Raw genomic sequence first — 142707 nt, 5'->3', positions numbered from 1 at the left:
TGCTTTTGAGGCTCATTTATTCCTCCTTCCATTCATTGCAGCTTACCGTGTGTGTGCTAGGCACTGTACCAGTTACCAGAGATAGAAAAGCACTAAAGGACATGGTCGCTGCTCTAAAAAGAAGATGCTGAGAAGAGATGCATGTGACCCCCTAGGCAAGTTCTTTATTTTACTGAGAGCAATACCATGATCCTTGACATGCTCTCTCTTTGGGGTCCTTTGATGAGTTAAGCCAACAGATGAGGGGTTAATTTTATATATATATATATATATATATATATATATATATATATATATATATATATATATATTATTGATTTTTAAAAAATATATTTTATTGATTTTTTACAGAGAGGAATAGAGAGTTAGAAACATGGATGAGAGAGAATCATCCATCAGCTGCCTCTTGCACACCTCCTACTGGGTTTGTGCCCGCAACCAAGGTACAAGCCCTTGACTGGAATCAAACCTGGGACCTTTCAGTCCGCAGGCCGACGCTCTATCCACTGAGCCAAACCGGTTTCGGCTATTTTTATTGATTTTTTACAGAGAAGAAGGGAGAGGGAGAGTTAGAAACATCGATAAGAGAGAAAAATCAATCAACTGCCTCTTGCATACCCCCTATTGGGGATGTGCCCGCAACCCAGGTACATGCCTTTGACTGGAATCCAACCTGGGACCCCTCAGTTCACAGGCCAACGCTCTATCCATTGAGCCAAACCAGCCAGGCCCAGGAGTTAATTTTTTATTAATTCATCAAACATAGGTTGAGAACCTACTATGAACCAGGCACTTGCCAAGACCCCCGAGAAAAAATCATAGAAAAGTCAGGATCTCCATCAACGACATTCAGACTAGAGCAAGAGTCAGATCGGTAGAACAACAGTTCCTAAGATACCTGTTCAGTGAAAGCTCAAAGGGGAGAGTGGAGAGATTGGACCAAATCATAAAGAAGGCCTCACAGAGAAGATGGTGCTAGTATTGAGGCAAGAAAGATGAGCAGTCGAAACCAGTTTGGCTCAGTGTGGGCCTGCGGACTGAAGGGTCCCAGGTTCGATTCCGGTCAAGGGCATGTACCTTGGTTGCAGGCACATCCCCAGTAGGGGGTGAGCAGGAGGCAGCTAATCGATGATTCTTTCTCATCGATGTTTCTAACTCTCTATCCTTCTCCTTTCCTCCCTGTAAAAAAATCAATAAAATATATATATATATTTTTTAAAAGAAAGATGAGCACATGTTTAGCCAGATGGACTATGGGAAGTGGAGTGCCAGCAATACCAAGGAAAATACCTCCCTCGTTCACTTAGCAGACATCTATTGAGGACCTGTGATGTGCCAGGCACTGAACAGTGGCGGAGGTAGACACTGGTGCTACAGTGATGGTAAGACCCTGCTCCTACCCCCTTAGGAAGGGATAGACCATAAATAATCATAATGCAGCACCCTGAGCTGTATAATCACAAGGTGTTCGAGAGGTTACTTCTGGGTTCTTTCTCACCCCTGGACACAGAACGTCAGCATAAGAGTCTGCCTTTCTAGAATTTAAACCTAATTTAATGGGAAGAAATGCTTACAGGGTACCTAACAGGCAGCATGCCGTGAAGGTAAGAGTACAGACTTTAGCATCATATACAGGGGGATTCACATCTCACTTTGGCCGAACAAGCTGTGAGACCGTGGGCAATTTGCAGATCTCCACAGAAAAAAGTGCCATTTCTCAACAGACCCCGCAGTTGGGGTTTCCTAATCGGAGGGGAGACTTTTGGGGGTAAAATGGGAGTTTTGGGGGTGAAATAGGCATGTTTAGTTAATTTTTAAAAAGATTTTATTGTTTTTTTTTTACACAGAGGAAGGGAGAGGGATAGAGAGTTAGAAACATCAATGAGAGAAACATTGATCAGTTGCTTCTTTTTATATATATACCAGAGGCCTGGTGCACAAAATTTGTGCATGGAGCGAGGGGGGGGGGGGTCTCCCTCAGCCCAGCCTGCACCCTCTCCACCTGGGACCCCTAGAGGAGTGTCAGACTGCCCTCTCACAATCCAGGACTGCTGGCCCCCAACTGCTCACCTGCCTGCCTTCCTGATTGCCCCTAACAGCTTCTGCCTGCCAGCCTGATCACCCCCTAAGCACTCCCATGCCAGCCTGATTGATGTCTTAACTGCTCCCCTGCCAGGTTCTCCAACTTAAATTCCACATTTGAGTGGTCACTGGGGGCAGAAATAGAGGGAGAATCAGAAATGGGGGCAGGAATTTGAAACTCAAATTGGTCAGAAATTTTCAGAAACCTTTGAATGGGCTTTGGACTTTTCCCAGAATGCTGTGGCTTTGTTATATTAACATTTGTTAAGTAGAGACACAAAAGAATGGAAGGGAAAGCGAAATAGAAGAATTTATTGCTCACAGGTTCCGTGGGGGTGGGGGTGGGGGGTCACGACGGGGTGCAGGCAGAGAGGGCATTCCTGGGTGTTATTTTCTTATTTTAAAATATATTTTATTAATTTTTTACAGAGAGAGGGATAGAGAGTTAGAAACATCGATGAGAGAGAATCATTGATCAGCTGCCTCTTGCACACCCCCTACTGGGGATGTGCCCGCAACCAAGGTACATGCCCTTGACTTGAATCAAACCTGGGACCTTTCAGTCCGCAGGCCGACGCTCTATCCACTGAGCCAAACTGGTTTCGGCTCTGGGTGTTATTTTCTTCTCCCCTTGTTTCCACCTCTTTGTCTTTCTGCTTTATTTTCTGGGACATATTCTCAATTTTACCTTCCAACTCATCTATTGAGTTGTGTTTTTTTTAATTTCTGATCTCATATGTCACATTTCAAGATTTATTTATTTTTTTTACTCTGAATATTCTTCTTCTCTTCTTCTTCTTCTTCTTCTTCTTCTTCTTCTTCTTCTTCTTCTTCTTTTTGGCTCACCACCTTATTCTGTATTTTTTCATGCAGTATCTTCTCTTTCCTCCGAAGGCAGTGGGGTTATTGTGTTGAAGTTTTCTTGCCCCTGCATCATCGCTGTCTCTTCTAGATTGCTCTTATTTCCTGTTTCTCTAGTTGGGTCTCTATCACATTATAGGTTTTCTTCACATAACTGGTTATTGTCTGCACTTCAGTGACACCTACTTCACAAGGAGCCATTTGAGTCATGGCATATCTCCACTGTCTATTTAGACGGTTACACAACTCACCTGGTATTTCTAGGCATTCATGCCTCAGAAATCCGTAGACTACAGATTGGTCTGCCACAAGCAACCCTGGACAACCAGGTACGTACTTCTAAAAGCATTCCAAGGATTAGTCTCCTGTTGGCAAATACCATTCGTTTGTGTGCTAGAAGTTCTGTCATTCACATGTTTGAAAGGGGATTTGACTGATCACCTTTCTTTCTTTCCTGGTTGTGTCGCCTAAGTAATAAAGAGAATGAATTATGAACCTATTGCTTCACCCATTACTTCACGGTGTTTACAGCACGCTGGGACCTCTCATCTTAAAAGAGCAAGAGCTCTATTGGGTTCGTATTATGATCCCCATCTAACAAACAAGGCTGTGAGGCTCAGCTCTTAAATTGTTTTCCCCGAGGTCCCGACACCTGGTAAAATGAGAAGGGCCTCGGATGGCTAAGCTCAAGAGCTCCTCCCCATGGTGCTCCCACCGATAAGGTCTGCTAGCCAGACAACCCTTCTTAGCATGGGGACCAGGCACAGTGTGTGTGTGTGTGTGTGTGTGTGTGTGTGTGTTTGTTTTCTGAGCAAAAGGGCTCCAGTTCCCCACCATCCTGAGGAATTGCTCAAACAAGACAATCACATCCTCCCACAGGAACCAGAGTTCACCTGACCTTCTTATTACTGCAAAGCCTATATTTTATAGCTCCTAGCTGGTCCCTCTGTTCCCAAGTGCAACCCCTGCATGGCAGGCAGAGTCCTCCTCCCCTAGGCTCTGAGTGTATGTGGCTATTAAACTGCCATTGGTCTCATCTCCCCAGTGTTGGGTGCCATGTATTCAGGCATCCTCACAACGCTTGGGAGAGAAAATAAGAAAATCAGAGAAGGCCCAGCCAGGTGTAGCTCAGCGGTTGAGCATCGACCCAGGAACCAAGAGGTCACAGGTTCTATTCCCAGCCAGGGCATATGCCTGGGTTGCAGGCTTGATCTCCAGTGGGGGGAGGTGCAGGAGGCAGCCAATCGGTGATTCTCTCTCATCGTTGATGTTTCTATCTCTCCCTCTCCCTTCCTCTCTGAAATCAATAAAAATAGATTAAAAAAGAAAAGAAAATCAGAGAAGGATGCCAGGAGACCCAGCATGTGAAAAGGAGACAGCAGGCACAGCTCCCCGGGGAGAGTAGCTCTTGCAGCTGCCTTCAGGCCCCTCCCCTCCATTCTCAGCAATAACCAGGCTTTAAAAGGTCCCCTGCAGCCCAGATTCAGAAGTCCCATCCCACAGGTCACCAGCTGGCTGCTGGAAGAGAAGCATCGAAGTAAATTCATTTATGCTCCTGTGCGAATGATTGCCAGGCCTCACCGCGTTCAACACTCTATAGAGTGTTTGTATTTTTTTAAAACCAATTTTTATTTTACAAAGGATTGAATCACTGGCACTAGACTTGTAGTTGACATTTGGGGAGGAAGGAGGAGAGGAGAAAGCTTTCTGCACACTTCAAACATTAGGTGAGCTGAAAAGGACAGCTGCCGTAAATCAGATGTGGGTTCGAATCTCCCTTCCAATGTCTGTGTCCTCCATCATTCTCATGTGGACAACCATCTGCTCCTTTTAGCACCCATGCCTTGTTCGGTCTGTCTTATGTAGGTGGGAGCACTTGTAGGGCGGATTACAGCCCCACTGGAGTCTAGCACTGAGGCGGGCACCTGTGGGCACTCCCCAGGTATTTGTACAAATGGTTGCTTGCCACCCAGTGTCCCAGTTATAACAGCACCGATCTTGATCACTCCACCTAGGAAGAATGCATCCCTTCGCCCCACGGTGCTGATGCTGGAAGTGGGGCCGGGGAGATGGAAGATGGAGTCCATTCCTGGCAGAATTCAGCAGGACACTTGTTTAGAGTGGAGTTTCCCAGCCTAGAGGGCTGAGGGATGTGGCGTGAAGGTGCCAGCCCCACCCGCATTCCTGGTGTTGGGGGGGGGGGGCGGTGGAGGAGAAATGTTATCTGGTACCTGGAAAGGTCAGAAAGAAGGAAGCGTCCGGAGGATGTCCTTATGGGAGCGACTCTCAAGCTATGCTTTTAGCGAAGTCTCGTCATTCCGTGCGTCTCGCTCCTTAGGGCGAGGTTGGCAAGCCTGATTCTTCTTTTTCATAAAACCCTCCCTCCCTCCCCTCCAGGACGCCGCGGGCTGGGAAGTCAGCGGGCAGAGGACCGAGTGAGGCATCCCTTTCCTAACGGTCCTAACGGTCCTCGGGAGGAGCTGGGCCTCTGGGACCGCCTCACCCTCCCGTCGAGGGTCCCCCCTGCCGGGCGATTCTGCTCTGCCCGCCCGCCCGCCCGCCCGCCAGCGCCCTCCGCCCGGCGGCGGCGCCCTGGGAGCGAGCTGTCCGGCGCAGCCCCTTTTGGCATCGAGGCCTCCAGGTGCCCAGCACGGAGGCGGAGCCCGGCTACAGCCGCCTCCCCGGCGCCACGGACAGGACCCCCGGGAGCTCGTGGCCCCAACCCTGAGGCTCCGGCGGCGGCGTCCCCAGCCTCCCGGGCTGTCCGCTCCTCCCTCCCTCTCCGCGCGCCGGGCGCGAAGCCGGAGACCCGCGAGCAGAGCGCAGCGCAGAGCCGAGTGGCGCTCGCCGGGCGGGGGCCCAGGCAGCCCGGTCCAGGCAGCCCCGAGCGCAGGCAGCTCCGACCCCAGGCAGCCCGGTCCAGGCAGCCCAGAGCCCAGGCAGCTCCGATCGCAAGCAACCTCGACCCCAGGCAGCCCAGAGCCCAGGCAGCTCCGATCGCAGGCAACCTCGACCCCAGGCAGCCAGGAGCCCAGGCAGCCCCGATCGCAGCGCCCGCACCCCCTTGGCCACCCGGACCATGGCCGCCCCGGGCCCCGGCCCCCTCGCCCAGCTCTGGACCGCGGCGCTGCTCCTGCTGGGTCTGCAGCCTCTCTCCGTGAGGGCGGACGGTGAGTGTCCGGGAGGCGGCGGGGTCCGGGGTGGCGCGTGGGGTTTGGGAAAGCAAAGCTCGCTGGGGGTGCCCACCCGGCCCGAGCCCGGAAAACCGTAAGCCTGGGAGAGAGCGAGGTGAGCGGCGGTCCTGCGACCCTGCGTCCTCTCCCGTCCAAACGCCTCCCTTTAGCCCCCCAATCCTTCCATCACACCCCGGGCAAAGCCCGAGCATTGGTCCTGCAGTCGCACCGCCGTGAGCTTTCCCACGATCTGCAGGGAAGGGCTTTCACATGGAATCACGTCTGGAGTGCCCTAGACCCTCCTCTCCAGGCGGGCGGAATTAGCTGGGTCCGGGAAGACCTGGAAGATGAGTGGGCATTGACGAGGCAGAGGAGAGAGCAGAGTGGCCTGGGGTGGAGGGAACAGCACGTGCAAAGTCCCTGTGCTGCGAGCGGCAGGGAAAATGGGATAAAGGATGGAGTGGCCGGACCCAGACTGAGTGGTGAGGATGTCCTTGAACGTGAGGCTCCCTATAAGTAAGGACCAGATTATTGCCGGGTCCTGAAAATTGGCCCACCTTATCTTGTTTGTTTTCTGAACTGAATTCAGCTTTCAGGAGTTCCCTTAAGTCGGCAGGACCACACAGCCTTATATATCAGTTCAGTTTCAAAAGCGAATTCAACCGTATTTTTAATTTTGGAACAAAACCCCATTGATTTGGTGCAGGAGGGTCCGAAAGAAAAGGGTTTCTAGAAACCCAAGCTTGAGACAAACCAGACTGATGCAGGAGAAGAGTCCTTGGCTTATTGAGGATGTGTTGTACGTGTTTAAATGTCATCGGTGTGTTTAGCAAACAGCGGTGGGTGAAACTAGATGACAAAAGGAAGCATGGGGTTTAGGGAAGAGAAAAGCAAGAAAAACCTCCGGGTATTTTTGTAGAGTTTTTGGTGCTCTTGGTCCAAGTGCCAACTTGAAGAACTCTTTGCTCACAATTGAGAATGAATGTCTTTTTTTTCTCCATGTCCTCAGAGAAAGGGTTAGGAAACATTTTTAACTTCAAAGGCTCCTGGTGATCACTGTCAATGTTTAATTGAGATATAATTCGTGTAACACTTATCGTTTTAAAAGATACATTTCAGTGGTTTTCAGTATATTCGTTAGGTTGTGCAGCCGTCACCACTATTTAATTACTAAAAATTAATTTCATTGAAAAAAGTCCCATATCTATTAGCAGTCAATCCTTTGTTAATTCTTGTATTTTTTTTTCCTTTTGCCTGACATTGAGTCGTGAAAATTAAGCTGATTTTAAAGAATCCAAGTGGAATAAATGGGAGCTAATGTTAACTTTTGAACAGTGTATGCTATTGTACCAACTTTAATTCCTTTTAAAGAAATATTTCTGCAATCTACAAGGCGTTAAGAGCTTCACCCCATTATAACTGCTTGAGTGCAATGCTAGATGGATATGGATCAATGCTTTGTGTCTGTCTGTCTGGACGTGGGTCACAGGAAATGGAAGGCAGAGGTATCATTGGACAAGGAGACAATAAGAACAGCACCCAAGCACGCTTCCTTGTCACCACTTGCCGTTTTTCCTTCTCCCCTCTTTCCTTCTCCCCTCTTCCCTAGTGGAAGGTTACAGGTACACTGGCTTTCAATTAACTCCATTTGCTGAGCTCCAACTTTTATAGTAGAGCCATTGACGAATTATAACCCATATTATGAAAGGATTCTTTTCTTTACTAAATACATGCCTAACTACCACCACTTCCCATATTTAATTTGTGTTCAGCAGTAATGAAAGGAGGACGAAGAAGTGTTCTTCTAAACTGTGATGCATCACAGACATTCAAAGAGAGAACTGGGCTCATCAAAAAGCTCTATGGACTTATTGAGAAATAAGTCAATGAGATAATTTCAAATGAAAGGCATTTAATTTGTATATGCATCTGATATGTAAAAGAGACCTGCCACTGTACTTTTAAAATACTTTTGAAACTGAAAAATCTTCCTATGATCTGAATGCAAATGACTATATTTGGGAAATGGTTACAGAAAAAGATTCATAATTCAACAGGTAGTTTATGGAGTATCTACTATATGCTAAGTACTGTCCTTGCTGTTGAGGATAGAATGGTGAGGAGAAGCAGGTTCTATCAGGGAACATCAAATCCAATGGAAGAGAGAGGCATGAAGCAAAAAATTATATGAATGAAATGTGACACTGTGATTTTTTTTTTAATGTATTTTATTGATTTTTTACAGAGAGGAAGGGAGAGAGATAGAGAGCCAGAAACGTCGATGAGAGAGAAACATCGACCAGCCGCCTCCTGCACACCCCCACCGGGGATGTGCCCGCAACCAAGGCACATGCCCTTGACCGGAATCGAACCCGGGACCTTTCAGTCCACAGACCGATGCTCTACCACTGAGCCAAACCGGTTTCAGCGACATTGTGATTTTTTAAAGGTTTTTAAGTATAATATTATTACTAAAACTGTATTAACATAGTATGATATCACAAAAGTTGTAGGAAATATTAAAAATCTGCAAATAACAGGATTACTTCTATTATATTCTAGAATATTTTTCCCCCTTTGGGTCTATTTTTGTTCATCAGTTTATGCTGTTCATTATATTCCACAAATGAGTGAGAGCATATGATATTTATCTTTCTCCGACTTGCTTATTTTGCTTAGCATGATGCTTTTAAAGTCTATTTTGTTGGATATGAGTATTGCTACTCCAGCTTTTTTTTTTCTTCTTTTCTATTTGCATAGAAAAACTTTTTCCATTCCTTCACTTTCATCCTGTGTGTGTCTTTTGTTTTGAGGTGGGTCTCTTGTAGACAGCATATAGTTGGGTCCTGTTTTTTTTATCCATTCAGCTACCTTACACCTTTTGATTGGAGCATTTAATCCATTTACATTTAGGGTTTTTATTGAGAGGTACTTATTTATAGCCATTTTCATTCTGTATGACTAGATTTCTCTGTTTCTTCTCAGCAATCCCTTACTTACAAGAATCCCTTTAGCATTTCTTGTAATGCTGGCTTGGTGGTGATGAACTCCTTTAGCCTTCTCCCCCCTCCACCCCTCCCCTGGGAAGCTCTGTATTTGACCGTTTATTTTGAATGAGAGCCTTGTTGGATATAGTCATCTTGGTCTCAGATCCTTGCTTTCCATTACCTTGAGTACTTCATGCCATTCCCTTCTGGCCTGTAGAGTTTCTGATGAGAAATCAGGTGTCAGCCTTATGGAGACTCCTTTGTAGGTAACAGTTTTCTTTTCTCTTGCTGTCTTTAAGATTCTCTGTTTTAATTTTTGGCATTTTAATTATGATGTGTCTGGGTGTGAGTCTGTTTGGGTTCTTCTTGTTTGGAGTTCTCTGTGCCTCCTGAACTTGTGTAACTTTTTCCTTTATCAGGTTAGGGAAGTTTTCTGCCATTATTTCTTCAAACACCTTCTCTATTCCTTTCTCCCTTTCTCCCTCTTCTGGCACACCTACCATTCTAATATTGTTTTTGGTTTTTTTAAAAAATATATTTTATTGATTTTTTTATAGAGAGGAAGGGAGAGAGATAGAGAGCTAGAAACGTCGATGAGAGAGAAACATTGACCAGCTGCCTCTTGCACACCCCCTACCGGGAATGTGCCCGCAACCAACGTATATGCCCTTGACCGGAATCGAACCTGGGACCTTTCAGTCCGCAGACCGACACTCTACCACTGAGCCAAACTGCTTTTGGCAAATATTGTTATGTTTCACATTTTCCCACAGCTTCCTTAAGCTGTCCTCCTGTTTTTTAATTTTTTAATTTTTATTTTTTGGTTCTCTAAGTGATATTTTCAACTCTCTCTTCTAATTCACTGATTCAATCCTTGACTTCCACTAATCTGCTCTGTATTCCTTCCAATGTGTATGTCATTACTTATCTCAAACTGTTCTTTTTTCATAGTTACTATATACTTTTTTTTTCAGACTCTTAAGCATTTTTAACATCATTACTCTGAACTGTTTCAGATAAATATCCACTGAGCCAAACCGGTTTTGGCTATTATCATTATTATATTATTTTTGACAGTATTACAGATATCCCCCCATTTCCCCCTTGGACCTCCTCCACCCTTTTTATTTTATTTTTATTTTTTTAAATATATTTTATTGATTTTTCACAGAGAGGAAGAGGTAGGGATAGAGAGTTAGAAACATCGATGAGAGCCGAAACCGGTCTGGCTCAGTGGATAGAGCATCGGCCTGCAGACTGAAAGGTCCCGGATTCGATTCCGGTCAAGGGCATGTACATTGGTTGTGGGCACATCCCCAGTGGGGGGTGTGCAGGAGGCAGCTGGTCAATGTTTCTCTCTCTTGCACTCTATCCCTTTCCCTTCCTCTCTGTGAAAAATCAATAAAATATTTTTTTTAAAAAGAAGAAGAAGAAAAAAACATCGATGAGAGAGAAACATGGACCAGCTGCCTCTTGCACACCCCCTACTGGGGATGTGCCCGCAACCAAGGTACATGCCCTTGACCGGAATAGAACCTGGGACCTTTCAGTCCGCAGGCCAACGCTCTATCCACTGAGCCAAACCCATTTCGGCTCCTCCGTCCTTTTTAAAAGAGGGAAAAATGGGTTAAAACGCTAGCGTGGCTGTCAACACCTCCTCCCAGGTATGCGTGCCATGGGGTAGGTGCTGCAGCTGGGTCTTCCGTCAAGCAGAGAACTACTTGCAGCGGGTGCCCGCTAGAGAGTACGTGTGCGGAGATGGCATCTTACGGGCCCCCGAGTCAGCCTGTGTCCGTGCTTGTCCCCACGCAGGGAAGCTCTTCGTGCTGGAGTCCCAGAACGGCTCTCGGGGGCTGGACCTGGAGGCGGCGCGGCTGTCCTGCGGGAGCAGGGGCGCTCACCTGGCGTCTGCGGAGGAGCTGCGGAGGGTGGTGCGCGAGTGCGCCTCTGCGGTGTGCGCCGCGGGCTGGCTGGCCGACGGCACCCTGGGGTAAGTCCATCCAACTGTCCATCCAGCTCACGCGGCTGCCCCACCGGGGCTCCTATGGGGGCCAAATAATTGCTTTAATGAGGTGTCAGGACAGGCAACATGCAGTGGGCAGTGGCTTCCAGTGCATTCTTGTTTTGAATTCTCACCTAAAAAAAAAAAAAAAATCCCCCCCCCCCCCCAAATCTGTCCGTTTATTCCCCCTGACTTGGTTATTTTGAATTTCCTTATTAAATTACAAAAATAATACATGCTTGTAAAATTTTCAAATGATACAGGTATGTATAAAGTACAAAGTGAGCTTGTCCCTTCTTTCCACCTCGGAGGTTAACTGTCTGGCGTATATTCTGTATGTTTTTCTCTGTGGATACGCATCTGCATACACAGGGATGGGAAGAAGGTAGGGAGGGGTGAAAATACGGCCACAGGTTCTTGCACGTTGCTTCCACAGAGAAGTGGGGTCTGTGTCCTCTCCCTGTGAATCAGGCCCAGCGTAGTCTGATATACCTTATCAGCGGAATACCATAAAGCTGGAGTGACACTATGTGACGTCTGAGATCAAGTCAGAGAAAGCCACATCCGGGTTTCTGAGGACTCTCACTTTTTTTTTTTTTTTTTTTTAAATATTTTATTGATTTTTAACAGAGAGAAAGGGAGAGGGATAGAGAGCTAGAAACGTCGATGAGAGAGAAACATCAACCAGCTGCTTCTTGCACACCCCCTACCGGGGATGTGCCCGCAACCAAGGTACATGCCTTTGACCGGAATCGAACCTGGGACCTTTCAGTCCGCAGGCCGACGCTCTACCACTGAGCCAAACCGGCTTCGGCAGGACTCTCACTTTTGAGATGCCATGTTCTAGTAAGAAGTCTGACTATCCTGAGATGCGGCGAGGAAGCCCGGACCGGATGCCCCAAAGCGGTTCTTTCGCCAACAGCCCCAACCAATGTCCTGGCCAACAGCCACCACTAACGGCCGGAAGTGGGAGGGAAGATGCCAGGGGATTCCAGCCCTCAACTGTTGAGTTGTCACCAGCCTGCGAGTCTCCCCAGCTCAGGTTCTCAGACGTTCTGGAGCGGAGACAAGCCGTTTCATTGTGCCCTGTCTGAGCTCCTGACCCGTGGAGTCCTTGTGGAGAGGCCGTTCCTGTGGCCGGCGAGGAGAAAATGTCCCATTAATGCCGTCAACGGCTTCTTTCGCCTGAGAGGAGGCAGGAGCCGTTCCACTGAGAAAGGAATGGGCTCCCAGAACTACTCTGGTAGACGATGACCCCGAAGATGTCTGGCTGGCGGGTGGCCACAGAAAACACACACAGCCACGCTGACTCACGCCTCCGCAGGCTACATGGGAAGCAGCAATCGAGCAGAAAGGACACATGAGGTCTCCTCCAAAACTTGTCCGTGGATCTCTCTGCCTTATATGTTCACATCCAGAGTCCTGAATAGACAAAACATGTCCTGTGCATGAACTTTTTCCATTATGTAGTCAAGGGTGAGTAACTCTTCATAGTTCTGTCACCATCATGGCATCAGATAACCGGGGTACTCAGCGATTCTGAGGAGCCCGCTCAGAGCCAGGCTTAGGTCTCCCAGGCAATACAGGTCAAGACTGAGTCACTGGAAAGGTCCATTCTCCCTGGATTTGCTGTAAAGTACAATTGGTTTTTGGTAAGGCGGGGTGTGTGTGTGTGTGTGTGTGTGTGTGTGTGTGTGGCTGTAAAGTGTTAAGACATTGCTACGACGACAATTCTTTACAAAGCACTCATACTTAACTTGATATATTTACTGCATGACGTATTAAAAATAGGTTTTCCATTTTAATGCTCTTAGAACCAAGAAGTACCTAACCATTAGTATGTACATTTCACTGTGGGTTTTATCAGTTACAGCCACCCCCCCTCCCTACCAAAAACCAATTGTTCCATGCACAGTGCATCCTACGAGTCAGCGTGGCATAGTAGACATATAGTAGGTAGGATCTGTGTCTCCATGAATTTATTTTGAGTGTATACATAAATCCAGAGAAAGACAGAGGTCTAGAGCAGTGGTCGGCAAACTCATTAGTCAACAGAGCCAAATATCAACAGTGCTACGATTGAAATTTCTTTTGAGAGCCGCATTTTTTAAACTTAAACTTCTTTAACGCCACTTCTTCAAAATAGACTCGCCCAGGCCGAAAACCGACTTCTGTGCATGGGCCACGAAGTTTCAATCATACTGTACGTGCGTGCCCGCACGTGGTATTTTGTGGAAGAGCCACACTCAAGAGGTCAAAGTGCCGCATGTGGCTTGTGCGCCGCAGTTTGCCCACCACTGGCCTAGAGAATACAAAATTTGGGACCACTTGTCTCCTAGGAGATATTACAGATTCTAATAAAGGGAGGTTGAAAAGCTGGTTAGCAATTTCAATAGCCTGGTAGGACTAGGAGGACAGAGATCTGAATTCAGGTTTTGTGCAGGGGGGGGCCTGGGGAGTCCTTTGCTTTGGGCTGGAACATGGCAAGGCTGTAAGAGTAAACTGCAAGAAGCACACGGGTCCTCAGAGGAGAGGCAGCACAGCTTTACCTCCTCATAACTTAACCCAGGAATTGGGGTTAAGATGATACTGGAGTCCCAGTGCTCCGGGTAGCTAGCAGAACTGATTTTAAAAATCATTTCTAGAGGGAGAAAACGTTACCCTAGGCAGTTGATTTCCACAAATAATTTTAGTAAGCATAGGGTTTGTCACACAATATAAAATAACCGGTCTCATGAGAAGCTAAGCCAACAAGAACAAAAATAGCCAGTAGAAAAATCTAGGTATTAGCCGTGGTAGATGCATTCTTCAAAATAACTCTTTAAAGTGTTCAGAGATACAGAGCCAAGAAGGGTAATTTTGGCAGAAGACTGAAAACTACAAAAACAACCAAATGGAAACCCTAGAAATGAAAAATACAATCACAGAAATTAAGAATGTAATAGATGGTTCTAACAGCTGATTAAAAAGAGCCAAAGAAAAGATTAGTGAACTGGAAGATATTTTAGAGGAAAATGTTCAGAATTAAAAAAACAAACAAACAAACAAACAAAAAAACAGGAAAAAAAGGATGAAATTTTTAGGAGAAAGGGTAAAAGGCAAAGAAGATGTATGTGATTTGAATTCCAAAAGAAGTGAAGGAAAAGTAATATGAGACTTACCCACATTTGAAGAAAAACATCCAAGCCCAAGTAGGACAAACAAAAAGAAATTCACAACCTGGCACATCTGATTAGAGTCAAATATGAACAAAAAATATTAAAACTAATAAGAAAAGGTACTTGAAAGGAGCAACAATAAAAGCCCAAAGATAATTGAACGATACCTTCAAAGTGTTAAAAGAAAATTACTGCCAGCCTAGAAAAATATACCCACTAAGGCTATTTTCTAAGAACAAAGATATAAAGATATTTTCATATAAAAGGTGAGAAAATTCATCAAATCGGACCTACACTAAAAGAAACACTAAAGGCAGGAGGAAAATAATTGCAGGAGGGAGGCTGCAGATGCAAAAAAATGATGAACGGAAAGAGTAAATGGGAGGAGGAGGTTGTTAAACTGAGAGTCCATAATTCCATAAAGCAGTAATAATAATACTAAACACTAAGAAAAAAATGGTATATCAGCCAGGAAGTATTTTAAATATGTTAATACATGGTATTTTAAGTTGTGCCATTGAGGAAGAAAGTAAAAGAAATGTTAAATTTTAGTGAGCAGAGGAAACATGTTAAAACTTCTGGGGTAGCTACGAAAAGAATAGTAAAAGGATATATAACTTCCAAACCAATACAGAGGAAAGAGAATGCCAAAAAATAAAGCAATCAAAATGGAGAAAAGAAGGAGAAAGGAAGAAAGAATGGGCATAACCAATAGAAAGATGGCGGATTTAAATTCAAAGAGATCTGTGATTAAGTTAAGTAGATGAGATGTTCGGATTAGAAAACAAAGATTATAATTTGAATTTTTTAAAAAAAAATTCTACTGTTTGCTGTTTATAAAATATACAATATTCCTAAATAAACCATGGGACTAAAATAAATTATAATAGAAATTTGCATATAAGTAAAGGTGTATAATATTAAAAATATAACATACCCATGGGATGCTACAAAAGCTATACCTAGAGGGAAATGTAAAGCATTTAAATGCTCCTGTTAGAAGAGAAAAAAGGCTTAAGGTTCATGACTAATGATTCATCTAAAGAAATATGAACAACAAAACAAATCCCCTCAAAATGAGAAGAGCAGCCGAAACTGATTTGGCTCGGTGGATAGAGCGTCAGCCTGCAGACTGAAGGGTCCCAGGCTCGATTCCGGTCAAGGGCATGTACCTTGGTTGCGGGCACATCCCCAATAGAGGCTGTGCAGGAGGCAGCTGATCGATGTTTCTCTCTCATCAATGTTTCTAACTCTCTCTTCATCTCTGTAAAAAAAAAAAAAATCAATAAAATATATTTTAAAGAGAGAGAGAAGAGCATAAATTGTATGAAATTAAAAAAACACCCACATACACTAGAAGAGATATACAATGTATTTATAGCCTCTGAAACCTGAATTATACATATGCCCTCAACTTAAGCATCTATGTCTTCCTGACTCTAGAGTTTAGACCTTGGTTTGGGGAGAATGTCTCTGAAGCTTTCAGCCAAAGCTCCTGAATCAGAAAAATATATGCTGCTTCCAAGCTGTCAGTTCTCCTACCCTTTCTTCTAAAAGTTTCATCGTGGTTTTTTTTGTCTTCTTTGTCTATTTCAGGACCACCGTGTGCAGCAAGGGGAGTGGTGAGCAGCACACCATGAAAGCTGTGGATGTGAGAATTGAGGGCAGCCCAGCTCCCGGGGGCACATACAACGCCCTTTGTATTAAGGATGAAGGTCAGTGCCAGAGCCTTTGTCGCGGTTCCGTTGGGGGGGGGGGGGTGCCGGAGGGGTTTGCCACCTTAGGTTGTGCTCTCTAGAAACTGACCTTGAGTGAGGATTCATCCAACACAACATATCAGGGAGACTTCCAAAGAGAAATCAATAATACAGCGGAGAAGGGAACAGGAAAAGGAAGCAGACCACGCAATAGTGAAATACTAAGCAGAGTCCAGGTGGCGTTGAGGTGCGGGTTCGGGGGTAACTCATGGGAGGTGGCTCATGGGAGAGAGCAGGGGTATTTATAGCAATGCACCTGTCAATCACTGGCTAAGGGCTGCTTCAGAGAGATGTGAATTCCTGGGCTCCTCTGTGGTTTTGTTGTTGTTGTTTGTTTGTTTGTTTTTTAAACATATTTTATTGATTTTTACAGAGAGGAAGGGAGAGGGATAGTTAGAAACATCGATGAGAGAGAAACATCGACCAGCTGCCTCCTGCACACCCCCTACTGGTTATGTGCCCACAACCAAGGTACATGCCCTTGAGCAGAATCGAACCTGGGACCTTTGAATCTGCAGGCCAACGCTTTATCCACTGAACCAAACCAGTTAGGGCTCCTCTGGTTTTTGATGTGCACAGGCAAAGGGTTCCACACACCAACCCCCTGTGCATGGGCAGGGTAAAGGTATCTAGGGAATGTGGGCAACCCCTGATCATGTCTGTTACAGTCACTGATACAGCCTACCTTTCTGTCTCTCTTCATGGTAGACAGCACACTGAAAAGGAAAAAAGCACTCCTTTTCCCCCAAATGAAATGTATAGGATTTAGGAGACTGATCATAGGAAGAAAACTCAACTTCCTGCTGGGAAATGAGCTGAGTGATGGGGAGAAAAACCATAAAGGAGTCCGCAGGGCAGCGTTCCGTGTGCCCTGAAATAAGTCCACGTTCATTACCAGAAACACAAGCTGTCTGGAGGGAATGCTCATGCCAATGGAGAGAAAGCCGTCTGCTTATCCCTCAGTCACAGGCCTCGGCACAGGGACTGCTTCGCCGCACACTGGCCTCATCTGGGAAGTTTTCAGAAATACTGATGCCCGGATGTCAGCCCTCGATAATCTGATATAAATGTTCTGCATATTGGGTGTGTGGTGTGTTTTTTTAAGCTCCCTGGTGACTTTAACATGTAGAGCAGTTTGAGAGTTTACTTCTCTAATGCAGAGTTTCCCAAATCACTCTGATGATGGGAATCACCAGGTGAACTTCTTAGAGATACAAACCCTCAGGCTGCACCCTAGAGGCACCAAATTCTAACCTCCTTCATTTATTTATTTATTTTAAATATATATTTTATTGACTTTTTACAGAGAGGAAGGGAGAGGGATAGAAAGTCAGAAACACCGATGAGAGGAACATCGATTAGCTGCCTCCTGCACACCCCCCACTGGGGATGTGCCCACAACCAAGGTACATGCCCTTGACCAGAATTGAACCCGGGACCCTTGAGTCTGCAGGCTGATGGCTCTATCCAATGAGCCACACCGATTTCGGCTAACCTCCTTTAAAAAGTCAAGGAGCCACAGGGGGGCTGAAGGCCCTGGCTGGGGCTTATTAGATGCTCGTTAGCGACAGGATTCTCTGCCGCTACTGAGTTTTCCTACAGGAAGGTCTGCATTGGCGGATTGCTGTTTTCCTAAAATCACATAGGTAAATTAAACAAATCCCAAACAGGCAAAGGCTCAGATCCCTGAGAAAGACAAGACAAGGCCAGAGGCAAAACAGCATGACCTTCATTCTTTAGCACTGTTAAGTGAATATGCAGGGCTTCTGAGTCTTCTCTCTTTCCCCTGATAAACAAGAGGTATCAGTTAGCTTTTGCTGTGCAACATATCATCCCAAAGGTAGTGGCTTAAAACAACACCTGTTTATTCAGGTTTTTTTTTTTTGTTTTTTTTTTTTTCGCCAACAAGTTGTATTCTGCTGGTTTCACCTGGGCTCATTCATGAGTTTAAGGTCATTGCTAGTCAGGTGGCCTTGCTTCTGGGAGAGAGCTGGCTGTTGGCTGGGGCATTAGGGGTGACTGACCCATGTGTTTCTCTTTGTCCAATAGTATAGCCTGGGCTTTCCACTTCATAGGTCTTTAATAGGTTGTGTGTATGCAAGTGTGTGCCCCTTTTACCCAGAATGGTAGTGCATGAAGCCAGAGGCGGAAAATATCCATTCACATCCTATAAGGCATCAGGTCAAAGCCATGATGGTGACTCCAAATTTGAGTAATCGCCAAATATAATGTGCCTCCTGCTATATTGCACTCAGAGGAACACAACTTCAACTCGGCAGTATTCCTGTCCCAAATGCATAATTATGAGGAAATGTTAGCCAAACTCAGATTAAGAAACAGCCTATAAAATGAATGGCCTGTACTCTTTAAAAACATGTATAAGGATAAGAAAAAGACAGACTAAGCAACTCTTCTAGGTTAAAACAGACTAAAAAGACTTGACAACAAAATTGAATTTGTGGTCCTAGATTGTATCCTGGACCATGAGAAAATAGCTATAATAGATGAAGTCTGAGTATGGATTATGAATTAGATAATAGTATTGCATTAATGTTTACATTTTCCCCGATTTTGGTAACTGCACTGCAGTTATGTAGGAGAATAACCTTGTCCTTGGAAACCCATTCCAAGATTTTTAGGGACAAAGGGACATCATATGTACAACTCAAATGGTCCCGGAAAGAATTAGAGGTATTGATACCCATACATACATATTCCATACATTTGTCTCTCTCTATAGATACCGATACATATCTATACATATCTCTACCTATCTAGAGACGAATGATAAAGCAAATGGGGCCAAATGAAAACATGCTGGTGAATCTGGATAAAGGGTTTTTATGGGAGTTCCTTGCTTAGTCTTACACTTTTTCTTTGAACTTATATAAAAAATAAGAAACGTCAAAAAGATAAAATGATCTACATACTCCTAAAAACAACATAACTGTAACAATGACAACGGTGTGTGTGTGTGTGTAACCCCTGAGTCATGAAGAACCAACCTGTGAGGGAAATTCATGATGCCGATCAGTGTTGGTGAAGACTGATGCTGTTGAGTGAAACCTACACGAAATATGGATCATTGGAGTCCAAGTGCTCAGGAGCCCTGCATCCCAGAGCAGTTGCCTGAGCCTGGCCTCCGACCCCCTCCGGGTCTACGGGAGAGGCTGTGTGGAGGAGACTGGAGTCTTAGTCCGTCTGGCCTGGTCTGTGAGGAGGCTTCGGGCGGGCGGTGAAGGGGACCCAGGAATGCTGAGGTGGCATTAAGGTCGGAGGGCTGCTCTCTTGGGCACTCAGGGAGAGAGAGCTCCTGTTCCTCCGCCTTCCATCCTTTAGGAAGAGCATGTAAGCTGCTCCCACATGGCCCTCCGCCCTGCTTCGTGGAGCCTTTGTTGAGAGCGCAGTCAATGGGGAAATCTGTGCGGAAGGCAGGCGTGGTGCTGGAGCAGAAGCTGAGACAGGTGGTTCCGTGTGGTCCCTCAGGAGCGAGTGTCTATGAGGTCTGGTCCAGCACACCACCGGCACAGTATCGTCCCCAAAGGTTGCCTTTTGCCCGTTGCTGCTCCATGGGTCGGTGAGGTCGGTGCATGCCAGCTCCAAGAACGGCAGACGGCTTCCTTATAAAGAGCCCAGAAGGAAAACAGAGCCCTGGAACATTTAGACAGCTTCCTCCTCTGTTACTTTTTTGAAATGAAGTTCTTCATGAATGTAGACTTTTCTCATTTTCCTTCCAGTACTTTGTCTCACCGAGAGTGAATTTCCAGTCCTGCGGTGATCTCACTTAAACTAATAAGTGGAGTTATTTTTAACCAACGGGATGTGGATGAAATAAGCTGCCTCCACTCGGGTTCTCTGGCTCTGCTTCTCTTGGCACTTTGTCTGGGGCCGACGTGTGGGGTCTGGACTGCACCCATGGGGTTCCGCTCTGAGGGTGCTTCTGTCCACCTCCTCCCAAGCCAGGTTGGCTGGCTGCTCTTCCCTACCCCCCTTCCCCACCTCACCCACCCCACCTTCTTAGCACCATGTTCTAACGCCCTTGTGTATTTACCTATTGCCTGTACTTCCCTTAAAAACAGAAGTGGAATCGTTCGCTTCTTTATGTCATCAAGAAGAGAACCGGATGCTCATCTTGAGAGCGATGGGGACATTTTGAGAGTAACCAATTCTCAGATCTCCCTGGAGGAGGCCCCAGGCCTCAGGATTGGCTTTGGGGGAAATTATTTGGCTGCAATCAGGTGACGGAAATCAACCGTAGTGCTTTGAACACCTGATAGAACGTATTCAGTTCAGGGTCTCCCAAAGGAGTGTGGAAGGTTCTGAGCTCATTACCATTGACCTGACCTTGGCAATTTATTTATTGAGGGTCAAGTCCAGTGCTCAGACTTGTGGGTTATTCCGTGGAAGAATGGATAGATGGATGGATGGATGGATAGATGGATATATAGATAGATGATAGATAAGATAGATAGACAGCTGGATATAGAGGTCTCATTCCCACCCTCAAGGAGTTGACAGGATAAGTAATAGTTGAATATGTTTCCTGACACAAAGGAGGAGGGTAATTAGCAGATTTCCTGAGTCAATGGCATTTGAGGTGGAATTTGAAGATTTTGTTTCTGGAAATAATTATTAGGGAAGGGAGGAAAGGACATGGCAGATAGGGAGAACAATGGTTTGGGGAGACTAGCTCTGGGACAGCCATAAGGACTCGTGTTTCAGGAGAATGACTCCGATTCAAATATCCCCAGTGGCTTGAGTAGCTGCTGGGCATGTCTGAGGTGGATTCAGAGGGAGCCTAAGTCATCTCCATCTCAGTGAGCAGTGAAGCCCCCTCCTCTGCCACCTACACTTCAGACCAAACAGTACCAGGTCTTCCTTTCCAGAAGCCTAGGCTGGATCCGTCCTGACACTCAAACAGTCAATACCCAGGAACACGGGGTGTCTGAGCAGCCAGAGAAATTGTGCCAACGGGTCCGTGTTCTGATGGATGTCACGAGCCATTTGATTTTGCCCTTCTTCCCTCAGTTCCTGTTCAGCCAACGTGTGCTTGGCTGCATGTGGTTTGAGGGAACTGGGCATTCAGTTGTCATCATTGCTTGGAGAATGACTCAAAAGACCAGAGTCTTCAGCTTACTTGGGAAATGGAACTCATATTTACGTAGGCCCCTGTTAAGTTCCAGGCATGTTACTGGGCACCGGGCAAGGCATAAGCTCACTTACTTCTGCTCACAACCTAATGAGATGTGTTTCATTAGCTCCACTTTATATTTTATTTAGAATATATTTTATTGATTTTTTTACAGAGAGGAAGAGAAAGGGATAGAGAGTCAGAAACATTGATGAGAGAGAAACATCGATCAGCTGCCTCTTGCACACCCCCTGCTGGGGATGTGCCTGCAACCAAGATACATGCGCCTTCCCCCCCCCCCCCCGCCCCCCCACCGGAATCAAACCCGGGACCCTTCAATCCGCAGGCCGACACTCAATCCACAATCCACTAAGGCAAACCAGTCTTGGCAGCTCCACTTTATATTTTAATGTATTTCCCAATTATAAACAGGAGCATGCGGCCATTGTTAGAGGAAGTACAAAGGAAGTGGAAATCACTCATAATCAGTAAAGATGTAGAACATTTCCTTCACCCCCGGTAGTTCCCGGGAACCCTTCCCCACAGGTGCTCTCCTCTCCCCGTGCCAGCAGAGCCAGAGGCAATTTCTGTTCTGCCTGCCGTCACCATATAGTAACGTCACCATACATTCACTTCGCCTGTTTTTTTTTGAGGGTGTGCTAGTTATCTAGAGCTGTAGTTCTCCAAGGGTAGTCCCTGGAACAATACTATCACCTGGGAACTCATTATAAATGCAAATTCTCAGGCCCTAACTTGACCTATTGACTCAAACTCAGAAACACAGCAGAGTGCCCAGCCACGGGTTGGCTCAGTGGTTGAGCATAGATGTATGAACCATGAGGTCCCAGTTCCAGTTCAATTCCCAGTCAGGGCACATGCCCCAGTTGTGGGCTCAATCACCAGTAGGGGGTGTGCAGGAGACAGCCCATCAATGACTCTCATCATTGACTTTTCTCTCTCCCTTTCCCTTCCTCTCTGAAATCAATAAAACATATATTTAAAACAAAACAAAACAAAAAAAAAAACACACAGCACAATGCGTGTTACACGTCCTTCACGTTTGAGCAGCGATAGAGAGTTTGAGAACAAATAACACTGGGTGGAGTGGGGAAGACAATGCCCGTGCGTGCTGGGAGGAGTAAGGTGGAGCTGGGAGGAGTAAGGTGGAGCTGGGCGGGTGGTCACAAACGTCAGCCTCTTCAGCCATAGGCAGTGAAGGAGGAGCTTGGTGTTGTGATTTCTCCATCCTCGGTTTGTGGAATAATAATGGAGGTTGTGGGCTCTTCTCGAGAACTTCAAAAATCATAGTGGAAGTGGCGTAAACGTTCTCAAAAATGAAAGCATCCACTTTCATATGCGTTCTAAACTCCATGGGAACTGGCTTTCAGAAGATCTGAATGGCAAGCAAGTGTCCCCATTTAAATAGAAAACGAGACAGACTACGAATCAAGGAAGGAACAAGGAGTCAGAGGAAAAGGAGATGGTAGTGAGTTTTCAGATGACTCCTCCCACCACCTCGTACTGACTGCTAAGGCACACACCCCTGCCTGACACCCGCTTCTGCAAGCCAACTTCGGTCTCTTGCAAGGATGACTTACCATGAGGAGGAGGAGGCCAGGCCCGGCGGCCTCCGCAGAGCCCTGCACTGAGCCGGATGCCGCCAAGCGCTCACACCGCTGCTGCCTCTGCAGCCGGGCCATGACCCCGCCGTCACCCCGGATGGCTCCCTGCATGCGGCGAGGCAATCCCGGGGGCCATGCTGCACCAGGAGAAGGAGGTGCCGGCACATGGAGGCCTGCAGAAGCCGCGGGCGCCCGGCGGGAGGAGCACCAAGAGCTGCAGCAGCGCAGGACCAGGCGCGGGGCTTCCTGGGGAAGGAGGCGGCCATGCTGAGCGGGGCCCTCCAGGCCAGGCCTTCACGCCCAAGACTTCCTCTGGGACCGGCCCAGGTGCTGCCCAGCCCGTGCCCAGCTTCTGGATCCCGTCGCTGACCTCCGAGGCCAAGCCCCTGAGCGGGAGAAGCCGGGTCGCACCGAGGGAAGCCTCTGGGCACGGCCCACCCGGCGCCTGCGTGCTTCACACTCTGGGAGGCTCCGGGCCACGTGGGCTCATCTCCCGAGGGATCTGCACGTGGCGCCTGACAGCCCCGCCCTGCGCGCTGCGGCCCCGGGGGCGTGGTCACAGTGGGGCGTGGTCACGTCGGGGGCGTGGTCACCTTGGGGCCCCAGGGGGGTTGATGCGGGAGGACATGGTGGACCCTGGAGGACGAGCTCCGAGACCACGACCTAACGAAGCTGCGGGCAGAGAAGGCACGGCCTGTGATGCAGGCCTCAGAGCGTGGAAGACCAAATAAAGGACTGGGAAGCACAAAAAATAAAAACTGAAAATACTGAAAGACACAAACAGTATTATATACTGTTATTATATATTTGTATTATGTATTTGCTCAGCCGGCGTAGCTCAGTGGTCAAGCGTCCACCTATGAACCCGGAGGTCATGGTTCCATTCCGGACCAGGGCACATGCCTGACTTGTGGGCTCGATACCCAGTAGGAGGCAGCCAATCGATGATTCTCTCTCAGCATTGATGTTTCTCTCTCTCCCTCTCCCTACCTCTCTGAAATCAATATATATATACATATATATATTGATTTCATTATTAAAGTGAGAGATAAGATCTCTTATAAAATCTCATTCCTTGAAAGGGAAAATAATAGATAGAGATTGCTCTTCCCGTTGAAACCCAGCTCTTGAGACTCCCCAAACTCCAAACACTACCTGTGGAATACCTGACTGTAGCAGTGAGAAGGGCCCAAATGCAAGTTTTCCTAAAGAGGAGACTAGGCCCGGGTATACAGTCAGCTGTTTTCCATAGCTCTCTCATGAGGTTAAAGGTGGGAGGGCTCCTGAAAGGAACTAATTTAAGTTGCACCTGGCCTTGGGTGGTGGTTTTGGCACTGGGATGGTTGGGCTCGCTAAGGCATGGAATTGGTATTTTGGAGCGTCTGAAATCACAACACCTAAGAAGCAAAGTGTTTCCTGTCTCCGGCATTTGTGGGAAGTCCAGAATCATAGGGTGTGTGTGGCCAGACTCAGGAGCATTGCTGTGGTTTTACTGAGCCAGAATCTAGCCCAGGCCATTCTGGAAATGACATCTCAGAGAAAAGGTCCCAAGAGTCTGCAAAGGTGTCGATTTGGCCAGTTCTCATTGACTCTGTTACCCTGCGCCTGGCTTTTCTTCCAAAGAGTCGGTGTTGTGTTCCACAAATAGATGATAGAAGTATGTACTACCAGGGGTCGGCAAACTCATTAGTCAACAGAGCCAAATATCAACAGTACAACGATTGAAATTTCTTTTGAGAGCCAACATTTTTAAACTTAAACTTCTTCTAACACCACTTCTTCAAAATAGACTTGCTCAGGCCATGGTATTTTGTGGAAGAGCCACACTCAAGGGGCCAAAGAGCCACATGTGGCTCGTGAGCCGCAATTTGCCAACCACAGTAAGTGGTGTTTGATGAAATGTTTGATGAAGAGCCTTCCGTTTCCTAAGCTGGATCTGGTACGAGGAGAAAAGACTGGGGACTGGGAGGTCCTATGTGAGTCGAGGATGTTGGAGAGACAGAGCCTTTTGCCCCGGAGACACCAGCTGGCCTTTGGCTCAAACTTATTTGACTGAGGCTCTTGACCTTGGTCCGTTCTCCTCAGAATGCCCTGCGTCTCTGCTCAGTGGGGTGCCCCTGGCTTTGTGACAAGGTCCAGGTGGCTGCCCGTTCCTCCTTGCCACGTGGAGGGGATAAATAGCTGATCTCCTGGGCGACAGTCAAGAAGGCAGTTTAAACACAACCTTCTGTGCTGACTTCCTAAAGCACAGCCACACCCTTCTTCATTCAAAATCTCTCCAGTTAAATGACACACAGAGCCATGGCTCTCTGAGAAAACGCCACCCGAACCACAAGCTGGGAGGCCAATCAGGTGGCTTGAAGCACTTGAGTCCCGTTTTCTATTTTCATCTTTTCTTAGCACATCTTCCTGCAAGCAATATGCTGCTTAGGTAACTCGACTGCATGAGGACTAAAGGCTTTCCTTCCCAACAGATGAAAGCTAGAAGAGGAAATTTGAACTTAATATTATTTCCTTTTTCGAAAAAGGTCTCAGTGCGTCACTTTGATGCAGCAATTCCAGTTCTAGAAGTTTTTCCTTATGAAATAGGATACGTACAAAAAATGCCCATCTGAGCTGCCCGTGGTAGCATTGTTTATAACAGCGAAAACTTGGAACCAACATAAATGTCAGTGTAATGATTACATAACAGTGTGCGATAATGTAGCCTTTCAAAAGATTGAGGTAGTTTGTAGTTCTCATGTGGAAAGGCCGCTAAAATATTAGAGGGAAAATGACTTCGAGTTTCTGGCCTAGCCTGGAAGGAAAGACATTGAATCAATAATTAATAACCTTTCAAATCAGAATGAGTTCACTGGTGAATTCTACCGAATATATAAGGAAGAAATTATACCATTTCTCTGCAATCTCTTCCAGAAATTGGAAGCAGAGGGAACACTTCCTAACTCAGAGTGAGAGAAAGACATTATAAGAAAACTACAGACCAATACAAGTTAGCATAGATACAAAAATCTTCAACAAAATATTAACAATTTGAATCCAACCATATAAAAAAAGATGTACAGACCACAACCGAGTGGGACTTATCCCAGGTGTGTAAGGCTGGTTCAACATTTTAAAAAATCTATTGATGTAGTTGAGAACAGTTTGGCTTAGTGGATAGAGTGACAGTCTGAGGACTGAAAGGTCCCGGTTTGATTCAGGTCAAGGGCATGTACCTTGATTGCAGGCACATCCCCAGTAGGGGGTGTGCAAGAGGCAGCTAATCGATGATTCTCTCTCATTGATGTTTCTAACTCTCTATCCCTCTCTCTTCCTCTCTGAAAAAAAAAATCAATAAAATATATATATTTTTTAAAAAATCAATTGATGTAATCCATCACATAAACATGCTAAGGACGAAGAAGCACATGAGCAGATGGATCGATGCAGAAAAAGCATTTGACAAAACCCAGCATCTGTTATGATAAAACTCACAGGCAACTAGGAAGTTATCATCTTCTTCAACTTGATAAAGAATATTTACCAAAACACACAAACAAACAAACAAGAACTACAGCTGACATCATGCTTAATGAGGGTTGAGGAGAAGGTGGGATTTGAAGCTTACCCAGTAAGATATTTTTTATGTTTTAAATGGGATGGATTCTATCTGTAACTACTAGAGAATGCCCACTGGCCACTTGGAAGCTGGAAGTCTGACCTGGTTAGCTCAGGCCCCAACTCTGTAACCATTAACCTCTTTCCTCAATTAACATCAACAAACATGTGATTTCACACAATGGGACTGTGTTTACATCCGTCCTCTGGATATCTGAGCCCAAGGGTCTCGCCTGAGCCGGGTGTGGCAGCTCCCGCTGATGTGGAAGGAGGAAGGCTTGGGCCTCCCTCCTCCCCTTCTGGATTCCCTCACTGGCTGCAGCCTGGGGTGAGTCCCTTAGTGGCTGCCTCACAACCAGCCACAGATTTTTTAAAAATATAAATTTTATTGATTTTTTACAGAGAGGAAGGGAGAGGGATAGAGAGTTAGAAACATCAATCAGCTGCCTCCTGCACATCCCCTACTGGGGTATGTGCCCGCAACCAAGGTACATGCCCCTGACCGGAATCGAACCTCGGACCCTTCAGTCTGCAGGCTGACACTCTATCCACTGAGCCAAACTGGTCAGGGCAGCCACAGATTTTTTTAAAAAGCAATTCACAACTCTTACTACAAACCAGTCTACATTCATTTCTAAGAGGAAACAAAAATTAAAGAATATATACACTAGTGCCAATGAAAGAATATCCATCCTACAGAAATGTTTGTAAGAGTTTATTTGAGTCAAATTGTTGAGGATAATGCCGCAAAGCAAGATCTCAATGGATGGAGAAAATGCTCAGGAGAATAGCTGCTTATTTGACACATTAGAATCAAAGGAGGAGACACAAAGAGAATCATGAGAAATTCCTCTGCGGTAGATTAAGAGGGCGGGAGAAAGCCAACCGGAGAAATCTCTAGAAGTAGATAAAAGGCAGAATGGAGAAACACATACTTCTTTCACATGGGAGGGTTCAGCATGGTTGATAATGAACATGTACAGCACATGGAGATGGCATGCAGGGAACATGCTATCGTGAGGGGTTCTGTGATCTGGTGGCTTTGTGCTCTGATGCCTGTGGCTGTGCCTCAAAGGGGCTGAGAAAAGAAAACTAGTTGACATTTCAAAGGTATGTTATCCTGGATGCATAAGAGCAATGCACAGGGCTCACGTAAGGTAAAGACCGGCCTTTGCTGAGGAAGCTGTGGGCCTGGGACGTGAGCGCCCTCCACGGCCTGCCTAGTTAGGGGTTTATGATCAGAACGTCCTGTGTGGTTACCTTTGGTCACCGAGTTTGCAAGGCCTGCCACGTGGGCTCCCCCTGAGCTTGCCAGATTGATTGCATTCACGCCAGTGAAAACCTCACGGAAGAACTAGGGCAGGAAGTTAAAAGAAATCATGAAGCCGAAACCGGTTAAGCTCAGTGGATAGAGCCTATGGACTCAAGGGTCCCAGGTTCTATTCCGGTCAAGGGCATGTACCTTGGCTGGAGGCACATCCCTGGTAGGGGGTGTGCAAGAGGCGGCTGATAGATGCTTCTCTCTCATCGATGTTTCTGACTTTCTATCCCTCTTCCTTCCTCTCTGTAAAAAAATCAATAAAATATATTTATTAAAAAAAAAAAAAAGGAGTCACAGGCTGTGTCCCCCAAGACTGACCCCGGGGCCAGCTGTAGGGCAGGCATCGGAAGAAGTTCCAGGCCCAGGTGGGAACTCTTCTCCATCTTCAGATCCCAGAGTAAGGCTCCCCCACAGAGTGAACCCAAATGTAAGCTGGCTATTAGGCGATAATAATGTAGGTTCGCCAGTTGTAACAATTGTGTCACAGTATGGGATTTTGATAGCAGGTGAGGCTGTGCGTGTGTAGGGGTAGTGACATAGGAACCGTCTGTACTTTCTGTTCAATTTTGCTGGGAACCTAAAAGAGCTCTAATAATAGTTTGTTTTTAAAAAATGTATGCTCTCAGTAACATATATATGATCCCATTCATGTTAACCCCCCCACACACACACACACACAACTATAGCTATCTATCCATCTGTATATGTGTGTGTGTGTGTGTCTGTATGTATTTGTATATACCAACTGATTCCAGTGTTGCCATCAGGGCTGAGGTTGGAGGACGAGAGAGTACCCTATAGTCTGTTAACATTTTAGCTTTTGACAACGAGAACCTGCTCACTTACATAAATAAGGCCAAAAAGGAGAGCTTGGCCCTAGCCAGTTTGGTTCCATGGATAGAGCGTCAGACTGCGGACTGAAGGGTTCCAGGGTTCAATTCTGGTCAAGGGCACATGCCTGGTTTGTGGGCACGATCCCCACTGTGGGGCCTGCAGGAGGCAGCCAATCAGTGATCTCAATAAAAAAAAGGGGGGGGGGGAGGGGGCGTGCTTGCTGGTCTCTGGTTCCTCCTTTACAAGGGGACATTACATTACAGGGGAATGTTGCCTGGAACAGTAAAATACATGTATGTTTTACTGAGACCATGCATATTTTAAAAACACAATCGTTCATTCAACGAACATTTTTGAGTGCCTCGTCTTTGCCTGGGGTTCTTCCCAGGCCCTGGGATGCCAGAATGTGGGGGAACCAGCTCCCCCCACCCCTCTCACCCCGTTACTCCCGGGAGAGTTGTCTTTTATGTTTGTTTTCTCCCAAATGGCACGAGGTCTGCCTAGTTTGGGGACGCTAACTGTAACCCCTCCTCTCCAGAGAAGCCGTGCGGAGACCCGCCTTCGTTCCCACACACCATCCTGCAGGGCCGCACCGGCCTGGAGATGGGGGACGAGCTGCTGTACGTGTGCGCCCCGGGCCACGTCACCGGCCACCGCGAGAGCGCCTTCACCTTGCTGTGCAACAGCTGCGGGGAGTGGTACGGCCTGGTGCAGGCCTGCGGGAAAGGTAAGCCGCCCCGCCCCGCCCCTCCCCGCCTGCACCTGCCCTGACTGGCGAGCGGAGCACGTCTGACCCTCCCCCTGAGTTCCGGACCTGGTGGCGTGGCCCCAGGGCTGTTCCTGCAGCATTTCCAGCCACACCTGGTCTCCTCCTCTTCCGTGCTGGGGGGTCCCGGGGCATAAAGCCCTCTCTTCTTCCCTAAGGACAGGGTTGACCTTGGGTTGACTTCCTGGCTTATTTCCCTGGGAGCCCCATCCGATGGGATGCCAGCTGGCATTCCAAGCAACAACCTTATGGTCAACGGAGGCCTGATGGAAGGACCGGGCCGGGAGGACTGTCATGACCGCAGGAGAGGAGCCCAGGCTGAGGCTTCCCTGAGGGCGGTGGTTCTTGGGACGGGGTGTGACCTTGTGGGGACCCTGAGAAGAGCTCCTGGCTCCTAGGGGCATGGGGTTTGGAAGCCAGGGGAGTCCACAGCCCTGCGTGCAGGGCCTATTCCCTGGCCCTGGAGCGGTCCCAGGGGTGTCAGGGCTGGAGCAGGGAGGATCCCTTCAGGACTGCTGTGTGGGCTGCCCCCCATGACAAGAATTGCCTGCGCTGCCCTTCAGCCTTGGACTACTTACCACCTAGCCCGCAGGCCGTGGCAGGCATGTGAGTCCAAATATGTAGGTAAGGCTGAGAAAGGCTGCTGATCGGCACTGAACTTCCAAAACCTGATCACATTGAGTTGAAATGGTTATTCACATCATGTAGGGCAGTGTTTCCCAACCTTCTCTCATGATGAGAATCACCTGGTGGAGTTGTTAAAACACAGATTCCTGAATCCCAACTAAGAAGTGCTAAACTAGGATTTTTGGGAACATATAGGTAAAATTGTATTCTTAACTAGTGCTCTAAGACAGATGTTATATACAGAGCACTAAGTTAGGTATGCAATTTTACCTATATGTTCTCAAAAATTCTATTGTAGTTTAGCACTTCTTAGTTGGGATTCAGGAATCTGTGTTTTAACAACTCCACCAGGTGATTCTCATCATGAGAGAAGGTTGAGAAACACTGATGTAGGGTTCCTTTTTTTTTTTTTTTTTTTTTTTTTTTTACATAAAACCTTCTTAAATGAATGAGTTGTCAATATTCTCTCCCATGGCTTTTTCCTCTTGGAGTGTCTCTGAATGAATAATTTTTTGTTGTTGTTGTTACTCTTGTCTACTTTGCTACTTCTCTTATTTTCTGTGGACCATTACATTTTTTCCCCCTAGTCATGGGCAGACTGATACTCCAGTAAAAGGAAATCATAAAAATGAAATACTATAAAACTAAATTATACAAAGACATTCAAAATATGAGCTCCATGTTTTGGTTAAATTAGAATAAAACTCGCCTGTCACGTTGTTTTAAAAAAACTCTAGAAACTTCCTCTCGGGGTACCTTGTACTTGCCTCGTTGTGTACCGGTAACAAAAGGATACGGACTGGGACGAGCTCGAGAAGCACGAGTTGAGCGATCTTCTAGCACTTTCCTCCGTGGCAGGCAGGAGCTCCTTGGCAGCTCGGACCTTTCACCTGGTCAGAAAACCAGACGCCAGGCCCGGCCCGAGTTCCTGTTTGTTGCATCACCTCAAAGTGCACCCATACTCACCCCACGATGGTTCATGAGCTGGCTCTCTTCTGGTCAGGCCCCCGAAGCCACACCTTCCCCTGAGCCACACCTACCAGCCAAATGACATGTTTACTGGCCCCGGCAGAGCGAGAACTAAATGCGGGTTTTGTGTGTCTGAAACGGTGTTTATTTTCTCACTGCAAAGCGGAGTTGTTAGAGCTTTCAGCTGCTGGGCAAGAATCTTGGTTTCTACCCTTGGCTGAGTACACAGACCGTTCCAGTTTTCAATACTCTGTAGGTTTAACAGTTAACGTCTCCGAGTCATTATAAGAAGTGTGAGTGAGACAAGAATATCATCACCAAGTATTTCACTCCATTTTGCATGCATTGTTTCCAGGGACCATCACCTTGTTTGACTAGGGAACTGTTTGAAATTGGAGAACAGTCACCTTGGGAGAGTGGGTCCAATAAGAGCTTTGCAGTTGGACTCACCTGGGTTTGGTTAACAACATCCCTGGTACCAGCCGATGGGCTATTCCTTCATTCAATCACCCTACAGCCCTTCGCTTGGCAGAGTCCTCATTGTTGTGTATGCAAAGTTGGGCAAAAGTGCCCCAACCCTAAAGAAAACTCGGCTGCCTCAAAGGAGACAGAAAAGCAGCAGATGATGAAGTAGAAGGGAGGGGAGGGGTCGCAGAAGGCGACATTTTTAAGGGAAGTGTGTGTTTGCAGGCAGAAATGGTGCTCAATGAATGACCTTTGGCTTCACAACCTGAGAGGGTCCAGGCGGCCTCGTACTTTCCGTGAGTGTATGGGGAGCGGGGTGCACTGTGGTGAGTACAGGAACCGGGTAGAGTAGGGAAGAGAGCCAAGGGAAGGGCAGAGAACCCATTCTGGAATGTCTGCTGTCCATGAAGAGAACTAGGAAAGAGACAAATATTGCACCTGGAAGAGGACCGAGGGCCCCAAGAGGTCGTGAGAGTTTGTTTTGTTCCCTTTATGAGATGCGAGAGACTTAAGGTTATTTCCATGACAACGGGAAGGCTCGGAAGGGAAGGGGACTCTGAACAATTTCCTTGACTTCCCTGAGCCTTAAAGTGCTCAGATGAAAACATGGATACTGATTTTCACCTACTGCCACCCCCCAGGGGCTTCCTGCAAGTCCATCACTTAGAACAGGGCCTGGGAACTGGTGTGGGCTCAATGAGTATTTGTTCTCTCCTTTCACTCTCATGCGGACCATGGAGGGTGCACTGGCCTGGGAGAGGGGACGGGGCAGGACACCAACAGCACCCAATACCTTGGAGAACTGAGTTGCTCCATCAGTTCAGTGAAGCACGGGTTTTACAAAAACCCATTAATCAGGCGGAGCCTGCCTGGGTGAGCTTGCTGAAATGTAGACTTTAGAATGATGAGCAGGAACGGACCCATAGGGGCACCCACACCTGGGTGGTGGTTGAGTGGATTGTGGAGAAGGGCCTCAGCCACACAGCACGGGCTTGTATGTCCACCCCAACATCAAGGTCCAGCCTCAGGTGGGACTTTTTTAGCCTTGACCATTGACCTAAGTGGCTGAGGACTTCCTTAACTGCCAACTTCTCCTTTCGCTGGGTTAGTATTCCTTCAAAACTCGCCCTGACAAAGGCTCCGAAAAGCCTTTACGATCTTCCACCCCAAGCCCCATGGCTTCTGTTTGCGCTTTTCTAGTCTGAAATGTCAGAAATGTGAGTGACACCTCACCCGACCAGCCCCACAAACAGGTCTGTGGCAGCTGTGGAGACGGGGCACCCTCCCCGGTGAGGCCCAGAGAAAAGAGTGGCCGTCAGCCAGGCCAGACACGCCCAGGCCATCTCTGTCCTGGGACTTGGCTGTCCTGTTCTAGAACAGCTCTGCTGAGGTGTCATTGGCACCCAGTGGACGAAACCCATTGAAAGCACAGAAGCCTCTGAGCTGTCACAGGTGTGTGACCCCAGGAACCACCACCACAGCCAAAACGAAGACCATCCCCACCCTCCCTGGGCCTCCTGGGCCCTTTCTAGGAGAGGGGCCTTACACCGTTGACTTCTCCTTTGATCTTCACAAGTAGAAACGGCTTCTTCCAATGTACAAATGGGGAAACTGAGGCACACGGGACGGTCCCATGATTTGCCTGCGTCACACAGCCAGAGAGAAGCAGAAACAAGACTGAATACCAGGCAGGCCTCACTCCAGCATCTACATAGGGTCTGTGCTTCCGCCCAGGGTGTCTAAGCCTCGGCTCGCCCTGCCCAAGGGCCGTTCCCTCAGAGGGTTCCTCTGCTTTCTCTGTCCTTTCTAAAGCTTTCCTTTTGTTTCCTTAAATTACCTCCCGTTTCTATTTTTCTTCATCCCTTGGACCTGACTTCCTTTACAGAATAAAACATGAGACCAGAGCCGAATTCAGACTTTCCCTGTCAATATTGCCATATTTGTGCAGAGCTTCATCGGGCCAGTGGTTATTTCTGGCTTGTCTGGTTGTCTTTTTCGAAATTACTATTTTTAAAGGCTGTGTAGCCAAGGCCAGAGAGAGAGAGGGAGAGAGAGAGAGAGAGAGAGAAAAAGGTCCATGTGGGCTTCCAGCAATGAAAAAAGATGACCGGCCCAGGAGCATGCCAGGCTTCTGGCTCCGGCCTGTGTGCTTCACCCTTGACCCTGTAACGCCCGGATAAACAAGGCACAAGGGAGCCTTCTCCCCTCTCCCCCGAGCTCTCTCTCTGTGGTCCTCTGTTTTCCTAAAGGTAGAAACACACAGGGCATGGCCTGGTTTTTGCCAAGAGAACCCACGAAGTTTACATTTCCTGGACCTGTTGCTCTAACTCACAAGCCCCGTGTTGTGCTTGCACAGGTTTCAGGGAGAGGTAAGGGAGGGGAGGGGAGGGGAGGGGAGCGGAGGGGGGGGGGGCTGGGAGGATCACTAGAGGATTGAGGAGAGTGGGGACCCAGGAAGGCCAGGGGAATGGAGAGAGAAAAAGCACCTCGGCTGCCCAGGAGCTGGGCTCCTGCATCTGGCGGGTGGAGTTTCACTGTTGGTTGAAATTCAGTGAGAAACAAACTTGACTGTCACTCGTGAGGAGAGAAACGGGCTCGGGACACTTTCTCATGAGCAGACTATTGATGAACACTCGGTGTCCTTGTCTTCATTTGCGGTTTTGGGGGAAACTTGACATAGTGAGTTCGAACCTGTTTCTGAGCCAGAACCTTGCCTTGTGGACCTGGGGAGATCAGAAGACCTTAGCTCGGGGTCCAGGGCTGCCATCCAGAGATGCTTTTGGCTCAGGGAGCTGTGGAGGCAAAACCTCCAGACAACACAGACAAACATACGCACACACTGAGCTCAGACTGACTGTAAGGGTCCGGGTCGAGGCAGGCCTCCCCATTGCCAGTGGGCTGACCTTTCCAGATTCTCAGCTCGAACCTTATACACTGAGTGGGCAAATTATTATGATCTCTGAACACATAATAATCTGGCCACTCAATATATATATATTAGAGGCTCAGTGCATGAATTTGTGCATGGATGGGGTCTGGCCAGCCTGGCTAGGGGGAGGGGACATGGGCAGTTGGCCGGCCTGCCTGTTGGCTGAACTCCTTCCTGGTCGAGGAGACAATTTGCATATTAGCCTTTTATTTATAGGATATACACTGAGTGGCCAGATTACTATACGTTCGGAGATCATAATAATCTGGCCACTCAGTGTGTGTTAGGCCAATGTTTCCTGCACAAGGGAGGGAAATATGGCTGATGCCCTGCCCATAGTCTCCAGGTACCTCTGTCTCTGACATATTAAAGCTCATGGGATGGGTGGCATGCGAGAATTTAGCAGGCAGGGATTCTGTTCAAAACTATAACTAAGGGATCCTTTACTCTTCTTTGTTACTCTCACAAAGCAAAACAATGCCCCAGCTGATGGACTCCCAGACTGAATCAAGCTGTATCAAAACTCATGCACCTCTTCACTCACTCATTTATTCATTCAGCAGACAGGTCTGGAGTGTCTGCTACGTGCCAAGCACCAGGCTCTGTGCTGGGAACACAAGCCAGAGGGGACATGTCCTTGTTCTCAGAGCTCCCCCGGCAGGGGAGCTGGGCAGGTGTGCCGTGAGAGCAGGGTGGCGTGTCAAGTGCCAGGTCACTCACTGCCAGCACAGATGGGTACTGTCCCCATAGTTCCAGTGAATAACACATTCCTCCCAAATGAGATCATTTAAGATCTATGTGTCAAGCATCAAGGTCTAGTTTGGTTTTCCCCTGTCCGTGTAAAAGTAAGAAGTGTCTGAAATATTCTTAGCTAATCCTCATATCATAAATACCTTTCATTTTACCCAGGACAGCCCATTTCTAATTGTTACTATTGCAATTATCAGGCCACTATGGACATCAATAGAAAGCCATTTTAGGTATTCAGGGTGCCCATGAGCAAAGCAATGGCTTTGATCAAGAGACAGGGAATAGCCCTGGCCAGTTTGGCTCAGTGGATAGAGTGTTGGCCTGCAGACTGAAAGGTTCCGGGTTTGATTCCAGCCAAGGGCACATGCCCGGGTTGTGGGCTTGATCCCCAGTAGAGGGCATGCAGGAGGCAGCCAATTAATGACTCTCTCTCATCATTGATGTTTTTGTCTCTCTCTCCCTTTCCCTTCCTCTCTGAAATCAATAAAAACATTATATATTGATAGATATACAGGTAATAGAAACACTTGTAGTAGCCACACCTAGAGAGTGTTTCCTGATGAAATGCTGTCCGCTCCTCAATTGTAAATTCTTATTCTGGTAGCAGCTGGATTACTGCTTAATGGCAGTAACACACACAATATCACACAGTGGATTCTTGAAACATTACAAAGTACAAACATCCTAAGAAAAATGAATGCCTACTATCTTCATAATTGAATGACATCTTTTTTTTTTTTTTTAAATAAATTTTTATTGTTCATATTATTACAAGTGTTCCTTTCCCCCCCCTTCCCACCCCACCCTCTGCCCTTTCCCCACTCCCCATTGTCCTCATCCATAGGTGCACAGTTTATGTTCAGTCTCTTCCCACATTCCCCTCTCCCCTTTTCCCCAAGAATCATCAGTTCACTCCCCTTCCATACCTCTGATTCTATTATATTCAACAGTTAATATTGTTCATCAGATTTTTTTTTTAATTTCCTTGGTTTTTAGATTCACTTGTTGATAGTTACGTATTTGTTGTTCATAATTTTTATCTTTATTTACTTTCTCTTCTGAAAGAACCCCCTTCAGCAATTCATATAATTCTGGTTTGGTGGTGATGAACTCCTTTAGCTTTTTTTTATTAGTGAAGCTCTTTATCTGACCTTCGATTCTGAGTGATAGCTTTGCTGGGTAGAGTATTTTTGGCTGTAGGTTCTTGCTATTCATCACCTTGAATATTTCTTGCCATTCCCGTCTGGCCTGCATGGTTTCTGTTGAGAAATCAGCTGACAATCGTATAGGTGCTCCTTTATAGGTAACCACCTGCTTAGCTCTTGCTGCTTTTAATATTCTCTCTTTGTCCTTTGCTCTTGGAATCTTAATTATGATTTGTCTTGGTGTGGTCCTCTTTGGATTCCTCTTATTTGGAGTTCTGTGTGCTTCCTGGACTTGTAAGTCCAATTCTTTCCCCAGGTGGGGGAAGTTTTCTGTCACTATTTCTTTCAGTATGTTTTCGATATCTTGCTCTCTCTCATCTTCTGGGACCCCCATGATTCTGATGTTGGATCGTTTGAAGTTGTCCCAGAGGTTTCTTACATTATCTTCAATTTTCTGGATTCTCTTGCCTTCTAGCTTCTGCAGAGGAGTGTCTTCTGGCTCTTTATGTTCCAAATCTTTGACTTGATTCTTGCGATCTTCTATTCTGTTTTTAGGACTCTGTAGAATATTTTTTATTTCAGACAATGTATTCTTTATTTCTTGTTGATCCCTTAGCATTTCTTGTTGATCCCTTTTCATATCCTCATAGGTCTCATTTATTTTATCGGCCTTTTCTAGGAGTCTCTTGAAAAACCCCATAAGTGTGGTTTTGAACTCTATATCCAGTCGCTTTTTGTCCTCCATTTCTTTCGTTTGTGATCTATTTGGTTTAGGCATTTTCGCAGGCAGCTTTTCTGATGGGGCGGAGTTTCAGGGTGGAGCCTACAGCCTTGGCTTCCGTCAGCCCTGCCCTATGCGACTCCTGAGACTCAGGGTCCTTCAGTACTTGTTGCAAGCGCCTCTGAGAGAAAGGTGCCCTCGATTTTCGCCTGCTACCAAACAGTGTAAGCTCTCCCGCAATGGGCCCGAAACTGGGGTTCAGTTCAGTTGGAAGTGGAGTTGGAGGTGGCGTTCAGAGCAGTCTGGAGCCTGTCTCCTTCCCGCCAGGGCAGTCCTACGGCACAGCCGGCCGGCCCTTCTCTGCGCGCTGTGTGCGCGCCTCTGGGACCTCCTTATGCCGCTTCCCCGAGTACCGCCTTACAGCCCAGCTCCCTCTGGATGAGCCTGGGTCCCCGGGGTCTGGCCTAGAACGGGGGTTCAGAGCAGTTGGGGGCCCAGCACAGTCGGAGTGTTTATCTCCTTCCCGCTAGGGAACGCCCGCCAGGCACTCGGCCTCCCTCCTCTCCGGCTCCGTCCTCTCCGCGCGCGCCGCGTGTCTCCGTACCTTGGGCTTTTACAGCTCCTCCGCGCTTCCTTCTGGTTTTCTCCTTGCTTCTCGTTGTAGAATTTCCAGTCAGTTGACTTTCCTGTAGTTCTGGGTAATGTCCATTTTATATTTTAGTTGTATTTTATTGAAATTGTTGCGTGCGGCTGCGGCTAGGTGCCTACCCGAGCAGCCATCTTGGATTCTCCTGAATGACATCTTAACAAAGTATTATAATATTGTTGAATTTCCTTTCCCTGAAAGATCAGGCATTGTTCTTCTGACTTCTATTGAATGCTGAGGAGAAATTATAGGCACGCCTGATCTAATTTTTGTTCTTGCTCATGGTTTGCCTTTTCTGCCTGGTTATCAGTTGAGTTATTCCTTTAAACTTGAGCATTCAGTAGCTAAATTCTGTATCCATTTTTACTGGAACATAGTGTGTATTTTTGATCAGTTGTTTAAATTTTTAAGAGTAACATAAATATAGAATTTTCAAAAATCAAAGGTTATAGAGCTCATTGAATTATCATATCATAAACACATCCAGATAAAAGAAATGGTAAAATAGACCCTACTTTTTAAAAATATATATTTTTTATTAATTTCAGAGAGGAAGGGATGGGGGGGGGGGAGATAGAAACATAAATGATGAGAGAGAATCATTGATTGGCTGCCTCCTTCATGCCCCCTACTGGGGATCGAGCCCGCAACCTGGGCCTGTGCCCTTGATCAGAATCAAACCCTGGACCTTTCAGTCCACAGTCCAAAGCTCTATCCACTGAGCCAAACAGGCAAGGGCAGGCCTCACTTCTTGAAATCCAGAGCTACACAATCACATTACAAAAGGACTTCATGTGGGGGAGAGCGGAGAATTGTGGCCATTTTTTAAACCAGTCTACCACAACCAGACAGAGAAACCACATGAAACAATCCAACCACATTATCTTAAAGTCAAAGATTTAAGTCATGGCTTTGAATCTCCATCTGAATTCAGGATGATTATAAATACTGGTAAATCTTAGAGAAAAGTTTGTGATAGTGGCTTTTGTTGTTTTTTTTTGTTTGTTTTTTGTTTTTTTTTGCTGTGTTTTTAAGAAAGGGAGGTACTTCCATGCAAAACCTAATGTTTACTCAGCAGGGTGGGTAAGAACTTGTGCACACCAAAGCTTTGCAATGCCACCTGACAGTCTCAAGAGCATGGGTTCTGTACCACATGTTCCATGGGGACGGGAGCTGTTTGTCCTATTCACCAGTGATCCCGAGCCCCGTCAGACACACAGTGGGCACTCAGTGAGGTTTGTTGGAAGAAGGAGTAGATGAATGCAGTGCTTGGAATGGTGGTGGCACAGAGAACGAGGCAGGGACACACAGGGAGTGTGCAGGAGGGCAGCCTGACCGAGCCTGGGACCTGCATTTGAATCTAGGACACCTAAGAACGGTCCAGCCATCGGAGGTGGCTCTCGTCTGGAGGTTGTGAAGAGGAGGACAGGCCATCATGGGATGGAAGGGTTTCCCCAAATGATAACTGGGATTTTTTTTTTTTTTTTTTTTTTTTTTTTTTTTTAGCATAAAACATACATGCATTTTACATTTATCAGAGGTGTTTGCTCGTTAGCCACTGCTTCTTTTTTGACTGAGGACACAAGTAAAGTGAATGGGCTTAACCGTCAGGAGCAGATTAGAAAGGATTTTAAATGTTTATAACTCTGCAAGTCCTCAAATAAGCACCCATGGAGTCTTATTTGTGAGCCTGACAAGCTCAGGAAGCGGGGTAGGGTGGTACATGGCAGGCCTAACAAGCTCAGGGACCAAAAGTAACCACCCACACAGGATGTTCTGATCATAAATCCCTAACTGGGCAGGTCACGGCGGGTAGCCACCTCCCAGGCCTACAGCTTCCTTAGCAAAGGTCAGTCTTGCCCTTCAGTGAGCCCTGGACATATTTCTTAGGCATCGAGGATAACATACCTGTGAAATGACAGAGAGGTTTTCTCCTCTGGACCCCTCAGGGCACAGGAGCAGGCGCCAGAGCACAGAGCCCCTCGCTGTTATCTTGTTCCCCGCATTCCATCTCTAGGGGCAGTGAATGTTTTATCCAATTCTAGAGACTTCCCTGCTTTGCTTTCTCCGGCCTCCTTAATCTGCCACCGATGGGTTCCATGTAATCCTTTCTAAGTCTCCTCGTCCGGTTCTAAAGTGTAAAATCAGCTGCAAAACTGCCATCTTCTCAGCCTGTTGAGATCTTGCTTGCGGGCACGTCCTCAAAATTATGGCTCCGACAGCCCCTTGTGAAAGTTTTTCGATGGGTTTGGACATTCTTTTGCTGGCATTTGAAATAAGCCAAATGCCCAGGAATCCGGTGTCAGAGCCGGGGAACGTGCCTCAGGACACCTCAGCATTCCTCCCACAGACCTTGGTTCCAGGGCCCTTTACCCTCTGTGCAAAGTGAAGTGGGAAAAACTAAGATCTGTTTCTGCTCACAGAACCCTTCTGACACCAAAAATGTGCATCTGAGTGGGCAGGTTGGGGGTCTCACACACTAACAACCAATTCTCCAGGTCTCCAGTAGCCGGGTGTCCTACAACGGAATTGAATTCTAACATTCACTACCTAGAGTTAGTGCCAACCCCATGGGTTAAGCGCTCAGTCCCACAAAACTGCCCTCCCCCCCGCCCCCCTCAACTTCAGACATCAACCGCAAATCCGGGGTCTCCCATATTGCTGACTGACTGCCATTAAATTGCGGGTTCTCCCCACCCCCTCCCCAGGCTCCATAGTTTGCCAGCATGGCTCCCAGAACAATGGTTGGCTTATTAGAGAGGGTGCACAGGAAGAGGTGCCCAGGGAGAGGTCTGGAAGGATCCGGAGCACAGGAGCTCCTGTCCCTATGAAGCCAGGGTGAGTCATCCTCCTGGCACATGGATGCATTCACCAGTCTGGAGCTCTCCCAGCCCTGTGGTTTCTGGGTTTCCATGGAAGTTCCATTACACGGGCATGAAATCACGGCCATTGGGAGCGAACTCAGCCTCCGGCTCTCCCTACTTCCTCCTCCCTCCTCCCCGGAGATGAGGGAATGGAGCTGATCGGTCCAACTCTCTCATCCTGTGGTTGGTTCCTCTGACAACCAGCCCCCCCACCATCCTGAAGCCATCGAGGGGCCCACCAGGCCACCTCGTTACCATAAACGCCACTATGGTGAAGAAGCTTGTCACGAATAACAAAAGTTGTGCGTATCAGCCTTATCCCTCAGGAAGTCCCAAGGGTTGTAGGGGCCCTAATGCCAGGAACCGGGGGCAAAGACACTTCTATGCTTCTGATATCCCAATATCGCAGGGAGGGTTTCTGGTGTAATAGTTAAGTATGTCTTTCTGTAGAACTTGACTTTGTACAGACCACGGAGAATGGGGAAAGCCCTGCAGGCTGCTCTCTTCTGAGGACACAATGTCCTGAGCCTTCCTGAGCTGCTGGCCTTACTTTCTGGGCCTCCTGGCTGTGGAGCCTCCGTTCATGCCTACTCAGGGGATTCAGAGGACTTCACAGTGTAGTCTTTTTTTCTTTTTTTTTTAATATATTTTTTATTGATTTTTTTTACAGAGAGGAAGGGAGAGAGATAGCTAGAAACGTCGATGAGAGAGAAACATCGACCAGCTGCCTCCTGCACATCCCCTACCGGTTTTGGCCACAGCATAGTCTTAAAAGAGCAAATCAGCCAAAACCGGTTTGACTCAGTGGATAGAGCGTCAGCCTGGGGACTGAAGGGTCCCAGGTTCGATTCCAGTTAAGGGCATGTACCTTGGTTGCGGGCACATCCCCAGTGGGGGGCGTGCAGGAGGCAGCTGATCAATGTTTCTAACTCTATCCCGCTCCCTTCCTCTCTGTAAAAAAAATCAATAAAATATATTTTTTTAAAAAGAGCAAATCAAAAGGCACATTTTAACTTAATTATAATCTACACATTATAAGAGGATGATCAAAACTTAGCCGAAATTGGTTTGGCTCAGTGGATAGAGCCTCAGTCTGTGGACTGAAAGGTCCCAGGTTCGATTCTGGTCAAGGGCATGTACATTGGTTGCGGGCACATCTCCAATAGGGGGTATGCAGGAGGCAGCTGGTCGATGTTTCTCCTCATTGACGTTTCTAGCTCTCTATCCCTCTCCTCTCCCTTCCTCTCTGTGGAAAATCAATAAAATATATATTTTTTAAAAACTTATCAGAAAAGAAACAAGGAATGTTAGCCACCACACAGGTCAAGAAGTACCCTGTTTCCCCGAAAATAAGACAGTGTCTTATATTAATTTTTTCTCCCAAGTTGTGCTAGGTCTTATTTTCAGGGGATGTCTTATCTTTTCATGCGCTAGGTCTTATTTTCGGAGGATGTCTTATTTTCTGGGAAACACGGTAGAATGAACGCTGCCAGTAACCCCATGGCCCTGCGTATGCCCAGACTCAGTCATCACCCCTCTCTCCTACATCACCATCTTGACTTTTAACATCACAGAGTAGTTTTGTCTATTTTTGAACTTTGTGTAAATAGAATCACCCTGAGTGTGTTCTTTTGTGCCTGGCTTCTTCTGTTCAACATTGCGGCTGAGAGAGTCATCGGTGCCCTTGCCGGGCGTGGTGGTTGGTTCATGTTCATTGTGTGAATAAAGGGTTGGGCAAAAGTAGGTGTACAGTGAGGAGTACGCAAAACAGAGTTTTGTATTCTTGTATTAGTTTCCATACAAACAACTGCAAACCTACTTTTGGCCCACCCTTCTACAACGGTGTATGTGTCAGTTCTGCAGCTGGTGAACAATTGAATTGTTCCCAGGTTTTGGTTATTACGCACATCCTGGTGCCTGTCTTTCGGTGCCCATGTGCACACATTGCTGTTGAGTGTATATTCAGTAGTAGAATTGCCGTGCCACAGAGCACACGTATGTTCAATTTCAGCAGCCCCGTTTTCCGTAACAGTTGTTCCAATTCTCACTCCCATCCACGGTGCTGCACATCCTTGCCAGCCTGCTGAATTTTGGCCATTCTGGTGCTATGTAATGGTATCTCATTATGGCAGTGATTAGCATTTCTCTTTTACAATTGGGGTTGAGCGTCTTTACACGTTCAATGGCTGTTTAGATTTCTTTTTTGTGCCAATTCAAGTATCTTGCCAACTTTGCGAATGTTTCTCTGACCATTTATTATACATTTGTAGGAACTCTTTATACATTCTGGACACAAACCTTTGAGGATTCTAGGTATTGCAAATATCTTCAACTCTGTGGCTTGCCCTTTGACCCCCTTCCTGGTGGCTTTGATGAGTGAGGAGTTCATAATGTTAATGTAATCCTTTATCCATTTTGGGGCCAATACCACAGTCCTAAAAAGTACTCCAGTTTTATAGTAAGCCTGGACATCTTGGAGTGTACCTGCTCCAGCTTTTCTCTTCTTTTTCAAGAATACCTTGTCTACTCTTGGCCTTTTGCATTTCCATAAATTTTAGTATCAGCTTGTCACTGTCTCAAATTTATTAGGATTATATTAAATCTAGACAGATCAATTTGGACAGACTTGATAACACTTTGAGCCTACCATTACATGAACATGGTCTATCCCCTCATTTATCTAGGTCTTCTTTAATTTTGCTCAGCAATATTTTGTGCCATTAGAAATATTGCACATCTTTTGTTAGATTTATCCTTAGGTGTTTGATTTTTTTTTTTTTTAACTCTTTGGCAAGTGGCACCTTTTTACATTTTTGTTTTCTGTTTATTGATGGTATATAAAAACTGATATTTTATATGGACTATAGACCCAGTGTTCTTGATAAAGTCACATACTAATTATAACAGCTTTTATATGTAGATTCTTTGGGTTAATCTGTCATACACAGTCATATCCTCTGTGAATGACAGTTTTATTTTATCTGTTTCAGTCTCTACCCTTTTTATTTCCCTTTCTCCTGTTCTACACGGACTCTGTGACTTTGGACCTAACAGTTTTCCCTCCCTTTCCTTCCAGATGAGGCTGAGGCCCATATTGACTATGAAGATAATTTCCCCGATGACAGGTCTGTGTCATTCCGAGAGCTCATGGAGGACTCCCGGACAGAGGCCAAAGAGGACAGGGGTCAAGGAGAAACCCCCGAGGAGGCCCCAAAACAGGACCGTCTGGTCATTTCTTCGGCGAGAGACAACATAGCCCAGGACACAGCCTTTGTGCCAACGACAGGCTTGCCCAGCGCTGGGAGCAGCGTTCCCACAGACCTGCCAGGATCGGTCCTGAAAGGGAAGTACCTGTTCTGGCTTCCTGCTGAGACCTTCCACAAGCTGGAGAAGGAGATGGACGATGACACCAAGAAGCAGCTTCCTGCTGGAGACAACCACAGTGGCATGACGTTGGCCCCAGGTGAACCTGAAACCAAGGTGACCTATAGCAGCACTGGTGGAGCCTCGGGGCCGTATGTGGGCAGGAATGATAGCAAGGAAGGGGACCCGATGGTGAGCAGCAGTGACGAGTCCTGGTTAGACGGCTACCCTGTGACCGATGGGGCTTGGAGGAAGACGGAGGCCGAAGAGGAGGAAGTGGAAGAAGATGGGGACAAGGGGGATGGGTCGGTAGGGCTGGAAGAAAGTGCTCTATTTACTTCGCATCAGCCCGTTCTTGTGGAGGTTGGTAAGCCCCGGGGTACCACCCTCACCCCGAATGAGGACACGACCTACCGTTCAGCTCTTCCATCTCAAACGCTAGATGCAGATGCTTCTGCTCTCAGACCCACGAGTGTGTCTGAGACCGAGGGTCCCAGCGAGGGAGAGGGTGGCTTGGCCAGGGACCAGTCGACTGTCGCTTGGAGGTTTGCCACAGAGACGTCTCCTGCGGCCACCTTACCCTACGAACTCACCAGCTCTACCCTGGTGACAGCGACAACCACTGCTGTCCCAAAGACGCCCAACCACATCCCCTCGACTACCCTGGCAGCCACCCAGGTTCCCATGGAAACCACGGCTCCCGAGGTCCAGGATAACTTCCCATACCTGCTGTCAGAGGACTTCTTGGGCCAGGAAGGCCCTGGTCCAGGCGCAACAGAGGAGGAGCTTCTTCCCACCGTGGAGCCGTGCGTAGGAGACGAGTGTCCCAGCTTCAGCAGAGGGCCCATCATCGCCACGATCGTCACCGTCCTGTGCCTGCTGCTGCTCCTGGCAGGCGTGGCGGCCGTGTGGGGCTACCGCAGGTGCCAGCACAAGAGCTCCGTGTACAAGCTGAACGTCGGCCAGCGGCAGGCTCGGCACTACCACCAGCAGATTGAGATGGAGAAGGTCTAGCCTCCTTCGGCGCGGGCTCTCCCAAGGCCACTTGGTAGGAAAACAAACCCGTGACACATCACCTTGGTAAACACTGACCGTGCACTAGAGCATGGAACAGGTGGACTAGGGCTTGCCTTTTGCTCTCAGGTCTTTGTTTTCTAGGCTGAGAAGTATCTTGGAGGTACCTGGCCAGGGCAGCTTTGAAGGTGTCATCACACACACACACACACACACACACACACACACACACGTCGGTATCTCCTCAGCCATCTGCCCTGGAATGAATCACACTCATTCCCAGACCTGGGCCGGGGGCCCCCATTCCACCACGAGATCAAAACTCACCTCTTGCTTCATCATACTATTGCCTTCTTCCCAAGAAATGAAATGACTGCCTCCGTGACCTGAAATGTTTGCAACAGGCATAATAAACGGAGCATTTGAGAGCAGTGTCATTTAGGATACAGATATTTAAGGGTTGGGAATGGGGTCTAGAAGAATAATGGGTTATTCCCTTTTTTAAAAAATATATTTTTATTGATTGTGTACAGAGAGAAGGGAGAGAGATAGAGAGTTAGAAACATCGATGAGAGAGAGTGTCATCGATCAGCTGCCTCTTGCACACCCCCTACTGGGGATATGCCCGCAACCAGGGTATACATGCCCTTGACCGGATTCGAACCCGGGACCTTTCAGTCCCCAAGCTGATGCTCTATCCACTGAGCTAAACCGGTTTCGGCGGATTATTTCCTTTTAATGTGATGTTGCTGAGGGCAAATGAGCTAAGAACCAGGACATAGTCTGGAAGCTTTGAGACTCTTGTTTGTTGAAATTGGAGAGAATTGAGACTGATATTTTGTTGGAGGTGGGGAAAGGGAAGGTGAGGAGTAGCCGGACACACATCCATGTCTATTCCCTCCATTCTGTGGGACAGCCCATCGTGTTTTTAAAAATAAGGTCAGCTTTGTACCGGTCAGCTCCGTTTCCTCTCAGAAACGGCATAGTTGTCCTTGACCAGTCTGTGCCTAGGAATGTCTTAGAATCTTTGCCAGGACTAACAGAGCTCAGTCCCTGGCTTCCTCTCTCCGGATTAGCCATTTCTCTGAACTCCGGTAAAAGGGGACGGCGTGGGAGGGGAGACAAGTTTTAGGAGGGCTCAGGACCAGGATATCAGGTGTGGATACCTAACTTGATGGAGAAACGCAGGGACTGAAAATGTGAAATGACCTGTGCCCATCCGTTCTTCCCTCTGCTGTTGACAATGATGAGCTCCATGGAAACAGCATGAGCCCAGGATGGATTCATCGGGCTGCAGAGCCGCCCGTTTCATAGCATCTAGGTGATCTTAGGGTGGCTCAGCAAGAACTGCGTGTGACAGTGGTTCTTCGAGCATGGCCCTCGGACCAGAGGCATCAGCTTCTCCTGGAATCATGTTGGGGCTGCAAATTCTCTGGTGCCAGCCCAGACCCATGCGGCCGAAACCCTGTGCATGGGCCCGGCTCTATGTTTTCACTAGCCGTCCGGCGATTTAAGTGCAGCTCAAGTGTGAGAACCATTTGGTCTGGGATGAGCTCTGAGGTGCGCTGAAGCCCGGAGGCCAGAAGATGAGTTACACCTGTGATCTGTCTTGCAACGTGTGACCGAGGCAGCGTTCGAAGCTCCTGCAACACCATCTCCAGCGGTGGTTTCCTGGTATTGGCGCAAAAACAAAACACATCACACCTTTCTAATCTGAATCGCCTTCTTAGAAATCGTTCCCACGGGTAGAAAGTGATGAAGGCATACCTGTGTTTTGAGACTCTAAGAGCCCACGTGTTTTTTGTGCGCCGTAAGAGGGATCCTGAACTGCTTCACAAGTGAAAAGTCGGTGGTGGTGTTTTACTCGAGGAGAAAAAAGAATTCTTGCAACTGTGTTTTCTGCCCTGCCACCTCTTTTCGGCACGAGCTTTGGAAAAACGATAGTTTAGGCGGCTATCAAGGCAGCGCGGCAAAAAGAAAGGCCTTCGTCTCCCTATCGGGCAAAACCAAGACTGAAGGTACCAAACGAAACACCTGCCTATGTGTTTTGACATCTAGAACAATAGGAATGGAAAGCCTTCTGCATGTAGCCAAAGCAAAACACCACAGAATAGGAGCCAGAGACTGTACATATTTATAAATTAGATCCTTTTCTAATCTATTACAAGATAGCTCTTCTATTTTTAACGATGTAAGATAACCTCCATCTCAGCATGGGGATTGTGTTATCCAACCATACGTAATAATCCAAGAACATTCACCTAACACCAACCCCAAAATGGGTCATGTTAATACAGGTGTATTAATGAGTTCATGACAAACATATTAATACACGTAAATGTGTTATTTTCTAGACACGAACCGCAGAATAAGCCCCAACACCTAAATGTTTAAGTTGTTGATTTGGTGTCATCTAAATTTAATGATTTGGGAGTCAGCTAAATTCAATGTCAGGGGATCTAAAAAGCACGTAGAAAGCTGTCATTATTGCATGTTTTGAGGCTAGTCAATGTCTTAATGTTCATGAAAATGGGGGGGGGAGGGGTTCTATTAACACAAAGCTTCCGCGATATTTAAAATAAATAAATATTTCCCTAACTAGTTGTTTATAGTGTATTTTATATCTAGGTTTATATTCCCAATGGCTTAAAAAAAAATTAGCTTGAAAATAAGGTCTTAATACTCGCTGTGTCTAAGCTACGGCTCTAAGCCTACAGCAGGATTTCAGGGGTCTGCAGAGCTCCTCCCCCCTCCTCCCACCCTCCTCCGTCTTCCTCACCCAACCGGCCATTACTCACCTCTCTCCCAGGCTCTGCCTCAGGGCATCCAGACCTAAGACATCTGTCAACACGCAATCTTATTCCCATGTCGCCACTCCTCAATTTAAACTTTCCCAGTGTCCTCCACAGGTCTCGGGCCGACGTCAATAAAGTCTGTGTTTGCCACTGCTTCTCCTAGAAGCCGGCGTTGGAACTCCCGCTGCCGTGGGTCTGCTTTTGCACCGGCTGGCTCCTCACTCTTTCCATCTGCCTCCTTCTACTCCCTCTTTTCTCCTTGCCTGGCCGTGGGCGACAGGCATGGACCAGGGTGGCTGTTGGAAGTCAGGCCTAAAGGTGTTTTCAGTCCTTTGTGTTGCAATAGTGTGTTCTGCCACTTCTCAGACCTTGCCAGGGAGGGACAGACTCATCAGATCCAAAGCAACCTGGATTCAAAATGGGTTTCCTGCCCTAGCCGGTTTGGCTCAGTGGATAGAGTGTCGGCCTGCAGACCAAAGGGGTCCTGGGTTTGATTCCAGTCAAGGGCATGTACCTCGGTTGCAGGCTTGTCTCCGGCCTGGGCAGAAGGCAACCAATCATCGTGTTTCTCTCACATCGATATGTTTCTCTCTTTCCCTCTCTCAAAAAATCAATAAGAGTTAAAAAAAGAAGTTTTTCCTAATGTGACCCCAGGTCTCTGAAAGAGAATCTTCCTTGGGAGAAGGAACCTCTAGCTCCTGAAGGCCCGGGCCTGCTCATGGCTGATCAGGACCACTTGCTGCTGAGATCTGAAAGTCCTTGGGGGAAGGCCCTGCTTGGTTACGTCCATGTCAGAAACCTCCCGGGCCTGGGAAAACAAGAGCTCCTTAGAACAGGCAGCCCAGAATGACCGCGCGTGGTTCCAGTCTCATCCAGCCGACAGAGAATGAAAACTGTCAAGAATACGCAAAATAAGACATGTAGTGTGATTTTTAAAAATCATCACTGTTTTTAATAATCTTCTAGGCTCTAGATTTCCCACAAGAGCGAGACTGTCTAAACGGCCCCTCCTAAGGGAGGAGGGATGGAGAGACATCAGCAACCTTTAGTCTGGCCTACCGACCGCCACCCTAAAGTGAGCAGAAAGCTCTGTGGTTGCTCCGGGACCTGTTTGCCACATTTTTTCTTTCTTTCTTTTTTCAGAGAGGAAGGGAGAGGAAGAGATAGAAACATCAATGAAGGGAGAGAATCATTAATTAGCTGCCTCTTGCATGCCCCACATTGGGGATCGAGCCTGCAATCCTGGCGTGTGCCCTGACTGGGAATCAAACCATGACCTCCTGGCTCATAGGTCGATGCTCAACCACTGAGCCAAGCCAGTGAGGCCTCATTTCTTTTTTAAAAATATATTTTATTGATTTTTTTTACAGAGAGGAAGGGAAAGGGATAGAGTTAGAAACATTGATGAGAAACATCCATCAGCTGCCTCCTGCACACACACACACACACACACACCCCCACTGGGGATGTGCCCGCAACCAAGGTACATGCCCTTGACTGGAGTCGAACCTGGGACCCTTGAGTCGGCAGACTGACGCTCCTTTCACTGAGCCAAACCGGTGAAGGCGAGGCCCCATTTCTTAATCTCTTCCTGTTCTTTTCAGGTAAAATGAGGCACCAGTATTTAACCCTATGCACTGCGAGGGGGGTAGTGAGCCAATTCATTTCTTCAACAAGCCCCAGAGCCTGATCTCCTGGCAATGTTAGCAGCGAAGGTCTGGAGCCCAGGCCTGCCCTGGGGAGAGAAGCATTCTCCTGTGGCACCACCCCCAGCCGCTCCTGCCTCCCTTCTGGGGCAGGAGAGGGTCAGCCGAGGCTGCCGTGGCCTCTTCCCTCTCGGGGAGACGGCCCAGGACGGGGTGGGGAACGGCCCTGCCCCGGCTGCAGGCGCAGGAAGTCCAGCGCACAAAACCGTTGGCCGAGGCCTCTTTACGGTCCCTCTCCCTCTGCCCTCCCCGCCTCGCATCTAGTTTAGGCTCTCCACACTAAGTCATTCAAGCCCGGGGCCGCCAGAAAAAAGAAGGCGCTGTTCGGGGGATGGCAGATGATCAAGAGCTCAGACAGCTGCGATGAAGGATTAGTTGTGGGTTTTTCTCGGGGCCTCGCTACACACTGGGTTGCAGCTCCATGTGCAAACACTATTAAAGGAGAATGTTTGCTCTGGCACCGGCCCACCTCCTCCCCACAGCTCCGGCATTGAATTTTTTATTTTATTTTATTTTAAAAAAAAAGAAAGAAAGAAAAAAAGAAAACTGAAGGCGCTTGGGTTTACGGCTCACATTTAAAACTTAAAAAAAACACGTTATTCCCATCCGTGTTGGCAGAAACCGGCCCCTGTTTATCCCACCGGCAGTCATAATAAACCCTTTCCCCACTGACGACCTAACAAGCCATTTTCTGTTTGCCACCGAGTTCGCTTCAATACGGTGTTTGTGCTCCGAGCGCTCCCTTCGTCAGAACCGCTGAAAGCAGCCTCTCCCACGGCGCTCTGTGGTCCACGGGGCCAGCGGTTCTACAGGGATGGACCCCAGGGGCGAGGACAGGTTGGTGGCAGGAGACAGAAAGCCTCAGGGAGATAGAAAGCCTCAGGATGCGGAGAGATGAGTACATTGGATATGTTGATAGAGGAGACACTCCAGACAATTAGTCCCTTTTAAACCTTTGTGTCCACACACACACACACACACACACACACACACACACACAAACCCTCAGCCATCCACTGCCCATGTCTGCATGGGAACAGGGGCCAGGGTGGGTCGCCTTAGGCCTGCCCAATGGGTGCCCTGCCCGGGTTACCAGACCAGCAATGGGGCTGGACAGATCCCCCGCCCCAGCCACTGGGGCGGTGGCCTCCCTGGGTGGACCAGACAGAGAACCGTGTGGAGGGTCAGAGGGCAAGTGAGGGATCGTGGGCGAGTCTGGAAACTCCCCCAGCTCACAAATGCGTTCGCTTTTTGTTTTCAAAAGATAGAGCAGACCGATGCTGCGCCCTTGAGGCTCCATCCGGGAATCCCCTAGGCTCACCTAAGAAAGCCGTCCATGGGGGCGCCGGGCGGAGGTCCCGGAGTGCAGCCGGCACACGGGGGTTTCGTGGCAGGCTTGGAGAAATCCGCTCACCGTTCTGTTCTTTAAAGATCGGTGTTGTTTCCCTTGGCGTTAAACAGTTTAATAATTCGGTTCTGCCGCCTTCAATCCAGGCGAGGTGCCGACGATGATGTTGATCCTACTATCGCTGGGTTCCTTCCTCGGAGGACATTGCTAGGATGGGAGTGGAGGTGGTTTTCAATCCCCAGGGACAAGAGGCCAAGTTCAGAGAGTGAATGAGGACACCACCATCACCATCACCATCACCATCACCATCTCACCACCACCGCCGCCACCACCCAACCCCGTGCGGAAAAACACCACACACAGCTCAGCCCAGACTCCGAGGCACAGGCAGAGGACCAAACGGGGGCTCTGCAGGCCCCAGAGGTGGAGTGGGTCACCCCCCGCCCCAGCCCTGGCCCTGTGGGGTCCCCGGGCTTCTCCTCACACACTGGGAAGGTCATGGCAGCCAGGAGCCTCTGGGGAGTTAAACAGCTGCTGGGTGTACCCCCCCCCCCATGACTCAGGAACCCTGGGGCTGGGCGTCCGCTCCCTGGGTCCCCCTCTACTTTGTAGTCCTCACCTATGGCCTCTCCCCCACGGCCTCTAAAAAGGAAGTCTCTCTTGGGGAGGAGAGGGTGGGACAAGGGAAGAAAGGAGAACCCCGCATCCCATGAGCTGGGGTGGAGCCATCCGTAAAGCCAAGAACACTGACTCCTTTGGCTAAGCTGACCCCTAGGAGTCCAGACTCTGCTGGTGTCGGCACCTCCAGCCACAGCCACACCAGCGGGTTGCTGTCTTGAGTTGAGTAGCCTGGATCCTGACAGGAGGACTTCATGTAGGTAAAACAGGAAGTGCTCTCAGGAGAAGGGAAATGGGGACGGACAGCACCGCAGGAGAACTAGGGTACATCCCGGTCCCAGAGGCTGGGCCAGTGAGATGGGGGGAAAAGGAAGCTGCAGAAGCAAAGATGTGTTTTCCAACACCACTCAGTCATCCTTACACCGAAGCCCCCACTCTCGCTGCCCCTTCATTCCTCCCCCGGCCGTGGTGGGGAAAGACCTGCCTCCTGCCTCCATCCCCGGCGGGTCCCTACGAGACTAAGTGGGCTTATCGGAGGAGGGGATAGGGTTGAATTTAAAAAGCTCAGATTCTAGAACCCCACACTCTTCTGTTTTTCTCCACCCTCAAAGGTGGCTCCTTCTTAGTCCTCCTGGTGGGATTCTCATTGCTCATGGGGATTTAAAAAAAAAGACTAAAATCTGGAAGAGCAGGAAGATCAAAGTAGGTTTTCACAATTACCATCTTTTAGGAGTATTTTTCTTATTTAAAATATAGTGTTTTTTTTTTCTGGGCAGAGGGGGATTGGAAAGACTGGTGAGAAAGAAGATAGGTATGGATATGAAGAAGGCGGTGTGAATATGGGGAAGACAGGTGTGAAGATGGGGAGATAGGCGAGAACACAAGGAAAGCAGGTGTGAACTCAGGGGGGGGATGCTGGTGCGAACTCAGGGGAAGCCGGTGTGAACTCAGGGGAAGCCGGTGTGAACTCGGGAAGCCGGTGTGAAGACGGGGAGGCAGGGGTGGTCACGGGGAAGGCATGCTCACCCCTGGTTACATGTAGTGAGAGACAGAGCTTCCCTTTCACTTCACAGAGCAGAGAGAAGGCTGTGAGGTATCAACCGCGTGGGCAGTTGGGAAAAGAAAGACAGAGAATCTGTGTTTCTTAAACATCGGAGGGAAGTGTCCTTGTCTCCTGTTGACTAGCTGGTCTCCTCCAGCTCCAAGAGGTCATCCACGAATTCCACCACCTCTCCCTGCAAGAGACAACAGGACGCCTCCGCTGAGCGGGCTGCCTGGCTCTAAGGTGCGGGGAGCAGACTATTTCCAAGAGGCCGTTGCCCGCCACCTGCGAGGGCCATAGCAGCCCTCCCTCCGCCCCTGCCCTCGGGCCCAGGGGACCCGGCTTCTCCCTGGGAGGGGACCTGGCTCCCACTCCATGTGAACGTGGAGTCACATGCCCCCACAGATGCCCTGTGCAAGGTGGGCAGGCCAGCCACCCTCCAAAAGACCCTGCTCGGCACCCCCCTTCTGGACCTCCTCTCCACCCCCCTCCCCCCCCTCCCATTAGCTGTTATCCCACAGGAACACTTTCGACCTGTTCCTTGTCTTGCCTTGATCACCAGACTGTGGGCTTTTTGGGACCAAGACCTGGGTTACTTTTCTTCCTCTTAAAAAAAAAAATATATATATATATATATATATATATATATATATATATATATATATATATATATATATAGTTGATTTTTTTACAGAGAGGAAGGGAGAGGGATAGAGAGTTAGAAACATCAATCAGCTGCCTCCTGCACACCCCCTACTGGGGATGTGCCCGCTACCAAGGTACATGCCCTTGACCAGAATCGAACCTGGGACCCTTCAGTCTGCAGGCCGACGCTCTATCCACTGAGCCAAACCGGCCTCGGCTGGGTTACTTTTCTTAACGTTTCTTTATCAGTGACATGAGAGGGCTTTACTGAATTTTCATGACAAAAGCATCCAGCGAGGTAGGAACAGATGTGGGGCTTCCTCGACCTGACAGGGCGCGACGAGACCCCGTTCCCTGGGAACATAGTGGTGGTTTTACTTCTCCTTCCATCTGGATGCCTTCTATTTATTTTTCTTCGCTAACTGCCCTGGCTAGAGCCTGCACCACAATGTCAAGTAGAAATGGAGAGTGGACAGACACCTGTCTTGCTCCCATTCTTGGAAGAAAAGCAATGGTTCAGCATTTAGTATGTTGTTAGCTGTGGGTTTTTTTGTTTTTGTTTTTGTCGTGTCAGTGGAGGAAGTCCCCCTTCTATTCCTACTTTGTTGGGTGTTTTTATCCCGAAGGTTCAGGGAAACGCTCTCTCGTGCCACAAGTGAGGGAACAACTTCAGAAAGCTAGAGCGACCTGCAGGATGACAATATCCATATTACCAATCAACTGTCTCTCTATACACCAGCAATAGATAACGAAAAAATAAAAATAAGGAAACAATGCCATTCAATTAGCATCAAGAATAACAAAATTTTCCCTGGCCAGGTAGCTCAGTGGCTTCATCCTGATACACCAAGGTTGTTGGTTCGATCCCCTGTCAGGGTACATATAAGAATCAACCCATGGCCCTGGCTGGTTTGGGCTCAGTGATTATTAGAGCCTCGGCCCTCGGACTGAAGGGTCATGAGTTTGTTTCCGGTCAAGGACATGTACCTCGGTTGCAGGCTCAATCCACAGACCCGGTCAGGAGGCAACCAGATGATGTGTTTCTCTCACATCAATGTTTCTCCTCTCTCTCTTCCCCATACACCCCCCCCCACACTCCTTCCCTCCCTCTCACTAACAAAATAAAAATAATAAAAACATTAAAAAAGAATGCTTAGGCCAAAACCGGTTTGGCTCAGTGGTAGAGCGTCGGTCTGCGGACTGAAAGGTCCCAGGTTCGATTCCGGTCAGGGGCATGTATGTTGGTTGTGGGCACATCCCCAGTAGGGGGTGTGCAAGAGGCAGCTGGTCGATGATTCTCTCTCATCGACGTTTCTGGCTCTCTATCTCTCTCCCTTCCTCTCTGTAAAAAATCAATAAAATATATTTAAAAAAAAAAAAAAAAAAAAAGAATGCTTATTCTTGCCTGATTTGGCTCAGTAGATAGAGCATTGGCCTGCGGACTGAAAAGTCACAGGTTTGATTCCGGTCAAGGGCACATGCCTGGGTTGCAGGCTCGATCCCCAGTGGGGGGGTGTGCAGGAGGCAGCCAATCAAGGATTCTCTCTCATCATTGATGTTTCTATCTCTCTCTCCCTCTTCCTTCCTCTCTGAAATCAATAAAAATGTATTTTAAAAAAGAATGGTTATTCTTAAAAAAAAAAAAAAAAAGAATCAATACACGAATGCATCAATAAGTGGAACAACAAAAAGTCAATGTTTCTCTCTCTCTCTCTCTCTCTCTCTATATATATATATATATATATATATATATATATATATATATATATAATATATATATATATATATTTTTTTTTCCCCCACCATATTTAAAAAAAGAAAGAAGAGCCCTGACTGGTTTGGCTCAGTGGATAGAGCATTGGCCAGCGGACTGAAGGGTCCCGGGTTCGATTCCAGTCAAGGGCATGTACCTTGGTTGCAGGTACATCCCCAATAGGGGGTGTGCAGGAGACAGCTGATCAAAGTATCTAACACTCTATCCCTCTCCCTTCCTCGCTGTAAAAAAATCAATAAAGTATATTTTTTTAAAAGAAGGGGGGGAAAAAAAACAATAAAAGAAGAAGAAGAAAGGCTCATCAATTTCCCTTAAAAGAAAAAAGGATGGTTGGAGGCCCGTGGTGGGCCCCGGAGCAGCAGTGTGCACAGCCTGGGTTCCTAGAAAGCCGCTGGGCCATGGCAGCGCCGGCTCCCATGAAACGCCCACAGACACCGTGTCTCCAGGCCCCTCTGTTCCTATTCCAGGGAGGACTCGCCTTCCCGTGGTGTTAGCGAAGATGTGAGTAATATTTTCTCTTCGCCAGACGTGTGCTAACCATGAAAACTTACCTCATCGTCATCCACGATATTTTCCTGAGCGAAGTCATACAGCTCTTTCTGGAGCGTCGTCACGTTGAAGAACTGAACTGCTTCCTGTTCAGACGCAGACAGGGAACCGTTTAGTATTGGGGTGGGGAGTGGGAGGAACAGGGCACGCACGGGGTTTCTCCTGGGGGTGATGAAAACACTTAAAATGAGGTAGTGGCCATGGCTGCACAACTCTGTGAATGTACTAAAACCAGGCTGGTGCCCCTCCCAAGGGTGAATTTTACTGAATTTAAATTATATCTCATTAAAAAAATAAAAAAAACAAGCCCTAGCTGGTTTGGCTCAGTGGATAGAGCGTCGGCCTGTGGACTGAAGGGTCCCAGGTTCGATTCTGGCCAGGAGCACATGCCTGAGTTGTGGGCTTTATCCCCCAGTGGGGGATGTGCAGGAGGCAGCCAATCAATGATTCTCTCTCATCATTGATGTTTCTATCTCTCTCTCCCTCTCCCTTCCTCTCAGAAATCAATAAAGATATATTTAAAACAAACAAAAAACAGCCACAACCGGTTTGGCTCAGTGGATAGAGCGTCGGTCTGCGGACTGAAAGGTCCCAGGTTCGATTCCGGTCAAGGGCATGTACATTGGTTGCGGGCACATCCCCAATAGGGGGTATGCAGGAGGCAGCTGATCGATGTTTCTCTCTCATCGATATTTCTAGCTCTCTATCCCTCTCCCTTCCTCTCTGTAAAAAATCAATAAAATATATATTTAAATAAATAAATAAATAAATAAATGAAACAAAAAACAGCAGCCAATCTCCCTGACTGTGTGTGTGTGTAAATGTGAAGAAAGATATAGGACTGTGTGTATGTGAAAGAGAGAGAGTGAGAGAGAGGCAGAGAGAGAGAGAGAGAGAGAGAGAGATTGTAGGTATGTGTATAGGAGTGAAGGAAAATGAATGTGTGTGTGTGTGTGTGTGTGTGTGTGTGTGTATGAAGAAAAATGTATGAATGGCAAACCAGCACCGCATACAGAAATCCCAATGGAAGTACAAGTTAAGAACAAAGATCACTTAGAAAAGGCCTTTTGAATATAATATATAACCCATGGAGTTCCCTAACACCATTTGAGGCTGAGTTTGTCCAGCGTGGGGATTAAGTGACGATCCATTAGTAAAGGAGCCCACCACGAAGCCGCTAGAAATAATAACAAAGCAGGTGTACAGGTGTGACATGGAAAATGCTCATGAACTGCTAGGAAGACGAAGCAAGCTGCAAAACAGTATGTGAAGTGTGAGCCTGTTTCTGTAAAAATAAACAAATGCGGGCTACAGAGATGACTACGTGCAGCTATAAGGCAGGGGCTAAAGAGGAAGAACGGAGTGACGAGGGAACACTTTTACTTTCTGAGTAAAATGTTTCTGCAATGGCTTGAAATCTGTAGAATTTTTACTGGTTTAAAAAATCAGAATACAGCAGTGAAATGTTAGAGAGCAAAACACAGAAAATAAAACGAGTTTCCTTTCCTTTCCCAATAACCCCTTCTCTTCAGGTGCAAAGCAGTCTCCTGAGACTAAAGAGGAGGAAGGCCCTGACTGGTGGCTCAGTGGTTAGAGTGCTGTCCTGCGCACCGAAGGGTCTCGCGTTCAATTGCCAGTCAAGGGCACGTATCTGGGTTGCAGGTTCGATCCCCAGTCCTGGCCATTGAGCCTGCAGGGAGGCAACTAATGGATGTCTCTCTCTTTCTCTCTAAAAATCAATGGAAAAAATATCCTCCGGTGAGGATTAACAACAAATAGATAGCCGAAACCGGTTTGGCTCAGTGGATAAAGCATCGGTCTGCGGACTGAAGAGTCCCAGGTTCGATTCCGGTCAAGGGCATGTATATTGGTTGCGGGCACATCCCCAGTAGGGGGTGTGCAGGAGGCAGCTGATCGATGTTTCTCTCTCATCGATGTTTCTAGCTCTCTATCTTTCTCCCTTCCTCTGTAAAAAAATCAATAAAATATATATATTTTAAAAAAACCACCAAATAGATAGATAGATAGATAGATAGATAGACAGACAGAGAGATAAAGTAGGAAAGGAATGTGATGCCCGGTGCATTGGCACTTACTGGTCTGGGCTGGAAGTGCTCATCCGACAGGCCCCACTTGTCCCTGTGGTACTGGTAATACACCAGGTTCTGCTGCATGACCTTGTCGTTGGGGTCAAAGAGCAGGTAGCTGACCGCGCAGGGCGCCGCGTTCTTCAGGTCACTCACTGGGGTCGGGGAGGAAGAGGAACAGGACATCAGTCGCTCTCACCTGCCACCCTTCCTGCACGTGCAGCTTCCTAAGGAAAAGCCCCTTCGGGCAGCCCCTCCTTCCGAAGGCTGTGATCAACCAGAGTCACCCCTGGGTGGGCAGGTCACAGACCGGGTCTCCATGGCAGCCTGGAGTTTTGAAACCTGGAAGTTCCTTGTCAGGCAGGAACCTTTGCAGAAATGCCTACTATCATCCGCCTCAGGCTCTGCTCTGAGCTGGTCTCCCATCCCTGGAACCAGAGAAGCCTGGGGCCCACGGCCTAGAATGTCGTGGGGCTGAGGAGAGAGAGTGAGAGGGAGGATGGGCTTAGCCAATGAACCCCCCATCGGGGTCCTCCAGTGCCTGGGCCCCGTTTGGATGGAACCACAACCTCCAGATTCAGGTGGGCCCTCCTAGAGCTAAACCAAACCTAGAAGGCCCAACGGATGGTGGCCTCTCCAGGCTGGCAGAGATCTGAAAGGTCACCTGGGCCCGGCCAGTGTGGTTCAGTGGATAAGCGTTGACCTATGAACCAGGTCATGGTTTGATTCCCACACAAGGCATATGGCAAGAGGGAGCTGATCAATGATGTGCTCTCATCATTGATGTTTCTTTCTCTCTCTCTCCCTCTCCCTTCTTCTCTGAAACCAATAAAAATATATATTTTTAAAAAGTCACCTGGTCTTTTCATCTGCTGGAAGCAAGGTTCCCCTTAGAGTTGCCTCACCTTCGACAGCAGTTTTATTAGCACAGGAGTTTAGGAGAGGTTGGGATTTGTCTTAGGGCTGGGGACGAGGAAGAAGGCACATTCCGTCCCATTTACAACCCAGGAACACTACCAGTAAGTACCTTTGCTAGAGCTCTGAGTATGAATAAACTGCGCCGACTAGTGGCTGTTTCTGGTAACGACAACTTGAAAATCAGGCTTGTAGGAGCCACTTCTTCCCAAGGCCCAGAAAGGGGTCCAGTGTAAGCAACACCACCAGCACACAAGAAATGAGTGCGGCAGGTGACATGTCCACTGGACATGTTCTGGCTGGTACATGTCAGGCTAAGGGAGGACCAACGGGAAGGACACTGTTACAGTCAGAAAAGTAAGGCCCATGACGGGGAGGAAGGGGAGTTAACGGACAAAAAGAACGAACACGTTTATTTAAAAAGAGTTTGCTCTGGTCGAAACCAGTTTGGCTCAGTAGATAGAACATCAGCCTGTGGACTGGAGGGTCCCGGGTTCGATTCCAGTCAAGGGCATGTACCTTGGTTGCGGGCACATCCCTGGCGGGGGGGGGGGGGGGGGGGGGGGTTTGCAGGTGGCAGCTGATCGATGTTTCTCTCTCATCGATGTTTCTTACTCTCTATCTCTCTCTCTTCCTCTCGGTAAAAAATCAATAAAATATATTTAAAAAAAAAAAAAAAGAGTTTGCTCTGTGCCGGTGTGTGAATGCCCTCAGCGTTTCGTGTCTAGCAATGGACTTAATCCTCACCACAGTGGTATGAGGCTAGGGCTAGCATGTCTACTTTACAGACAAGGAAACGGAGATACAGAAGTAAGTGACGAAGGTGGAATTTGAATGCAGTCAGCCTGGTTCCAGGGTCTGTGGGCGGAGTCACCACGCATGCTGCCCTTTTTGTGGGAAGCACGCATTAGGGTTGATGATGGCACTTGGATGGATTCCCCCAAAATCGCAGGTAAGGGTCATGACCTCTCTTGTATGGAAGGGGAAGCTGAGTCTTTGAAGGACTGAGTCCCTTTCGCAAGATCTCCACAGAAGAGGGTGACTTACATTTATAATAGGCAAACTGCAAGTAATGATACATGGTCGCCACAAACTTGTCCACGGGGTAGCCTCCTATCACTGGGGTGAGGTTCTCTTCGCACTGGAGTTTGCATTCCAGAACTTCTACGTAATGATCTGAAAGGACAGACAAATGTTTTCTTTCTTTCTTTTTCCCCCCATTACTTTCTTAATGGTCCCTCTGCCCCACCTCCCAACCCATAAAGGTAAAAATGACAAATAATGAAGGTAACATATTTGCAACACTTATGATAAAGGACTCAAACCTTTAACATGTCCTGTTTCTCAAATATTAACAAGAAAAAGACAAATAACCGATGTAAAAATGGTCAAAAAGATGTGGAGAGAAGAAATGATAAAAAAAAAAAAGAAGGCTAATAAACACTGAAAAGATGCTAAATCTCATAATTAAGAAATTTTCTTTAGACAGAGCCACACATAAGCATTATTCAAAACAGCAAACAAACATGGAAATAACCTAAATGCCAATCAACAGGATGGTGATTAATAAATTATGGTACAGCCCTAGCCGGTTTGGCTCAGTGGATAGAGTGTCGGTCTGCGGACAGAAGGGTCCCAGGTTTGATTCCGGTCTAGGTCATGTACTTTGGTTGCGGGCACGTCCCCGGTAGGGGGTTTGCAGGAGGCAGCTGATCGATGTTTCTCTCTCATCGATGTTTCTAGCTCTCTATCCCTCTCCACTCCTCTCTGTAAAAAATCAATAACATATATTTTAAAAAATAATAAGAAAAGAAAAAAGGTACTCAGTGGGAAAAGAGATACCTGAGCAAAAAAAAAAAAAAAAAAAAAATTAAAAATTAAAAAATAAAAAAACCTTAGATTCACAAGATTTCGACAGCCTTTACCCAATAAAGTGCACAGCGACTTTCCAAGAGGCAGACGGTGCTCAGCTCTGTGCCAGACTTAGTGACTAGGGCACCTTCCTATGAGGTGCAGCCCTAGGCTCATGTTCCCAAAGCCAACTTGGGAAATCTTACCGCCACTTCCCGTTTTCTGAGCGATGCTGCCCACTAGAGGTTCAAGAGAAACCCTCGGGAGATCGGCGCTAACCCTGCTGATGTTGTAAATCTCTCTTCGCTCTCTCTTGGGTTTTCTAAGCTTCCTATAATGAGCATGCACTGCTTTATCATCAGACAATTAACTGCTTTCCAGAAGTTATCTTGGTGACAGCTATTTAGAGGCTCATCGTACGCTTCATCCTGCCTTTGTTTGTGCTGGAGAATGCCTCAGTGACGGGAGGCACGAGGTACCCTGGGGCCCGTGTTTATGTTCCCGGGAGCCTGTGGGGAACCTGTCACTGGGCAGTGCTGATGCGGTCGGCCTCCTCTGCAGGTCTGTGCTGGTGCGAGCTGTCAGACTCCCCATTTCTCCGGAAGCCCTGCCACATCTGATCTGTGGAGGTGCCGGCCACACTCAGAAGCTCCTCCTCAGAGGCCCCGGGCAGCCGGCCGCCCCATCCACAGCTGGGACTCAGCGCCACCAACCTGCTATGGAGAGGTAGAAGTCCTTGAAGTCCTTGATCTCCCTGGCGCCCTCGCAGGCGGCCAGGCACTCGTAGAAGGCTTTGAAGAAGTCGGGGAGGGCCAGCTCCATGTCGGTGATGGACGTCCTCCAGTTCTCCCCGTTGTACGCCCGCACGGCTCGGATGAACAGGCTCTGGAAGGCAGGGGGAAGCTGGTGGAACTCCCCGGCGTGCAGGCGGGGGGGCCCTGCCCTCCCGGAAAAATCAGACCTCCGCAGAGCTCCATTCTCATTCACTCTGAAGACACCACACTGGCCCTTCCGTAAACAGGAAGCCAGTTGCCGAAACCGGTTTGGCTCAGTAGATAGAGCATCAGCCTTAGGACTGGAGGGTCCCAGGTTCGATTCTGGTCAAGGGCATGTGCCTTGGTTGCGGGCACATCCCCAGTAGTGGGGTGGGGGGCGGGCAAGAGGCAGTTGATCGATGATTCTCTCTCATTGATGTTTCTAACTCTCTATCCCTTTCTCTCTTCCTCTCTGTGTAAAAAATCAATAAAATATATTTTTTTAAAAACACAACAGGAAGCCAGTTAATGACTTACTTCTGTCTAGCTTTTCCTACCCTGTGTACAATGGTACATGTCTTTTTTTTTTTTTTTTTTAATGTATTTTTATGGATTTCAGAGAGAGGAAGGGAGAGGGAGAGGAAAAAAAAAAAAACATCAATGAGAGAGTCATTGATCAGCTGCCTCCTGCACGCCCTTCTACTGAGGACTGAGCCCACAACCTGAAATGTACCAGGAATCGAACCCTGACCTCCTGGTTCTTGGATCGATGCTCAGCCACTGAGCCATACTGGCCGGGCCAATGGTATGCTTCTTAATTCATTTAATTCAAAAGATTGCAAATGCTTAATAATAAAATCAAGTTCAAGTGGAGGATAAAGAGGAAACTATAGTGAAAGAAATCAGAGCAGCAGTCCTCAGGGGGTCAGGGTTTGGGGCAAAGGGGACATGAGACAACATGTTAGGGGAGATGAAAATATTCTGTCATGATTATGGTGGAAGTTACAGGACTGCATATATTTGTCCAAACTCATTGAATTGTACACTTAAAATCTGTAATTAAAACTTAAATATGTTATACCTCAATAAAGCTGATCTTAAAAAATTGAATCCAGGCCGAAACCGGTTTGGCTCAATGGATAGAGTGTCGGCCTGCAGACTGAAAAGTCCCGGGTTCGATTCTGGTCAAGGACATGTACCTTGGTTACAGGCACATCCCTGGTTGGGGGGGGGGGGGGGGGGTGGGCGGAGATGCAGGAGGCAGTTGGTTGATGTTTCTCTCTCATTGATGTTTCTAGCTCTCTATTCCCTCTCCCTTCCTCTCTGTAAAAAAAAAATCAATAAAACGCCGAAACCGGTTTGGCTCAGTGGGTAGAGCGTCAGCCTGCAGACTGAAAGGTCCCAGGTTCGATTCCGGTCAAGGGCATGTACCTTGGTTGCGGGCACACCCCCAATAGGGGATATGCAAGAGGCAGCTGGTAGATGTTTCTCTCTCATCGATGTTTCTAACTCTCTATCCCTCTCTCTTCCTCTCTGTGAAAATCAATAAAAAATATATATATTTTTCAATCAATAAAATATATATTTTTAAAAATTGAATCCAGGAAGAGAGGTAAGCTTGAGAGCAGGTGCCGAACACCTGTCCCCTAACAGTGCAGTCACAAATAGGGAGGATGCACCAGCACCAGTTACTGCGAAGGGCAGCCCCCTGCCGGACAGAAGGCACTTCATGGAATTTCTGCTCATGGCTGACCAGACCGGGTAAAAGAGAAATGACGAGGGCTGAGGAAGCAGCGTGGTCTCATGGGAAATAAATACAGATCCCAGATACACGCACAGACCTGCTCACCTGGAGGGGCCAGGACAGCCTCAGCATTCTCTCCTGGAAGAGTGAGGGGACCCCAGGAAAGAGATTTCACACACTGCGTGTGAGGGTCACCACTGCTGAACTGGCGGGCTGGTCACACTGTGGGAAACTCTGTAGTCAGACTCCCCTGGCTCCCCCTGCATACTTCCAACATGCCCCTGCGTCTTCAATCCTGCCCCGCCTTTCATTGCTATTCATGTCCCCAGTGCCTGAGTCCAACAGGCCCAGACAATGGTAAGAGGGGTTAGAGTCTTCCTCTTCTCACTGTCCTCACTAGTTCTCATCAGCATTCCTCTTTGCAGATGCATAGATCCAAGTAGCTTCTCACCTTAGCCAGTGTGGCTCAGTGGATAGAGCATCGGCCTGCGGACTGAAGTGTCCCAGGTTCGATTCCGGTCAGGGCACATGCCCAGGTTGCGGGCTCGATCCCCAGTAGGGGGCGTGCAGGAGGCAGCTGATCCAAGATTCTCTCTCCTCGTGGATGTTTCTCTCTCTCCTCCTCTCCCTTCCTCTCTGAAATAAAAAAAATTAAAAAAAAATAAAAGTAGCTTCTCACCGGTCAAGTCTGTCCTCCTAGCCTCTCTATTCCCTTTCCACTTTAATCTATAATAATAAAAGCGTAATATGCTAATTAGACCAGACGTCCTTCTGGATGAGGCCAGCGCTGCGAGGGAAGCCTGGGTCCCGAGTGCCAGAGGAAAGCCGGTGCTGGCAGCTGGGGGAAGGAAGGCCTTCTCTTGCACAGATTTTGTGCATCGGGCCTCTAGTCCTTAGATGTCTACCCTCGTCCGATGAGTACACTTCTTCAACAATTCACATGGCGACCGACCAGTGTGTAACACTCCAAATATACCTCATACGACTTGGTTTCCAAGTCTTTGATGTAGTCCTCGGCATCCGGCAAGCTCTTGTAATAAGCCATGTTCTTCTTCATCATTTCGTCATCAGGATGCTTCAGCAGGAAGGTGTGGGCAGCTGCGATAGCTTTTGGGAGGTTATTTGCCTAAAGTAGAGAGAAGAATGAAGAAAGCCACTCAGTGGATGGTGAGCAATGACTTAGCAAAACCAGAAGGTCTGTTGGATCGTCAGCAACTTAGTGTTTCTACACAACGTTCCCAGGTTAGGGTTCAGAGACTTCCATGGCACATTAAGACTTGGTCCAGCCGAAAGCGGTTTGGCTCAGTGGATTGAGCGTCGGCCTGCAGACTGAGAGGTCCCAGGTTTGATTCCAGTCAAGGGCACGTATTGGTTGCGGGCATATCCCCAGTAGGGGGTGTGCAAGAGGCAGCTGATCGATGCTTCTCTCTCATCGATGTTTCTGGCTCTCTATCCCTCTCCCTTCCTCTCTACAAAATCAATAAAATATATTAAAATACATAATAACCCAGCTTTCCTTTTATTTGGGTTTTAGTGCTATTTTATTGCTCATGTGGCTGTTTCAGGGGAAATATGAAAAACAGATCTTGCAGGCTAAACACTCAAAGCAAAGTTAAACAAAACAACCAACTTCTACCCTCCAGAGTCTAGCAAATGTCATGCATCTAGCCGAAACCGGTTTGGCTCAGTGGATAGAGCGTCGGTCTGCGGACTGAAAGGTCCCAGGTTCGATTCCGGTCAAGGGCATGTACATTGGTTGCGGGCACGTTCCCAGTGGGGGGTATGCAAGAGGCAACTGGTCGATGACTCTCTCATCGACGTTTCTAGTTCTCTATCCTTCTCCCTTCCTCTCTGTAAAAAATCAATAAAATATAAAAAGAAAAGAAATCCTAGATATCTTCATGTTCTCAAAAACAAACAAACAAACAAACAAACAACAGCTTTAAAAAAATGTCATGAATCTAATGTTGCAGTCATTAAAATAAATGCAGTTATACTGTTTTTAAAATTGTTTCCAATTAGGTAAAGTAGAATCTGGGCTCTCTAGTCTTGGCAAAACCCAGTGAAGACCTGCAAAGCCAATGCCTCTTTACCCAGTAACAGGGATTTCAGCCCATTCTTAAAACGTGTGGGTCTCCAAGGATAGAGAACTGCAATTTGTGTGGCTATTTTTAGCCAGCAATCACAGACAGAATATAAGCAGCCGCAAAAAGGAGAAAGACAGCTGAAACTGGTTTGGCTCAGTGGTGGAGCGTCGGTCTGCAGACTGAAAGGTCCCAGGTTCGATTCGGTCAAGGGCATGTACCTGGGTTTCGGGCACATCCCCAGTAGGGGGTGTGCAAGAGGCAGCTGGTCGATGTTTCTCTGTCATCGACGTTTCTAGCTCTCTCTCTCTCTCCCTTCCTCTCTGTAAAAAATCAATAAAATATATATATTTTTTTTAAAGGAGAAAGACAGCTGTGCTAAATTTATTTATTTTTTTAAAATATATTTTATTGATTTTTTACAGAGAGGGAGAGAGATAGAGAGCTAGAAACATCGATGAGAGAGAAACATCGACCAGCTGCCTCTTGCACACCCCCCACTGAGGATGTGCCCGCAACCAGTGTACATGCCCTTGACCGTAATCGAAACTGGGACCTTTCAGTCCACAGACCGACGCTCTATCCACTGAGCCAAACCGGTTTGGGCAGCTGTGCTAAATTTAGAAGACATTCAGCAGAGAGCACCAACCCGGATGAATCAGTGCTAAATTCTGCTCCTCCAGGCAGGGATGTGTTGTTCTCCCTTTTCCTGGCCTCGACTTCCTCCTCTTTTAAAGGGACTAGGCACTGAGGCAGGTTTGGCTCAGTGGATAGAGCATCGGCCTGTGGACTGAGGAGTCCCGGAGTGGATTCCGGCCTGGGACATCTACCTTGGTTGCGGGCACATCCCCAGTTGGGGGTTGGGGGGAGGGTGTGTGTCCAGGGGGCAGCTGATTGATGTTTCTCATTGATGTTTCTGACTCTCTATCCCTCTCTGTAAAAAAAAAAATTAAAAAAACCCAATAAAATATACTTAAAAATAAATAAATAAAGGGACTAGGCAGCTCCTCAGGCCCTCTGTTAGGGAAAGGGACTTTAATGGCATATACTGTCTTCCAAGAATGGGTAACAACGACCAGGCGACCCATTGCGCTAGATGTTCTGTGCACGTATTCTCTGCCTCAGAACAACCTTTCAGGAAAGGTATTTCCAGCTCTGAGATGAGTAAGGGCGGAGTGATCTGGAGGCTTCCTTGGCCAAGGCTTTGGGCGTCTGAGAGCCGGGTGCAGCCATGGCGGTGGAAGCTGGCGCAGCACGAAGGGGGCGGGGCCTGCGCCGGGGGCGGGGCCTGCGTCAGGGCGGAGCCTGCGCCGGGGGCGGGGAAGGGGCGGGGCCAGCAAGGGCAGACTTGCCTTGAAGTAGGCCCAGCACGAAGGGGGGCGGGGCCTGCTCCTGGGGCGGAGCCTGCGCCTGGGCGGCCCCGGGGCGGGAAAGAGGGCGGGGTCTGTGCCAGGCGCGGGGCGGACTTGCCTTGAAGTAGGCGAACTGCAGGAACTTGTAGGGCTCCCGACGCTGGAACTCGGCCAGGACCTCGCGGCTGGGCTGCGACTGACGGAAGGCCGGTAGGCCCTGCTTGCAGCGCTTGAGGCAGTGCGCCCGGCGCAGCAGGCCCCCGAAGAGCCGCAGCTCGGGGTAGCGGGCCAGGCCGGCGGCGGCGGCGGCGGGCTCGGGCGCGGGCGCCGCGCTGCAGTTGCGGTGGCAGAAGGCCTCGCTGTCGCGCAGCAGGCGGTGCAGCCGCAGGCTGATCTCCAGGTAGCCCACGCTCTCGGCCCAGCGCTCGCCGCCGTACTGGTCCAGGGCGTGCCGGTAGGCCGACTCGAGCGGCATCAGCTCGTCCCGCGGGAAGCTGCGGAAGCTGTAGCGCTCGTACTGGGCGCGCCCGGGGCGCAGCGCGCAGCCCGCGCACAGCAGCAGCAGCAGCGCCCCGGCCGCGCCGCGTCCCGGCTCCATCATCGCGCCGCCGCCGGGCGGAAGGAAGGGAGGAAGGAAGGAAGGACGGGAGCAAGGAGGGGAGGAAGGAGGACAGCGCGAGGCGGCGGGCGGAATGCCGTGGAGGCGGGGACGCCAGCCTCTGGCCCGCCCCGTCCGGCCGCCCCTCCCCACCCGGACCGAGGGGGTCCCTGCAGCCGCCCGGGTGGGAATGGATGGTGCCCCGGGAAGAACCAGGTGCCGACACTGTCCAACTGGTGCCGGTGCTCTGCTGTTCCCTGGTCGGGGGGTGGCGGTCTGTGAGCCAAATGCTGCCCTAATAAGATCTTAAACATTTTTTTAAAAAAGATATTTTACAGAGAGCCAAAAACATCGACCAGCTGCCTCCTGCACACCCCCAACCGGGGATGTGCCCACAACCGAGGTACATGCCCTTGACCGGAATCAAACCTGGGACCCCCTCAGTCCGCAGGCCAATACTCCATCCACTGAACCAATCCAGTTTCAGCTAATAGATCATAAACTTTATAATCACTTAGAGGACTTGTGAAAACGCAGATGCCTGGGCTGTACCCCCAGAGTTTCTGATTTAGCAAGTCTGAGGGTATGACTTAGAATTTTATTCTAATGATCTCTTGAATTTTATTTTTAAATTACCGTTTGCATTCAATATAATTTTGTATTCGTTTCAGATGTGCAGTAGAGCAGTTAAACAATCATATACTTTACAAAATGTATCCCGCCCCTCCACCCCCATCCCATACTTAGTTATTTCTGTATGATTGACTATATTCCCTATGCTGAGATCCCTAGCACTATTTTGTAACTAACCAATTTGTATGTTACCCCTTCACCCAGATGACTAGGCAGAACCCAGAGGATTTTTAAGCAGCGAAACTATTCTGTATGATCCTATAATGGCAGATAAATCTTAATATATACATTTGTCAAAATCCATACAATGTACAATATCAAGAGTGAACCCTAGCCCTGACTGGTTTGGCTCAGTGGATATAGCCTCAGCCTACAGACTGAAGGGTCCTGGGTTCAATTCCAGTCAAGGGCACATGCCTGGGTTGTGTGCTTGATCCCCAGTAAGGGATGTGCAGGAGGCAGCTGATCAATGATTTTCTCTCATCATTGATGTTTCTGTCTCTCTCTCCCTCTTCCTCTCTGAAATCAATAAACACATTAAAAAAAAAAAAAAAAAAAAGAGTGAACCCTAATGTAAACTATGAACTTTGGGTGGCTAGGATGTGTCAGTGTAGGTTAATCAGTTGTAACATGCATCACAGGGTATGGAATTCTGATTGTGGGGAAAGCTGTGTGTATGTAGTGGCACACTGGAAATCTCTGCTCACATGTTTTTTTGTTGTTTGATAGAAATTATTTTTTTAAATATATTTTTATTGATTTTTTACAGAGAGGAAGGGAGAGAGATAGAGAGCTAGAGACGTCGATGAGAGAGAAACACCGTCCAGCTGCCTACCGGGGATGTGCCCGCAACCAAGGTACATGCCCTTGACCGGAATCGAACCCAGGACCTTTCTGTCGGCAGGCCAACGCTCTATCCACTGAGCCAAACCGGTTTTGGCTCTGCTCACATGTTTTAAAAATATGTTTTTATTGATTTCAGAGAAGAAGGGAGAGAAAGAAACATCAGCCATGAGAGTCAATCCTGCAACCTGACCCGGAATTGAACCATGATCTCCTGGTTCATAAGAAGTCAAATCACTGAGCCACACCAGCTGGGCTCTGCTCAATTTTGCTGCAAATAAAACTTACAATAGTCTGTTTTTAAAAAGAATACTAGCCGTTATCTTTAAAAAGTTCCCTCATTTGGGGTTTCTCCGATGTTTCCTCATGATTAGATTCAAATAAGTTCGTTTGGCCAGAAAGCCACAGAAGCGGTACTGCACCTCCCCTGGTGTCACATGACATGGGAGAAACACAGGATCTGCCTCTTATCCGTGAGGTTAACGTTGATTACTTTGGTAGGGTCATGGCTTCTCCACTTCATTACTTTTGTAATTAGTAAATGTTTTTGGTGCCGAGCAGCACTTTTCTTTTTTTTTTTCTTCTTTTTCTTAATATATTTTTTTGATTTTTTACAGAGAGGGACGGAGAGTTAGAAACATCGATGAGAGAGAATCATCGACCAGCTGCCTCTTGCACACCCCCCTACTGGGGATGTGCCCGCAACCAAGGTACATGCCCTTGACCGGAATCGAACCCGGGACCTTCCAGTCCACAGGCAGACACTCTATCCACTGAGCCAAACCGGATTCGGCAGCACTTTTCTGAATAGCAGAAAGCAGAAATAACCTGTCCATAAACGGGGTTATTGTTGTTTTTATTTGTTTGCTTGGTTTTTATTTTTTTTTATTTTAGAGAGTGGAGGGAGGGAGAGAGAGAAACATCAGTTGGGTTGCCTCCCTCACACGCCCTGGCTGGGGATCGAGCCTGAAACCTGGGTATGTACACTGACCGGGAATCGAACCTGTCACCTTTTGGTGTATGGGACGATGCTCCAACCAAATCACACCAGCCAGGGCTGGATTGTTGTTTTTAAGTGAGAATATATGCACATAGAATAATATATTACATCAGGGGGAAATGATAGAATTATAGCTACACATAACACAGTTCAATCTAAAAAAAATAGAGAATAACTTCATTTGTCTAAAGTTTTAAAAGTATGTCAGAGCACACAAAATATTATTTAGGAATGCAAATACTGTAGTCTTACCTCTTACAAGCATGCAGGATGATACCCCAGTGATGAAGAAGGAACCACACAGACACTTCCGATAGTGATTTCCTGTAGGGTGGAAGGAAGCGCATGGAATTGGGATAGAGTCACCTGGGGGAGAAGGAATGGGAGTGAGGATGAGGACACTCACTGTTTCATTTTCTGTGCCATGCATGTATTTTCCCATACATGCATTTGTAAGATATTATCTTATACTTAGTTGTTACTTTAAAACAATTTTTAGGGAAACAATTGCAGCAGTGCAGTAAAGAAAATAAAACGGAGTGGGATGGAGTGGAGAAAGGTTGCACGAATGGGTGGTGTTGAGCAGAAACCTGAATGGAGATGGCAGAATGGCAGAATTCGGGGGAGAGTTTGCCTGGTTCCCGGTTGCCTCCAGCCCAGAGCATCCATGGCCGGCCGTCTTACTTGGAGCTCAATACCCAAATGTGTGGAGAACATGCAAAAGGCAAACGCCCCCATTCAAAAACACACACACAAACAGAAATGTCCAGTAACGCAACAACAACCTTGCAAAGATGTGGCTGAGAGACCCGGGTGATGGAAAGAAGGTAGGAGAGAATGTTTAAAACAGTCCTCACTGTGGCCACTGTGGTTCCGTTGGTTGGAGCAATGCCCAGTACAGCAAAAGGTTGTGGGTTCAGTTCCCAGTTAGGGCACGTACCTAGGGTGCTGGCTCACATTGATGTGTCTCTCCTTCCCTTCCTCTTTCTCTAAAAATCAATAAACATATTCTCAGGTGAAGGTTTTAAAAAAATTATTGAGAGAATAGCCGAAACCGGTTTGGCTCAGTGGTAGAGTGTCGGTCTGCGGACTGAAGGGTCCCAGGTTCGATTCCGGTCAAGGGCATGTACCTGAGTTGCGGGCACATCCCCGGTAGGGGGTGTGCAAGAGGCAGCTGGTCGATGTTTCTCTCTCATTGACGTTTCTAGCTCTCTAGCTCTCTACCTTCCTCTCTGTAAAAAATTAATAAAATATATTTTAAAAAATAAATAAATAAATAAATAAAAATAAAAAAATTATTGAGAGAATAAACAAAAGCAAAGTCCTTGTTTTTTGTTTTGTTTTCCCCCCTAAGGCAAGCCTCCCTTGGGATGTTTTATATTTTTACTTATACCTCAAAAACATACCTGTTTTCAGAAACTGAAAGGGAATTTCTTGTCCCATAAAAACATAGGAACAAGAACATCCTAGCACTCATGACTGTCATATGGCATGCTGCTAACTTTTATGGAAGCTATGAGGAAACTGTTAGCTGATTATTTCACAATTTTATCTTTTTATTCTTTCATAACCATAACCAATAAGTTGGTTGTACAGCTTAACTCCTAAACACAGGTCTCATGATTTCCTGTGTCAGAAAATGTGAAGATGTGAGAAAGATTTGGAATTGCTGCACAGCCCAACTGTCCATTTCAGCAGGCCCAAGACTTTAGGGTTGTTGTTTTTTTTTTTAGCTTTAAAAATATATATTTTTAGTTTTTAAAAAAAATTCTCAGTCTCATATTTTTATTGATGAGATGAGAGAGGGGAAGGGGTAGGCCACATGCCCAGGATTCCCAACATGTAAGAGGCAGCCCATTGATGATGTTTTTCTCTCATCGATGTTTCTATCTCTCTACCCCTCTCCCTGCCTCTCTCTCTAAAAGTCAATAAAAAATATTCTTAAAAATAGACCTTTTCATTATTAGATTTAACAAACTTTTGCTCCCTAGCCAGTTTTGCTCAGTGGCTAGAGATCAGCCTGTCGACGGAAGGCTCCCAGGTTCCATTCCAGATCGGGGCACATGCCCAAGTTGCAGGCTCGATCTCTCTGAAGTCAATAAAAATATATTTAGCCGAAGCCGGTTTGGCTCAGTGGTAGAGCATCGGTCTGCGGACTGAAAGGTCCCAGGTTCGATTCCAGTCAAGGGCATGTACCTTGGTTGCGCGTACATCCCCGGTAGGGGGTGTGCAAGAGGCAGCTGGTCAATGTTTCTCTCTCATCGACATTTCTAGCTCTCTATCCCTCTTCCTTTCTCTCTGTTAAAAATCAATAAAATATATTCTTTAAAAAATAAATAAATATATTTAAATTATATATATATATATATATATATATATATATATATATATATATATATATATATAACAAACAAGAGAACAAGCTTTTGCAAATTGCTACAAGTTTCTAAATACCTACTTTGGATTTCTGTTCCTATCGCTGTCCTTGGACCACAGTTGGAGTAGCACTGGTCTCCATTGGAGCATGTATTGTAATTGTGTCCCTGAGCATCTTTTTCATTGAAGATGGGTCCTTCCAGGGCGACAGCTTTCTCATGGTCATTCCATGTCCCCCACAACCTGGAACAGAAGGCTTTACATCTGGCACACTATACATGCACACTTCATTTGGACAGGAACTGAAAATGTTTGAACAGAAAGAGGCATGACCTTATAAAAAAAAAAAAAGGCCATGACCATGTGACTTTCAAGACTCCATTACTTTCTGGCTTGGAGGCTATTGGCAAGTCATTTAACTCCACCGTGCCTCCGTTTTCTCATCTGTGAAATGTGGGAAATAACATGCAACTTGGATCTTGAGGCAGAGTGACACACAGATGGTAAAGCAATCAACCCAACAATGGCCATTAGTGTTATTGCTACCGGTAGTTCAACTACAATACCAAGTCAAATACTAAAATCTCTGAAACAAACTACACTATGTAGTCTCTGGGCAGGCTTTTACTGTGAAGGGCCAGAGAGAAAATATTTTAGGTTTGGGGGCCAAAGGACTCTGCTTCAGCTATTTGATGCTGCCGCTGTAGTGCAAAAGCAGCCAGTGTAGCTTGTAGAGAATGGGGAGACGCTGTGTTCTTACTCAACTTTATTCATAGACACGGACATTTCAGTCTCATTGTTTCCAAATGTCACAGAATATTATTCTGAAAATGTTTCCAACCATTTAAAAATGTAAAAATGATTCTTAACTGACAGCCCCTACAAAAACAGGCATCAGGCCGGATTTGAGCTGCCAGCGTTAGTTTGTTTAGCACGATCCTGTGCTAAACACTTCCTGCCTCAATTGAGTTGAAAATGCCTGCTGCGTATTGGGGGGGGGGGCGGGGGGAGGTAAGAAAGATTAATTCTGCTATTTGCTAAAGATTTTTTTAAAAATTGATATTATTTTGCGATAATTCAGACTTAGAAAAAAAGTTGAAGAAACAATAGAAAGAGAGAGAAAAGGAGAGGGAGCAAGGGATAGAAACATCAATGAGAATCACTGATTGGCTGCCTCCTGCATGCCCCCTACTAGGGATCAAGCCCACAACCTGGGCATGTGCCTTGGCCAGAAGTCCATCTGGAGACCTCTTGGTTCTTGGGTCAATGTTCAACCCATGTGGGCTAATGTTGCATTTCTAAGAGTATAACTCTTCCTTAAGGGGCACAGTTGACAGATCTGCCTACATCAGCATCACAGGGCTGTTGAGAAGCGAAATGAAAAGGTGGGAGGTGTTGCTCTCATCTCAAAACCGACAATGAAATACAAATTCTGCAGATCCTGGTGCTTTGAAGGTTGGCATTTGGAATGATTTTACCATAGCTGAACCATATCTACATTAAAATGGTTCTCAAACTTCAGCATGCACCAAAAAAACCTGCAGGGTTTGTAAAAAAATATAGATTTCTGGACTTCATCCTTAGAGAGTTTCTGATTGAAAGTTCCTGGGGGTGGGGCCCTGGGACTTGCATTTTTAACCAGTTCCAGGTATCCAGTGGGTCCAGGCACTACAATTTTCTGACCCCTAGTTATTAGAGTTTTCCCGAGAATCCTAGGGCTGGGATTCTATCTGGTGCACTCAGGTTTATCTGGTCTCAACTTCCCCCTTCCGTCCTCGGAGGCAGGACGGGGGCAAGGAGACCCTGGTTAAAGTCCAACCCCACTGAGCGGGTTATCTAGCTGCTGACAAGTAGGGCCTCCAGATTGCCTTTGCAAAGGGTCTGAGGCCCGCCAGGGCCAGATAACACTATCCCGGTGGTATCACCGCTGCACGTGGACTCCGGGCTGGCTCCCCGCCCCCGGGTCAGCTGCTGCCACAGGGCGGAGCTAGGGGCGGGGACCGCGGGCAGGACCCGAGGGCGGGGCGGGGCCAGGCCGTGGGTCCTCGGTCTAAGCTGGCCCCGGCGCTGACTCTACCGACTGGAGAAACCGGAGGGACGAGGACATGCTGGGGCTAGCCCATCGCATCCTGTCGCTGTGGCTGGTGTCGCTACTGCCAGGGATGGCGCGCAGCTTCCGTGTGAGTCCACGGGCTCCCCGCGCGGGGATGCATGGGTCAGGGGGACCTGCTGGCGAAGGACTGGGCTGGGGCTATGGCCAAGAGGGGTGGGTGCTGGGGGGCGGCGGGCCTGGGATCCCGGGGTGCACCCCGCTGGCCCGCAGCTTGCAGAGCGCAGGCAGCAGCCTGGCCTCCTGTCCGGGGCGGGCCGGACGGGACGGGCGGGGCGCGCGTCCTTCCCGGTAGCCGGTCGGTCGCTTGTGTGTGTTCCGCTCCGGACGCCGGTGGTTTCGCTGGGACCCAGGTCCCCCAAAGGTGCCGTGAGGTGGGGGTTGGGGCTGGGATTGCAGTTTCGCCTTCAGGATGGGGGATTCTGAACCAGCGCGCCTTAGAGGAGGAAGTCGTGGGCTCTGGCTTGGGGCGCCCTCCCTGGTCCGGCGTGTGCTCTGCGGGGCGCTCCGGAAGGAGAAAATGGGGTGCCGCCCCCTCCCCCGCCATGGGAATTTTGGGTTCATTGCTTTCGAGACGTCCTCTATCCAAACACCTCGTGCCCTTCTTGCCACTCCCCGCCGCCGCCTCCTCCTTTTTGACTTGGATTTTCCAAACCTTCAGGGTCGCCGAGGGCGGGCTGGCGGCGGGAGGCAGGTGGCAGCCAGGGCTGCTGCAGGGTCTGCGGAGCGGGGAGGCGAGGGGGACCCGCCTGGTGGGAGAAGAACTGCAGGGAATTGAAACCGCACCAGCTCTGCTTCCTCCAGAGTCTGGGTGGGCCCAGTCCGGGGCTCTGCGTGCAGTAGAAGTGGTGAAATTCGGGCCCACTGGCTGGTAAACCATCCCCCGCGATCAAAGGCTTAGAGTAACTTGCCTAGAGCATAGAGTAACTTGCCTAGAGCAAAGTCAATCTTAAGTATTTGGAAACGCCTATGGTACGTATTTTAATTTAGAGTCACCTCCTATGGAGTATTCGCTTCCCTGTCTGCTGGGGTCTGTGGCTCCTGTGCCCCAGTTTTTGTTTTTGTTTTTGTTTTTTTGCCAGGAGGCCTGGGGGAGACCCCTGGGTGGGAACTAGCCCGCGGTGAGAGCGGCAGAGATGAGTGTGTGCGGGAAGACAGACCTGTATAGTCGGATGGGCTGCGGGAGGGAGAGAGGTGGGTCTATGGGCGAGGAGCTGGTGGGCAGGGCAGTCCCCTGAGCCATGGTTGCTCCTCTTTGTGCAGCATCAGTCAGCAGTGGGTGCCCTCCCACTGCCATGCCAAGGCCTGCATTTGGGAGGCCGGCCTACCCCCAGGGATTCTTCCCTCGCTGGGCCTGGGGCTGAAGAAAGCTAAAAGCTTTCCGTGATTCACTTGTTTACATTTACCTTAAAAATTTTTTTAAAATTGATTTCAGAGAGGAAGAGGGAGAGGTAAAGAGATAGAAACATCAAGGAAGGAAGAGAATTATTGATTGGCTACCTTCTGCAACGCCCCCTGCTTGGGGGGGGGTGTGTGTGGATAGAGCCTGCAACCCGGGCATGTGCCCTTAGCAGGAATCGAACCTGGGACCCTTGAGTCCGCAGGCTGATGCTCCATCCACTGAGCCAAACCAGCTAGGCCCCTTGTTTACGTTTGTTTAGAACAGCGGTTCTCAAACTTTTAACTGTCCTAGAAATTAAAATTAAAAATATCTACTAATCTATGGCATGCTCAGAAACCTACGTTTTTTTGGGGGGGAAATAACAATGTTTCCCCCCAAAATTTAGGGTGAAGAGTGGTATTACAATAGTTTTCACTTTTGCAGATCTCTTTCCTGTCCCTCTTAATTGAGGACAGTCGGAGCTTCATAAAACGTGCTCCTGTATACTCAGTGTTGCCGTAGCCTCTGTCCCGGAGCGTCTGAAGGGTCCGCTGTGCACTCAAGAGAGCATGAGAACGGGAAGGGCCTAGTCTCATTGTGAAAACAACTTGAACTCAATGGACCCCCGGAGTGTCTGGCGGGCCGCGCTCTGAGACCCGCTGACTTAGAATAACGTTTCTCGCCGGGACCGATTTGGCTCAGTGGATAGAGCGTCGGCCTGCGGATTAAAAGGTCCCAGGTTCGATTCCGGTCAAGGTCATGTACCTTGGTTGCGGGCACATCCCCAGTAGGGGGTGTGCAAGAGGCAGCTGGTCGATGTTTCTCTCTCATCAACGTTTCTAACTCTCGTTTCTAACTCTCGTTCCCTCTCAATTCCTCTCTGTGTAAAATCAATAAAATATATTAAAAAAAAAAAAAAGAATAACGTCTCTCTTGTAAGAGAAATCCCACACGCCTTGTGGGAAAATGATAGCCGTTCAGAAAGCCGGGGAGAAGAAAATGGACACTGCCCGTCCGCGTCACAGTCCGGTGTCTGTGCTGCCGTGATACAGCGCGGCCACGGACTGGCGGGTGCGGATTCTAGGCAGGCCGTGGGCCCATGGAGGCGGCCTCCAGGTTCTGAATGGGGGCAAGAAGGCTCTAACTAACATCCCACAAGGCTGACGCGGGTTCCTGGTTGCAGGCGGACCCGACCTGACCTGGCACCCTGTCCCCGGCCACTGTCCTTCCTAAGGAACTCGCCCGCCAGAGCTCACCGGCACGGACCTGCCAGGGGACCCCTCTTAGGAGCCGAGACCATGGCCATCTTCAGGCAGCTCTCCCTGGGCGGGAAGGCCGCCCTGGCCGCCGGCACCGTCTTCGTGTCCATGATCATCTCCCGCTCCTACCTGGCCGAGAGCCTCGAGGTGCGGGCCTGGCGCTGGCTGTTCCGCCTGCAGCTCGCCCTGTTTGCCAACTCGCTCATGCTCATCGGCTCCCTCTACATCTGGCGCAGCACCGTGGGCAGCCTGGGCCACGCGGCGTCCTCGCCGCCGTCGGCCTGTTTTCGCCTCTGGAAGGCGGCGGTCGGGTCCTTCCTGGCCCTGGCCCACTCCAGCTTCTTCACCTCGCTCTTCCTGGTGGCCGAGGAGCCCTACCTCTTCTCCCTGGCCGCCTACGCCTGCCTCGGGGCGTACATCCTCATGCTCTTCTTCCTCGGCACCCTCCGCGGCGTGGAGCAGGCCTGCCAGCTCCTGGCCTGGCGCAGCGGCCGGCTGGCGGCGGGCGGCCCAGACAAGGCGAGGAGGCGGGCGCTGCGGCCGGCCCTGGCGGTGGCCGTGACCGCCGTGCTGAGCCTCGCGGGGCTGCTGAACGCCGCCCAGCCGCCCGCGGTGAGGACGGTGGCGGTGCCCATCGGCCGGCTGCCCGCCTCCATGGACCGCCTCAAGATCGCGCTCCTCTCGGACATCCACCTGGGCCCCACCGTGGGCAGGGCCAAGCTGGAGACGTTCGTGGGGATGGTGAACGCGCTGGAGCCCGACGTCACGGTGATCGTGGGGGACCTGTGCGACGCGGAGGCCGCCGCCCTGCGGACGGCCGTGGCCCCGCTGGGCCGGCTCCGCTCCCGCCTGGGCACCTACTTCGTCACCGGCAACCACGAGTACTACACGTCCGACGTGGGCAACTGGTTCGCGCTGCTGGAGTCCCTGGGGGTGAGGCCCCTGCACAACGAGAACGTGAGGATCTCTGCCCCCCGCGCCCGGCCCGGGGCCGGCGAGGAGAAGGAGGAGGAGGAGGAGGAGGAGGAGGAGGAGGAGGAGGAGGAGGACGCCTGGATCTGCTTGGCCGGCGTGGACGACATCGAGGCGGACATCCTGCACTACGCCGGCCACGGGATGGACCTGGAGAAGGCGCTGGGGGGCTGCAGCCCGGACCATGCCACCATCCTGCTGGCCCACCAGCCCCTGGCGGCCAAGAGAGCCCTCCAGGCCCGGCCGGATATCGACCTGATCCTCTCCGGGCACACCCACGCCGGGCAGATCTTCCCCTTGAACGTGGCGGCCTACCTCCTGAACCCCTTCTTCGCCGGCCTCTACCAGGTGGCCCAGACCACCTACGTGTACGTCAGCCCGGGCACGGCCTACTACGGGATCCCCATGAGACTGGGGAGCCGGGCGGAGATCACAGAGCTCGTCCTGCAGCGGCAGAGGGCTCCCTGAGCCCGGCCCCGCCCTGCCCCTCTGCCCTGGCCCTCGTCCTCTCTCCCTCTGCTGCGGGGCGGGCTGCCTGTCTCTCCCCCTCTCCCCACTTCCAGCCTTTCCTGCCCAGCCCTGCGGACACACCCTGGCCACCGCCTGGTTTGAACCGTGATTTGTGGTGGGGCCGCTGGCCAGGTTAGCTCTGTAGACGGCCAGCTGCTTTCTTCTACGCGTTTGTGAGGTCACCAGTCACGTGCGTAAGAACGGGCACCTGTTGTCCAGACGATGTGGTGTAAGTCCCCCGCTCTCTCTGCAGAGCTCCCAGGAATAAACCTCATTAAAGAAACACGGGGTGGCTTGCAAGGGATGCCTCCTAGAAAGCAGAGTGGGGAGGGAACTCTGAGTGCCTTTCAGACCCTCCTAGGACTTGGGCAGAATCATGGATGCAGAGCCTTCTGGGTGAGGGGCGTGTTGCTAGCCACCTGGGAGAGCCGGTGGGATGGAGGCCCCTCCGGCTACTGGAGGAAGAATAACTTATTTCCCCCCCTTGGTTCTCTCAGAGTCCCCTCTATGGAGAGAACTGGCCGAACCTGCTGGAGTGCAGGGCTCATCTTAGTCCAGGCCTGGAGGGATGCTGTTCCTGTCGGTGCTCCTGGGCCTCGGGGATGGTGGGGATGGTGGGCGTGGGGGTGGGTGGGAAGAAGCAGAGTGCTGCATGGGGACTCCAAGGGTGTTTGCCTCCTTTTATGCAATCGGGTGAGGTAGCGAGGCACTGGGCAAAGGGCACTGGCAACCTGACAGGGAGATTCTCGGGCAGAAACCACCTCGGATACCTCCCAAAGAAGGTGTTCTTGTCACTCCCTGGTGGCTCAGGATTTCGTCAGTCACCAGAAGTCAGAGAACGAGGACCTGGAACCTGATGTTCTTTCAAAGTGGTTTGCTCGAGGCTAATTTCACTTCCCGTGTGTAACTACCTGGGGTAGTTTCAGTTCGGTGTAGGATGTCTTTCTGTGTTAGAGGAAGAGCCAGGACCCTGGAGTCCCACCCCAGGCTGGGGTCTTTTTGTGTGTGTGTGTGAAACAGGCTCTCTCTCCAGGGGGAAAGTTGCATGGGGAGTGGCAGGCCCCTGGGCTCCAACAGGGCCTTGCGGCCTTGCCTCGTGCTGGGCCCTGGCTGTGGAGCGCTGGGACCCTCCTTCCTATACCAGACGGCTTCCAGTTCCCTGGCCTGACCTAGTGGAACTGTCCTAGGACTCTGGCCGCAGACCCATAGGGCCACCTCTGCTGGCCACCGGACCCATAGGAAAACAACCAGCGGTTACCGGGACTGGCCCTTGTGCCAGAACCAAGAGACCCTAGGCCCCTGGGGCAGCCATCAGCAGTCCTGTTAGGAAAGGCCTCTCTGAGGAGAGACTGAGAACCTGGGCTCAGCGTTGACATTTTTGTGACCGAGAGTCTTTCTCCGTAAAACACGGGGACCACGGACACCGCTCTGAGTGGAGAGGCCCACCCTGCTGCTCACCGCCAGGCCGTTGGGCAGGAGACTTGACCTCCCTGAGCCTCGGTTTCCCTCACCCTAAAATGGGGCTAATGATCGTATCTACCTCAAGCCTGTCTCGTGGGGAGGGCCCTGAGACTCAGCGTGTGAGGTGCATGTGGCACAGTCACAGTGGGAGCACTCGGTGTTGTTCATCTATAATAGGGGTGTCGAACTCAATCAGAGAAGGGGCCAAAATCTAAAATCCAGTCTAAATCGCGGGCCGAATGGTTTACTGAACAGTCATAAACTGACAGTGTCATAAACTGACAGCGGAGTGCAGTGATGACAGCGCGGTGCGGGCCACATTGCAAGGCCTGGCGGGCTGGATTTGGCCCGCAGGCCTTGTGTTTGACACATGTGATCTATAAGCACAGTGGGGCTCACTGAGGAGCCGTGTTGGGTGTGGGCACCCCGGGAGTTTCTGGAGCCCGCAAACCCGGGGGGAGGTGATCGGGTCCCGTGTCGCCTGCTGCTGGGCACAGTGATTGGTGGGGTTGGCTGTCCTCGGCCTGTGTGACTCTCTCGGGTGCGCGCTCTGCCTGGTGGCTCTCGGGATCCTGAAGACCACCCTGATTTCCAATGTGTGGACAGCAAGCCTTCCTCCCCGTTCAGCGTGACTGATTCCTCTCCGTTAGACACAGAACAGGCCCTCCTTACCTGTCCGAGGAAGAGTCCTGGGTGGCTCGTGTCCCACGATGTGGCGGGAGAAAGTTGTCCTTGATCGCCGTCTGCACCTCTCTGTTCTTCCCCATTTACCTTCTTCTGCTTGTGGCTAGAGGAGGTGGAGAGAAATAGTTACTTGGCACTTGAAAATTCTTTCCATTTTATTTTATTTTTTTAAAATCTGTACATGCATGTTAAAACAAAATGTTTTTAAGAAATTAACAACGGCATGTGTAGTGTGATCCTACTATTGTTAAACTTCAGTACCTTAGACCCACTGTCATCCATTCCAAACATCCATCTTTTTTTTTCCTTTGCAGAAAACTTTATTGTGAACATTTTTAAATATTCATAAAGTGCACAGAGCAACCTCTTGAATCTCCATGGGCTCACCACCCAGCTTCCACAACTGTGACTGTTGTTCTTTCTCATTTACCCTTGCCCCACACTGTTTTTCTCTTTTGGCTGGACAGTATTAAGCTAAACCTTAGAAAATATAATTTTACCCCCAAAATACTTCCGTATGAATCCTTTCTAGAAAAGTATACACATAATGCTATTCTATCCAAGGAAACTAACAGCAATTCTTTAATATCATCTACCATCTCATCTAGTAGGAGGGTTAGGGGCTAGAAGCCAGGTCTTCAGTGGTTTTTGTTTTTTTTCCACTGAGGGTTAAGCAACTGTATCTGTTACAGGTGAGTAACAGGATTCAAATACAGTTGACTGTCCAAAGAGTTCGTATTGAGTTGTTCCTGCATATCTGAATTGTCTCCATCTCCCCTCCTCCAACCTGGTCAAAAGCACACGGCATAACATTTAGCATTTTAATGATTTCTAAGTGTATAGTTCAGTAATGTTAAGGGTAGTCATGCTGTTGTGAAACAGGTCTCCCGAGCTTTTTTATCTTGCAAATCTGAAACTCTATACCCAGTAAACAATAGCTCCTCTTTTCCCCTTCCCTCACTCAGCTCCTAATAACCAGCATTTTAATTCTTTTTTTTAAAAATATGTATTTTTATTGATTTCAGCTAGGAAGGAAAAGGGAGAGAGAGGAGAGAAATATCGATGATAAGAGAGCATCATGGATCAGCTGCCTCCTGCAAGTCCCCCACTGGGAATTGAGCCCACAACCCAGGCATGTGCCCTTGGCCGGAATTGAACCTGGAACCTTTACGTTCACAGGCCGACGCTTAATCCACTGAGCCAAACCATCTAGGGCACCACCATTTTACATTCTGATGAATTCGACTCCTCTGGGTACCATGTATAAGTGGAATCATGCATCGTTTATTTGTGATGGCTTATTTCACTTAACATCATGTCCTCAGTGTTCATCCATGTGGTAGCATGTGACAAGAATACCTTTCTAAGGCTGAATAATATTTCTTTGTATGTATATATCACATTTTGTTTATCCATTCATCAACGCACATTCAGGTTGCTTCCGCTGTTTTTTTGTGGTTTGGTTTTGTTTTGTTTTTGTCTACTGTGAATAATGCTGCTGGGAACATGGGAGTGCAAATATCTCTTCAAAAGACCTTGCTTTCTATTCTTTTGGAAAAATACCCAGGAGTAAGATTGCTGGATTATATAGTAGTTCTGATTTTTCATTTTTTGAGGAACCTCCATACTGTTTTCCATAGTTGAACCATTTTATAACCCCACCAACAGTACACAAAGGGTCTGATTTCTCTCCATTTTCACAGAACTAGTCATTGTTTGTTTTTTGTTAGTAGTGTGAGGTGATAACTTATTGTGATTTTGATTTGCATTCCTCTGATGACTAGTGGTGTTGAGCTTCTTTTCATATTTTCGATCATTTGTATATCATCTTTGGAGAAATGTCTATTTAAGTCTTTCCCCCATTTCAAAATCAGGTTATTTGACTTTTTGTTGTTGAGTTGTAAGAGTTCTTTTTCTATTCTGTGTATTAACCCCTTACCAGATAGGTGATTTGCAAATATTTTTTTTACTTTAATTTTTAAATTTTTTTTTATTTTTTTAAATTAAGGTATTATATATATATACATATCTTACCATTGCTCCCCCCACTCCCATACATGCCCTCCCTCCCCAGAGTTTTGCGTCCATTGGTTATGCTTATATGCATGCATACAAGTCCTTCGGTTGATCTCTTATCTCCCCCTTATCTCCCTATCCTCCCCGCTGTAATTTGACTGTTTGTGTATCTGTGCTTTCCTGTCTCTGTATCTATCTTTTTGTTCATCGGTTTATAATATTGTTTATTATCCATAAATGAGTGAGAACATGTGGTGTTTGATTTGCAAATATTTTCTCTCGTCCACAGATTGTCTTTTCCCTCTATTGCCCTTCACGTGCAGAAGTTTTTGAGGGTGCCCCATTTGTCTATTTTTGCTTTTACTGCCTGTGCTTTCGTTGTCGTACTCAAGCAATCATTGTCAAGTCTAATATCATGAAGCTTATGATCCATTTTTATATCTGATGTAAGATAAGGGTCTAACTTCATTCTTCGTAGATATCTAGTTTTCCCAACCATTTGTTGAAGAGACTGTCCTTTTCCCATCGAATGATCTTGGCAACTTGTGGAAGATCATTTGAGAAAATCTTTATATTTAATTTTTTAATTTAAAAATAAAAACTATACACTCTTTTTCTGAGATGAAGGGGCAGAATTAAGTCTGCAAATGTCTGTGAGTCCTAGAGGATTGGGAACTGGTCCCAACTGGACCCATTTTTCCTCCATCTGTTATTTCCCCTCCTCTTCCATCATAATTTACCCTCTTTACCCACAGTCCTTTGGGAGACTCAACAAAAATCTTTGCAAAGTCAGACAGGCATAAATTAGTAAATGAAATGAATAAAAATAGAATGTAGCAGCTCATCTACAAATTTTCCAGATCCATCTAGATTCTCATCATTCCCTGTGGTGGTTTTGCTTTTCTAGCCTGCCTTAGGTAATGGTGTTTCCATGACATTTCATGTGTGAAAGATACATAGATCTGAAGTAATTCAAATCTGTGTTCTAGTCATCTAAAATATTCCTTCTCTTTCTCTTTGTCCTGTGAACTAAAGGGTCTGGGAAGCCCATGGTGTATAAAGACTCATCCACCCCTGTCTTCTCCCCTTAATCCTACTCTCCTGTCAACCCTAGGTGCTAGCAGCCTAGGAGGCTTTGGGTTCTGTCACCTTAGAGCTGAACGGTTCATGTCAGGAATTCTGTAGGCTTTTGGTCTGTATGGTGAGTTGAAAGGGTTTAGGGGATGGAGATCCATTGAGTGAGTGCTTACTAGCATCATAGGGAGGGACCTGAGGACACATCTTTGCATAATCGGCATGACCCATAACCTGGGATATCACAGAGCTCCTTTCATTTCTTCATTCTAGCTGAGGAATGTGCACAAGTAATGCAAATATAGTATTGTTATTCCTGAGGGTTAGGAAACTTGGGGAATGTTCACATTACTTGATGGTGTAAAATATCAGTGTTATGTTTCATGGTTGGTTGGTTTTTAATGCTCATTTACCACTGAAATATCTAAACTCAACAAATAACTTAAAAATGTTATGTTGGACTGTATTAAGTCCCTCATGTGTATTTGGCCTGTGGGTATTTTGTTGATACTGCTGTGCTGTTGTTTTCACCTCCAGGCATATATGTATTATGTCCCTGAGGGACCCTGGGAAGATGTGGGCTTGGCCTTGCTTGGGATTGATTTTACTTCACATGTTTTCTATGGTCTCATGCACTGTAAGCACTGATGCTACCACATCCCTGCGAGTGTGAAATAAAACTGGCTCTTCCGCACTTTGTCCCAGTGCCAATTAATTTAGGAGGGGTGGAATTTGCACACAGGGCATATTTTTACATTCTTTTCATTTGGGGGGAATAGACTCTGCATTCCTCCCTCACATTTCTTGATCTCCTTCTGTTGGTGGTGCCACAGTGCGCAGATATTAAGAATGCTGACCCCTCTCTAATATCCTTAAAGGTCATTTCGGAGCCATGAAGTGGATTTTCCCTGTTAACCTTGACCATGACAGTCACCAATTGGAAGCTGTCTCTTAGGTGGTGCTGCTTCTATGACTCTCCCTATCTATCTTCTCTGTCTGTTTTTCTATTTTTTCTTCTTCTTTGTTTGTTAATCCTCATCCAAGGATATTTTTTACATTGATTTTCAGAGAGTGGAAAAGAAGAGGAAAGACAGAGAAAGAGAAAAACATCTATGTAAGAGAGAGAGAGACACGCATCAATTGATTGCCTCCACGTGCCCCGCCCGAGATTGAGCCTGCAACCTAGATACGTGCCCTTGACGGAATCAAACCTGCGACCCTTTTCTTGTTAGACACATCTCAGGACGACACTCTATCCCTATAGCCACACTGGCTAGGACTCTGCCTGCTTTTCTAAGCTCCAGTTTCAGAGACTTGTCACTGCCTCCCAGGTCCAAATAGCATGTTGTCATTTATATGTCAGACCAGAGGGACAGCCTATGGAATGTCCTCACAGTTAAGGTCTCTGGGAGAAAGCGGGGCAGTCAGTAGGGCCCTGGGGGCAAGAGAGAATGTGTCCTGCTGTCCTGCTCCCTTACAAACAAACCGCATTTGATCCTTTTTTTGACAAGTTTAGAACATCAGCCTCAAACCAAATGCCAAAGGCTCTGCTGACTGTCTCTGGTAACCCTGTCTGCACCCACAGGGTAGGTGGCCACTTCATCCACCAGCATCTGTTTTTCACTGGGGCTCACGGGCCATTTGCAAGGCGTGTGATGGGGATGTCCTGTGAGGCTTAGTGGAGGGGACGCTCTATCTGCTATTTCAGGAAGAATTGTGGTCTTGCTTCCGACTCATCTTGAGGGGAGGGGGTGTCCAGTTCCAGTACCTCCACTCAGCCTTGACCTTCATAGTGGCTCTTACTCATGGTGAGGGCGCTGGGGGTTGTTAGGCAGAACCATCCCAAGGTACACGCAGGGCCAGTGGAATAGCCATCAGGCGGGTCCTCTGACTTGCTGGACCCACTGTGAGGAGGACTTTCGCAGAGCCATAAGGGAGAGTGATGGCATTTCATGTCCTCTGGTATCAGTATCATACCCAACCATCCTCCGAAGGTCTGGGGGTGCCACTTTCCTTAGGACTCAGGGACCCTAAGTCCCACCGGGGAAGGGTTGGGGACTATTGCGTGTATAGTCCTTGGAGTGGCATCGCTGGGCCCTTCCTGATGGGAATCCATCCAGCCTTCTGTTCACTTTATTGGCTGTCAGAGCTGGCAACTGGGGGAAGGGATCAACTTTCCATTGCGGGAGCTGACACCAGCCTTTGGCTCACGAGTTCTTGGTTTGTTTTTTTCTTGTGAGACACATCAAGTAACTCCCTCGCAGGTCACCTAACCATCTCACCGTCTAGGAACGCCATGGTTCATGAGCCATTGCTTATGATGGCTATTGGCCAGCACACCTGTTTGCCACTCTGGCCTTGCTGGTCATTGTTGTCATGGCACCCCCCTGCTCCTGATGGTTAAGTGGTCCCTCTTTGATTGTCAGGATCTCCTAATCCCCAAACATAGGGATCCCAGGGCCAAGGCAGCATCTTCTACAGCAACTTGTGGTATTTTCCTACAGAGGACAACACGCTAGCTCATCGGCTTCTCAGGAATGCCAGGTTCCTCCTTCCTGGGGCATTCCTCATGAAAGGGAGTGTCCTGGGGAAGTACAGTCAGATGGTGGCTTGTGAGCCATCTCATAACTTCCTCAGGATGCCAACACAGTCCTGGCATCTCCAGCTCATTTCCTGCAGGTCCAGGTTCTGGAGAACCATCCTCACAGCACGGGTGTGTGTGTGTGTGTGTGTGTGTGTTAAGGTGCTTTACCAAGATGGTATCTCACACGTCATGGGAGAATGCACCATGTCAGCAAACTTCCCTCTATCCAGCTTTCTGTTCTGACCCCTCCAGATGCACTACCAGTGTCTCCACAATTAAGTCCTGAGCCTTACTTTTCTGGAAAGAGATGTAGGTAATCATTGTGTTGGAAGCCTCTGGCATGCACAGAATGCTCTGGGCGGATGGCTTACATGAGCCTGTCAGCCAATCTGTTTCTTCAAAGCTTTCAACTCTGTTACAAAAGCCAGGCAACCTCCCAGTGCTTACAAAGACCAGTAACATACCCCATTCCAGGGGTAGAGTTAATGCAGATGCCACACACACACACACACACACACACACACCCCTTCTGCCTGTACCTCCTCCAAATCCAGCACAGGGGAGGGCCTTAGTGTTTGCATTACATCACCACCCACGTAGCACCAGCTGCAGGGTCCTTGCTGCTGTTTGGCATCTATGAGAAATCCAGGCACAGACTCACATCCTGAGCATCTGCTATTTAGGCCACACCTTCATCTGGGTTCCTCTGGAAGCATAACATGAAACAGGGGCTCCAGTGCAGGTGCTCTGAGAAGTAACTCAAGAGTGCAGAACACTTCTTGCCAAAACCAGTTTGGCTCAGTAGATAGAGCGTCGGTCTGCAGACTAAAAGGTCCCAGGTTCGATTTTGGTCAAGGGCATGTACCTTGGTTGCGGGTGCGTCCCCAATAGGGGGTGTGCAAGAGGCAGCTGATCGATGTTTCTCTCTCATTGATGTTTCTAACTCTCTATCCCTCTCTCTTCCTCTCTGTAAAAAATTAATAAAATATATATTTTTTAAAAAGTGCAAAAATAAGGGACAGGTGGAAAGAAGCAAAAGCCTATATGAGGACATGTGTGTGGTTCTCTACGCAACAGACATGATTCTGCGAAGATCATTTTTCAGAGTAATGAGTAATCTAGCGATCTCCAAAGATGACCAGTGAATTCCCCCCGCCCGTGTACTGTTACAAACTCATAGCTGTTAATATCCATATAATCTTTCCCCCCTGTTGATATGTCTCTTAAGTTTCTCTCTCTCTCTCTCAGAAAAAAAAAAAAAAAAAAAAAAAAAAGCTCAAATATTTCCATCTGGGGCAGTGGAGCCTCCACAATTCAGCTCCATGTCCTACACGTAACCAAGCCCCTGGTCCTGTGGTTCTCCCTGCTGTCCACTGCCCACCCCCCGTCACCACCACGATCCAGGTCTCTGCTTCCTGTTTTGCCACTTCAATAAAAGGCCAGAGTCCTGAATGTTTGAAAGCACTCATTGGATCCTACCGTTCTTCTGTTTAAGTTGCTCTCCATAGCTCTTGCCATAAAGTCCAGGCCCTTGAACTTGGAGTTCAGGGCTCATTCCATCTGGCCCCTGCCCATCTCTGTTTCAGTGGCTGCCATGCTCCATCTGTACTGAGGTCTGCAGCCCTCTCCCTTCCCTGCGCCTGCCCTCTCTGCCAGTGTCACACGGAGTTTCCTCTGCCTACATCACCTTTCCCTGTGGTCAACTCTACTTCATTCTAGGGTTCCATTTGGGCCAGTAGTTTCCTTTCTCTCTTTTTCTTAACATATATTTTTATTGATTTCAGAGAGGAAGAGAGATGGAAAGAGAGAAACATCAATGATGAGAGAAAATCACTGATTGGCTGCCTTTTGCACACCCCCCACTGGGGATTGCACGCAACCCAGGCATGTGTTCTGACTGGGAATCGAACCTGGGATCCTTTAGACCACAGGCCGATGCTCTCCACTGAGCCAAACAAGATAGGGCCAATAGTTCTCTCTTTAAAAAAAATTTTTTTTTTTAATTGATGTCAGAGAGGAAGAGAGAAGGAGAGAGAGATAGAAACATCAATGATGAGACTCTGATCCACTGCCTCTTGCATGCTCCCTACTTGGGATGGAGCCTGCAACCCAGACATGTGCCCTGACCAGGAACGGTGACCTCCTTGTTCATGGGTTGACACTCAATTATTGAGCTACACCGGCTGGCAGGCCGGCCAGTAGTCCTCAACTCTGTTGCACATTACATCATCTGGGTCAGTTTTAAGAAATACCAGTGCCTGGGCTACTCCTAAGATCAATTAAAATCTGAATGTCTGGAGCATGAGGCCTGACTTTGCTATTTTAAAAACTGCAGGTGATTCAGACGTGTGGCCAAGGTTGAGAACCACAGTTCGGGGTCCCTTGCCACTTCCCTCCACGCCTGGGTTACATGTCATTGCGTACTGCTGTAACATTCTGCTCAGATCCTCTTTTATTCCCAGCTTTATTGAAACATAACTGATGGGTAGCATTGTGTAAGTTTAAGGTGCACGACGTGATGGTCTTATCTTTATCATCTAGGCCTCAGTAGGTTACCCCTCGGGTTTCTTCCTTGTTGGATGGAAGCATGGAGGCTGAGGTCACATCTGTGTGGTCTGTGCTTACTCAGCACACAGTAGGTACTTGGTGATATTTCTAAACGGATGGTAGGGAGCTATTTGGGCTGGGTTTTGAGGTTTTAAATACAGGATGGGGCTCCACTGTGTGGGACGAAAGCCACATTCTATCATCCACCAACATAATATCTCGTCAACTCTTCTCTGGCTTTTTGGAATCCCTTCTCCTAGACATGCGGGCTTCAAACAGCCCCTTCCTTTTCCCCATTTGTGCCCAAAGTTGCTTACTTCCTTGTTTGTTCAAAGAACATTCCCAACTCCTAGGCCACCCTTAAACTTGTGAGAAATCCTTATTTGACACTTCGCCATATTCATGCACTGAAAATGTTTTCAAAATTGGGGCACCTGCTGAAACCGGTTTGGCTCAGTGGATAGAGCGTTGGCCTGCAGACGGAAGAGTCCAGGGTTTGATTCCAGTCAAGGGCACATGCCTGGGTTGCGGGCTCGATCCAATCAATGGAGGCAGCCAATCAATGATTCCCTCTCATTGTTGATGTTTCTATCCCTTTCTCTTTGAAATCAATTTAAAAAATATTTTTAAAAAATTGGGGCACCTGGTATATCAAATTATTTTTGTATTTTGTGAGTTTCTTGAGGAGTATCTTGCCTTTGAATGGAAATTAAAGCCTTGGTTTACTAGAAGAATAAATTGTCATTAAAATGATTATTTTATGATTATTTATGTATTCTTATTTTGAGGTAGCTTTAGTGAGATGTAATTCACATACAGTAAAGCTTTCCATTTGTCCCACAGCAAGCTATTTGGAGTGTTCTATCTTACAGTCACAGTGTTCGATGCCCTTGTTGGACTTCGAACATATGATGTCAAGACCCGCCCCCGCGCTCCCTCCTCTCCTCCCCCCCCGCCCAGACTGTGATGCTGCTATGAAAAAAAAACTTTTTTAAAAAGTTCATAGTGGGCCCAAACCGGTTTGGCTCAGTGGATAGAGCGTCAGCCTGCGGACTGAAGGGTCCCAGGTTCAATTCTGGTCAGGGGCATGTACCTTGGTTGTGGGCACATCCCCAGTAGGGGGTGTGCAAGAGGCAGCTGATCGATGATTCTCTCTCATTGATGTTTCTAACTTTCTATACCTCTCTCTTCCTCTCTGTAAAAAATCAATAAAATAAAAAAAAAGTTCATATTGGGACCTTTGAAAGCCTAAAAATGCACAAGGAATCTTACCAACGTTTCTGGTAGCCCTAGTCCTGGTGGCACCTGTGGCCTGTTGCTGCCTTTTTCATCCACCAGGGGGCAATATTTCCCTCTGCCTGTTGGCCTCTCCTTCGAGATCCTAGCATTTCTGGTTTCTGAAGCCCCGCCAAGTGTTTCTCAAAACTTGGTTTGACCGCTGGAAATACATGTTACTTTGCAACCACGTAGAGACCTATGTACATATGCAATTCTATGTATATACATATACGACAAAAGTTTCATAAAATAACACTTGTCTTTACTACGTGCAATGCACTCTATTTTCTAGTCTCTTTTATTAGCAAAAGGTGCCCATCATCACTCAGCCCGAGTTCCTGGCTCACAAACGGGGCCGCAGCCCACAATGTGAGAAGTATTGCTTTAGAGTTCACTTAGTGTGACATCCTTCCTGTTCTGGATGAAAGGAGGCGGGACAGAGGGACCTGCCCAGGTTCCACCCAGGTGAACACCTAGGATGAGGCTTGAGGACTTCCAATCTGTTGCTTTCAGCCCAGTGACATTACTGTTGAGGTACATCCAGTGCTCTGGCAGGTCACAGCCATAGGGAGGGAGGGGTGTGTGTGTGTGTGTGTGTGTGTGTGTGTGTGTGCTGTATTCCCGGCATACTGGGCTTTGCTACACCAAGAGAAGAGTCGCCGCCAGCAGGGTTTTCCCTTCAGAGATAGAATTCCTACGTCTCAGCCACCACTGACTGTCAGATCGGTGCTGGGCTCTGGAAGGTGAGCCCTGTGGAGTCCTGCCCGTGGGTCCTGCGTGGTGATTCTGTTACCCGAGTGCCAACCTGGCATCGCTGTGCTTTGTTCTGTAGCCCAGAAACCAAGCATTCACTCCATCAACATAGCAGCACGCACATTAAATAGGCAGGGAGACACGTGCCACTCGCACGGTGCCCACCCCCGGGACGCTGCAGGTGCGGGCGCTCACGTGGTCTCACCCTTGCTCTGTAGAATGCCTCCCGGAGGACGTTCGAGATCGACTACGACCACGACTGCTTCCGCAAGGATGGCCAGCGTTTCCGCTACATCTCGGGCAGCATCCACTACTTCCGCGTGCCCCGCTTCTACTGGGAGGACCGGCTGTTGAAGATGAAGATGGCTGGGCTGAACGCCATCCAGTTGTAAGTGGGAGGGCCCCGGGCTCTCCCCTGGGCCTGGACACCCACACCTGGAGAGAGGTTTCTCAGCGCAGCTATGCCATTGCTCAGGGTGGGAAATGGTGTCCTGGGCTCAGGGAGGGGGTTCTCGTGAGCGTGATTGGCCCTCCTTCAGGCAATTCATCACCTCTCCCAATCTTGAACGTCATCGCAGAAATCATACCTTGAGTTTCAGCTTAAAAGGGCAAAGGGGAGTATCAATGATTGAGCGTCCACCACGTGCGGGGCACTTGACATGGATGATTCCATTTCTTCAAGGTATTACCATTCCCGTGCACAGCTGGTGACATTGAAATTTGCCCGAGCACGTATGTTTGGCCAGAGATCCATCTAGGATTTGAAGATAAGGGTGTGTTTTTTTTAAGTAGTTACAACGTCTCTCAGCTCTTAGGGGGATATTCCTTGTGAGGTAGATTCCAGAAACCCAGCCTGTTTTCAGGGTTCATGCTGTTGCCCGGGGTTGTAGAATTACCCCAGGAGCTATCTCTCCTCATCTCTCTTCTTTGCTGTTGCAAGGTGACTAATTGGGAAGAACTGGGGTGGCTGGCCACTCTGGTTTTTGCGCTGCTGATGTGAATTGCCGATAACTTTGCAAAAAACTAGAGAGTGAGAAAAACCCAGAGGCAGATTCCTGGGACAGATAATTTAGGGGGAACCCCCGCTTGTTTTTCTGGTTCGAAGGCCACTGGGGTCTGTCTGCAGTTTCAACCCTGTGTTCAAGGGAACCGAGACTATCTGTGGCAGGGGACCCTGAAAGCTTAGGATGGTGGAAAGAGGACACAGCCAGCCCAGCCCATGCGGCTCAGTGGTAGAGCATCGACCTATGAACCAGGAGGCCATGCTTCAATTCCCAGTCAGGACACGTGCTTGGTTTGTGAGCTCCATGCACAGCAGGGTATGTGCACGAGGCAGCCAATCAATGATTCCCTCCCATCATCGATGTTTCCATCTCTCTCTCCCTTCCTCTCTGAAAGCAATAATAATATTAAACATTTAAAAATGACACAAAAAATAAATAAAATAAAATAATAAAATAAAAAGAAGGACACAGCCAGGGTCATCAGAGAGACCTCTGTGATGGCCATGGGTGGCTTCGTATTTAAGTTTATATTCCATGCTATAGGCAGTCAGGGAGGCCAGTAGGGACTTTTGTCATTTTACCTCCTGCGTCGTGTCCCTGACAAAGTCTTCCATCAGGAGGACAAAGGGGTTGAGCTTTCTCCATTTTTATTAAAAAGTACTTTTCACAAGATACGTGTAGTCATGCATGGTGACGTTTCGGTCAATGACAAATCTGCTGTGCCCCGGCCAGCGGGACAGCGACGTGGGAGCGAGGAGACACCTGGAAGGGAATGAGGGGGGACAGGAGACGCAGAGAAATGGAAGCAAGACAGGGTTCTGATCAAGCCTCAAATTTTATTTGTTGCAGCCGCAATATATGTACACAGGTTGTAGGGGGAAGTTGCCGCGGAGACATTCCAGGGCGGGGAGGGTTGTGTATCAGCAGGATGTGTCTGCAGGGGAGGATACAGCAGGGCGAGTTATCACAACAGGTGTGCCTTGCTCAATGGCCAGATATGCTGCTAGGCATTTAGATTGTTTCTAGTTAACTGCCACACCGCAGCTTGTCACATGAGTTCTGGTAAGTCAGAAACTCAGTGTCTAAGATGGAGGTGTCTTTTAAGATGTAGTCACTAATTCTTTTTTGGCTCCCGACACTGCTGTATGCTAGCGGTTGCATAAGATATGACGGAACTGTGCAGTTTCTGTCACCCACTGCCGTCACAGCCATTGCAACATGGAAGCACAACACATTCCTCCTGTGATGGTGGTTATGCTGGTGTGAATACTCTGGTGCTGCCAGTTGGAAGTGTAGCACATACAATTATGCATGGTACCTAATGCTTGGTAATGATAGCAAGTGGCCACATTACTGGTGAATGTATTTACTGTACTATACTTTTTAGTGTTATCTTAGGGTGTACTATTTCTACTTTATAAAAAAAAAAAGAGTTTGCTGTAAAACAGTATGCCATGTTACCGTGTCTCTCTCTTTAAAAAAAGGTGTGTGTTTTTTTTTTTATTGATTTCAGAGAGGAAGGGAGAGGGAAAGAGAGAGAGAAACATCAATGATGAGAGAGAATTGTTGATTGGCTCCCTCCTGCACACCCCCTACTGGGGATAGGGCCAGAAACCCAGGCATGCGCCCTTGACTGGATTCAAACTTAGGACCCTTTATTTATTTATTTTTTAAAATATATTTTATTGATTTTTTTTACAGAGAGGAAGAGAAAGGGATAGAGAGTCAGAAACGTCGATGAGAGAGAATCATCCATCAGCTGCCTCTTGCACACTCCCCACTGGGGATGTGCCTGCAACCAAGGCACATGCCCTTGATTGAATCAAACCTGGGAGCCTTCAGTCTGCAGGCCGATGCTCTATCAACTGAGCCAAACCGGTTTCGGCCAAACTTAGGACTCTTTAGTCCAGAGGCCAACACTATCCACTGAGCCAAACTGGCTAGGACTACCATGTCTCTTATTGCTATTTGTTCTCTCCTGCTTGATTTAATTACATGTGATTTTGCTGTACAGGCTTGTAGCCTTGGAGCAGTAGGCTATACCTATAGTCAGCAAACTGCAGCTCGTGAGACACATGCGGCTTGTGAGCTGTGGTTTGCCACTCTGTTGACTGATGAGTTTGCCAACTACTGGGCTAGATCATCCAGGTTTATCAATGTACTCTATGATATTTGCACAACAACAAAATCGCCTAATGACACATTTCTCAGAACCTATCTCCATCATTATGTGGTTCTGAATATATATATATATATATATATATATATATATATATATTTTTTTTTTTTTTTTCTCTATATAATAAAAGCCTAATATGCAAATCGATCTAACAGCAAACGGATCGGTGGAATGACTGCTCATTATGATGCCATACTGACCACCAGGGTGCAGCAGCTCAATGCAGGAGCTGCCCCCAGCAGCTCAATGCAGGAGCTGCCCTCAGGCCAGCCAAGGCAGGTGCCAGTGCCCCCGTCCCCACATGTGTCCCCCCCTCCCCTCATGTTCGCCCTGCAGGTCACCCTGCAGAGGAAGGTGACCAGTGGTGGTGGCGGGGGATGGGGCCGGCAAGTGGGTGGCGCCAGGCCAACCAAGGCAGGTGCCAGTGGGGGCCCCCCCCCCCGCCTCTCACAGAGAGAGGCGACCAGTGGCGGTGGCAGGGGGCGGGGCCTAGGAACAAGTGGTGACCGGCCAGCCAAGGCAGGTGCCAGCAGGGGGTCCCCTGATTGCCCTGCTGGTCGCCCCACAGATTGGCCCTGATCGCTGGCCAGGCCAAAGGACCCTACTCATGCATGAATTTCATGCACCAAGCCTCTAGTATATATAATGTATATTTTACTTTACCATAGATATTTTCATTTTTCCTAAGCTTTTCCCAGGTATATGTAACTTCTACATATTAATAATTCGTGTTCCTATAATTCTGTATCTTTCTTCAAGTCAAGCGGTCAATAGGAATGGACATTCTTGTGGGTCATAAACTGGAAAGTGTGCTCCCCGCCCCCCACCTCCACCCCCACATTTGATTCGCTTGGGTAGCTGCTGTGAAAACTCGAAACAAGGCCCGTTTCCCAGAGGCTGCCTGAGGGAGAGGTCTGTGCCTCCTGCACGTTGATAGCTCTGCAGACGTTCACATAGGACATCTGGACTTCTGAGCTGTTTCCAGGGAGGGGCTGTGTGTGTCTTGGCAGCTACGTGCCCTGGAACTACCACGAGCCCCAGCCGGGAAAGTACCAGTTTTCCGGGGAGCATGACGTGGAGCATTTTATCCGGCTGGCGCAGGAGCTGGGGCTGCTGGTCATCCTGAGGCCCGGACCCTACATCTGTGCAGAGTGGGAGATGGTGAGTGCCGCCAGGCTGGGCTCTGCCTGTCTGCTGGGTGTGTGACCCCGCTGGGCTGGCAGGCAGGGAACCAGGGGGAAGGGAGCTCAAGCCGTTTAAGTAAGTCTCTAGGTCCAGATAGCGTGGAGCCTGTGACGGGAGCCACACAGGTGTCTTTTCCCTTAAGACATTGTTTCCCAAACTTTTGACATATGTGTGCCCCTTCTGTAATTTTCGTAACGCTGGGTACCCCTCGTACTCATGAGAACGTAGAATTAGGCGCAGCTCAGCACGGTGCAGTGCATATCCCCACCAAACTCTTCCCGTACCCTGGGGGTACGCGTACCACACTTTGGGAAACACTGCCTTAGGAGATGCCTGAGCAGAGGGAAACGGGTAAGGGCCAGAGGTGTGGGTCCTCCTTGCTGGTCATCACAGAGCTCAGTTTCCTCATCCGAAAAAAAGCAGGTAATGGTGGGCACTCTGTCAGCCTCAGAGGCTGGCGGTGCAGTTACGTGGAATCAATCCATAGCTGAGGCTTTGATTCTCAGACCATCAGTATTTGTAAAGAGTGACCTTAGCCCTGGCCGGTTTGGCTCAGTGGATAGAGCATCAGCCTGTGGCCTGAGGGGGTCCCAGGTTTGATTCCGGTCAAGGGCACATGCCTGGGTTGCAGGCTTGATCCCCAGTGGGGGGCATGCAGGAGGCAGCTGATCATGATTCTCTCTCCTCATGGATGTTTCTGTCTCTCTCCCTCTCTCTTCCTCTCTGAAATCAATAAAAATAGTTTTTGTTTTTTTTTTAAAGAGTGACCTTAGTTTGACCACGTTACAATTCCCAATTTCCCTGATAAGTCTCCAGATTAGAAAGCCCAACTCAAAATGCCCCTTCTCCATGGAACCTTCCATCCCTCACTGCCAGCAGCAATTTCTCTCTCCCCCGAGTGCCTTTCACGAAATGGACCTTACGTTGGCTGCTTTTTTTCTTTCCTTCACCCTAGGGAGGATTGCCTGCGTGGCTCTTAGAGAAGGAAAATATTGTTCTCCGTTCGTCTGACCCAGGTAAGTTGCGACCCATGCCTTGAGAGGATGTATGAACGCGTGGACAACGTATGTCGTGAGAATCGGGTGTTTGGAAGGCTGGGGGACTTCTGTGCAGACATTTCTGAAAGTGTAGTGAAAGTGTTTATCGCTATCCACTGCAGAACGCCAGACGTTGACGGGTAGGAAACAGGCTTTCTTGAACTTGACCAGATCTTGCTGACAAACTGATAACTCTTTGAATTGGCAGCGGGCCCTGCTTGCGGTTGACCAACTGACTTGAGTGCTTTCTCCTCCTGCATTCTTAGAACATTGCGTCTAGCCAATCCCCATGGCAGTGTCTGGAAAGATGTCGCTGGATTGCTGGGTAGCTAAAATGCTCTCTGTCCCTTTATCTCCGCTTGCAGATGTAAATGATAGGTCTTCAGTTCTTGACTTTTTAAGCCACTAGGTGTGATTTTAGCTGTAAGCCCTGACTCACTGCATTTCTATCTTCTGAGGACTTCAGTTTCTCTTGGGGGGGCGGGGGAGGGATGAAGGTGGCAGCTGTCACTGGTTAAGGTCACTGTGGGAAAGGCCAGTGCGTGGTGCTCTGGGCACGTTTCCTTCTGAGTGTATTCCCCTCCCATTTTGCACCCTTAGTATAGGATTAGTGTTTTCATATGCATTATCTCACTTAATCCGGCAACATGGCCGGCAACTTTATATTATCCCCATCAGACAATGTAAACATACAATTTATTGGAGCTTAATTGAAAAAAAGAAAAAAACCTACTGTGACAGAGAGGAGGACAGACCCTTCAGTCATTCTTTTCTTGTTTTTTTTTTTTTTTTTTAATATATTTTATTGATTTTGTACAGAGAGGAAGGGAGGGAGAGAGAGAGTTAGAAACATTGATGAGGGAGAGTCATCGATCAGCTGCCTCTTGCACACCCCCTACTGGGGATATGCCCGCAACCAAGGTACATGCCCTTGACCGGAATCGAACCCAGGACCCCTCAGTCCCCAAGCCGACGCTCTATCCACTGAGCCAAACCGGTTTCGGCCTTTTCTTGCTTTTTTTTAACAAATATATATATTTTTTTATTGATTTTTTTACAGAGAAGAAGGGAGAGGGATAGAGAGTTAGAAACATCGATGAGAGAGAAACATTGATCAGCTGCCGCCTGCACACCCTCTACTGGGGATGTGCCCGCAACCAACGTACATGCCCTTTACTGGAATCGAACCTGGGACTCTTGAGTCCGAAGGCCAATGCTCTATCCACTGAGCCAAACCAATTAGGACACTCTTTTCTTTTTTGTTGTTAATCCTCACCAGAAGATATTTTTTTCCACTGATTTTTAGAGATAATGGGAGAAGGAGAAAGTGAGAGAGACAGAGAGGGGTGGAGGGGAGAAAAGAGAGAACTATCAATATTAGAAAGACACGTCGATTGGTAGCCTCCCGCGAGCACTCCAGCCGGGGCCAGGGATCAAACCTGCAACCCAGGTACATGCCCTTGACCCTCTGGTCTGCAGATCAATGCTCTAACCGCTGAGCAACACCAGCCAGGGCTTAGTCGCTCTTTTCCCCACTTAACACACACTGGCAGGCTGCCCCAGGCTTTCTGTCCTAGCTGCAGGGGCGGATACCAGGCATACTGCTCCTTGTCCACAGGGAGCTCAGCTGAGGAGACGGCTCCTTGCACAACTTTTATCCGACTCGTGGGACATGTAGCCGCCCCGTTTCAGAAGGCAGTTGTTGAACCCAGTGTATTCTGATCTCAGCTGGCAGCCCCAGAGTCATGAGGCTGGGTTGTGTCTATTGGCGCTAAAAGGTGCTTGATGGTGTTAAACCTGTCTTGCGTTCCAGACTACCTGGCAGCGGTGGACACGTGGTTGGGGGTCCTTCTGCCCAAGATGAAGCCTCTCCTCTACCAGAATGGAGGGCCGATTATAATGGTGCAGGTAACCATGGAGATGAGCATGGCTGGCGGGGCGGGAGGGCTTCCATCCAGTCACAGTGATTATAGGAAGGGTGTAGGCCTGAGCTGCACAAGTCTGTGTCTCTGAGAGGCAAAGTCACAGATGGTGCTTTGATTTAAACTGCATTTGGGCCGAAACCGGTTTGGCTCAGTGGATAGGGCATCGGCCTGCGGACTGAAGGGTCCCAGGTTCGATTCCGGTCAACGGCATGTACCCTGGTTGCAGGCACATCCCCAGTAGGGGGTGTGCAAGAGGCAGCTGATCGAGGTTTCTCTCTCATCGATGTTTCTAACTCTCTATCCCTCTCTCTTCCTCTCTGTAAAAAATCAATAAAATATACTTTAAACTGCATTTGGGGGAGGTACTACCTTTTTTGAATGCCTGCATATACCAGACTCTGTCCTGGATGCCCTGCCAATGATATTCAATTATTCCAGCCACTGTCTCTTTTATTTATTTTTAATATTTTTATTGATTTCAGAGAGGAAGGGAGAGGGAGAGAGAGAGAGAAACATCAGTGATGAGAGAGAATCATTGATTGGCTGCCTCCTGCACGCCTCCTTGCTAGTGATCAAGCACACAACTTGGGCATGTGCCCTTGACCGAAATCGAGTCCGGGACCCTTCAGTCTGCAGGCCCACGCTCTATCCGCTGAGCCAAACTGGCTAGGTCCACTGTCTCTCTTAAATGAAGACTGTCAAAGGGATGAAGTGACCTTGCCAAGGCCAGCCATCTAGCACCTCTGTTAATGAAGCATTTGAGGAAGTTTTGCGACCTTTGTCCCTGCCCAGGTGTATCTCTGGTCCCTCCCCCCCCCCTCGCCCCCCCATCTCTGCCTGGCCGCCAGGAGGTCACATCGGCGCGTATACACACCACACGCCTACCCAGTAGTTCTGGAGTCGAATAGAGGCGGCTGGGCTAGATCAGAAAGAAGCTGGCAACAGTGCCCTCTGCAGTCCTGGGTCTGTCTCTTGCTTCAACAGTGTTTGGGCGCCCCAGACCCAGCGGCACCCCTTCTTCTAGCCTCTGACCCCTCTCCAGCGTCTTATCCAGCCACCACCTTCTGAACCACCTCCGAGACCAGCCAACACCCTGTTTGTTTTTCTACCTTAAGTCCTTACTGCCGAACAACCATGAGCTCACAAATGCATCAGAATTATTCCAGCAAGGTGGAGGCTGCGGTCAGCGGCCTGGCCAGCCTGCACCTGTGGGCCCCACACCTACCTCTCTCTGGGCTTCTCCTTCCACCGCTGGGATGTGGCCCTCCAGGGCGTTGGAGAAGAAGCGCGAGGGCTCCCCGCGTCTCCTAAAGACACAAACCCAGCGCGGTGGCCGCATTCTCCCCCAGGACGTGCTGACGCCTCCCAGGATGAGCGGGGGTTGGGGGGGGGGGGGGAAACTCAGGCCGCCCTGGAAGCCGCCCTGGCCTGGAGAGGAACCGAACCAGGCCCTTGTGGAGCTGCAGGCCCGGGGTTCTGCCCTTTCAGACCCTCGTCTCCGTGACTTCCTGGAGAACCACTTCCGGGGGAGCAGGTGAAACTCATCAGGAAGATGGGCCACACCTGGCTCACCTCCGCAGGCTGCCCGGCCCCCAGGCTGGGCTGGGCGAGTGTCTCTTCCGGAGACTCAGCCTCCAGCACGACCAGGAGCCTTTGGAGCCCAGAGGCCTGTGAGGGGCCCCTCTGCATCCCCCTGGTGTCGGCTTTTGCCTCTCCCTGAAATACTAGCCATTCATTTTTGTTTTTCTTTTTAAATATATATATATATATATATATATATATATATATATATATATATATATATATTATTGATATCAGAGAGGAAGGGAGAGGGGGAGAGAGAGAGAAATATCAATGATGAGAGAGAATCACTGATTGGCTGCCTCCTGCAAACCCCACACAGGGGATCAAGCCTGCAACATGGGCATCTGCCCTAACCTTGAATTGAACCATGATCTCCTCCTGGTTTATAGATCGATGCTCAACCACTGAGTCACGCCCTAATAGCCAGTCTTTGAACCACCCTGAAACCCTGTCCCATGCATTGGACCAAATGGAAACAATAAAGCTCTCTGCAGCAAAAAAAAGGAAGGAAGGAAGGAAGGAAGGAAGGGGCTAGCTTCAGTAGCCAGTGTTTCACTGGGAGTTTCTATGAAAGCTGATTTCATAATTCAGGCCAAGGGCCATAGGGATGAGTTCACTCAGTTCGCAAAACTGGCGCTTCCTCTGGGTGCCCCAAGATCCTGAAGAGGCCACCCAGGAGCTGTGTCTGCAGGCGGGACAAAAATTATTCCTACCAGAAGGCTCAGATCCCTGCTTGCGGGTGGTTAAGGCCCTCAACACAGCTGTCTGACAGCTGCAGGAAGCCCAGCCTGGACCTTGACTCATCCTTATGATTCAGCCACAGGTGCAAATATTCTCTAAACCAGCACCATCTGAACTGGACTCATATGTGGATGTTTATCTCAATTCATACCAAGACCACACCTAAAATAAGGAAAGCCACAGACACCTATTAATACCCCAGGTGAGAATAACCAGGGGTAGGACCTTCCACCTACAATTTTGCTTCATCCAGTGTATGGAGTAGTCATCATGAGGTATAGCCCTGTTCTGACTTGTTGCTGTGGAAGATCAGCCACTGTAAAGGTCCAAGGTGCCTTGTTGATTCACTAAGGAGCTTACAGGATGACATAGTTACCCTAGAACTAGGACCTGCAGGCGGCGGCCCATGAACCAGCTGGCCTGCTGCTGCTTATTTTTGTAAATAAAAGTCCATCAAAACACAGCCACACCTCTTCGTTCATAGAGTGTCTATAGCTGCTTATGCACCACAATAGCAGAGTTGAGTATTATCTACAACTAGAGGCCTGGTGCATGAAATTCATGCACCCTGGGGGTTGTTTCTCAGTCCAGCCTGCATCCTTTTGCAGTCTGGGAGCCCTCAGGGGATGTCTGATAGCTTAGGCCGGGAATGGGCCTAAGCTACCAATCAGACATCCATAGCACTCCTGCTATGGCTGCTGCAATTGTCAGCTGTGAGCACAGTTCAGGGTTTCTGGCTGAGTGGCACTCCCCTGGGAACACACTGACCACCAGGGGGCAGCTCCTGCATTGAGCATCTGCCCCATGGTGGTCAGTGTGCATCATAGCGACAGGTCGCTCTGCCATCTGGTCAATTTGCATATTAGCCTTTTATTATTAGGATTATCTACAACAGTATAGAACATCACTACAATCCAAAAAACTAGCATTGTGATTTGTTTTCTTTTCCTTATTCCAGGGCAGAGTACATTTTTATACTGAGTTGCTTTTTGGAAAATGAATTTTTGAGCCCGACCAGTGTGGCTTAGTGGTTGAGCATTGACCTATGAACCAGGAGGTCACATGCCTGGGATGCAGGCTTGATCCTGATCCCCAGTAGGGGGCGTGCAGGAGGCAGCTGATCAATGATTCTCTCTCATCATTGATGTTTCTCTCTCCCTCTCCCTTCCTCTCTGAAATCAAGAAAAATATATTTTTTAGAAAAATTAATTTTGAGGACTGAGTGGAGGGGATATTTTTGGCGTTAGAATGACTTCATTGGGATCTCTGATTCTCCCCCCCCCCCCCCCATTCTCCTCTTTTTTAATTTGCAGGTTGAAAATGAATATGGCAGCTACTTTTCCTGTGACTATGACTACCTGCGTTTCCTGCAAAAGCGTTTCCGCTACCACTTGGGTGATGACGTGGTTCTGTTCACCACCGACGGCCACATGGAGAATTTTCTGAAGTGTGGGGCACTGCAGGGGCTGTACGCCACCGTGGACTTTGGACCAGGTTGGTGTTTGTAGCAACAGAAAACCCAGCTGAGGCCACGCACGCAGGCCTGGGCTTTTGACTCTGGGCAGCTGTTGTGCTCAGCGGCAGGGGCCTATTGAACGAGATTCCTCACATTTCCCTTTATCGAGCTGTTAAGATTATTTTATTTCTTTTTAAAAATATATTTTTATTGCCGGGACCGGTTTGGCTCAATGGATAGAGCGTCGGCTTGGGGACTGAAGGGTCCCGGGTTCGATTCCGGTCAAGGGCATGTACCTTGGTTGCGGGCATATCCCCAGTAGGGGGTGTGCAAGAGGCAGCTGATCGATGGCTCTCTCTCATCGATGTTTCTGACTCTCTATCTCTCTCCCTTCCTTTCTGTACAAAATCAATAAAATATATTTAATATATATATATATATATATATATATTGATTTCAGAGAGAGGAAAGGAGAGGGAGATAGAAACATCGATGATCATCATTGATCAGCTGCCTCCTGCACGGCCCCTACTGGGGATCGAACCCGCAATCCGGGCATATGCCCTTGACCAGGAATCGAACCGTGACCTGGTTCATAGTTCAGTGCTCAGCCACGCTGGCTGGGCACTAAGATTGTTTTCTTTCGGTTGGTTTGGTCTTTAGGACAGGACCTCCGTTTTCAGCGCTGGCAGGCCTCGCCTGGAATGCGGAGCGCTGTCCTCTCAGGTGCTGGCTGGCCCAGCAGCTGTTCCATCTGGGAGCAGCTCTCCCCTGAGGTAGTTGCTGCTCAGGTTCCAACAGGGACACACTGCTCTTCTCTGCTCTCTGTGTCCCCCCAGTGGTGGCTGGCTGGATGCTCTGGGCTCTGTGGCCACAGGGAACTCTGAGGTCAGCCACCACCGGCTGGGTATGTTGGCCTTCAGCCCTTGAGTGCGGAAAGTAACTTTCATTACCTTTGCATATCTCATAACCCTCTGAGCAGTCAGGGGCCGGAGGTGGTTTGGTGGATGCTACGGAACTGGTCTTACCTGACTCAGGAGTGCCTTGTAAGCTCCCACAAATGAAAGTTCAGGGGCAGCGTGGCTAGGATTGCATCTGGGTATAATATACCTCCGGCTGTAACGAAAGAGTCCCCTTTAGGTTGAGGGCAGCTTTTGTAAGGGCATGACATAAAGGATCCTGGACTGGACTTTTTTTCCCTTCTCTTTATTTTTTTGCTATGAAGAGCATTATTATGACCATTGAAATCTTTGAATGTGATTAGATTATACGTAAGTTAGATTATACGATTGTATCCATGCTAATCTCCTGGGGTTTTTTTTATTTTTTTTATTTTTTTTATTTTTTTATTTTTTTATTTTTTTTCAAATCAATCTTTATTGTTCATATTATTACAAAGGTTCCTCATTTCTTCCCCCCTCCACCAGGTTCCCACCCCACCCTCCGCCCCCTCCCCATCCCCCATTGTCCTCATCCATAGGTGCACAGTTTATGTTCAGTCTCTTCCTCCCTCCCTTTCCCCGATAGTAAATCCCTTTTCAGATAGTAAATCTGTTACTTAGCATTATCTCATATCAATAATACCTCCACATGCCCAATGATACACTTCACACAAAAGACATTTCCAAATAGGTCAACCAGCCTCATCCAGGCCCCACCCAAGGCACTTACAGATCAACACCCCAGCGCTATACTAACTCAACACATCCAGATCTAAGCCTTCATCACTTGATTCAGCAGACCCTCAAGTTCCCGCAAAAGTTTCCAGCCATGTCTGAGAGGCAGCCGTGGGCAGGTACAGGCGAGGAGCGAGCTGTTTCGGGCCTGGCTGCTCCGGGCCTGGCCTCTGTTGCTCTGGTTCGTTCCACAACCAGCTGCTCCGGGTCTGGTCACTGCCGCTCCCGACCTAGTTGCTCTGGACTTGGCTGTTGCTGCTACAGGCCTGGCCGCACCCGACCCGGCTGCTCTGGGACCGGTTGCTCCGGTCCCGGCCGCTCCGGGCCTGGCCGCTCCCAGCCTGACAGCCGCTGCTCCGGGCCTGGCTGCTCCCAGCCTGGCAGCCATTGCTCCTGGCCTGGCCGCACCAGACCCGGCTGCTCCGGGCCTGGCCGCTCCCAGCCTGGCAGCCGCTGCTCCTGGCCTGGCCGCACCAGACCCGGCTGCTCCGGGCCTGGCCGCTCCCAGCCTGGCAGCTGCTGCTCCTGGCCTGGCCGCACCAGACCCGGCTGCTCCGGGCCTGGCCGCTCCCAGCCTGGCAGTCGCTGCTCCGGGCCTGGCCGCACCAGACCCGGCTGCTCCGGGCCTGGACGCTCCCAGCCTGGCAGCTGCTGCTCCGGGCCTGGCCGCTCCCAGCCTGGCAGCCGCTGCTCCAGGCCTGGCCGCTCCCAGCCTGGCCGCCGCTGCTCCGGGCCTGGCCGCACCAGACCCGGCTGCTCCGGGCCTGGCCGCTCCCAGCCTGGCCGCCGCTGCTCCGGGCCTGGCCGCACCAGACCCGGCTGCTCCGGGCCTGGCCGCTCCCAGCCTGGCAGCCGCTTCTCCAGGCCTGGCCACTCCCAGCCTGGCAGCCACTGCTCCGGGCCTGGCCGCACCAGACCCGGCTGCTCCAGGCCTGGCCGCTCCCAGCCTGGCAGCCGCTGCTCCTGGCCTGGCCGCACCAGACCCGGCTGCTCCGGGCCTGGCCGCTCTGGGTTTTTTTTTAAATATTTATTTATTTATTTATTTATTTAGTACAGAGAGGAAGGGAGAGAGATACAGAGTTAGAAACATCAATGAGAGAGAGTCATTGATCAGCTGCCTCTTGCACACCCCCTACTGGGGATATGCCCGCAACAAAGGTACATGCCCTTGACCGGAATCGAACCCGGGACCTTTCAGTCCCCAAGCCGATGCTCTACCCATTGAGCCAAACCGGTTTCGGCCTAATCTCCTGGTTTTTAATATCTGTATTGTGTTTATTTAAAGAATGCCCCTGCTCTTAGGAAAAGCAGAGTGAAGTATTTAGGGGTAATGGGCCATCATGTCTACAATTTATTCTCAAATGAATTTTTAAAATATGAATCATTTATTTTTAATTGATTTATTTTTTTTAGGAGAGAGGAAGGGAGGGAGAGGGAAAGGGAGAGGTGGGGGGGGGGGGAGAGAAATATTGATCAGTTGTCTTCTGCACACCTCCTACTGGGGATGGAGCCCACAACCCAGGCATGTGCCTGATCAGGAATCAAACCAGTGACCTCTCAGCCAACTGAGCCACACCAGGACAAAATACGTATATTTTTACATAGAGAAATAAATTAATAAACTAGTGTGGTAAAATGTTAGCAATTAGAGAGTCTGGGTGAAGGGAATATCAGTTTTTGGTACTATTCTTACAACCTTACTCTAAGTTTGCAGTTATTTCAAAATAAAAAGTTATTGACACCTCCCCCCTCCTCCCAAAAAAACAGTTCTTCAATTAGCATAAAGACCTCACTGTTTTTCTGTCCAAGGAATAAGACACTCCATGCATGTTGCATGTCCAATACTTGTCTTCACCAAAGAAGGATTTCATTGTATTACTTTTTTTTTTAATTAATCCTCACCCGAGGATATTTTTTTCCATTGATTTTTTAGAGAGAGTGAAAGGGAGGAGGGGGAGAGAGAAACATCGATGTGAGAGAGTCACATCCATTGGTTGCCTCCCACATGCGCCATAACCAGTGCTGGGGATCAAACCTGCAACCCAGACACGAGACCTTAATCAGGAATCCAACCTGAGACCCTTCGGTGCACAGGCTGACCCTCTATCCACTGAGCCACACTGGGCAGGCGTCATTGCGTTTTTAAAGAGATTCTTCTCCATTACCCAAACAGAAGAAGAGCAGGCTTTAAGAGAATTGCATGTTTCTACAATAGAAGCGGCTCCACTGCTCAGAGCATTTGGTGATAACTCATCTGCAAAGAGCTGCACAGGAAGTGGCAGGCCGGTTTCCTCCTTCTCTGGCACACCTCCCGTCACAGTGATGAAAAGCTCAGACTTCTGTTGGGAGGGCCAAATGGGAGATTATCACGAGTGTGCTGTAAGCGTTACTTGCAGGTGGGGTGACAGCAGAATTACTACTGTGCGTTGAAGGACAGACCACTGCAAGGCCAGTGTACCTAGGACTCATGCCAACTTCACTGATTTGTGTGGAAGTGGGGCATTGGCTGAGGGTCAGATCATGGGAGGAGGCTCATGAGAAGAGAAACAAAAGATCTGAATGCCACCTGTTGCCTCATAGTGAGAAATCTACAGCCATAAGTAAGGGATCTTTCCATATATATATATATATATATATATATATATATATATATATATAATTGATTTTTTTACAGAGAAAAAGAGAGAGGGATAGAGAGTTAGAAACATCGATGAGAGAGAATCATCGATCAGCTGCCTCTTGCACACCCCCTACTGGGGATGTGCCCGCAACCAAGGTACATGCCCTTGACCGGAATCGAACCCGGGACCTTTCAGTCCGCAGACCGACGCTCTATCCACTGAGCCAAACCGGTTTTGGCAGTAAGGGATCTTTCTTGATCAGCACATTCTCTTCTGAAACCTGGCCTTAGAGAGAATCCAAGACCCATTCGAGATCAAGGGGTCATGTGGAGGTCTTGGCTGGTGTCACTTCCACTCTGGGACGCCTCCTGTGGGCAGTGGGTCATAAGTTTGGGGCCAGGGTGTCCTCTGCTCTGGTTGGAGAGACACTACCCATGCTCTTGCTTTCCCTGATGTAAGGCAACCATGACCTCTCTGTGGAGAAATCCTTTCTCCTTTTAGAGGGGGAAGGGAGGAGCGAAGACATGGGAGGACAAGACACAGGCACCCTATGGAGTATTTACAAGGAAAGATGGAGAAGCAAGTGGCTGGTGATGTACAAATTAAAATTCAGAGGATGTTCCATTATTTGGGGATAGACACAATTAGACCACATTCATCCCTTTGATCTGTTCATTAATTGGCAAATATTTGTGTCCCTGTTACTGTGTATGACATTGTAGAGCAGCGGTCGCCAACCTTTTGGACCTCGTGGGCCACTGGTTGGCAACCGCTGCTGTAGAGGAAGTGCTAGTATCTTTCGAGCAGGCCATCCTGTGGGGAACATCTGGGTCAACCAGGTGTCTATGCGAAGAGAGAATCCCGTAAGACGTGCCCAGGCTGTGGGGAAAGACAGGTGGGGAAGTCAGACCTGGGACTTGAACTCCCCAGGCAGTGCAGTCAGGAAAGGCCACGGGCACCTGTTCCGAGAGGAAGTAACGTTTTGTGGTCCCTCCCCACACATCCATGGGTCTGAGTGCAGCCCCTAAAGCTAGCTTGCCGGTCTTCCCGACCCACGGGAGTGTTAAGAAGCTCTGGAACCTCAGGTTCAAATCCTTCAAAGACCCTTTATCTAACTTCTTGTCATTCCCAAGACTGACCTTTCTCCTCCCTCTGGTCATGTTCAGGTACCAACATCACAAATGCTTTCCTAATCCAGAGGAAGTTTGAGCCCAAAGGACCCTTGGTAAGAACTGGGGGTGAATGTGGAGAGCCTCCTTGTACCGAACACACTACGGTTGTTGAGAGAGAGAGAGAGAGAGAGAGAGAGAGAGAGAGATTACATGCAGTCGATGCAGGGAGCAGACCCATGGTTTTTCTGGCTCTGGGATTGTGGGGCCATAGCCCTCTGGACACATGAGTGACAGCAGCAGCAATGCTCCTGCTTGCCCTGAGGCCCTGCCCTGGGGCGGAACAGAATGTCTTGCTTACTTCACCTCACTTGTCCTCCTGGCACTCTCCCAGTAGTATTATTGCCTCCCTTTTCAGGGAGGCTCACAGAACAGTTGTACAGGATCGGAGTTTAGGTCTGTGTTGCCACCTGCGTTCAGACCTTGGTACAAACAGCCTTTTCTGAAACTGGCCTCTGCTTAGCGAGCGGAGCAGAACCTGCGCTCACAGACTTTGGGTGGGGCTGCTTCCTGAGATGAGGAGGCCCCAGAACATGTCCAGATTTCCTTTTCCTTCTCTAGACCAAGGGCTTGGCAGGGTCATGCCCAGGACAGCCATGAGGGCTTGGGGCCTGCTTTGCAGAATGCTTGGACAAGTTGACCTCACTTTCAGTCAACCTGAGATGTGAAAACCGAAGGGTCCCTTTGGAGCTGATTATAACAATATTTTGCCATCTGATTCTTTTGCCCAAAAAAACTTTCCTACTGTGCTTAAACTGGGGATGGGTTCATAAAATGTTGATGCAACTGTCTGGTACAACTTTTCAGACATACCATTTCATCAGTGCCTGAGTTTTGAGTGTGAGCAATGCTCTCCTCACTGGTCCCCCAGCTCTGGGTTAAGCAGCACATGTTGACTCCCCTTTCTACCTGTCCCTCGGTGGGGAACCTGGAGCAATAGTTACAGGGCAATAGCCCCGGCATTTGATGGTCATGACTCTAGCCTAACCTCCACTTCCCTTTCTCTTTTTAGATCAATTCTGAATTCTACACTGGCTGGTTAGACCATTGGGGCACACCTCACTCAACAGTCAAGACTGAAGCGGTAGCAGCAGCCCTCCAGGATATTCTTGCCCGAGGGGCGAATGTGAACTTGTGAGTGTTCATTTCTGGAGGGGAGGGCATGCCCCCACTGCTGTCGGCTCACGGTGAAGTCCTGTCTGTTCTGTTTCCTTATAGGTACATGTTTATAGGTGGGACCAATTTTGGCTATTGGAACGGTAAGAGCAATATAACATTTGTTTGTAAAAGCTTCTCTAAAATGTTTTCTGGTGCTTGATTTTGGGGGAGAGGAGGTGCCTACATTTTTTATTTTTATTTTCTATTTGTGTTTGTCGTCTATATTTTCTACTATATAAGAATTGCCTATATAAATTAAGAAATCATTTTTCTTTTTAAAAAAAATTTTAAGGGTCATAAATTATGCATTTAGGAACCTTATTGTTTTAAAGCAGGCTGGCTAGGCAGGCCTCAGTCACAGTCTCTGGCTATCGCTCACATGGGCATATATGTTGTGCTGTGGTCTTTTTTTTTTTTAACGTTTTGTTTCGGGGAAATATAATTCACATACCATAAAATGCATGATTTTAAAATGTACAATTCAGTAGTATTTAGTATGTCACAAAGTTGTGCAAGCATTTCTGCCACCTGATTCCAGGACACTTTTATCAGTTCACAAAGAAACCCCATACCCACAAAATTCTCCACACTCCCTCCTCCCAACCCCTGGCAACCACTGGTTTCTCTCTCTCTCTCTCTCTAGATTTGTCTATTCTGGAGACTTCATATAAATAGAACCATACAATATGTAGTCTTTTATGTTCAATTTATATTATTTAGTATAATCTTTTCAAGGTTCATCCATATTGATGGTAGTATGTATCAGTACTTCATTTCTTTTTATCGCTGAGTAATATTTCATTGTATGGCTGTACAACATGTTTATTCACTCATCAGCTGATGGGTATTTCGGTTGTTTCCACTTTTTGGCTGTTCTGAACAATGTATGAATATTAATGCATAAATATTTGTTTGAATCCATTTCAATTTGTGTGTGTGTATGTTCCTAGGAGCAGAATTGCTGTGTTACATTGTAACTCTATATATTTATATATTTTTATGCTTTTTAATGATTTCAGAGAGAGGAAGGGAGAGGGAGAGAGAGATAGAAACATCAATGAAGAGAGAGAACCATTGATCATCTGCCTCTTGCACACTCCCTATTGGGGATTAAGCCCACAACCTGGGCATGTGCCCTGACTGAAAATTGAACTGCAACCTACTAGTTCATGGGTTGCCACTCAACCACTGAGCTACACTGGCCAGGCTGTAACTCTATATGAGGGAACTGCCATAGTGTTTTCCAAAGTGGCTGAATCATTTTACATTTCTATGTGGTCTGTTTATTTTTTTTTAGTAGGAAGATTATGACAAAATCATCTTACCTGCCATTAATTTTTACAAAGACATACAATGCTCTCTATTGGCCTTCCTCTAATCCTGATTCCCCACCTCTCTTTATATCTGTATAAATCAGCCTCTCTGAATCATTAAGAATGCTCTTCTGCTGAGTTCTGAAGGGTCAGTTTGGACCTATATCTCCTAAGATCTCTGATGGTATAATGTCTGTTCTTCATGAATTTCCCCCTTAGAACTGCTGTCTGTGTGAAGGGTTGGGTGGGCTAAGAGAAGGCTTAGCTTCCAAGCATTATCAGTGTTATAACTATTGTTAGAGCCAAGAAATGGAGGTATTATTAAACTCGGAAGTCGCTGGTTGAAAGCAGTCTCAGCTGGGCTACAGTTACCGACCCACTTTATCGATACGAAAAGCCGGGAACACAACAAATCACAGGTCTCCCCTCAGCTTGCAGGGGGTGGAGTCAGGTCTTGGAAAGCTGGTCAGTGCCCTTGGGATAACCCCTTGCAGTCTGAAGCCCTGCCCTACCGTGAATGCTAAGCCCCTAACATAAGGTGACCAGACGTCCCGCTTTTGGCGGGACAGTCCCGATTTTTAACAATTTGTCCCGCATCCCTCGGTGTTTTTAAAAAAAGTCCAAAAGATTTAAAAGAATCTTTCCAAAAATTGGGACTTCTTAAAAACGCCACAGGACGCGGGACAAATTGTTAAAAATCGGGACTGTCCTGCCAAAAGCGGGACATCTGGTCACCTTACTCTAACATGCCGTGTGGCCTGGTTTCTTAAGGGACATGAGGGAGAGCCAGTCTGCTGCTTAGCCGCTGTCCTTCAGGCCAGCTGCCCAGAGGAGAGCTATGAGAGAAGAACATCACGAGCTCACTGTTCATCCTACCCAACATAGGTGCACACGCATGTGCAAGTATGTGCACCACACTCTGCGCCCATACTGTGTGTGTTCCCATCTGTCTGAGGGGCTCCTGTGGGCTCCAGGCTGTCCTATCTGTCTCACACCACGGGGAGAGCTGTTTCTTTGCCTTCCTCACCCGCTCCCCGTGATGTGGAGAAGAAGCTTGAATTAGCAGTTTCTCTATGACGCATGGCTGGTCGGAAGACATCCGGAGAAATATTCTGCCGGTAGGAATGGAACAGAGACTTCCTTTGCCAGTCTGTCCTTTAACCCACCAGACAGCTTCCCAGCCTGGGTCCCTGGGCCTGTGAAGTTTGCTTCTGGAGGGCACACGTGTTCAACCCATAGAGATCCCCTCCCGCCTTCTGGTCAGTGAGGCCACACCTGTTCTCAGGTGCACACGTTGTCTCCTCTGCAGCGAGAGCACAGGGACCGCAAAGGAGAAGGTGAGCTCCTTGCAGAAAGGGATGTGGTTTTCTTTCTCATTGCTTCTCACGGCAAAGGATGTGTTTTATCATCTGTATCCCCAGCGGCGGGCAGACCTGTTGGCAGGCAGCTGTCTCTGATGAATAAGAAATGAGGGGAGTTGCTCAGTGGATTGAGCGTCGTCCTATGCACCAAGAGGTCACTGGTTTGATTCCTGGTCAGGACACATGCCCAGGTTGCTGGCTCCATCCTCAGGAGGGGGCGTGCAAGAGGCAGCGGATAGATGTTTCTCTCTAATCAATGTTTCCATCTCTCTCTTCCTCTCTCTAAAATCAATAAAAACGTATTTAAAAAAGAAAGAAATGAGGGAAAGTAATATGAGGGGATCAATTCAGTTGGTTTAGGTATTTCCAAATGCAGACTCTGTGCAGAGAACTAATGAGAACCAGTTTGGCCTGGCTCGTGTGTCAACTCCACCGCCCGGAGGGTCACCCAGGGTGGATCCATCATTGGTGAGCTGTGGGACCATTTGAAGGATTTGTCACTAAATCATAGGCGAACTCTTGGATTTGGGGCCTCATTTACTTAACACTTGGGTTGGATGTGTTTACAAATAACATTTTTCTCACACATGCACATTGCAAATTGCTCTCTAGTATAGTAGAGAAAGGGGAGGCGCAGAGCCTGGCTGGTCCTGGGACAGCAGGGTCCCTGTCACCTGGGAGCCTGTTAGAAATGCCGAGTCAGGTCCCACCCCAGGCCTGCTGAGTCAGAATCCCAGGCGGGGTCTGTTTTTTTTATTTTGTTTTTTTTAATATATTTTATTGATTTATTACAGAGAAGAAGGAAGAGGGATAGAGAGTTAGAAACATCGATGAGAGAGAAACATCGACCAGCTGCCTCCTGCCCATCCCCTACTGGGGATGTGCCTGCAACCAAGATACATGCCCTTGACCAGAATCGAACCTGGGACCTTTCAGTCTGCAGATCGACGCTCTATCCACTGAGCCAAACCAGTTTCGGCTGGCGCGGGGTCTGTTTTAACAAGCTCTCCACGTGACTCTCGTGCTTGGGTGACTTCTCCAAGTACTGGCATATAACCACGGCCAAAGTTGCACACAGTCTCCTGCCCGTGAATGCCACGTGTGACAAGGTGGCAGAACTGAGCTGAGGGCGGCACTGGGCTGTGATGTGGTTTCACACGTGGTTTAGCTGATTCTAGAGGGAGCTCTGGGTGGAGCTGGGATGGCCCTTGGAGGCGAAGAGACCGAGTTTATATCTCCACATTGGTCAATTGTCAGGTGCAGGCGATCCTGGGAGGGCTGTAGCTGTCAGCAGGGCAGCCCAGCAGGGGCCCAGGACCAGAGAGGGGCCATCTGAGAGCCGTCAGCAGCCCACACTCCCAGCAGCTGGGGAACGAGTGAGCGCCTCCGTCCTGAAGGGCAGTGGGAGGGGCACGCCAAGCAGCCTCCCTGGTCTCCGCAGAGGCCTAAGGTCATGGTAGAGCCTCTATGGGTCCGTCCTCTGGGTGCAGTCATCTCCCACTGTGTTTGGCCTGATAACCCTCCGTGGTTTTCCGCTGGTCCTTGGCCAGGTCACCTGTGTCCTCACCACTGACCTTTTCTCGGCCACACAGTTTGAGATTATGCAAAAGACCACAAGGTTAGCAGTCAGAGACGCAGGCCATGCCATAAGCCCTGCCAGGACTGGCTGTGCTGAGCAAGTTTTGTAGAGCGTTTCAGATTCTCCGCTTGTCCCCGTGGCACTGAGGTCGGCTGGGCTCACAGCTGTGAACTCTGCTGAGAGCAGATGGGAAAGGCGCTCTGTAGACGCCACGGTGCTTGGCCAGGGTCTCTGGTAGCAAGAAACTGATTTCTCTGAACCCTGCATTCAGAAGGCCACCTCTGTGTGGCTCAGTTGGTTGACCATCGTCCTGTGGACCAGAGTGGCCGGTTCAATCCCCAATCGGGGTGCATGCAAGAAGCAATCAATTGATGTTTCTCTCTGTCTCTCCTCTCCTCTCTCTCTAAAAATCAATTTTAAACATTTTTTTTTTTTTTTAAAGAGAAAGCAGCCAAAACTGGTTTGGCTCAGTGGATAGAGCGTCGGCCTGCGGACTGAAAGGTCCCAGGTTCGATTCTGGTCAAGGTCATGTACCTTGGTTTCAGGCACATCCTCAGTAGGGGGTATGCAAGAGGCAGCTGATCGCTGATTCTCTCTCATTGATGTTTCTAGCTCTCTATCCCTCTCTGTAAAAAATCAATAAAATATATTAAAAAAAAAAAGAGAGAGAGAGAGAGAGAGAGAGAGAGAGAGAGAGAGAGGGAGAAAGCAATTGGTTCAAACATGTCTTTCATTTTCTCCCTCTTAATGCTGAGCTCATGAATCCCAAAGAATCTGTCCCAGCTTAGGGCCTCCAGGAGTCACCAGTGGCACCTTTTTGCCTTCTAGGAGCCAACATGCCCTACCAGCCGCAGCCCACCAGCTACGACTATGACGCCCCCCTGAGTGAGGCAGGGGACCTCACCGAGAAGTACTTTGCTGTGCGAGATGTTATCCGGAAGGTGGGTGCTGTGTACAGACTGCGGTGGGCTGGTCTGGGGCAGAGCCTGCCGTGGACTCCCTGTGCTCTGTGGACCAGCAATCGCCAACCTTTCGGACCTCACGGACCATCAGTAGTCCGTGGACCACCGGTGGGCGACCGCTGCTGTAGACAACTTCCTAGAGCATCTGGGTTTCCAAGGATGGTTGCAGGGACCCATCAGATAGACTTGGCCCTGAGTCTGGGCCCCAACCTGATGGGGAGTGAGCCTGCAGACAAGTTGCTCCACTGGTCTATTCATTTGTAACACTGGGCCGTCAGCACCTGGGTGTGGTGTCAGAATGAAAAAGATCCTATGTAAGGCTCCTGTGATCCACCGAGTGGCAGCCATCGCTATTATTTACACCAAAGGTAAGAAAATGTACGTCCAAATACATAGCGAAAATGTGTCATAGAGGAAGTCCGTGGGCAGTGGAAGCAAGGTACAAATGTGAGCTGTCAGCACTCCCTCCTTGTTCTGACTGGACGGTGTGTGCTATTGCTTCTGGCCGGGCACCTGAACTGCTTAGTCCTGCTAACGCTGTGACCTTTTGAGGCATCTAAAGCACCAGGTGGGGTTTCCTGTCTCTACTGTGGGTTTAAAAAAAAAAACCCGCAGTTTTTCTGCTCAGTCACCTGAGTTTTGAAGTTAAAAAAACACAGGTTTTCTGCCAATAAATGGTATGTCAGGGCTGGCTTTCTTTCTTTCTCTCTTTCTTTTTTTCTTTCTTCCTCTGTTTTTATTTGTTTGTTTGTTTAAGTATGCTGTCTCCATTTAAGCCTACATAGTAAAATCTATATGAAATTATGTAATGTGTTAAACATATAGAAAAATGTGTTTTATACTTATCTAAGAATTTGTCTGTGTCATCTAAACTTTCAAGTGTCTGGTTAAAAATTTGTCGATGTCATCTAAACTTTCAGGTGTCTGGTTAAAATGTTCCTCGCGTGTTTTTTATTGCGGGCTTGATCACTGCAGAATGTGTAATGATGACTGCCAAGCTCGCTCTTGTAGGTCTGCTCCCTTTCGAGCTGTCTTGTTTCTATCTTTATTATTCCCTTCCTTTATTTGTTACACATTTCCTTCAAGTACTTCTACAGCTCCATCTCATAAATCTTAAGATTTAATATACTTCTTATCGTTTTCTTCTAAACATGCTTATTTTGATTTCTCTTTGACCCTTGAAATGTTCAGAAGTGGGTTTTTCAATTATTAAACACTACACAATTATCTAGTTTGTTGTTTTCTAACATATTTGCATCTGTTTGTAGTCCTGTGTGATATCATATACAGAATGGGGCAAAAGTAGGTTTACAGTTGTGTGAAACAATTCTTGTATTATTAGTTACTATTGTATTTTTTTCATATAAAAAAAAACTGTAAAAACTGTAGACCTACATTTGCCCCACCTAAAGAGGTATAAATCTAAATGCAGACAAGAAAAAAAGAAAGGCAATTCAAAACCTCAGGGAAGGAAAAAGAACACAAAAGGCTTACGCTGGCTAGTGTGGCTCAGGTGGTTGATCATTGTCCCATGCACTAAAAGGACACCAGTTCGATTCCCAGTTAAGGGCACATGCCCAGGTTGCAGGTTCAGTCCCTTGTTGGAGTGTATATGGGAAGCAATCAACTGATGTTTCTCTCTCTTTCTTTCTTTCAACTATTTTTTAAAATATATTTTTATTGATTTTGGAGAGGAAGGGAGAGGGAGAGAGAAATAGAAACATCAATGATGAGAGAGAATCATTGATTGGCTACCTCCTGTACACTCCCTACTGGGGATCAAGTCCTCAACCTGGTCATGTGCCCTTGGCTGGAATCGAACCTGGGGCCCTTCAGTTCACAGGCCAACACTCTATCTACTGAGCCAAACCAGCCAGGGCTGGCTTGCTTTCTTTTTCCCTTCCTTCCTTCCTTCCTCTCTCTTTCTCTAAAAACCAATAAAAACAATCCTTAGATAAGGATTTAAAAAATACATATATTTAGGAATTAAATTTAGTAGGGTTTGGCAACTGACTTAATGCAGATGAGAAAGAATAAGGAGTTGTTGATTTGTCCAGGTTATAACCTTCATTGGATAACTGAGTGGGTACTGGGGTCAGCAACTAAGATAGAGGATTGCAGAGAAGGCACAGGCTGGGGAGGGGGAGGGGGAAGCAAATTCAGTCCTGGGCTTGTTCAGCTCAGGATGCCCCTGGTGACATCCAGGTGGAAGTGTTTCTCTAGAACAGGGGTCCTCAAACTTTTTAAAGTGGGGACCAGATCACGGTCCCTCAGAGAGCTGGAGGGCCGGACTATATGAACTACTAATTCCTACTGTAACACCTCGGCTGCGCTCACTGCCCAAAAAACCTGGCGGGCCGGATCAGACTCCTCTGCGGGCCGCATGTGGCCCGTGGGCCGTAGTTTGAAGATCCCTGCGAACCTCCAGAAAGAAGTGGTTAGGACAGGCTCAGATTCTGGGGTCAGCGATGGAAGTGGAGGCTCAAGTCCAGGGAAGGCTGGGATTGGACATGGAGAGGTGAGCAAGAAAGGCGGTAGGCCAAGCAAAAGACAAACCCGGGGATCCCAACCATATCACCAGGAGCCACAGGAAGATGAACCCATAAAGGACATAAAGACTTCAGAAATGAATATAGTTCAATAGTTGATCATAAGTTATAACTTAACCTCTAGTCATCTCTTCCCCTTTCCTCTCGGATATTTAACTTTGGAAGAGAGAAATAAAGTACTTTAAAAGTGGGCTCTTCTGAGGTTTTGTAGATGGTCAGTTAGCTGGTTGGTTAAACGATATTCAAAATATTGGGCTTGCATCGAGAGAAACAATGGGATTATAAGTATCCCCATATCTAGCTCTCCCTTCCTCTTACCTTTACCAGAGACTTAAAGAGCGGAATGTATCTCTTCTCTAATCCATTTCTAGAGTTAGTTGGGTGGTGATGGACACTATCTTTCCCTCAGCTGGACTCCCAGGGGTGGTAATTTTCCACGAGGCTGAACAAGCCTGTCTCAGTGATGGAAGTTCCAGGGGCCCTGTGTCATGACTTTTGAAGGCACGACAAAGCTGATGACATTTGCATTTTGTAATGTATTCTCTTTGGTGTGGGTAAACTCCGCCAGACATGGTTTTAACACTTTGACCTCGAGAGTGAACCCTCTGGGTCTTATTCATGTTGTTGCAGATGGCAAAATTTCATTCTTCCTTATGACTGAGTCATAGAAGAATAATTGATTTTTAATTTAGAGTCAATATACAGATAAAGGGAGGACCTATGGCCACAGCACTTACTGTTTTGACCTTGACAGTGTGAAAGCATAGCTGATGGTTTGGAGGCGGGAGTAGGGAGGAGAGCTCAGGGAAGGATGTAAATAGCCTTCTCTTAAAAAAGTGTGGACACAAAGATCATCTTAATGGATGGAACTAAGAAACAAAGGTATAGATGTTATTTAAATCTGCAGAGCTAACCAGTAAAGAAACTGAAAATGGTGATAAGACCATGTTGGCAAGAAAGGAATAGTACAGCTGAGCTAAATTCTCATGTATTGAAGAAAATGGTATTTTAAATGGATCTAACAAGCCCGGCTGGTGTGACTCAGTGGTTTTGTATCAATCCATGCACCAGGATGTTGCCAGTTCAATTCCTGGTCAGGGCACATGCCCAGGTTGTGGGCTCAATCCCGAGCAGGGTGCATGTAGGAGGCAGCCGATGGATGTTGATGTTTCTCTCTCATCGATGTTACTGTCTCCCTCTCCCTTTCTCTCTCCAAAACTAATAAAAAACATTAAAAAAATAAATGCATCTAACAAGAAATTGCAGGTAAGTTTATTATTTAGAGACCAAAAGAAGCAAAAATAGGTACAAAGTAAATGATTTTTAAATGGTTTTCTCTGAAAAATATAAGAAAGTGGTGAGTCAGGAGACTATTGCTTTTCCTTAACCAGTCTTATCCCCTTCTTAAAAAAAAAAAAAAAAAATACTATTTAAAAAGGTAAACAAGCTGAAACAGGTTTGGCTCAGTGGATAGAGCATCAGCCTTCGGACTGAAGGGTCCTGGGTTTGATTCCAGTCGGGGGCATGTACCTGGGTTGCGGGCACATCCCCGGTAGGGGGTGTGCAGGAGGCAGCTGGTCGATGTTTCTCTCTCATCGATGTTTCTAGCTCTCTATCCCTCTCCCTTCCTCTCTGTAAAACATCAATAAAATATAAAAAAATAAAAAATAACAAAAATAAAAAGGTAAACAAGAAGAAAGCAAGCAAGAAGGAAAGAAATGTAAGGATCCTGAAAGATCATAATGCAATCGACTTGGAGATGCCAGGTGTGCCTAGACCTTGCTAAGACCTGGGGTGCACACTCATATGTCCTGATGCTGACATGTGTGCATGCACACATATTTAATGGGGTTTTGTTATTTTTATTTTAGGGTTTTTTGTTTTTTTAATTTAAGAATGACTTCATAAAAATTTTAAAACTTATCTAAAAGTTTCAAGAATAAAAACTGTACTAAGAACACTTGTGTACTATTACCCAGATTCACCCATGTCAACATTTCACTCCATTTGCTTCATCATTTTCCCCCGCCCCCATCTTGTGTTTTCCGAGCCATTGAAGGATTGAATCTATCATGACCCTTTAACCCTAAACACGTCAGTGTGTATTTCATAAGAATATGTCGGAATATGCTTTTATGTAACCATGGCAATTTTAACATGGATACAACATTTTAATCTACCAGTATGATTCAATCGACAAATAATATCTGTCCTACTCTATCTAGGTTCCCTCCCTTCAGGTGCTGTGCCTTTTTCCTTTCTTCCCCAACTCGTTTTCTGATGGCACACACCCCCCACATTCTCTCTACTTGTTTTTTGCTCTGTTTTGAAGTCTTGGTTCTATAATTACTTGAATGATTCCTGGAGCTGAAAACACAGACCTACACAAACACACACTTTGGAGTAAAACCTTACCCAGATCCTGTCTTGGAAGGAAGTCTTTTGTTCCTTGGCCTTTTCCGAAACATCACTGGCACCGTGGCTTCCGTCTGTGACCCTCCTTTGGAAAAACGAATTCAATGAATTAAAAATTTAATCTCAAGATGAATTAAATGTGTACCTGAGGGCTTAACGGCTGCTTTTCTTTTCTGTCTTTTTTTTCCCCCCACTCTGGTTTACAGTTTGAAAAGGTACCAGCAGGCCCTATCCCTCCATCCACACCGAAGTTTGCATATGGAAAAGTTGCTCTGAAAAAGGTAAGAAAAAAATGGCAGAAACATTGAAAGTGAGGAAATGGAACTTAGACGTCAGTGAAAGTGTTAGGCTGGGGAGTCGGTGCGTTATTTTTCTGTGAATTTGTTTTCTGTGAGATTGATGTGGAAGATGGTGTTTCTGAGAAACCAGGCACATGGAGGCAAGAGAGAGGATGTGTATGCGAGTTGACTGGGTGAGCAAATGGGTATGAGCAGGAGTAGAGAGGTGGTCCAGATCACACAAGTGATTTTGGTTCCATTATCAGTCGCCTAAAGCAGTCTCGGGAGCCAGGACACCTTGAAATCCTTTTTTTTTTTTTTTTTTTTTTGAATTCACTATTATTTTAGGGGGTTCTCAAAAGCCACAGGCATTTTGATAGGGCTTTGCCCTAATGATACGCTCCCATCACACAATCACGTCCTAATTTTTGTGGTCCATATAGTTTAGTATTTGGTAAATGAGACATCCGGTGGGGGGAGAAAGCCAGAAATCGATCATAAACAAGAGTTAGGGACCTTTTATTCCAGGAAAAGAGAAAAGGAAGAGAGGTTACGTTTAACAGTCAGGATTGACGTAAGCCAAAGTCAGTTTGTTTTGACCATCTCTGTCTTGAGGTTTTCCCCCTTTTCAATCCCTAACTCCTACATGTGATAACTCACAAGCAAGAAAGAAAGAAAAGAAAAAACAACATGAACAACTGCACAGTTCTTAAGAATCTTGATATTCTAAAATAGCATCATACATTTTTATCTCGAAGCCAAACGCCAAGCATGACTGCATGATTCTTTCCATTCATGAAGCCCTTTGATCCTCAATGGTGGGCTGTAACTTTTTCCACCTCGTGTCAGATGCGTGTTACCTTCTACCGAGGACATGGCCGGTCTCTCTGCCTGATAGGCATCTTTGGTTAGGTCCGTGGTCGGCAAACTGCGGCTTGCGAGGCACCTGGGGCTCTTTGGCCCCTTGAGTGTGGCTCTTCCACAAAATACCACGGCCTGGGCGAGTCTATTTTGAAGAAATTTAAGTTTTGAAAATTTGGGCTCTCAAAAGAAATGTCAATCGTTGTCCTGTTGATGTTTGGTTCTGTGGACTAATGAGTTTGCCGACCACTGCGTTAGATTAATAAAATGAGAATCACACTTATACAGGGAGCACCTTCTGCTCCTTCTTGAGGAGAAGTTCATTTGTGGGGTCTAGAGCCATGAGGATTTTTTTTTTTTATATACAACAGAAAATAACCGCAACTGTTTCCTACAATGTTGTTAAGACAAATCTAGCTCGGTCCCCAAAGCACATTCTGTGAAAGAAAATCGTGTGAGCAGAAATGGCTTTTCCTTGTTAATACTGAAGAGAGCAAACCGGCATCTCGCTGAGTTGAATGTATGTGGGACATCGTTATGTGGGCTAAAACCTTTCACCGTGAGTGGAGTTGTCCAAGTGGGAAAGCGTCCTTGTGCATGGCCAAATGGATAGAATTGTATTTATTTATTATTTTTTAAATTTCTTTATTGGTTTTGGTATCACATAATTGTCCTCATCCCCCCATTCCCATCCCCAACCCCTCCCCACATATACCCCCATCTCCCCTGTTGTCCATGACCACTGGTTAGGCTTATACAAGTCCTTTGGTGGCTCTCTCCCACTTTTCTCTACCCTCCCCTGGGTAGAATTGTATTTACCCGGTAAGATGTGTTCCCCTCGGTGCTGCACATCTGCAAGGTCACCACAGGAACGGCTCATACCGTTCCCAACCGGTGCCGGGCCATGCAGAGTCCTGGGTCTGGAGCCAAACCTCACTGCGAATCCTGGCTTTGCCGTTGCCCAAGTGAGCTTCTCCGAGACCCTAGCAAGAAGGCCTGCCTCGCTGGGTGGTTGTGAGGATTCAGGGAGGTGTGTGGGGCCAGTCCGGCCGCCCCTGGAGTTTTGGCAGGCACCCATGGTTGGGGAGCTGTCCCCATTGCTGTTCTTGCACCAGAATGAGCATCCTGCATGGCAAGGATACACAACCGTTTGGGTTGAATGTGTGTATTTGTGTGGCTCCTAGGCACTGGGCATTGGGGTGGTGACAGTCTGGAAAGGACACAGGAGGTGTGCTCTAGGCAAATCCCGAGGGTGCCGCCAGGGTTACTTCCCTCAGGAGAGCTGGAGGAGGCAGCCTCGAGCCTAGGTTTTTGTTTATCTTAAGGGCTGTTTCTAGGCAGGAGGTTGTCCTTGCAAGCAGGTCTGTTTGAAACACTTTTTTAAGATTCCCGTCAGTCACTTTTCACCCAAAGTTAGGGAACTGCGAGAGGTGATTCAAGGAGACTGGGGAACAGGACCGAGTGGAATGGGAACCGTGTAGGTTTATGCAGGGGGTTGGCCAAACCCACTGGCAACTTGGATCATTTACAAATGACCTTCGTTCTGATGACCCCGGAGGGGTGGCAGTGAGTGAACGCGGCTTCTGTTTCTTTTCAGTTAAAGACCGTGGAGGAGGCGCTGAACACTCTGTGTCCCACGGGGCCTGTCAAAAGCGTTTATCCCTTGACATTTATCCAAGTGAAACAGGTAGGCCTTCCAAGGTAATGCTTCGTCTTTCTTCTGCTTGGGAAAATGTGCCCTGCCCCGCCCGCAGTGTCTGTCCTGGGCACAGGGACCAACATAGCCAGGGGCTAAGTCAGACCCTTGGCATCGGGCAGCAGCAGCAGTGTCCCGGGCCCTCTGGGGCTGTGAGGTTGCACATCAGGCTGATCTGTCCTACGCCTCCCCCCGCCCCCCCTCGGCTTCTTCTTCTCACTCAAGTACGGAGTAGCTCAACCTGCTTTAGCGTGGTGCTGCACAAGCCGTACCCTGCGTGCCCTTCGCCTCTAGTTCATCTTTATTCCGAGGTCCCAGTGGGGACACCGCTATTTTATACTCAGGAATCACAACCCAGTTATTGGTCCTTAGTTCGCGAAGTGTAAGGACGGTGTACTTACTAGATTAGGTTCTTTGGAGATTCTTTTTCTGGCTTTTGAAGAGAACAGAAAGCAGGCACTGTGTGTGTGTGTGTGTGTGTGTGTGTGTGTGTGTGTGTTTAATCTCCAGGCGCTGCCCCATCTTTAAGAGCTTTTCCAACTTTCTGTTTTGGAAAATTTCAAATCTTGAAGAGTTGCAAGAATAGTACAACCAGCACCCACCTAGCTTCCACCTGGACTCACCAAGTGGTAATATTTGCTTCGCTTGCTTTATCTTTCTGTGTGTGTATGTCATCACCTGCTGGTTTGGTTGTTTTCTTTTGTTTATTTATTTATTTATTTTACTATTTGAGTTAGTTGTCACCATCATGACACTTCACCCATAGACATTATAGCATGTATCTCTTAAGAAAAAGGATATTATCCTACAGGACCACAACATAATGATCACACTTAATAAATTTGATATTGCCCTAACCAGTTTGGCTCAGTGGATAGAGCATCGGCCTGCGGATTCAAGGGTCTCGGGTTTGATTTTGGTCAAGGGCATGTACCTTGGTGATGGGCACATACCCAGTAGGGAGTGTGCAGGAGGCAGCTGATCGATATTTCTCTCTCATCGATGTTTCTAACTCTGTATCCCTCTCCCTTCCTCTCTGTAAAAATCAAGAAAAAATATATTTTTTAAAAAAAAGAAATTTGATATTAATGCAATCCAGTTATCTCATAGGCCTTGCATAGTCGAGTATCCCTGGTTATTCCAATAATGTTCTCTACAGTTTATCTTTTTCCAGCCCAGTTTCCAACCCATGATCATGCATGACATTGAGTGACAATGCCTCTTTAGTCCTCTCAGGAACAGTTCCTACGTCTTTCTTTTCTCTCTCCCATCACATGAACTTTTCTGAAGAGCTCAGCCCAGTTGCTCGGTAGACTGCCCTTCGCTGATTTGATTCAGCAAAAACATTTTTGGCACAAACACAGCAACGGTGATGTGTGCTCAGGCTGCCCATGGGGTCAGCGTGTCCCTTTGTTACCATGGCTGAGTCTGACCAGGCAGTGAGGATCCCAGCCCCATTGTTTGGATGGGTCTGCCCTTCTGATTTTCTGTGCCGATTGCCTTCTGGAAGGTGTCTGAACGATAAGATGGTGGGATCATAGCAAACCTGATTCTAGTCTAGTGTGTTTTTGCCTCCAATTACTATTCCTACGCTTGTGAAATTTCACAAGCACGTTTTGCGCCAGCGACTCTGGTGTGTGATAAAGTGAACGATGAAGGTCCCTGGCCCCCTAGCCTTTCGTTCACATTGGGCAGAGTTCTTTCTCTTCATTTGAGCACGCTCTGGCTGCGTGGTCGTGTCTCCATCTATGAATCAGAACATGCCTTCCCCACCTGGCAGGGCATGGAGCGCAGGGACCCCAGAGTTGTTGGCACCGGCACCTGGGACGTGAGCTCCAGGTTAACCTGCAGGCACACTCACACCGTGTTCTTTCTCGGGCCCCTCTGCTTTCTGACCTTGGACCAAAGCAGCGCTCCCGGATGGGGTGGGGTGCCCTGAGCCCTGGCTGTTCCAGGTCTGGGACAAGCCCACACGTTGTTTATTTCCAACGAAACCCATGGAGGCCGCAGCTGCGGGGAGCGGGGCGCCGCCTGCCCTCGTACGCCCCCACCCCCAGCCTCAGAGGCCTCGGCTCCACCTTTGTGGGGAGCATCGCAGCTTCTGCTCCCCTCTCGGCAGCCTCCCCGAGTTTTCCCCAGCCTCTGAGCTGTTAAGACTTACAAGAGACAGATGGAGACTTGGGGTCCGAGGAAGGCATTCTTTAAGGTTCAGTGGTGACACCAGCGGGATTTCTCGAGATCAGGCCTTTCCTGCAACACAGGGACTCGGTTGACACAGTTTTTAGCTCCTCCAAATCCCTGTCCCTGTTGCCCGAGGTGCTCGTCCTTGCTTGGTGGGCCCTGGGGGTGAGGGACTTGGTCTCTGGTCCAGGAAGGATTTGGATTTGGATTCTTCCCACTGACGTAGGGTTTGGCCCCGCTCACCCGGGCTCCTGTCCACAGCAGGAAGGTCGCTCCGGGCTGGCTGGCTGGCTGGGGCCTCCCTTTGGAGCAGGGATACCAGCACCGACAAGTCTTTTCTGACTTAGCAGCAGGCTACACCCCTTTCGCTCACTCTCTCCGTTTCCCCCACTCCTCCACTGCACACAGTTTCTGATTGACTCTTGTTTTGTATGGTAGAGCAGATTCAGCCCGAGAACCTGGAGGACATTTTGCCGAGCATTCTTGGCATTGCTGTTATCCGTCTCCTTTGTTTGTTTGTTTTATTTTTTGAGATGCCATGAGTAACCTTAGATATATAGGATAGGATCCCCTTTAGTGATTCAGGGAAAATCACTGAACACATTCCGGGGTCCCGTCTCCTCGGGGATGTTGGGTGAAAGACTCTTCAGGGTCCCCTGTAGTTTACTTCTGTATTGTTATTCCGGGATCTAAAATCTGGGTTGGCTCAGTGATTTGAAAGTCGGCCCTTGGACCGAAGGGTCTCAGGTTCAATTCCCAGTCAAGGGCATACACCCTGTTAGTTGCAGGCTCGATCCCCGGCCCTGGTCGGGTTGCTTGTAGCAGGCAACCAGTGTTGTCTCTCTCACCTCGATGTTTCTCTCTCTTCCCCCTTTCCACTCTCTCTAAAAAAAAATCAATGGGAAAAATATCCTCCGTGAGAATTAACGTACATACATAAATAAGTAAGTAAATAAATAAATAACTCAAGCCAGTTCCCTTCTTGCAGATTGAATTCCCCCCCGAGGCTGAGGAAGCATTTCAGTTCCTTATGGTTTTAGAAGCATCGCTTCCACGCAGATTGAGGGTGGGTGGGTGACCAAGTTCTCTCAAAACGGATTGCCAAAGTGATGGGTTTGTCTTTCATCCTTCTCTCACCAGTATCTTGGGTTTGTGCTGTACCGAACCACTCTTCCCGAAGACTGCAGCGAGCCAACCCCTCTCTCCTCACCCCACAGGGGCATTCACGACCGGGCCTACGTCTCCGTGGACGGGGTAAGCGTGGTCTCCGGACGGTGGATCTGCCCCACAGGGGGATGTGTGTCTGCACTTGGCTTCATGACCTCGGTCCTCCTTTTCAACCTTAGGTGGCCTCACTCGTGCTCCATCTGCCTGATACACCCCCTCACCCTTCTTAACCTGGAGGGCCCCGTCCAAGCCCCCTGCCCCCACCTTCTCGGAAACCTTTCTGGTCTCCCCAGCCCAAGGCCATCCTATGTCCCCTTGGCTTCTAGGGGACCGGGTCCTTTTTGTAGACACCAAGTGGTGACTCATTTATGAGAAATAATATTCTGAAGAAGGACTGCTCATGACGATTACAGCTACAATCCACAGAGAACTTCGTTTCATAACCAAGACCCACGTTAGGGTTTCCGTTCCTCTCAGTGAAAACGTCCGTGTGAAAGAAGACACGAAGGGAGTAACCTAACCAAGAAAACTGGTTCAGAAAGTTCCAAATTAAAATATTCCCGTCCCACTGTCATCCGCTGCTTTATTTTCATTGGGAGCACGTTTCTAAGATGTTGTGTGTGTGCCGATGGCACTTGCTTCTTGGGATTCAATCTAGGAGTTGTGTTTCTGAATGATGGTCAGAAACATTAATTTTTTTAAATCCCATTTTTTTAAAAAATTAGGAATGTGTTGTTGCTAAAATACCTGTTGTTTCCGTTCATTCTATTATATAATTTTCTTGGTATTAGGTATTTTGAGGTGAGAGCACTCCACCTAACTCTGATTTTTATCTTGTTTATCTGATTTTGTTTCAACTCACCATGTTGTTTAGAAGCTTTTTTTTTTTTTTTTTTTTTTTTTTTTTTAACTGCCTTTTGCGCCAGACAACACAAAGAGGCTCCTGTGGGGGGAATCCTCCCCTGGAATTGTTTGAATCCTCCATTCCCCTTCTATTAAAAATAGACACGAAGGGAAAATTCCAGCGCAGAGGAAACCAGTGGAGACCTTTTTGCTCACAGCTGCTTAGAGAGAAGGCAGTGATTGGAGGAAGTGGACCACCTGGCCGGTGGCTTGGACAAAGGGGCCATCAAAGCATTTCCTCCCAAGCCCAGTGGCCCCCCCAAGGCAGGAAAATGCTGCTGAATTAACGTAGCGAGCTGCCTCTCTGCGGATCTTCCCACCTTAGGTAAATCTCATTTGGCTTTGAACCCACAGGTCCCCCAGGGAGTCCTTGACCGGGACAATGTGACTACTCTGAACATAACGGGGAAAGCTGGAGCCACGCTGGACCTTCTGGTGGAGAACATGGGGCGTGTGAACTACGGCCATTTTATGAATGATTATAAGGTAGGACCGGCCTTGCTGTTAGGAGTGAGGTGCAAAGGTTGGCAGGACTGTGCCTAAGCCACCTGAGGAAATTTTTGTAAATCTATTTAAATATGCTCCCACGTTCTTTCCCTTCAGTTCTGTTCACATAGAAGCAATTCTTAAAAGCACACACACTGGCCTCGCCGGTTCGGCTCAGTGAATAGAGAATCAGCCTGCAGACTGAAAGGTCCCGGGTTTGATTCCAGTCAAGGGTCAAAGGCATGCACCTTGATTGCAGGCTCCTCCCTGGCCCGGGCCCTGGTCACCAATCAATGTGTTTTTCTCACATCGATATTTCTATCTTTCCCTCTCCAACTCTCTCTAAAAATCAATGGAAAAATATCCTTGAGGATTAAAAACAAAACAAAACACACACACACACACACACACACACACACACACACACACACTGTAGCCCTGGCCAGTGTGGCTCTGATGAGCGTTGTTCCAATACCAAAAGGGTGCCAGTTCAATTCCCTGTCAGGGCACAGGCCGGGATTGCTGGCTTGATCCCCAGAACGGGTCATGCAGGAGGTTGCCCATTGATGTTTCTCTTTCATATGGATGCTTTTCTCTCTCCCTCTCTCTCTACAAAAAAAAAAAAAAAAAAAAAAAAAAAAAGAGTAAACTTGGATGAATAAACCTGCCCTGATTTGTTTTGCAGCCTAGAAGGTGGGTTGTTTTGAAGACCTGTTTTCCTCTGCAGACAGAACCCTTCCCTTGTGTTTGAGTTCAGCCATCCTGTAGAAAGAAACAGCAAGAGGAAACCACTCCGCTGTGCTCTTCCTTTGCTTATGAAACCCACCCGGCTTTCGAGAGGCACTCACTTGCCAACAAAGCCAGCTTCGCATTGGGTTTGTTCCGCTTTCTGGGTGTGGACCATCCATGACACTCTTAGCTGTGCAAACCCCCGGTGCCCTGCCTCTCGCCTCTGCCGGTTACCATGTCCACGTGTCTAAGCCAAACATATTTTTCTCACACATATGTTTAGAGCATTACTCGACAAACCTTTGTTAAGCTCACACTCTGCGAGGTGCTTTGGGAGGTAAGGGTGTTGAGATAGATCCTCTGCCGTCTCACCGTGTGCTAGAAGAGAAAAGGCCTGCGTGGAGGGAGTGATAGCGCCACCCAGTCTAGGACAGGATGGGTGTCTGGGGCTATTTCCTGTCGCTCTATGTGGCAGCTCAGAGCGAAGGCAATGATAGTCTTAGGGAATGGCCACGCAGGGGCCACCTGTGTCTCCACCAGAAATGTCCCTGTGCCCTGGCCAGTTTGGCTCAGTGGACTTAGCATCAGCCTGTGGACTGAAGGGTCCCAGGTTCAATTCTGGTCAAGGGCACATGCCCAGGATGCAGGCTCAATCCCCAGTAGGGGGGTTTGATCTATGTTTCTCTCTCATCGATGTTTCTAACTATCTGTCTCCCTTCCTCTCTGTAAAAGATCAATAAAATATATTTTTTTTTTTAAAAAAGAAGAAATGTCCCTGTTGAGGATTATAATCAGTGGCCTTCCTGCCTGGCTCTCAGCAGCCACACTGACCCATGGAGCGACAGGAATGCTAATGTAGTCTCCGGGGCCCCAGTACACAGGTGCCTGGCTAATGTGTGTTGCATTACTCTGTGAGCGTGGAGGCTTGCTATTGAGAGATGGTCTGAGACAGATTTGGGATCTCCCTGGGGATGGGGGTGATCTTCCACATAAAAGGCCAAGAAGGGGAAGTTAGACACCTGCCCCCTGCCCTCATTGGACAAACAGAGCAGCTTCAGAATACACCTCTGAGGATCGCCATCATCACCACTGCACTTTCTATGCCTCGATGGATTCAGTAGCCACACTTTCACGTCTACAATTTCAGTTACCCACAGTCAACCATGGGCTAAAAATATTAAATGGAAAATTCCAGAAGCAATTCCAGCTTTACATTGCAAGTAGTGTGATGAAATCTCATGCTGTCCTGCTCCACCCTGCCTGGAATGATCCCTTTGTCCAGCGTCTCCACGTTGTACACCAATCGCTCACCAATCCCATAGCAGCTAAGTTATCAGATCTACTGTTGTAGTATCACAGAGCTTGTGTTCAAGCAACCATCATTTTACTTACTAATGGACCCAAAGCACAAAAGTACTTGTGCTGGCAATTCTGATATGCCAGAGAGAAGCCCCAAAGTACATTCTTTTTTTTTTTTCTTTTTTTTTTTTTTAAATATATTTTATTGATTTTTTACAGAGAGGAAGGGAGAGAGATAGAGAGCTAGAAACGTCAATGAGAGAGAAACATGGACCAGCTGCCTCTTGCACACCCCCTACTGGGGATGTGCCCGCAACCAACGTACATGCCCCTGACCGGAATCGAACCCGGGACCTTTCAGTCCGCAGACCGATGCTCTACCACTGAGCCAAACCGGTTTCGGCCCAAAGTGCATTCTTTAAGTGAAAAGATATGTATTGCGGTGGGCATTTTCTCTGTTTTCTGAGTCCCGCACAGAAAATGACAGGTTCTTGAGTGGAGGAGCTGGGGATGAAGAAATTAGAGAAAGAAAGAGACAAGAGGCAGAAATAGATTCATAAAGCTGGGAGCTAGGTGGGCGCCATCTCTCTGATGGAGAAACAGTCACACTCACCACAGACAACACAGCATATTGATTGGCTTCCAAAGGAGAGTTTAAGGTCAAAAGGAGATTCGGGCGTGCCCAGATCCTATTCATCAAGGTCTGGGTAAGCTCCTCATTTTTTTTTTTTTTTTTATATATATTTTTTTGGTATAAGATTTAGCATATCACGATCTGGGTAAGTCAAGGTCCCTATTTGTTCCTCATTCCAAGCACATGGATAAAGATAAGAAATCGGTACTGATAACAGGATTCTGCCAGTGACCTCTGGCTCAGCTGATAAGAATTAAAAGAATGTCCATGTGCCTTCCCAGACGGCTCTCTACAATGTATGTATGTATGTATGTTTCTATGTTTCTATATATGTATGGATAGGGGAAAACATACTACCCGCGGTTTCAGGCATCTGCTGAGGGTCTTGGAACAAAGTGTGCTCATGTGTAGTATCTCATTTACTAGTCCTTACACCAGGTGAGTGGACTCAGATGTGATCATCCTTGTAGGTGCTGCTGAGGAGCCCAAGGTCAAGACTTGCTTACTCCGGGTTACATGTCAGGGGCAGGGTCTGTCCACTCCGTCCACAGTGAGCTGCATGTGCTTTTGCATTCCTCAGATCCCATCTTCTCTTCCCTTCTAGCAATGGCTCTGCTGAGTCAAACACTGAAGATTGGGGGCTTGGGGTTGAAAGCTCTAGTAGCTCAACCCCCTTTCTGGGCCTTTTGCGGGGACCCCTGGCCTGCAAAGGAGAGCGAAAGCTGTGGTTTGGGAAGCAAACGTCTTTCCAAGGAGATGTGCTTCTCCCCTAGCCAGATCCCGTGCCACGTGGATGTACGCGCCGTTTGAGTCTCTTGTACTATGGCTGGTGTTTCCTGTCCCAGTTTGCTTTCCCCAGGAACTCAGGGCTGGAACACAGACACTTCACGCCTTTTCCTCCCCACCCCAGCTCATTGCTCTGTTTCTCCTTTGCAGGGTCTGATTTCTAACTTGACCCTCAACTCCAGTAACCTCACAGACTGGGCGATCTTCCCGCTGGACATGGAGAACGCTGTGTGCCACATGGGCGGCTGGCATGGAAGTGACGACGGAAGCCACCACAGTGAGGCCCCTGCCCACTCGTCTAACTACACCCTCCCGGCCTTTTATGTGGGGAACTTCTCCATTCCCAGCGGAATCCCAGACTTGCCCCAGGACACCTTTCTCCAGTTTCCTGGGTGGACCAAGGTACCTGTCTTCATAGGAAGTGTTTGAATTCAAGCCTCAGGTATCTGGTTTTTAGTGTTTAATAAAGAGTCAAGCCCTAACTGGTTTTGCTCAGTGAATAGAGAGTTGGCCTGTGGACTGAAAGGTCTCAGGTTTGATTCCAGGCAAGGGCATGTACCTTGGTAGGAGGTGTGCAGGAGGCAGCTGATAGATGTTTCCAGCTCTCTATCCCTCTCCCTTCCTCTCTGTAAGAAAATCAATTTTATATATATATAAATATATATATATAATTATATATAAATATAATTATATATAAATATAAATATATATATATATATATATAAATAAATTATTTTTTTTTTTAAGGGAAATCGATAGAGACAAAAAGTAGATTAATGTTTGCCAGGGGCTGATAGTGTGAATGAAGAGTTGACTGCATGGTTATGGGGTTTCTTTCTGGGGTGATGGAAATGTTCCAGAATTCAATTGTGGTAATGGTTCCACAATCTTCTTAAATGTATTGAGACTTGTCTTATGATCCAGCATATGGTATGTCTTGGTGTACGTAGCTCTGGAGTTTTAAGCTCTAATATCCTCTCTCTGGCCACGTGTTTCTATTCCCCAAACTCTCATGCCTCCGAAGCCTGCTCTTGGATTTTACTGCTGACCTGAAACTTTCCACCATTAGGGCTGCGATTGCTTTCTATCCAGTCCAGACATCACCACTATCTGTTTCTAAGAGCCATCCATCAATTCCTTGTCTCCTTGTTCATCCTCCATCTTGACTGGGTCTACCATTGGCCTTTACTGGCTCACAGTAACTGGGGGACTCCCAGGGACCTCTCCAGTGCATTCATCGGGGCCACAGTCCTCTCACTCTGTCCTGCCTCTGGAGGCCCCGGTCAGCCTCTTCCCCCTCCTCAGCTGGCCTTGCTAACCTTCCCCACCCTCCTTAGGCCACCTCCCCCACGGAGGACACACCCTCTGGTCTGCTGTCAGGTGTGACTCCTTTGTTCCCTCCGCTTCCTGTCATTCTTATCTCTCTGCCTCCACCTCACTTCCTGCCAAGTGGCCTCTAGGAGGAAGTCTAAGCTCTGAATCCCCTCCCCACATTCCTCCAGGCTGAGATCCCTTCTCATACTCCCCCCTGCATTTGTCAGCCTTTCCCTCTCCCTCTGCCAAGTCCTGTGTTGCAGCCGAGAAGTGATATTTGGGGTCTCCAGGACCTAAAAACGAAGTAGAGCCCTCCTTGGATGAACCAACCCTAGCTAACAGGCTTGTTCCTGTTCCCTTGCTCCCTTCCTTTTCCCCTCCTCCCTCTTGGGGTTCTGCTGTATCTTGTATTCTCCTTGTTCATGCTTTTTTTATTCCCTCACTCTGCCCACCTAGCCATCACATGTTCACCTGTCAAGACGGACATGAACTCCTCTAGGAAACCTTCCTAGACCCTTAGTCCAGAAAGGACTGGTCCCGTCCTCCTTTGAGGCCCTCTGTGCCCCACCTGGACTCCATCATGATGCTTTATCACATGTAGGTCGGAACCTCGATTTCACCCACTGAGTCATAAGTTTCAGGAGGGAGATTTTTTTAAGTGCCGTGCTTATTCACCACCCTACCCTCCTCCTCCTCCTTCACCTGAATACTGTAATTGCTTTTTTTTTTTTTTTTTTTAAATTTCAGCCCTGACCAGTTTGGCTCAGTGGCTAGAGCATCGACCTGTGGACTGAAGGGTCCCAGGTTCGATTCCAGTCAAGGCCATGTACCTTGGTTGCGGGCACATTCGGTGGGGGGTGTGCAGGAGGCAGCTGATCGATGATTCTCTCTCATCAATATTTCTAACTCTCTATCCCTCTCCCTTCCTCTCTGTAAAAATCAATGAAGTTTTTTTTTTTTTAATTGCCATGTTTGCAATCATGAACAAGAGCTACATTTTTTTTCTAAAAACTGATTTCAAAGAGGAAGCGTGAGGGAGAGAGAAAAAAATGTTGGTGATGAGAGAGACTCATTGATCGGCTGCCTCCTGCACACCCCCTTATTGGGGATTGAGCCCGCAACCTGGACATGTGTTCTTAGCTGGAATCAAACCCGGGACCCTTCAGTGCTCTGTCCACTGAGCCAAACCAGCTACGGCTGTAATTACTTTTAGGTTAAAACGGGGCACAGATGCCTGTGTTGCTGAACCCTGGGAAGGAAGCAAATGGGAGTGAGGAGGGTGCTACGGATACAGGGCTAAAGCAAACGAGAAGACCCAAACACAAATCATTGCTCACCAAGTGGCATCAATTTAGTGCCTTAAGAGAAAGAATTTTGCAGAGATGCAAATCAGAAAAAGGACATGTCTGTGACAGGGGTTATCAGAAGTGCTGGGTGGCTCCGATGGAGCTTGAAACAGACCTGAAGGACAGAAGGCCCTTCATCAGAATTTGTCAGGGAAGGGGTTTTCAGATGGAAGAGTAATAGAAGCTAAGGTGCAGAAATGGAAAAGCAGGGGGCGTTTTGGAGGTCAGAGGGGGTTCACCCTGGCCAGGTCATAAAGGAGTCACACTCAAGAGTGACAGACCCAGGCATTCTGCTCAGAACTTTAGAGGCGCTATCTCCATAAACATCAAGAGTGGCACATGCGGTAGGATGTCTGTCATTATCTCGTTTGCAGATGAGCAGATAGAGGCTCAGAGAGGTGTGAGGTACGGAAGTAGGTGGTGGAACAGCTGCCTGAGCCCGGGGTTTGTCTGACTTGGAGGCCCACTTGAAAAGGCAGGCAGCATTGAGCAAGGCCTCAAAGACCAATGAAGAGTCTGTGCTAATCCTCTAGGCCAGTGTTTCCCAAACTTTTGACATATGTGTACTCCTTCTATAATTTTCGTAACGCTGAGTACCCCTCGTACTCATGAGAACGTAGAATTAGGCGCCGCTAAGCACAGTGCAGTGCATATCCCCACCGAACTCCGGTGCAATGCATACCCCCACCAAACTCTTCCTGTACCCCTGGGGGTACGCGTACCACACTTTGGGAAACACTGCTAGGCTCTTGACTGGTTTCATCAGTCTGACGAATGATCTGCATCTTCATGCTTCAAAAGTACCTATATACACAATATTATTGAATGTGTCAGTGGGTTCAGAGCCCCAAAGTCCATCTAGTCCATATATTCACTCTAAAACTCGTATACAAATGTTCACACCAGCTTTATCCCAAATTGCCAAAAGACGGAAAAACCAAATGTCCATCAACCGATGACTGAATAGACAAAATGTGGTATATCTGTATAATGGACTATCATTCAGCAATAAAAAGAAATGAAGTACTAATACATGGTACAACCCAGGCTGGTCTGGCTCAGTGGATAGGGTCCCAGGTTTGATTCTGGTCAAGGGCACATGCCTGGGTTTAGGGCTCCATCCCCAGTAAGGGGCATGCAGGAGGCAGCCAGTCAATATAATAATACATGGCACAACATGGATGAACCTTGAAAATATGTTAAATAAAAGAAGCTAGTCACAGCCGAAACCAGTTTGGCTCAGTGGTAGAGCGTCAGTCTGTGGACTGAAAGGTCCCAGGTTCGATTCCGGTCAAGAGCTTGTACATTGGTTTCGGGCACATCCTGGTAGGGGGTGTGCAAGAGGCAGCTGGTCGATGTTTCTCTCTCATCAACGGTTCTAGCTCTCTATCCCTCTCTCCTCCTCTCTGTAAAAAATCAATAAAATATATTAAAAAAGAAGAAGCTAGTCACAAACCATACATTTGGTATGATTCCACTTACATGAAAAGTCCAGAATTGGCAAATCTATTGACACAGGAAGATTCCTGGTTGCCTAGAGCAGAGAAGGGAGAAGGGGAGGGTTGGGGTGGGGGGTGGGGACTCACTACTAAAGGGTGCAGGGTATTTTTTTGGAGTGATGAAAATATTCTAGAATTGATTGTGGTGACAGTTGCATAGCTCTGTAGTATGCTAAAAACCACTGCACTATACAGTTTAAATGAGTGAAATTGTATGGCTGTGAATTATATCAAAATAAGGCTTTCTACACTCACTCTCTCTCTCTCTCTCTCTCTCTCTCTCTCTCTCTCTCTCACACACACACACACACACACACACACACACACACACGCACACGTGCATGCCCATCCACAGGATTTGTGGACCGGGTTGTGCAGGTCTGAGATGAGAGGACATACATACAACAGACATAAAATGGAGCATCTGTGTTTTTCTGACCAGCAGTGTTCTTGGTGCTGAGGACTGCCCCTGACCAGCTCCTGATCAGCACGCACAGAACAGACAGAGCCCACTCCCCCGGGGCGCTGAGTGCTGACTGTGGGGGGTGGGGAGTGAGGATGGACCCAGTGACCATGTCTAAGACTCTGTCTCTGGCACACCCGCCCTCCTCCATCAGGGCGGCCCTGACAAGGCTCCTGCTTCCCGCCTCTCGGCTTAAGCTACTCACTTGCTGTAAAGAAATGACCTTGATTGAGTGAATGGAGCCACTGGTAAGAGTGATTCATGAGATAAAAAATCTCTTATCACTCTGGCTCTGCTCGTGTCGGATGTGGCTTTCTGGTTAAATGCCTGAACGTCAGCTGGGATTTCGATGGGAAGCAGTCAGGCATGGTTTGCTGTAGCCAAGAGACACAGGCGAGAGCTCTCGTCTGACCACAAACTCCCAAGATGGACCAGATTGGACTGTGTTCTGCCAGTGCAGTGGCGTCTGTGCTGCTTCTCTCTCCCTCACACGGTGTGGATACACCGCATGTGAATGTCCTCTGCTGCCTTCCTGCGTTTTTTTAGCCACTTGTAGGCTCAGGTGTATCAGAGCATGGCCCACGTGTCCTCAACCAGAATTATGCTTTGAAAAGCTAAGAATCAAAATATACTAAAACCAATTTTATTTTTTTAAAGGCAAACACCTTTTTCAAAATGTAAAAAAAAAAAAAAAAAAATTTAAATCATGAAATAAGAGTTTTTAGCCAAAACCGAGTGTCAGCCTGCGGACTGAAAGGTCCCAGGTTCGATTCTGGTCAAGGGCATGTACCTAGGTTGCGGGCACATCCCCAGTAGGAGGTGTGTAGGAGGCAGCTGATCGATGTTTCTCTCTCATTTATGTTTCTAACTCTCTATCCCTCTCTCTTCCTCTCTGTAAAAAGAAAAATCAATAAAATGTATTTAAAAAGAAAAAAGGAATTTTTAACAAAGAGATGACAAATCCCTTTTGTCACCAGTCCTATCCTTCCCCTATTATATACCGGGAAGACTATGTAATTTGAGGGTTGGAACTTTCAGCCCCATCCATTCCCCTCCCCTCCGCCCCCGCAACCTCTGGGGAAGGTCTGGGGGGGGGGGGGAGGTCTAGCACAGGAGATCTGGAGAGCCTCTGTGAGCACATCCAGGTGCTGGGCAGTGCACCTGAAGAGGGTTGGGAGGCTTTTGTCCTGTGCATCTCTTCCACCTGGCCACCCCTGAGTTGTATCCTTCATAATACACCTGTGAGTGGAAGTAACATATTCCCCATAGCAGCACAATCTACAATAGCTAGGATTTGGAAACAGCCTAGGTGCCCGTCAGCAGATGATTGGATCAAAAAACTATGGTACATCTACACAATGGAATACTATGCTGCCATAAAAAAGAAGGAATTCTCATCATTTGCGGCAACCTGGTTGGAATTGGAGAACATCATGCTGAGTGAAATAAGCCAGTCAATGAAAGAGAAACACCACATGACCTCACTCATTTATGGATAATAAAGAACATTATAAACTGATGAACCAAAGGATAGATATAGAGACAGTAAAGCAACAAGCAGACTGTCAAATTATAGCGGGGAGGGTAGGGAGATCTGGGGGAGATAAGAGATCAACCGAAGGACTTGTATACATGCATATAAGTACAACCAATGGACACAAAACTCTGGGGAGGGAAGCTATGTATGGGGGGGGGGGGGCAATGGTAAGATATGTACACAGATAATAATTTAATAATAAATAAAAAAAATATTCCCCTTAGTCCTGTGAGCCATTCTAGGCTTGTTCTCCTGGTGACTGGCAGGATTCAAAGAAAAAATACAAATGTGTGCGTCTGCTTAAGGCTCGGGTTAGAATTCATGTACCACTTCTTCCACGTTCTTTGGCCAGGACAAGTCATCAGACTGCCTTGGCCCAAGGGATGGGGAAGCAGATTCTGACCCCTGCTAGGAGGAGCTGCAGAGAATGGTGGCCATTTCTGCAGTCTGCCACAGGTCTCAGTACTCTTTGATGACCCTACTACTTTCATTCTGAATTTGATATGCTTTTTAAACTTTCCTGGCCCGGTTTACAATTATTCTTACCCCCTACACCATTTCCATCTAAGTTGTTGTTTCTTGTCACAAGTCCTGTGAACGTGAAAACTAGATAATCAGGTTGCTTTCTATAAATACATATTAATTGAGTAAGTAAAACTTGTGAAAATTGTGTGTCAGCGGGAGTAAGTAAGCTCTGAGGGAAGGAGTGTCCCCCACGGTTTTTAGGGCCTGGGCTTTGTAACACATATGATATGGCTGCCTGCAGGCAGTCTTCCCTCAGCAGTCCTTAGCGCTGGTCCAGATGTGTGAGGGGGTACAATGACTGTTAGGTAGGGTACTCCATAGGAGCGGTCAAGAAATGGGACTTTTGGGAGTCTCGAAGGAAAGGAATTTATACTTGGGCTTCTGGGAGAGGAGGAAGTGATGCATCGTTTATGCTAATAGTTTAGGTTTCCATGGCTTCAGTTCTGTTTAGGTCTAAAATACCGAGAAACCATAAAGCTATTTAACTTTATTACTGTAAGATCAAGAAGGAAGCAAAGAGGTGTGGTTTGCATCAGCTTCAGATGGCTTTGGGTCGGAGGGAAGAAGATTTTTCATTTTTTTCCCCCTGTGACATTTAACATCTCATCTAACATCTTCACTATTTTCCCTTAAAAAAATTTTTTTTTCTTTCTCCCAAGTTAGCATGACAGTTACTTATGAATGATGTGTGGTGAGAGCCCTTTAGCCTGGAAAGATGGACCTCTGTCTCTCCCGTTCTAAGTTCTCTGAGTGTCTAAGTGCCTTCTCTCAGAGTGTGACAGAACCAACATTGGATCCGAGTTTGTTCATTTTTTTAAATGAACTCTTAGCCAAATTAGAAAAGTTTTTAAACTGTGACCTGAAACAGCATTGGAACACTTGGTTTAAATTCGTAGGAGAGGATTGATTTATCTAAAGAATTTAAAACAGATTCCTATCTGCCTGATTGATGAAGTAGGTCAGCCGTTTCCTGGAACCTAACATTTATTCTATGATCACCTTAGTAATAATAGCCAAGAGGGGAAGTCTGCCGAGGGTCAGGCTGTGGGCAGAGAAAGTCAGACAGTGTCATGCAGACATTGGCCGGGGCAGCCCCAGAAGCCACTGAGATTCACTGTGTTCATTTCTGAGGGTGTCTACTTTTATTTTTATTTTTAAATGTATTTTTATATATGTTTATATTATATATATTATATATATTATATATATATTATATATATTATATATATATATATATATATATATATATATATATATATAATTGATTTCAGAGAGGAGGGAGAGGGAGAGAGAGAGAAACATCAATGATGAGAGGGCATCAATGATTGGCTGCCTCTTGCATGCACCCTCCTGGGGACTGAGCCCACAACCCAGGCATGTGCGCTTGACTGGAATCGAACCCGGGACCCTTCAGTCCGCAGACCAATGTTCCATCTACTGAGCCAAACCATCTAGGGCAGTGGTCGGCAAACCGCGGTTCACGAACCACATGCGGCTCTTTGGCCCCTTGAATGTTCTAACGCCACTTCTTCAAAATAGACTCGCCCAGGCCAAAAACCGACTTCTGCGCATGGGCCACAAAGTTTTCAATCGCTCTGTACCTGCGCGCCCGCACGTGGTATTTTGTGGAAGAGCCACACTCCAGGGGCCGAAGAGCCGCCTGTGGCTCACGAGCCGAGGTTTGCCGACCACCGATCTAGGGCATGAGCGTGTCTACTTTTAAATGGCATTTACCAATATATGCAAACCCTCCACTCCACCTGTAACTTCAGCAAAATTTCTTAAGAAGAAGCAAAAGCCGGAATATGTATATATATTTTTTAAAAACACAGAGCTAGTCAAGGAGTGCAGATATGTCATGTTCCTTCCAGTAAACACTGTTCTCTAAAACTCTTAAGCCAGGAGCAGAGGAACATGAAGCATTCTTTCAGGAGAGCTTCGTGTCTCCTTGCAGGAGAGTCTTTCCCAGGCAGAAGGATCGGCCTGAGTAGTATTTACTGAGTGCTGCTAGGTGTAGACGGAAATAACGGGGCTGAGAATCTCACTTGGACAAAAATCTCACCTTGGACAAAGTCTTTCCCTTCATGGAGCCCGTGCTGGAAATACCCCACGACTCAAACAAAGGATGCACATACCCAGCAGTGACAGTGACTGGAGAAAAAGCAGCAGAGAGTAAAGGGGTGGTGAGTGACTGGGAATGGGAGGCCCAGGACTAAGGACGGTGTCCATGACCCTTCTCTCTGAGGAGGCGGTGATGGATGGAGACTGAGCCATGAGAAGGCTTCGGATCTGGGGGGACAGCGATGGAGAGCACCTGGTGTGTTCAAGGGGAGGGGACACGTTCAGGGGAGCTGCGTGAGCAAGCGGCAGGTGGCAGAGACAGGGCGGGAGGAAGAAGGCATGGGCCTGAGGGCCATGGTAAGGAGGGAAGAAGCAGGAACGTAGGAAATCTCCTGATTCTCACGTGGCTGCTAAGGGGAGCCTGGGTTCTAGAGTTAATAGAGGAAGCCAGTCGGGAGGCCTGTGAGCAGACGAAGGCGGCATTGGTTATGGTTCGCTCTAGAAGGCTGGCCGTGGGGGTGGAGAGAAGCGGGGAGATTGTGATCTGATCATGAAGTTGCCTGCATTTCACCCCACCTCAGCCGTATGGTAGCCACCAGCTACTTGTGGCTATTTACCGCTACATTTAAATCGGTTGAAAGGGAAAATTCTCTTCCTTCTTCCCACAAGCCACATTTCAGGCGCTCAGTAGCCACTCTCCAGTGCACACAGCTGCTCTGTGGGGCGGCACAGGACACGCCATCGCTGCCGGAAGTTCTGGTGATGACTCCCTGCTATGGGCCTATGGTCTGTTCGTTCTAAATGCCTCATCCCCCTCTCTTGGAAGGGCAACCGAACTGCCATAAACGCCATTTACTGCACATCCTGTTAAGAGCGGAGAGTGGCCCTGGCCAGTTTGGCTCAGTGAATAGAGTGCCAGCCTGCGGACTGAAGGGTCCCAGGTTCGATTCCAGTCAAGGGCATGTACCTTGGTTGTGGGCACATCCCCGGTAGGGGGTGTGCAAGAGGCAGCTGATCAGTGTTTCTCTCTCATTGATGTTCCTCTCTATCCCTCTCTCTTCCTCTCTGTAAAAAAATCAATAAAAATTTTTAAAAAGTTGAACTATCTTAAAGAGAGAGAGAGAGAGAGAGAGAGAGAGAGAGAGAGAGAGAGAGAGAGCGCTGAGCGTGGAGGAAAATGTTGTCCTGAAGAAGTTCATAACCAAGGCCTGAGAAGACGTAACCCTGAGTTTGGGGCAAGTTAGAGGGAAGGTGAGAGACATGCCCATTGGAGAGCCGTTCGGCTGAGTCAGGAGGCAGAGTCCACATGGCAGCCAAAGCCTCAAAATGGGGCTACCATGGTGATGGTTTTGGGGAAGAAAAGAATAACCAGAACAGATCCTGTAGTGTCCAGATTTAAGGAAGTAATTAGGAGAAAGATAATATCAACTTCGATCAATAACTAGGAGCCACAGTTTGCCGTTATACCTGTCAGTCACAGTGCAGCCCGGGAGGCGGGGCCACTAGGAATGTTCACTAGGAGAAGGCCTTACAGGTATAGGAGGAGCTGGGAAGTGGTGGGACTAAGACTGGAACCCAGCAAGGAAGTTCAGAGGGAGCTGGAATAAAGGGGCTGAAAAAAATACTCAAAGCTAAGCAACCGAGTCGCTCTTAAGGTGAGTGACCGCAGCTGTGACATGGAGCATGCTGGGGATCGGGCTCAGCAGGTGACAGCCATGGCCGAGCCCCTCCAGGATCGCTCCCCCAATACACAGGTGTTCCTTGTTTACAATAAGCCCATCGTAAGTGGAAAGTGCATTGAATACACCTCACCTACCGAGCATCACAGCTTAGCCTAGCACAGTGGTCGGAAAACTGCGGCTCGAGAGCCACGTGCGGCTCTTTGGCCCCTCAAGTGTGGCTCTTCCACACAATACCATGTGTGGGCGCTCAGGTACGGTGCGATGGAAACTTCCTGGCCCATGCGCATAAGTCGGTTTTTGGCCTGGGCGAGTCCAAAAAGTGGTTCTAACGCCGAGCCACACCCAAGGGGCCAAAGAGCCTCATGTGGCTCTCGAGCCGTGGTTTGCCGACCACTGGCCTAGCCTACTGTTGGGCAAAATCATCTAACACAAAGCCTATTTTATCATAATATCTTGGGTAACTTATGATACGGATCGCTTTTGCACAGTTCGGAAAGTCATATTTCGGGATCGTCTGTATTTGGGTCACGGTGGGGAATGATTTATTTCCTTCCTTCCTCCCTTCCTTCCTCCTCCCACATAGCCTCTCTCTCCTGTATGTGATCTCCCCTCCTCTGCCCTTCCTTCGTGGCCGAAGGTTCCATCTGTCCTGGGAAGGCCTGGCACCTGCGGGGAGGCTGCGGCCACCCCCAAACGCCAGCCCTCCTGGGAGCGGTTCTCTTCTGCTCCCAGATTTGAAGCGGAAGCGGCCTCTCCTACTCCCAGAACCTGTCTCTGCAGCTCGTAGGGCCCCCTCTGCTCCTTGAAGCACACATGCCCCCCTCACTTGACGCTGGTGTGAAAACCACCCAAACCCTGCAGTCAGCACCCTACTGGGCGGGCCCGTCTCTCCCTCCATGAGCCCCTCATCCTTCGGGGGGTGGGGGGGGTTGTTTTTTGGTATATATATATATATATATATATATATATATATATATATATATATATATAATTTCAGAGAGGAAGGGAGAGAGAGAGAGAGGTAGAAACATCAATGATGAGAGAGAATCGTTGACCGGCTGCCTCCTGTATACCCCTTACTGGGAATCAAGCCCACACCCCAGGTATTGTTGTGGAGCAAAGGCAAGTGAATCACCACTGGAGCCCAGGCCAAATTTATAAATATATAATTATATATTATTGATTTCAGAGAGGAGAGGAGAGGGACTCTGCCATTCTCCACACTGTTGGCAGTAAGGGAGTCCGGAGAGCAGCAGCGACCCTTTGAGCAAGACCACTTTTAAGCACATTAACCACATCCTGTTTTTGCAGAACGAGCAACGCAAGACAAAACAGTTTTTCCCAAGCAACGTCAGAGTCACGCCATTGACCATTGACCATGTTGTTCACAGGGACAGCCTGTTCTTCAGAAAGCTGGCAGTGTTCTGTGAAAGAATGCCCAAGTGCTGGGAAGGGGCCATGAGACCGTATCTCACGGCCTGGCCTGGTGTCAGCTCTGACAACTCTATCTGGAAGCATGCTCAAAAAATTCCCACTCTCACCAAAACCGGTTTGGCTCAGTGGATAGAGCATCAGCCTGTGGACTGAGGGGTCCTGCGTTCGATTCCGGTCAAGGGCATGTACCTTGGTTGTGGGCACGTCCCCGGTGGGGGGCATGCAGGAGGCAGCTGATTGATGTTTCTAACTCTCTATCCCTCTCTCTTCCTCCCTGTAAAAAAATCAATAAAATATATATTTTTTAAAATAACTTTAAAATAAAAAATAAAAAAAAATACCACTCCCCAACAGTATGTGCTCTGACCAGGAATCACACTCTGACCTTCAGGTTCATAGGGCAACGCTCAACCACTGAGCCACACCGGCCAGGCTGGGGGGCGGGGAAGGGGTATTTGGGGACAGCTCCTAGGACCTGTGTGTTCCCAGGCTGCAGGCCTGTGGTCAACACCCGCCTCTAGAAGCAGAGGACATGGAAGGGAAGCTCACCTGCCCGGGGGCCTCTAGGCTGGTCTCTGTGTGCAGAGGAGAGGAGTCGGGAGAGGCTGGTGTGCAGAGACAGGTGGACAGGCAGGCCTCCAGGGCCCAGGACGAAATGCAGAAACTTGGCGAAATGCCCCCTTGTGGTCCAGCACTGAGGAGTGGCTGCTGACGCCAGCCAGTGGGGCCGAACGTGCATTTTCCTGGAGCAGGAGTGGCTCTTTGGGGCAACTTGTCATATCGCCCACTCAGCCCCTGCCCCAGGTGGCCGGTCACCCCAGCGGAGTGCGGGGACCCAGGCTGGCCTGGCCTGGGGGTCAGGCCTGGGCTGTGAGGCCTGGGCTGTGGAGGGCGAGCCCTGCGGCCTGCCGGCTGGCCCACGTGCGGGCCCACTGCCTGCCCACGTGCCGGCCCACGTGCATGGAGGCGCTCCTGTTTCCAGGATCCGGGCAGCTGGGGTTAATGGTTTCTCTTTGTCTCTCTCTCCAGGGCCAGGTGTGGATTAATGGCTTTAACCTCGGTCGCTACTGGCCGGCACGGGGCCCCCAGATGACCTTGTTTGTGCCACGGCACATCCTGGTGACCTCGGCCCCAAACACCATCGTGGTTCTGGAACTGGAGCGGGCGCCCTGCGGGGACACGCCCCTCGAACCGTGCACCGTGGAGTTCGTGGACACGCCGGTGATCAGTGCCCCTGTGGCCCGCAGCCGTCACCGGCACGATCCGGACTCCCGTGTCTGATGACCCAGGCCTGGGGCCGGGCCTTCCACATACGTCACATGAGCCATGGCGACGCTCGCCCCAGAGCCCGATTGGGAAACAGATCCTGCTTGTGCATTTCCACCCGAGGTTTCCCTGCAGCCTTGCAGTGACCGCCCCCTCCCCCCCTTGCCAAGGGCCTCCGTGTACCTGCAGAGTTGGAAAATGGAGGCTTTCGAGTGTTTCTGATTTTTTACTTTGGAAGAATCATGCCTTTTTGTTAAATAAAATTTGCATTCCTGATGTGACTGTTCTTGACGCTGGGCAGGCGTTAAATGACGGGTTCTGATCTGAATCGTAACTAGACTTGAGTGGGCTGGAGAAGCCACTTCACTCGCTGGCGGTTCAAAGGCATGGAAAATCGCCTTGGTTTGATCTAGTGGACTGCTGCTTCTCGGGTCCCCACTCAAAGGTTGATCTCGTTTTGTGTGTTTAGATGTAGCGGTTGCACCTTATCCACACACTAACATGGGCCTGTAGAC

At 48.2% G+C, this 142707-nt stretch overlaps 3 protein-coding genes across 3 annotated transcripts; 2 read left to right on the top strand and 1 right to left on the bottom strand.

Moving 5' to 3' along the window:
• The first annotated feature begins 5746 nt into the window (after positions 1-5746).
• Positions 5747-44798, top strand: SUSD5 (sushi domain containing 5). Its single transcript, XM_084902210.1, has 5 exons — positions 5747-6113; positions 10916-11093; positions 15860-15978; positions 29067-29255; positions 43487-44798. Exons 1-5 carry the CDS (start codon positions 6023-6025, stop codon positions 44785-44787), a joined length of 1878 nt encoding a protein of 625 aa, XP_084758336.1. The 5' UTR covers positions 5747-6022; the 3' UTR covers positions 44788-44798.
• A 5008-nt stretch (positions 44799-49806) lies between these two features.
• Positions 49807-66740, bottom strand: CRTAP (cartilage associated protein). Its single transcript, XM_084902219.1, has 7 exons — positions 66171-66740; positions 63593-63742; positions 60831-61002; positions 59314-59442; positions 57361-57506; positions 55267-55350; positions 49807-52489 (listed from the first exon to the last, which is right to left on the bottom strand). The coding sequence occupies exons 1-7, from the start codon at positions 66651-66653 to the stop codon at positions 52436-52438; spliced, it is 1218 nt and encodes a 405-aa protein (XP_084758345.1). The 5' UTR covers positions 66654-66740; the 3' UTR covers positions 49807-52435.
• A 9436-nt stretch (positions 66741-76176) lies between these two features.
• Positions 76177-142468, top strand: LOC311631461 (beta-galactosidase-like). Its single transcript, XM_084901580.1, has 16 exons — positions 76177-77686; positions 90350-90519; positions 94325-94475; positions 95455-95515; positions 97350-97444; positions 101100-101280; positions 106706-106764; positions 107721-107842; positions 107927-107967; positions 112948-113060; positions 118252-118326; positions 120782-120871; positions 124202-124315; positions 125486-125617; positions 129216-129467; positions 141956-142468. The coding sequence occupies exons 1-16, from the start codon at positions 76292-76294 to the stop codon at positions 142205-142207; spliced, it is 3303 nt and encodes a 1100-aa protein (XP_084757706.1). The 5' UTR covers positions 76177-76291; the 3' UTR covers positions 142208-142468.
• Positions 142469-142707: the final 239 nt, after the last annotated feature.

This window comes from Pipistrellus hanaki, assembly GCF_964339955.1.
Source record: "Pipistrellus hanaki genome assembly, chromosome: 13".
Classification (NCBI taxonomy): Eukaryota; Metazoa; Chordata; class Mammalia; order Chiroptera; family Vespertilionidae; genus Pipistrellus; species Pipistrellus hanaki.
Note: the sequence above shows the minus strand (reverse complement) of the source record. Positions and strands in the feature narration are given on the sequence as shown.

Coding starts and splice junctions, on each gene's coding strand:
- LOC311631461 (XM_084901580.1), top strand. CDS start 76,292: ATGGCCATCTTCAGGCAGCTCTCCCTGGGCGGGAAGGCCGCCCTGGCC. Junction 90,520..94,324: donor GGGCTGAACGCCATCCAGTT/GTAAGTGGGAGG, acceptor GTGTCTTGGCAG/CTACGTGCCCTGGAACTACC. Junction 107,843..107,926: donor CGAGGGGCGAATGTGAACTT/GTGAGTGTTCAT, acceptor GTTTCCTTATAG/GTACATGTTTATAGGTGGGA.
- CRTAP (XM_084902219.1), bottom strand. CDS start 66,653: ATGATGGAGCCGGGACGCGGCGCGGCCGGGGCGCTGCTGCTGCTGCTG. Junction 61,003..63,592: donor TGGAAACCAAGTCGTATGAG/GTATATTTGGAG, acceptor CCTGCCTTCCAG/AGCCTGTTCATCCGAGCCGT. Junction 55,351..57,360: donor AGCACTTCCAGCCCAGACCA/GTAAGTGCCAAT, acceptor GCGTCTGAACAG/GAAGCAGTTCAGTTCTTCAA.
- SUSD5 (XM_084902210.1), top strand. CDS start 6,023: ATGGCCGCCCCGGGCCCCGGCCCCCTCGCCCAGCTCTGGACCGCGGCG. Junction 6,114..10,915: donor TCTCTCCGTGAGGGCGGACG/GTGAGTGTCCGG, acceptor GTCCCCACGCAG/GGAAGCTCTTCGTGCTGGAG. Junction 11,094..15,859: donor CTGGCCGACGGCACCCTGGG/GTAAGTCCATCC, acceptor TGTCTATTTCAG/GACCACCGTGTGCAGCAAGG.